A 144,179-nucleotide genomic window follows, 5' to 3' on the forward strand; every position below is an offset into this window, starting at 1 on the left:
CCACACCCTAGAGACCGCACACCCACACCCGGCGCTCCACGAACAGACCTCGATGAGAACCAGTGTGCGTTTTGCAAAGGATTTGGCCACTGGAAGTCTCAATGCCCAGCCCTCCGAGAAATGCTTAAGAATAACGAGACAAGGGACATGGCAAATGGCCCCAGGACTAGAGGGCAGGGACGAGGGCACACCCACGACACCAGCAATGACAGGCCTGGCAGACCAAACACATTTGATCGCCCCCGACAGAATCAGTGCCAACAGTCCGACTGCAACAATGCTCACGACTCAGCATAGGACTGCCAGGGGCAAGGGAGGGATCCAGTCGAGCTCTGTGTTGACCAGCAAGGTCCTTACATCACTGCTAAGGTCCTGGGTACAAAGTCTCCATTTTTGGTAGACACTGGAGCGACACGTAGTGTATTATCAAAGCGACTGATTCCAAGGGTACCCTTGTCTGGCTCACACATTACATCGATAGGTTTCGATGGAACGCCCTCCACTAATCCCCTGTCTGTACCTATCTCCTTTGACCTAGGAAACAACCCCACGGACACAACATTTCTGCTCTCCTCCAACTCCCCTGACGCCATTATGGGCATTGACTTACTAAAACATTTCCGAGCTACTATTAGGTGTTCCCCAGATGGTGTCCGAGTCATCCTGTACGACAACCCGAGCATGTCCAGATCTTGCCCCGCACAACATATGTACTCTATAACTGATGCTAACCAATCCTTGCTCGACACCCTACCCCTGTACCTATGGGCCAGAAACTTCTCGGATGTAGGACGAATGATGATCGACCCTGTACACATAACTGTTCGACCAGACGCAATACTCCAGAAACTCCCACAGTACCGGGTATCGCCCGAAGGCGAAAAGGCATTGGTAGCGATCATTCAGTCCCTGGTAGATGCAGGAGTGGTAGAGGAAGTGGTTAGTAATGTTTGCAACAGCCCTATCCTACCCATTGTTAAGAAGCAAGGCGAGGGAGATGAGAAAGCGCACCGCTTCATCATCGACCTGCGAGAAGTCAACAAAGTGGTAGTGCCACAGTACCCCGTAGTCTCAGATATCACCACCATTCTGACCCTCATCCCGTCCACTGCCACCACCTTCACCGTTATCGATCTCAAGAATGCATTTTTCTCTATCCCCATCCATCCAGACAGCCGTTATCTCTTCGGCTTCACCTTAAAAAACCGTTCGTATCGATTTTGTAGAGCTCCTCAGGGCTACACTGAAAGTCCCAGCATTTACAGCCAGGCCCTCAAAAGACAGCTGGACGCCGTCTAGCTACCAGATGGAGTGGTGTTGATCCAATATGTCGATGATATCCTTTTGGCGGCCGACACCACTCCTCTTGCAATCACAGCCACTATCCAACTCTTGCACTTACTTGCGGAGAATGGCCACAAAGTCTCCAAAAAGAAACTACAGTTTTGCCAGCCCCAAGTGACATACCAAGGTCATCTCCTGTCCAAAGAAGGGAGGAAACTTACACCCGACCGAATCCAGACCATCCTAGACACCCCCATCCCAAAAACACAGAAGCAAGTCCGTTCATTGGTGGGCCTTACCTCTTTTTGCCGACAATGGTTGCCAAATTTCAGTCTCATTATAAAACCCCTACTTTCCCTGTTGGCCAAAGATGTTCCTTTCCCACTCCCTTGGACCCCCGATTGCCAAGCATCTTTTAAGGAGTTGCGGGATGCCCTTTGCTCGGCACCCGTCCTAGGAACACCAGATTACTCCAAGCCCTTCTCTCTCTTCACTCACGAAAGGGAGGGATGCGCATTGTCTGTTCTAACTCAGCCCATCGGCGCCAAACAACGCCCTTGTGCCTACTTCTCTGCCACTCTTGACCCAGTCGCCAGAGCTTTACCTGCCTGCCTTCGAGCAGTAGCCGCCGCTGCTGTCTCTATCCGTCAGAGTGAGGGAATCGTACTTTCAAACTCTCTCACGGTGTTAGTACCCCACGCAGTTGACACCCTCTTGAACCAGACCAAGACTCAACACCTGACTAGTGCACGACTGACGGGGTACGAATTGACCCTACTTGCACCCCACATCACTCTGAAGAGATGCACGACTTTGAATCCTGCCACACTGTTGCCCTTGCCTGAAAATGACCCCGATGCGCCCCCTATACACGACTGTGTGACCCTCACGGACGAACAGACCAGAAGTAGAATTGACCTTCGAGACATTGCTTTTACAGACCCTGATGGAGAATTATGGGTAGACGGCTCTTGTATCAAACTCCCAGATGGCACCACTTCAGCTGCCTATGCGGTGACGACAGCCCGAACAGTAGTTGAAACAGCTCGTATCACACAACGATCCGCACAGGCGGCAGAACTAATTGCCCTCACACGAGCATGTATCATAGCAGCGGGAACCACGGCGAACATTTACACAGACAGCCAGTATGCCTTTGGGGTGGTTCATCATTTTGGGCTCTTGTGGAGGGAAAGGGGATTCCTGACGTCCCACGGCACACCCATTCTCCATGGAGATCTAGTCTCCGCCCTGATTGAAGCAGTTCTCCTCCCCAAACGATTAGCAGTGATCAAATGTCAGGCACACAAGAAGGTGACAGACTTAGTTGGACAAGGAAATGCACTAGCCGACATCACTGCCCGAACCACAGCTGAGAATAGGACAACGACACGCATGTATGTGACCAGGTTGCAAGCAGAAAAATGGACTGACGCTAGGGAAACGATTAGGGACATCCAGTCGGCCAGCACACCTCACGAACTGACTGAGTGGGCACGGGTGGGTTTAAAGGACGACGAAGGCTGCTGGCGGACAAAAGACACAAACAAGTGGTTGCTGCCTGACTCATACTTGATCCCCATACTGACTATGGCACACTCCCCTGCACACATAGGTTCCGCCCCCATGATTGAACTCATTTCCAAAGTCTGGCACAACAACAAAATCCCCGACTCCGCCAAACGCCTGGTCCAGCAGTGCCTTATCTGCCTACAACACAACCCCGGGAAAGGAACTGTGGTACCCCGGGGAGGGTTTGGGACCCCCGACCACCCCTTTGAAGTCCTTCAGATGGATTACATCCAGCTGGAGAGATGCCAAGGCTTGAAGTATGTACTAGTCATTGTATGTGCCTTCAGCAAATGGGTGGAAGCCTATCCAACCCGTGATAACACTGCCATGACTACTGCCAAAGTACTACTGAAAGAGTTTTTCCCTCGCTACGGCCTTTGTCGAATTTTATGGAGCGACAATGGCCCCCACTTCATAGCTGAAGTTATCCAACTAATCCTGAAGGGGCTGGGAGTAAAACAAAGGTTCCATGCGGTCTTCCACCCCCAATCCGCTGGCCTAGTTGAGCGACACAATGCTACACTGAAGCTGAAACTGTCAAAAATAGTGGCCACCACAGGACTTAAGTGGCCAGATGCCCTCCCACTGGCATTGCTATCGATGCGCTCCACTCCCACTAAGCACCACTTGACCCCCTACGAGGTGGTGTTTGGGCGACCAATGAACCTCTGGACTGCCCCCAAACCAACCTCCATTCACGACGTCCCCGACGTCCTGTTGTCAGATTATTTGTGCAAATTAACTAAAACGTTGACTGTCATTCATCAACAGGTGCAGCAGGCTATCCCCGATGCTTCCAGGGGCCCCGGTCACGATATCCAACCGGGAGATTACGTTCTAGTCCGGAACTTTCAACGAGCGAAGAGTCTGGAACCCCGGTGGACGGGCCCCTGGCAAGTACTGATCACCACTAGGACGGCTCTTCGAGTGGAGGGAAAGAAGCACTGGCTGCACGGCCATCACTGTAAGAAGGTCTCCTCGACCCTGGCCACGACAGAAAACGTCGACACCCAAGAAGAGCTCCTGAACAAAGACCGACCATCACTGAACTGCTATCCTGATACAGAGGCACTTGAACTTGCCAAATTCTCTGATCCCACTGTGCCATCCCAGGAAGGGTCTTTCCTGCGTCGAAAGGGGGGAGCTTCGGCTAAGTAGACCACGGACTAAGTTAAAATCTCAGAACGGTGACCTAAAACAACCAAGGGTCACCCGGAGAGAAGCTAAACAAAGTCTGTGGTTCTGCCCACTACCGAGCACCTTGAAGATGAAGATGATGGAAGCGCCAGACAAGAAGATGATGGAAGCGCCAGACAAGAAGATGATGGACGCAACCGGAAATACCCACTACAGGAACCCAAAGACTGACAATTTGCACAAATCAAAGACAATCGCCTACTTCATCCTTTTCCTCTTTTGCCTCCTCCTCATGACTTCCTTCTGGATCTTGGAGGACAGCACACCCGCTCATCAGAGATTGCTGGCCACTGTACAGCCAATCATCATGAAAGAGCATCATTTGATCCCCTTTCGCCTCAGCTCCGAGAGAGGCGTAGGGAGTTCTGGAACAATTCCTTCGTGCAACTGCTGCACCAGCACAACCTTGCTACAAATGCCACGAACTGCTGGATCTGCGGGTTGCTCCCGCATGCCACTGAACACTCCATACCTTTCATCCCTTCTCCTTTCTCAGTTCACGGCTCCTGCCTCGCCTGGTTGATCCTCTTGCAGGAGAGCAACAAGGACAACGCCGCTTCTGGTCAGACAGTGTCACACTTCTACTATGGGTTCTGGCTGAACAAAACAGGAAGAACGTCTGCCCCCATTTGTCCTGCGGTCTCAGGTTCCGCCTTCCTTATGAACATCCCTGCCAAAGAAAGAGTCGAAGTGCAAGTACTCCACAATCCAGCCAGACCCACCTTCTCCCACCTGCGGAAGCAAACAGCTGCCACCCTGACCGTGGCTCTGTCTGTCATCAATGTCACAGGACTTGTGTGTCTTGAAGGCCAGGGAACGCAGCTGGTGGGTCACAGTTCCTGCCGCATCACCAGAACATTGGTCTCAGTTGATCCTCCTTCCTTTGTTGCTTCTCCGAATATGTACTTTGTTTGTGGCACCAAAGCTTACACCTGGCTCCCGAAAGGTTGGAGGGGTACGTGCTACATCGCCTTCATTCTTCCTCCCACGTATGTGGCCTCAGCCTACCATCACCGGCAAAAGCGCGCCGAAGACGTCGGACAAGCCGACTCCACTGGAGCACAGTTCCTGGATGCAGCAAAGGGACTTGTTCCTCTGTGGGGACCAATGGCAAACAGCCGCGCTATCCGACACCTGACTCAAGCAATAGAAACAACCATTAACATCACGGCTGGCATCCTTGCTAACAACACGGCTGAGCTTCAGGCAGTCCGCCTGGTGGCTCTCCAAAACCTCCTTGTTCTAGATGTGATTCTGGCCGACCGTGGAGGAGCATGCCGCATCATCGGCTCCAGCTGTTGCTCCTACGTGCCAGATAACTCGCCTTCAGTCTACAAAGCAATTGAACACCTCCACAGACTATCCTCAGAGGTTCACCAAGAGCAAGAAGGATGGTCGCTTGGAAGCTGGTTTTGGGACACTTTGAAGGACTGAGGATGGAGATTGTTTACAGTTATACTGATACCAGTCGTGGTACTGTGTGGGTGCTGCTTAGGTATTCAATGTTTGCCACCTTTGTGTTCACTCATTTCTAACTGTATGTGCCCTAAGACTTTGGACTTTCGAACTGAACACATGAGCCCCCTCTATGAGATAGAAATATGTGGTCTTATGGGGATAGATCCGAATTGACAAACTGGCGAGACATGTTAAAAGGGAGGACTGTGGAATTTTAGTTTATGAGCTGAACATCATCTGCGCTATCTTGTCCATTCCTCAGACTCACGTATGAACATACACGACAGCCATTTTAGGTACCATGATCTCCCTGTTCACGATCGATCATCAGCGCACTTCCCTGACCCTGCAAGCCTCCCCCATGCACTCTGGCTGACCCCGCATCCACATGCGTAAGTCATGAACCCTCCTCTTCCACATGACTCTCTCTAGGAATCACACCCCGCGCCTGACCAACACCTCCTTCCGATTATCCACACTGATCACACTGATCCTTTCCTTCCATGAATACCTCTCCTTTGATGACCCCTTCCTCTGAGCCCGATTGTCTGTACGAACCGCTGGTCATCCCTTGGCCTGAGGATACAGTTTATTGCCCACTACTGTATGCACTCGACCCTTTTCAAAGGAGCTACTATTGATCATGACCTCCCCACCCCTTTGAGATTCGATCAGGCGCACACATTCCAAAGGAATCGGCGAAACACTCAGCTGCGTGATAGCCCCCTCCTGTTGTATGGGGGGTGAGGACCTCTACTGTAGCCACGTGTTGGAATGAGCCGGAACTGGGGGGGGGGAGGGGTACCGAGGATGTCATCTTTCACTACTTCACAATGTCTTTATTGTAATAAAGAACGATCACATGTCATAAACCAGTGTATAAAAGACCAGGTCTCAGAGAGGCTGTCAGAGAGCACCTCGAGACGATACCTTGTTGTTCGATCTGATGTGTTCTGCTCCGTCGGAATAAAACGTGATTCCTGTCTTCCTGCCTCCAGCGCCTGCCTCTTTATTTTGATAATCTTCATAAGGTATTAGAGGCGTTTAACGCCGGGCAACATTACTTAAGAAACAATCGACTAAATCGCCTGACCATTTTTGCTGACCTTCAACACCCTGCACCCCTGCAGAAGGCTACGGCCTACCCCCCCAGCAGCGTGCCTGTCGCCCTAAATAAGAGACCCGAAATACAGAGAAGAAAAAGAGAAAAAGAAAGAGAAAATATACAGGAGGAGGGCCCTCAATCTAATGTCCCAGCCCCTCCCACCTCTGCATGCAAAAAGCGTCTAAACAGCATCGATCGAAAAATACAAATAACAGCAGTCATGTAGAACACAATCAATTACAGCTCTGCGAAGCGCCCCTTAAATCACCATAAACCATCTATGAGTCCTCCCAAACAAAGTCACCCCTGGCCTCTTCTGTCGATAGTACCAACGTCGAACCAGTCTTCAGACAGGATACCAAATAGCACAAAAGGTCCGATCGCACCGGGAGGACCTGGCAATGCCGACGTTCCATAGGACACAAGCCACCGGAATCTCGCCAAATATTGCACGGCGGGAGACGGACCGCGACAATATCAACAGCGCCAACAGTCTCAAGTCAGAATACAGTCCCGCCATTCCTGAAAAAGGAATCACACGAAGCAGAAAGCGTCAACACCACGCCGAGGCCGCCCAATCCATGGACCGATACCGTTCCTCCACTCGCGGTTTAGAGATAGGCCCCAAGGAGACAATCACATACGTAACCGGTGTATCCACAGCCAGCTCATGAACCAAAGCTATCCTCGTCTCCACGAGTGCAGATTCATCCGGGGAACACGTCAATGTATCAAGGGCAGACACAGCGGTGCCTCCATGAGAGCGATCCATGTCATCACAAAATGGCGGAACAACAACGGCGGCCACCTTTTTCCCCAAGGCTCGGGCCTCCCGGATCAGGGTAGCTTGCAGAGTTGTTAATGCAGCCAGGACATCTCTGGGAGTGGGTGTTTTATCACGGTGCCAAACCCTGGGATTCTCTCGTGCACTGGCTTCCCTGCCCGGGTGAGGGGCACGCAGGAGGGCATCATCCACCATCTCAGCCGTTTCGGTTTCTCGTCCCTCCACCTCACCGCGGGAACGGGCCCAGCACCCGGCCACTGCAGGATTCACAGCGGGATCTCAAGTCGGGGCAGGCGACAGAAAGGAGAGGCACTCCGTATCTTCTCGGGAGCCATTCACAGGCTCACGGGGCGGGCCATGAACATGACCGGGGATCTCACCAAAGGGAAGCTGGGCATCACGAATTTCTCTCCGGCCCAGCTATATCACACCTTCCGCCGGGCAACCCACTATGGGGAGTGGGTGGATCTCATCTCTTTCGGTTCGCGGATCTCAGGATCTCTCCGACCGGCGTCCCAGCGGAACCAGAGGCCGTTGGCAATTCACTTCCGGCCGGACACTCTCCTCACTCGAGATCCCGGTCTCAACACCTCGAAGGCCGCCAAACGATCGGGGACAGTTCTTCGGGTCTACTGCACGGAGGGGCCACAGAAGCAGACGGTAAGTGAATGCTTCCCTTCACCTACTCAAATTTACAGACGCTGCTCAGGATAAGCATCAGGATATACGTGCAGGGAGGGAGGGTGCACGGAGCCAAGCGTTTATGCAACCATCCCGATCGCCATCTTGGCTCCTCCCTGATCATCATGATTCTTGAGCAACTATAACAGTAATAGTGGAAAAAGGACATTGTATCTTTGTAATATTGATCAGTACCTCTGTATGTCTACTACATCGGTGTGCTGTGCCCTGGATAACTGTATTGCGTGCACATGTGTAGCTTTATTTGGTTATTATTCATTAGGTGATTGTCAATGTTTGACTTACCTTGTACATCTTTGCATATCTATTCTATCACATTTGGCCCGAGTTTCCTTTTTTCTTGCCTGTGGACCAAATCCTTGGGGCTTTCTTCATATATATCTGGGCCCGGGGGACATGACTTGCTATTTTATCAATGTGTTGTCCTTGCTATATGAGAGATGATGTTTTGACGCGACCTCTTGGATTATGCCCCTTTAGAATTCCGTTTTACTCTATGCCCTTCCTCTATGTAATATGGGATGCTATACACTCCACACCTCGCTCCCATGAGACGCAATATTTGTAGTTGGCGTACTTACGGTCGGTTACCTAAAAAATATCGAAACCCTAAATATTGTGGTAAAAAAGATTGTGTCACAAATATCGAGCACCAAAATATAGTTTTCCTTCACCTATAATGTAAATTAAAAGAATATTGAAAAAAATCGTTTAAAACAAATATAAAAAAATATATAAAAAAAAATCGTTTTTAAGAGATATATATATATATATATATATATATATATATATATATATATATATATATATATATATATATATATAACCATAGTAAACATTAAATATATATTATGTGTACATGTTTATTGACACTTATATAAAGCAAAGCTATTATTAAAACAATTATTTTAATTTATATTATAATTTACTATTATTTTTAATGTAATATTATAACAAGTGGATATATGTATACACACATACAATAAATTAGGAAACCATAACAAATAAACGGGAATACACTATAAAAATTACCAATTTAATTAAACATTAAAAAGTAAACAATATAAAAGAATACATTTGACTAAAAATATATATTTCATATATTACTAATTAAAAATATATAATTTTAAATAATCAGAAATATAATAATAATACTATATTTTTAAACAATATGAACAAAACTATGAAATTCTAAGAATAATACATATATTATTCTCACTCCAGTCTGTGCAACAGTAGGGATAGCTTTGGACTCAGGAGGGGTAAAATTTGCCATTCACACTCCAGTCGGTGCGACAATAGAGAAAGCGTTGTACTCAGGAGGGGTACAACTTGCTATTCCCACTTCAGTCTGTGCAACAGTAGGGAAAGTAATTCACTTCAAATACAAACCTTATTTTAATGCAAGTATTAATTTAATAAAATGGTTACTATAAAATGTAATATATACATTACAAAAACAATTAAACAATGAAAATAATTAAACATTTTTTAAACAAATATAAGAAACAAATGTTATCTAATAATTATTTCATTGAATTTCCCTCCCTATAGTCCCACATACCTAGCAATGCACATTTAACATATATATCTAAATCAAAACATTATGATAATTTCACAATTTGCATGATTAATTACAATGAATTAATACATAATGTATAATGAATCAATTATTATTTCATTAGCTTCCCAACCTATACCTCTACAATCCCAACAACCCACACCTAAAATATAAATTAAAAATGTATACTTATTACACAATTTACATAATTAATTAACACATAATTAATTAATATCTCATCAATAATTTATAATTAGTCAATTATTATTTAGTTAACTTCCCACCCTATACCCCTACAAACCCAAAAAGCCACACCTAAAATATAACTTCGAAAACTATTATTTACACAATTTACATACCCAATAATCAAATAAATATTTAATATTAATAAAAAATCTATGAATTAATTTTACTAAATTAACTTCCCATCCTGTACCCCTACAAACCTCACAACCCGCTACAACACTATAAATCACTATTTTACAATTACATAAAAAATATAAATAACTTAAACTTACAAACTATATTTTAAAAACATTAACAGCAATTACACAAACAATATACAACATATACAATTTAAATATTTTTAAACACATAAAGAAAGTTAAAAACCGATGTTTCATACCTTAAAAAAAAGATATTTTTGTCAAAGATAGTTTTGCACACAATGGGCCCGAATCACAAAGGTAAACTGAGACAAAACTCTAACTTTATGACTTTTGGTACTCCCAAAAGGCATTTATGAGTAGTAAAGGTAGACTTTTGTGTCAGCTTAACTTAAGTTTTGGTCTTAATTCTAACTGACCATAACTTTAGTTAAACTGAGACAAATGTCTAACTTTACTACTCGTAAATGCCCTTTGTGAAAACCAAAAGTCGTAAAGTTAGACTTTCGTCTCAGCTTACCTTTGTGAATCGGGCCCAATATTTCTGTGTCACAATATTAAAAACTCGATATTTCTGCATCTCAATATTTTTAACTCAATATTTTGTCCGAATACCCATGCAGTTGCGAGCCTTCCATATTGACAGTGATGGTCCATTGAGGCCGCCGTATTTCTGCTTCTCTCCCATTGAGTAGTTATTATGGGGTTATTGATTACGCCCCTTGGCTATCCATTAGCCTTCTAGTATGCATCATGGTTAAGTCTCTTATACTTGCTCACTATGCATTTATTCTTTTGCATCCTTGATCCATTGTGTTGGGTGTTTTCTAACCTTCCTGGGTAACCTATGTGGGTATAAACTTAATTGTATGTTGCTGCTGATGCTTTCCCTTGGTGGATTTTATTAACAACAAGGGGTGGTGATGGACAGAGTCTCTGAATTAAGCAGAATACTCTCACCCAGTCAAGAGATCAGGGCTAGATCCAACACCGTTTTTTAGCTCATTGCACCATCCCAGTTTCAGAACCCGGCTGTATGCAAATTAGTCTGTCCCTGGCCCAGTGCATCATGGGAACAGGGCAGACCAGACTACAACAGCCAATTCTTACACTGGGAAGGAAACAAGCTTCCGGGGACCGGTTTCTGCCATTTCAGGCGTCTTCGGCCCGGCTTGCTTGAATCCTGATGGTGCAATGAGCAAGGGACTCACATCTGAGTATACCCTTCCACGCTTAGGGTGGACAAAATTATTAACAACAAGGGGTGGTGATGGACAGAGTCTCTGAATTAAGCAGAATACTCTCACCCAGTCAAGAGATCAGGGCTAGATCCAACACCGTTTTTTAGCTCATTGCACCATCCCAGTTTCAGAACCCGGCTGTATGCAAATTAGTCTGTCCCTGGCCCAGTGCATCATGGGAACAGGGCAGACCAGACTACAACAGCCAATTCTTACACTGGGAAGGAAACAAGCTTCCGGGGACCGGTTTCTGCCATTTCAGGCGTCTTCGGCCCGGCTTGCTTGAATCCTGATGGTGCAATGAGCAAGGGACTCACATCTGAGTATACCCTTCCACGCTTAGGGTGGACAAAATTATTAACAACAAGGGGTGGTGATGGACAGAGTCTCTGAATTAAGCAGAATACTCTCACCCAGTCAAGAGATCAGGGCTAGATCCAACACCGTTTTTTAGCTCATTGCACCATCCCAGTTTCAGAACCCGGCTGTATGCAAATTAGTCTGTCCCTGGCCCAGTGCATCATGGGAACAGGGCAGACCAGACTACAACAGCCAATTCTTACACTGGGAAGGAAACAAGCTTCCGGGGACCGGTTTCTGCCATTTCAGGCGTCTTCGGCCCGGCTTGCTTGAATCCTGATGGTGCAATGAGCAAGGGACTCACATCTGAGTATACCCTTCCACGCTTAGGGTGGACAAAATTATTAACAACAAGGGGTGGTGATGGACAGAGTCTCTGAATTAAGCAGAATACTCTCACCCAGTCAAGAGATCAGGGCTAGATCCAACACCGTTTTTTAGCTCATTGCACCATCCCAGTTTCAGAACCCGGCTGTATGCAAATTAGTCTGTCCCTGGCCCAGTGCATCATGGGAACAGGGCAGACCAGACTACAACAGCCAATTCTTACACTGGGAAGGAAACAAGCTTCCGGGGACCGGTTTCTGCCATTTCAGGCGTCTTCGGCCCGGCTTGCTTGAATCCTGATGGTGCAATGAGCAAGGGACTCACATCTGAGTATACCCTTCCACGCTTAGGGTGGACAAAATTATTAACAACAAGGGGTGGTGATGGACAGAGTCTCTGAATTAAGCAGAATACTCTCACCCAGTCAAGAGATCAGGGCTAGATCCAACACCGTTTTTTAGCTCATTGCACCATCCCAGTTTCAGAACCCGGCTGTATGCAAATTAGTCTGTCCCTGGCCCAGTGCATCATGGGAACAGGGCAGACCAGACTACAACAGCCAATTCTTACACTGGGAAGGAAACAAGCTTCCGGGGACCGGTTTCTGCCATTTCAGGCGTCTTCGGCCCGGCTTGCTTGAATCCTGATGGTGCAATGAGCAAGGGACTCACATCTGAGTATACCCTTCCACGCTTAGGGTGGACAAAATTATTAACAACAAGGGGTGGTGATGGACAGAGTCTCTGAATTAAGCAGAATACTCTCACCCAGTCAAGAGATCAGGGCTAGATCCAACACCGTTTTTTAGCTCATTGCACCATCCCAGTTTCAGAACCCGGCTGTATGCAAATTAGTCTGTCCCTGGCCCAGTGCATCATGGGAACAGGGCAGACCAGACTACAACAGCCAATTCTTACACTGGGAAGGAAACAAGCTTCCGGGGACCGGTTTCTGCCATTTCAGGCGTCTTCGGCCCGGCTTGCTTGAATCCTGATGGTGCAATGAGCAAGGGACTCACATCTGAGTATACCCTTCCACGCTTAGGGTGGACAAAATTATTAACAACAAGGGGTGGTGATGGACAGAGTCTCTGAATTAAGCAGAATACTCTCACCCAGTCAAGAGATCAGGGCTAGATCCAACACCGTTTTTTAGCTCATTGCACCATCCCAGTTTCAGAACCCGGCTGTATGCAAATTAGTCTGTCCCTGGCCCAGTGCATCATGGGAACAGGGCAGACCAGACTACAACAGCCAATTCTTACACTGGGAAGGAAACAAGCTTCCGGGGACCGGTTTCTGCCATTTCAGGCGTCTTCGGCCCGGCTTGCTTGAATCCTGATGGTGCAATGAGCAAGGGACTCACATCTGAGTATACCCTTCCACGCTTAGGGTGGACAAAATTATTAACAACAAGGGGTGGTGATGGACAGAGTCTCTGAATTAAGCAGAATACTCTCACCCAGTCAAGAGATCAGGGCTAGATCCAACACCGTTTTTTAGCTCATTGCACCATCCCAGTTTCAGAACCCGGCTGTATGCAAATTAGTCTGTCCCTGGCCCAGTGCATCATGGGAACAGGGCAGACCAGACTACAACAGCCAATTCTTACACTGGGAAGGAAACAAGCTTCCGGGGACCGGTTTCTGCCATTTCAGGCGTCTTCGGCCCGGCTTGCTTGAATCCTGATGGTGCAATGAGCAAGGGACTCACATCTGAGTATACCCTTCCACGCTTAGGGTGGACAAAATTATTAACAACAAGGGGTGGTGATGGACAGAGTCTCTGAATTAAGCAGAATACTCTCACCCAGTCAAGAGATCAGGGCTAGATCCAACACCGTTTTTTAGCTCATTGCACCATCCCAGTTTCAGAACCCGGCTGTATGCAAATTAGTCTGTCCCTGGCCCAGTGCATCATGGGAACAGGGCAGACCAGACTACAACAGCCAATTCTTACACTGGGAAGGAAACAAGCTTCCGGGGACCGGTTTCTGCCATTTCAGGCGTCTTCGGCCCGGCTTGCTTGAATCCTGATGGTGCAATGAGCAAGGGACTCACATCTGAGTATACCCTTCCACGCTTAGGGTGGACAAAATTATTAACAACAAGGGGTGGTGATGGACAGAGTCTCTGAATTAAGCAGAATACTCTCACCCAGTCAAGAGATCAGGGCTAGATCCAACACCGTTTTTTAGCTCATTGCACCATCCCAGTTTCAGAACCCGGCTGTATGCAAATTAGTCTGTCCCTGGCCCAGTGCATCATGGGAACAGGGCAGACCAGACTACAACAGCCAATTCTTACACTGGGAAGGAAACAAGCTTCCGGGGACCGGTTTCTGCCATTTCAGGCGTCTTCGGCCCGGCTTGCTTGAATCCTGATGGTGCAATGAGCAAGGGACTCACATCTGAGTATACCCTTCCACGCTTAGGGTGGACAAAATTATTAACAACAAGGGGTGGTGATGGACAGAGTCTCTGAATTAAGCAGAATACTCTCACCCAGTCAAGAGATCAGGGCTAGATCCAACACCGTTTTTTAGCTCATTGCACCATCCCAGTTTCAGAACCTGGCTGTATGCAAATTAGTCTGTCCCTGGCCCAGTGCATCATGGGAACAGGGCAGACCAGACTACAAAAGCCAATTCTTACACTGGGAAGGAAACAAGCTTCCTCTCTGGTGAAGAATTGGCTTGGTAGTTTGGTCTGCCCTGTTCCCATGATGCACTGGGCCAGGGACAGACTAATTTGCATATAGCCAGGTTCTGAGCTGGGATGGGGCAGTGAGCTAAATAACGGTGATGGATCAAGCCCTGATCTTTGGACTGGGTAAGAGTGGTCTGCTTAATTCAGACACTCTGTTCATCACCACCCCCCTTTTCTGAATCATTTTTGTCCACCATAAGCGTGGAAGGGTATACTCAGACATGAGTCCCTTGCTCACTGCTCCATCTGGATTCAAGCAAGCCGGGCCGACGACGCCTGAAATGGCAGAAACCGGTCCCCGGAAGCTTGTCTCCTTTCTGGTGAAGAATTGGCTTGGTAGTTTGGTCTGCCCTGTTCCCATGATGCACTGGGCCAGGGACAGACTAATTTGCATATAGCCAGGTTCTGAGCTGGGATGGGGCAGTGAGCTAAATAACGGTGATGGATCAAGCCCTGATCTTTGGACTGGGTAAGAGTGGTCTGCTTAATTCAGACACTCTGTTCATCACCACCCCCTTTTCTGAATCATCTTGGTGGATTTTAAGCACCGCCCATGCAGTAATACATACATTTCCCTCATTTTGGATTCATTTCTCGGCAGAAGTAGGTATAAATCATCCTCTTTATTTCTTAGCATCCTTCCTAGTAGGTTTTCCAGCCTTATATATTTCTTTACATTATTATAGGTTCCTCAGGCCAGCCTCAGTCACAATGAAACCTTCCTAGGGTCGAAACGCCTTTGACACTATTCGCAAATAAAGCTCCTGATATTACACAAGAGTGTGAATAGACAACTTTGTGACTGCTCTAATAAGACTGAACTATATGGTTGTTTGCTTATCAACATACCTTGGATTTTCACTCATTGTTTCTTATGTTTGGTGGTGGTTATCGCTCACTTGGGGCCCCTTTGCACTTGCAATGTTCTAATATTCATTTTGAGATATGATGTACGTTGTGAATAAATTGTCATTTTTACACTGGCAACTGGAACAGAGGAGCCAGGTTCAAGCCTTGACGTCCACTCCACATCCTTCGATTCTGGACAAATCAATTCATTTCCTCATGCCTAAAAAATTAATCTGACCTTCTGTAATGTAACTGGTGCCCATTTAAATCATTCTAGTGCTTTTTGGCCAGGTTTACACTGTAACAAATTGCAAAAAGAGTAGGGTGTATGAAATTCGGTCTATGTTGCTGGTCTGGGGGAGCTGGGCCGCGGATTCCCTCAGTGGTCGTCACCTACCCAGTCTGTCCTTAGACAGACTTCCTTTCGTCTCTATGGTTGTCTCTTCCCTTATCCTCACTTTCTCAGCTCCCCTACCCCCCACTACTTTTTCTCTCCTTTCTCTCCTCTCCTAATGTATTGCTGATTTGTTTGATATTATGTTTACTTGTTGATCTTTTTCTGGTATATTGTTGAACCACATTGTTGAACCTCCTTTCTTCTCGCCTGTCGGCTCCTCCCGCATCCTCCCTCTATCTATGTCTCTCCTTCCCTCCTCTCTCAATTTATTTGAGACTGAACTATTTTGTCTGATGCCCAATGGAGCAACTTAGTTTAGCTGTAGGGAAGATGGGCCGTGGATTCCCTCCTTGGTCGTCATCTACCCAGTCGGTCTTTAGACAGACTTCTTTTTGTCTCTCTTATTGTCTCTTTCCTTATCCTCCCTTTCTTACCTCCCCTGCCCCCTCCACTACTTTTCTCTCTCCTTTCTCTTCTCTCCTCTCCTAATTGTATTGCTTATGTTTTGAATGTTTTGTGTAATTGTTGAACTTTTTCTGTTACATTGTTGATTCTCATGTAAAGCGCTCTGATACCTCCGGGTCTAGCCAGCGCTATATAAAACTCTTTAAATAAAAATAAATAAGATGTAGTGAGGGTCACCACCAGACGACTATCCGGTTTCACGACACGCCGACACTGAACTTACCGCCTTTACTGCTTTTACAACTACAAAAAATTTGAAGCCTTTACATCTTGGATTCATGATTACTTACTGTTGCGAAATTGTTCGAACCTCACGTGTGAAGACCTTTGTGAAGTCTTATCACATAGAGAAATTTAAACAAGCCCTGAAGAAGTCCGGTCACGGACGAAACGCGTTGGCTATTGGTTTTGAGCATCATTTTGAATAAAGAATTATTTACTGAAGAAACTGACTTTGGAATTCTTGGGAGAACAACTGGAAAGCTGCTAGAACTATATGTATATCATTGTTGACACTGTATTATCATTATATTTTCGGTTGAAGTGTGCGGGGGTCACCATGTGCAATTTGATTTGAAAACCAAAGTTTTTGGCTTTCTACTATTGGGATCTAGGGGATTGTGTCCCAGACCTCCTGCACCTACAAATTTACATATCATAGGGACTTTGTCACCAGTGCGGGCAGAGCAGCCTTAATCCCCTGTTTTGGTTTGAGGGTTCCCTGTGCCTGCTGCCCTGGGTTTCCAATGGATGAGTGTTTTAGAGTATCAGAGACTGTAGCTAGTGGTGGTGCAGTTTATCAACACTGCTCTTGACAGTGATTTGATGTCTGTGCACAAAGCAAGAGAAACTGAAATAATGTTTATATTGAAGCTATCTGTCTCGCCTGCTTCAGGTGCTGCAACCCTTCTACTATTTTGTCTCTGCAGTGTTCACTTTAATTGCCTTTCGACCTCCATACATCCTGATTTCAATTTTCAAAACATGTCAGGCCTGTATCAGGGTTCTTCTTCATCCTGGCACTGGCCAATGCTTGTCTTCTCCTCCTGAGTGCATCCCCGTCTCTCTTCAACGCCACTTGCAAGATGTGGTGACCTATTGATGAACTTTTTTTAATCCATCAGAGAGATGTCCATGGGGAAACAGTCACTACAACGCAGCTGTTTCCACGAGTAACCATAACCATGCATACATTACAACGCATGCGTGGTTACAACGAAAAGCCTTTACCACGCATAACTTTTACTACGAGATACGTAGTAAAGGCATGTGTGCAAAAGGTTACAAAGAAAGGGGGGCTTGGGGACGTCTCCCCCTCCCAAAAAAAACAACATGGGTTTAATAAAGGGGGCTTGGGGGTCTACCCCCACCAAAAAAAAGAAACTCACCGGATTCCTTAAGATGAAGAAACTGAAGAGAAAAAAATGTGGAGGCAATCGGCGTCAGTAGGGGAAACGGAAAGACACTTCCGTTTCCTCCTAACAACGTAAAACGTCACCTCGGAAGGGTTTGGAGTGGAGAGGACGTGGAGAGGTAAGGAGGTATGAGGGGGTGGGTTTGTAGGAAAAAATATTAGGGTTAATAGTGATAGGAGATATCCTTTAACGTAAAAATGCCAATAACATGCATAGTTTCACAACGAAAATCGTTGTAAAAGTGTGCGTTAAAGGCATTTTCGTGGTAAAGGATATGCGTGGGGAAGGAATTTGCGTTGTAACCCATGCGTGGTAAAGGCATGCGTTGCAATAGAATTCGTTATAACATCATACAACCATGTCCATGAGCTTTTCCTTTTCATATTTTCATAGTTTCTCTATTCCTTTGTAGTTCTGTCCCTGTCACAAGACTCCACTGTTAGGGATCTGTCTAAAGCCATAACGCAAAATGATGGGGGTCACCCTGCAGAATGTGATGAGGGACCCTGGCTTCTCCCAGATCGCACAGATATTCATTGGTCTTGGACTCAATGGGGGCCCGCTGAACGGTTGGGTCCTTCCTACACCGCAGTGGCCTGTTTGACAAAGCAGAGTGGCTTTCCAGAGCATTTAACTATTTCTTGTTCCATGCCATTGCATGGAATCTGCGAGGCATGCAATGGCAATCAATCAATCAATCAATCGGATGTATGCCGTTACAACGCATGCTTTTACAACGCATGCCTTTACAACGCAGTTTTTACAACGCATACTTTTACAACGCATAATGCTTTTAGGCGCTGGATAGTGAATAGTTTAATTTACTATTCCAACTCCAGTCCCCGTGGATAGTAGGGAAGGTTATTGGATAGTAAATTAACCTATTCCCTATCCTAGAGCGCCCCCCAGAGCAATGCGTTGTAATAATTCCAACAAAGTGATCAGGTGAGTGAGGGTAATTTGCGCTGAGAGGAATTATCAATTAGTAGGATCCAATATTAGGTAAGCTCAAAGGATAAGATTTCGGTCACCCAACCAAAATCAGACACTGGGACTCATTCGAGCCACAATTGTACAATTATAAAACACACGTTATATCCTGAGCTAGACAAGACAGCAAATTAGAGTCCAAATATCACATTCCAAAGTTTCAATGTTTTCTCAAAATTCTTCATTTATTTTCATTTGTGATGGAGTCCAATCTTCACCCAAGTAGATAGAAGACAACCACTGCCTGTGGCAGTGGTTGTCTTCTATCTACTTGGGTGAAGATTGGGTGAAGATTGGACTCCATCACAAATGAAAATAAATGAAGAATTTTGAGAAAACATTGAAACTTTGGAATGTGATATTTGGACTCTAATTTGCTGTCTTGTCTAGCTCAGGATATAACGTGTGTTTTACAATGCGTTGTAATAGTTTGCGTTGTAAAAGTTGCGTTGTAATGGTATGTCGTTGTAAAAGTTTCGTTGTAAAGGCTGTATACCCAATCAATCATATCATTTGTAAAGCGCACTACTCACCTGTGAGGGTCTCAAGGCACTGGGGTGGGGAATGCTGCTACTGCTCGAAAAGCCAGGTCTTGAGGAGTTTTCTGAAGGTCAGCAGGCTGGCTTAGAAGATGAGGAGGCCGCCTCCAAAACAAGAAACCCGCGGGAGGCCTCTACACCACGGGGGCTGTTGGGGCCTCCGTTTTGCCTCTGGATCTATCGAAGGGTGGTGCTCCGCCACTGCCTGAAGAAGTACACCGCGTGGAGGCATTGGTGAGTTCTCATTTTAGCCCATGGGGACAGCCATCCTTGTATCACAGATCTGTGCATATGAGGGCATTTTACATAACACAAACCTATACTGGGGTACATGAGAGCTGTACAAGATAAAAAAGGCTAAGGGTATGATGAGGGCTGTTTTACAAGGTAGAGAGAAGGGTTTGCAGAGTTCAGAGTGAGACAGGGAACATTCTGACATATTGAATTTCAGTGTCCTTAGACAAGGAGCGCCTTTAGTGTATTCCTGAACTGAAGAAGGGTGAGGCGGTCCTGATGTGACTTGGGATGCTCTTGTAGGTCCAGGAGTGGAAGAGAGAAAATACCTGTTTTCTGTTTTTCCTCATTCTTACATGTCATCATCCTCAATTTGGCAGTGTCCTGGCTGCGGCATGTCGAGAGCTGCTGCAGTTTCTGAGTTTATCGGCAAGAGAACCTGGGGTGAGAATTGTGATCGGTTTGTAGCTGACATTGCTTGCCTTGGAGATGGTGAGAGCTGGTAAAGAGAGCCAATGGAGTTCCCTCAGGATAGGGAGGATGCAGTAGAATTTCTTCAGGTCATTAATGAGGAAAGCTGATCAGTAAATGGTGCCTTACAGTAGGCTGGAGAGGTGGATTTAGGGAGCAGTACCACACTTTGCGGAAGGAAGAGTTTCACTTTCTTTAGTACGGGGAACTAGTACCATCCTGTCTTGATCTTCTTGGTGCTGTGTTCCTCGAGGGGGAGATCTGTGTTGAGAGGCTTCCCAGTGATCAGTAATAGTTGGGGGTTAAATCTGTCCAGGTTCAAGTTGCTGAGCCAGGTTTGGACTAATAGATTGTTGCTATCTGCGACCAGGTAGAGTCCTTTTCCAGTAGCACTGGGCTTCAGGAGGCACAACCAGAGTATACTTGTCTTCAGCCTGACTACCTTTCTGATGGAAGTTCTGTTTGTTCCTAACTTGTGGTCCTTCGCGAGTGGTTATCTTGTGTCTAGAAGCACACTCACAAATCCTTTATCAGGTGCGTCCATCTATTCTTGCCCAGTGTCTGGATGTGCACAGGCGATACCTTGTAGCCTCATTACACAAACAAACAGAGCTTGGCGGTACGTTGTACCGTTGTACGTTGTATCGTGTACGTTGTCTGTCATGACTATGGAAATACTAAAATAAATAAAAACAGATTTAAACAAAAAAAAACAGAGCTCGGCGGTAAAGAGGATCCTTCTTTGGTTCCAACAGAAGCAAATGAGACGAAACATGGGTTTGTGCTCATTGCAGTTCACCAGAGAAGTGTGCATAATGTGTGGCCAGTTTGTGTACTTGCAAACCAACACTTCAAAATGAATCAATAACAAATGCAGTCTTGGTGGCACCTTTTGGCACAATAAAATATTTGAAAAATACTCACTCAAACTCCACCACCACTTAACTTCAGAGTTTAGCATGGCATCGACTCTAGAATTTATTCAAAGCGTAAAGAAAATGTACACATGAGCCCATGGCCATTCTGTTGAATAGTTTATTTTAAATAGTTTTATAATAATAATAATAATAATTTTAATAAAGACATGTGCTTCTGTTTGAGTATCAAACTTGTAAAAATCTGTGTCAGCCTCTGCAAGTGCCTCGACTCCAGGGCGACAATACCCAGGCACTTGAATCATTAAATATCCATCCAGGGTTGCTACCGGAACCCCCGGTAGCAGCCGCCAGTTGCTCATCATGTTACGATGAGCCCCTTCCGGGCGGGATCCCTGATCATCAGCACCGTGATTGGAAATTGATGAGCCCCTGAGTTCACTGCTGTTCATGGGAACGCAACTTCAGGCGGGTGGTGGAAACTGGCATCCAAGAAGATGGCGAGAGTGCCCAGGCTGGTGAAGACGATGAATGTCCAGAGGAAGAGCCGGTCCACCACCATGGCCACGTACCGCCAGTCGTCCTTCAGCTAGAGAGAAGAAAGAAAGCAGAATTACCTTACAAACACCCAAAAGCATCAAGGTTAAGATCCATCAATTAAAATGCCAAATGTTTCAACATTTCATAAGATTGTTTATCTTTCCTTTCTCACTCTAGCTTTTCCCTAAAATGGACAAAATTGACCTGTTTTTATACTGCAACGATTATGACTGGAGGGCTAATTGTGCCTCCTTTGATTTTACACTTATTTTCACCACTGGTGGAATTAACATGCCAAAAATTACATGTGTACATTATTCCCCATTTTAGAGTCAGCTTCTAAGTTACACTCAAAATCTAAGAGGACACCCAATGCAAATACAATTTGCACCAGGGACTTTTTGTGATCTGATTTACGTCTATCTACATGAGGCCCTCGAACTGACTCCATGTACAAAAGTTTTTTTGCATTTCATTCTTGAATTGTTTCTCTGTTTTCATATGCTGTCTCTGTTTCCTTCTCCATGTATCCACCATGTCTCTCTTTGTATCCTGATTTTTTCCCTATGCTGCTCTTTCTCACTCTTAATGTCACTGTGTTCTGTTATACTTATGCCCTAGCTCTCGCCTTTTGTACGGCACAAGAATCAGTTTTTCAAAGTAATCCAAATGTCAGAGTTGTGAGTGACCAGTATCCAGCTCACATGCATATGTTGTACAAAGTTAAGACTGGGCATAACCAATTGCAGAAGAGTTCACATGTGGATCAAAACTAGGCGCAAAAACCACCTAAATCTGACGCACAGCCGAACAAAGCAAATGGGAAGTTTTCTTGCTTGAACACGGACCCTGCCTGTCTTTTTATTGATGACTGAACGGCGTTTCTTGGGTTTGAAGGTGGTACTATTTTCTATGCTTATTGAGGTGTGAAAGAACAGCACCAGCACCGTCCTTGCGGCATCCATTGCTTTCATGGAAGGCGGACTGCAGTTGGCAACCTGTAGTAGAGGCGTTTCTCTGAGGATTCTCTTAAGCATCTTAATGTTCATATGAGACACAGGTGTCCAAATGGCCCTTTTTGGCTGTCTCTTAATGCCAAGTCATTTAGGTGCACAACTATGGCTCTACTCCTTGTCACAACATTTCTGCTTTGAGCAGTGTGACCTAGGAAGGTTCTCTCCTAGGTTGGGTTCAAGAGACTTACAAACTACCCACCTGGCACACACCAGACAAACTAGCCACATCTGGAGGACAAACCACACAAGGATATTGCCAGACTGGAGGCAAAACATTGCAAGAAGGAAAATAACACAGAAGGTAAGCCTTCTTTGTCCATGCTCCTCCCAGGATCTGGAACAGCATCCCCTCAACATCAGGTCAGCACAGACGCGCCTACAATTCAGGAAAAAACCTGGACACCACCCCTGACATGACAGTCTACCCTAGAACCCGCCACCCGACCCCATTTATTGGATCTTGTCAGGGGCCCTGACCCTTGTTCGTTGCTCTGTTGCTCTGGAGCTCGATTCCAACAAACGCTTACACTAATTTTCGTACATAAGGAAAAAATAGCACTCTGAAGGCGACATTGCTGGTTGCTTCCCAGGGCTCCATTTACCAACCCCATTAGCCCCGTCCTGTACCCCACCCGATTACAAAAGCCAATAAATAGGTCGTCCAAAGGCGAGACCTCTTGCAGTTGACATTGCTTGTTTGTTGACCGAATACATTTGTCCTCCCTCTTGAATATACGGGACAAAACATTCCTAAAAAGAAAAATTCAGGCGACCTTTGATGGTTCCTCCAAGGTTTTATATGGATGGGTCATGGGAAGAAGGGCAGAGGGGTTTGAGGCAGAATTATAGCGGTCTCAGACTTGATTCCGTGATCTGTTGTAGGGAGATTCACCACCGAAAAACAACAGGGCTTCTTGACGCCATTTTTGCATGCACAGAACCTATTTTATCTGTGTGTGTTTTTTAAATTTGTTGTGAATCAGTTTAGTAGATTTGGTTTTCATGAAAAATGTATAGCTCTTGGCAAACCACTAGAAGTCTGCAGTTGCCCATGGAATGAACATGGAATCTAATTGGTTATGAAGCTACAGCACACTCTGCTCTGTCTGAAATTTTAGGAAGTCTGTGGAACTCCAGGAATACTTTGTTGTGATGAGTGCTTCTCTGGGGCCATGGGGGTAGACATGCTGGAGAGGCTGGATGGGCAGCCCCTAACCCTAGGGAGGGTGTGTTTTTCCTTCTCTTGCTCTCTGGAAATGTCTGATGAGAAATAAATAAGTGCCAGTCCCCAAAAAGAGGTGTAGATGGCTCCCACCAGCAATCGCCTGCTCAAAGTAGGCACTGGAGGCCAAACAAAGAAGGTGATGAAAGGAATGCTTGGCTTACTCTCAGCCACTGGCGGTTGCTCTTGGCCACATTCCTGGCTATCATTTTTCACCCACTGTGCCATTCTAGACAGCGACCTGCCATATAGGTTTCCAGTAAGGCTGTCCACCACAAGTTCATAAATGACCCACCCTTATTTTAGATCTGAACGTTTGCAGCCATCGCCATCCAAAGTATTCAACTCAGAAACTGTTTTATAGTAAAAAGTATGAAACAGGAAAGAGGTGGACATCAGAGTAAGGAAAACCCCATCCTCCAACCTCCATCGCTGCATCGGCTTTGTCCCTAAATCAACCGACTAGGCACGTTGACTAGATGTGCTTGAAAGTCATTTGTTGCATGCATGCATTACATGGTAACAGTGTATGGAACCTCCTGGAATGGTAGAAGATGTAAGGATGGGCAATGAATTCTGCTCCACCAGCGGAGTTCGCAGAGTTTTGCTAACTCCGTGTAGAGAGCGGAGTTCCGAAAAACCCAGTGAAGTGCAGCGGAGCTGAGATTTTTCTCTCAAGTTAGTTGGCGAGCGCTCTTGAAAAAAGAATAATGCACTAAACCTCCTCTCAGTGAGTTTTCTCAATGCGGACAGTCGCAGCAGGTAACGACCGCTCGCTTTGAGAAATCTGCTGCTCGCGCTGAGGAAGCTCCCACTCGAGTAGAATGTCCACTCGAGCAACAGAAAGCAGCAGCGCCCTCTGGAGCAACGCGTATTGCCATTCACACTGATTTTACAGTGGGGGCAAACTCCCGGCGCTATAAAATCAGCGCGAGCAGCATGCCTTAACAGACTCTACTACTGATAGAACTCTGCAGTGGAGATTTTTCTGGCACTTCGCTGAGTAAAACTCTGCGCATTCTACCCAGTATTAACCCCTTCTACGCTCATGACGAGGTCAGCTCGTCATGGGCGTAACCTGCGCTATGCGGATGACGAGCTGACTTTGTCACGTAGCTCGGGATTTTTAAAATCGCAGCACGCAGCGGGAAAACCGCTAGCGCGCATGCGGTTAAAAGGACGGTGAGAGCTTACAGTAATTGGAGTGTGGAGTGAGAATGAGCTCTATAGAAATAGACACTGATCAGCCAGTAATTTTTTTTCTCTCCTTCTCATCTATTTCTTTCTAGCCTTTAATACAGGTTGGCATTTACGACTGTACATACTTTTCCTCTCAACCTCAATCGCTCTTCAGTCTTCAGTTTTTGTGCATCAGGGCACATCTCAAGACTTCATTCTCCGTCCCACCTCCCACCCATGTTGCCCCCGTGCCATCGCCAACTCCTCTCTCCACTGAACTCACGGCATCGTAGTCCTCCTGTCCCTGCAGCTGCTCGGCCACGTATGTGATCGCAGTGAGTGCAGACTTCAGTTCTGGTGGTAGGACCAGGCAATGGCTCGGACCATCAATGAACTTTCGCATATCGGAGGAGAATGGATCGTTATGATACCTGCGGGGAAAGGAGGAGAAATGCGAATTAGCGTTAGATCAAGAATTAACGGAGACCGATGCACCTCTATGCAGCTAGGCTACTCGTTCGCAGGTCTAGACCTGCGAAGTCAAAATTACCAGAGTGAACATGAACACCAGTCAACAATGGAACAGAAATGGTGAGAAGTCAGCCACTAGGAGCAATTTTTCACTCAGTAAACTTGGTTATAGGCTTCAGTACTGTTTGCCTTCAAACATCCTCCACAAGATAACACAAGACATTAGTAGGCTGATGTAAACGGAGATGCCACCACATTTGTCATCCATTCCAGAGGGTTCACTACTTTATATCGTTATCATTTTTTTAAGTCATTGTTTTCTAGTACTTCAAAGTCTTTCTTGGGCTTGAATTTGATTAGCCTCTGGTATCCCCACCCTGAATCCCTTCTTTTAATGGAATCCTGGATATGGCCTGCTGCTAGGCTGGGCTTCTGACTTTTAATGACCTGCATATGAACCCACAAGACTGTGACAAAAAACACTTATTGACAAAAAAAGTCCTTTCGTTATTGGTGTCAACAGTCACCCGGCTATAGCGACTGATTTGAGGGGCTTCGGTAGATTCATGTTATCCCTATAAGTGTATTAACAACCCTAAGGCAGTTCCTGTGTTCACATAAACAGAATGTAACCGAGATCCTGGTGAAACAGTAGGATTCTGATGTGTTGCAGTGTCTCGGACCCGTGGGATGGGCTTCCAGACTTGCGCTTCCTGAGCATGTACATATCAGGTGCATGTGTCACACCTCTGTTAAGAGCCCTCTGCTAGTGGGTATCTTTTTATGTCTCATTTTCAAAAAGCTTTAGTTGTCTCATTGTGAAAGACCTATTGTGTACACTAACAGTCCTTAAATTGGGCTTTGGGTCCCACTGTTGCTCAGGAATGCTTGGCTTCCGTTGATACTTCATTTGCTTGTTTCTTATTTGATAGCTTTCCTTCCTCTTGCATTTGTCCCTCCACTGGAGCATAGCTGTTTTACAGTGTTTCTGATTTCATGCGTTGTATCCTTCCACTACTGACATTCAGGGAACTATTTTTTTCTTTTTCTGCAACTATTCCAATGGGCTACAATGTGTTTTCTTGGTCTCTCCCCTGTGTGCTGCTTCCCCCTAATACCTCTCCCATCCTCTGTGCTGCTCACCCAGCTTGTCTGTTGCTTCACTGCCCCCTCCTGCTCAGGTTGAGTGTGTGTGTGTGTGTGTTTTTTAATGTTCTACTTCCCTTTACCCCAACTTCTTCATTGCTCCTCCTCGCCTCCCTCCTTTGCATTATTCAGCCCTCGCTGATGACTAGCTTGATCAATCCTCTGCATTTCCCCATTTTTTTAAATGTTATAAAATATTTTAGGAGGACTTCTGCAATGTGTTGCTATGTCACCTTTTTCTATAATGTGTTTTGAAGCTGAACAAATGATATTTCTTAATTATCAGTTTCAAGGTGGGTGTCTTCCATCTTGGAAAGGTAACTGAAGAGTTAAAACACAAGCATTGGTAAAACCTTTTAGGTCTTGGCTCTAAAAGGCCAATCTTTTTTTCCAATTGTGTGCATGTGTATGCATCAACACACATGTGCAGCATGACTGCTGACTTGGAGGGGGTTGTCTATTGAGGAGCAGCCATGTCAAGATGGCTGCAGATGCACAAAGGCGAATACTCCAAAATCATCTTCATTTCTCTATGGGATTACCAAATGTCAATTCTTAGCTGGCCATCTATTTGAGGATGCAAGACTGTAGAAAGAAACAGCATCATTTATATGCAAAGACAGTGATATATTAGTAGGCCTGGGTGGTAAATTCCGTTCCGCTCGCGGAATTTGCGGAATTTGGATAATTTCACGTTCCACAGCTTTGCGGAATTTTTTGCTTGTTCGAGTTTTCAAAATGCGTGTTTGCAAGATATCTCCCCCCGAACACGCAAACAGCGTTCGCGAACAGGAAAAAAAAAATCGCAAACAGGTGGAACAAACAATTCCACGTGTTCGCGGAACTCTGCGTGCTCGCAGAGATTTTTTTTACTGTTTTGCAGAGCGTTGGGTAGTGCGACTAGGCAAATTCCGCCCACCCCTATATATTAGGTAAATTTTATAGGGACTAAAACCTGATGAACAGTCTGTCTAATAAGATGCCACCACTAGAGCACGGCTTCAGCTACAACAGCTGATGAGTAAAGGGGTTGAAAGCATAAAGTAATGGCTGCGGGCACACACTAGGTAATATCAGGAGCTTTAGCCTGTGCTCGAAGCAGTAACCTCATGATCATAGCAAAGTAGGATATATAGGTAAATAATACAAACACTGAGAAGGAGATCCGGCCAATGCGGGAGCAGATGTCTGGTGATGTCTATTTGCAAGTTTGGCTCACAGTATTAATTATGAAAAGCACATTGGGATCCCTTTGGAAGCCCATGGTTGTAGCACAGCACACGTTGGAGGGTGAAGGCTGCGTCCCAGACAGCGGAAGTGTATCACCTTCATTGCTGTGGCTGGAGAGTGGGGTTCCAGACACACCGGTGCAACGAATCATTACTGGGCTACCTTTACAAATTAAATGAAGACTTTATTTACAAAGACTTCCCAAAGCGCTGCCCTTTGATGAATGGTATGGGGTGGGTCGGGACTGCAAAGCCTGGTTGTGCAAGGCAAAGGGGACTCTTTAAGTGAGACCCATCCTTTTGTCTTTCTCAATCAGAGGCAAATGCAGAGACCACACACCTCTCTGTGCGTGCACTAGGCAGGAGACTACCCTGCTCTGTGAACAACACTACACACAGGCTGTGTCTGGAGAACAGGCAGGAGAGGGCATTTATACTCCAGTACCAACAAATGTATGACCTTACAACGCAAACATTTACAACGCATGCCTTTACAACACAGTTTTTACATCGCAACATTAATTACGATGCATTATTTTACATCCCATGCCATTACAACGCATTTTAGAAACTACATTTACAATGATTCCATTACATTGCATTATACCATTACAACACATACCTTTACAATGCATACCAATACATTGCATTTAAGGTAAGTGTTGGATAGTGTAGGGGTAAAAATTACTATTCTAACTCCAGGGGGTGCAACAGTAGGGTAAGTGTTGGATAGTGTAGGGGTAAAAATTACTATTCTAACTCCAGTGGGTGCAACAGTAGGGTAAGTGTTGGATAGTGTAGGGGTAAAAATTACTATTCTAACTCCAGTGGGTGCAACAGTAGGGTAAGTGTTGGATAGCGGAGGGGTAGAAATTACTATTCTAACTCCAGTGAGTGCAACAGTAGGGTAAGTGCTGGATAGCGGAAGGGTAGAAATTACTATTCTAACTCCAGTGAGTGCAACAGTAGGGTAAGTGTTGGATAGCGGAGGGGTAGAAATTACTATTCTAACTCCAGTGAGTGCAACAGTAGGGTAAGTGCTGGATAGCGGAGGGGTAGAAATTACTATTCTAACTCCAGTGAGTGCAACAGTAGGGTAAGTGTTGGATAGCGGAAGGGTAGAAATTACTATTCTAACTCCAGTGAGTGCAACAGTAGGGTAAGTGCTGGATAGCGGAAGGGTAGAAATTACTATTCTAACGCCAGTGAGTGCAACAGTAGGGTAAGTGTTGGATAGCGGAGGGGTAGAAATTACTATTCTAACTCCAGTGAGTGCAACAGTAGGGTAAGTGCTGGATAGCGGAAGGGTAGAAATTACTATTCTAACTCCAGTGAGTGCAACAGTAGGGTAAGTGTTGGATAGCGGAGGGGTAGAAATTACTATTCTAACTCCAGTGAGTGCAACAGTAGGGTAAATGCTGGATAGCGGAGGGGTAGAAATTACTATTCTAACTCCGTGAGTGCAACAGTAGGGTAAGTGTTGGATAGCGGAGGGGTAGAAATTACTATTCTAACTCCAGTGAGTGCAACAGTAGGGTAAGTGTTGGATAGCGGAGGGGTAGAAATTACTATTCTAACTCCAGTGAGTGCAACAGTAGGGTAAGTGTTGGATAGTGTTGGGGTACTATGAGTTGTAATGTCATGCGATGTAATGCCTGCGTTGTAGTGACATGCATTGTAATGACATGCATTGTAGTAACATGCAATGTAATGGCTGCATTGTAAAGACATACGATGTAAAGGATGTTGCGTTGTAATGACTGCGTTGTAAAGGAAGTAGTATGTAATGACTGCATTGTAAAAGTTGTTTCCCAGTACCAACAGCTGCAAAGTTTTGTGAGGTGTCTCTTTTTGTGAAGTTTCACTAAGCCTTTCTGTGACAATTTCTGAATTGCTAATTTCAAAGAGCCTTGTGAAAGACAGTAACCTTTAATTTCCAACTTATTTCAGGTAAAATGTGAAAAGAGAGCTGCTGTGAGAGTAAGGCAAACAAACAGCATATTTATTGCATTTTCATAGGTTTGCGAACCACCACTGAAATCCAGGCAATGCAAGAATGAATAAATACAAATTAAAAAAAATACTCAAAATGTTAAATGAAAGGTGCAGGTGGAATGATGTGAACGTGCAGCATGGTGCTTCCCCCGCTAGGCTTCTTTACAAATATAAACTTTATACAGCAACAGATAAATGTCTGTTCCATTAACAACACTGCTGTGCGAAATGTAAAACTGGAAACAGTAGAAACACACTTATTTACAGTTTTTATTAGGATGCAGTGAGTGTACAGATAACAGCTCTACATGACTCCACATACGGTGAGTTTGTCACATGTAGTAATTAATTGTGAGAATAGACACATTCTGGGGTGAGCTTCAACTGGAAGGTAAATACTCTATCATGAAACCTGAAAACTAACCAATCCAGAGTGCATGGTGTGTGCTTTACCTTGTATGCACTTGATGGGATGTTTGCTTTACCTTGTGTGCACTTGATGGGACTCGGAATAAAGTGCCTCTCCCTTGCTTCATAGCGCTGCCCTGGATGTACACCTCTCTCAAGCGCTGCACAGGAGATCTCAATTCAAACGAGTGCCTGGGTTACTAAAATACTGTTTTATAGACAGTGTGTACATTTTTCAAGATAATTTGGAAATCTATGCATCTAACAATCTCTGTGAGTTATGCACATTTGATATGTATATTATGTAAATAATTGTATTTAATATTGTACCCTTGATTTTAATCTCTTTGAATAGCATACTTTTATGATTTTAAATAATCGAATAAAGTGGTATTTGACTTGACTTGACTTGAGTGCCCGGGTTCTTGGAACTATGTAGGCTTAATTTTTGCTTCCTGATTATAATGCCCAACTAGATTTGGTGTACAGCTCTGTGTGCCCGGATACATGCAGCAAGGAGCATTGCCATTTGTTCTGCTGTGGTGTAGGATTATCAGTTTGCATCATGCAACAGATACAGAGTGGCACTCTTGATTGTACACATGTAACCTACACTTAGCCGTGCAAAGTGTGCAGACCCAGTTCAGATCTAATCCTAGGCAGTTTTATTTTTTTCCGGTGCCCTAAACCTATCTTATTTAACTTCTGATCCTCTGAAAATTACACAACTTAAAACCCTCATCCCGCAGACACCTACCCTGTTAGGCCCACTAGCTACATAACACCCAAATGAGCCATCGTACATGGCCCCGGGTCTGCACACCTCAAAACTAACTGAACACAGTAAACACTAACGATTTCTACACATCCAAAAAGACAAACGAAAAGCGTGACTGTGCGTCATCAAACTGAAGTCAGTCTTAACTCCTTAACCACGGCACAAATTCCGCTGCGGTGCGGGCGTTCTATTGAGTGGACAGGGCTGCGTTGGCCAACGGATGTGCGCAGCACTGCAGAGGTAGTGCTTGCGACGGCCGTTGGCCGACGCGCCACACAAGGGGTTAACAGGTTATTTTTAGGTCGAGCCTAGCAGCACGCATGCGCTGCTCTGCGAGGCATGCTGTATCTCCTCTATGGGCATTGATCACACCCATTTCCTCCCATTGGTTTTCTTGTGTGCTTTTCAAAATTCCCTTCCTTTCAGTAGCTAATTTTCATGTTTATCCTGCCTTTTGCTGAGTGGTTCCCGTCCCTCGGTGACTGGCCCTGTTACATATATATTTGCTCTTCTGTCTATTTCATTACGTTTCGCTGCACTTCTTTTTCTGTTTCCTTGGGAAGACTCTGCTTTCAGCAGGTTTTATCCTTTTCTTGTTTTAAAATGTTGGCACGAGCCACATGTATCTAACGTCCGTCCTCCACCGGATAATAATCAGCGTGACTGTTGCCTTGCTTTATCGTTATAATTAGCCGACTGCCGCTGCGCTTTATCTTTAAGTACAGCAGTCGCGTGCCTTTTATTTTGTCATCTGTTAGCCATGAGTAAGCTGTATTCTTGTGCTGCTGGTAAAATAAATATGCTTGTGGGAAACTGCTGTTTTTGAGTGATTATCAACATTACACTATTGCCCAAGGGCTGAGGGGGGCACGTTGCGTCCCCATGAGGGAGGACTGGCGTAAATCTCAGCATCAGCGGCCTCACTGCCCTCCAGCACCAGAGGCTACATACAAACCTTGACAGGCTTCTCAGTTTATAAAAAGTTCCACCTACTTATGCTTGAGTCACCTCCCTTCTTCCAGACACACATCTGTTAGCACTATACACAAAATATCTCTGACTGAGGCACCTTACTAGTACAAGGAAGGAATCTTGCATTAACAATTGAGGCTTAAGAAGTACACAGCCTACCTTCTTTTTCCTAGAGCTGCACGTGGCGAGAGGAGAGAGGTGCTTTACAGTGTACTTCTGGTTATATGGCATTAAGAACCTGGAGCCTAACGTATGCCCACTGAATATGGTTTTAAAAGATAACATTCCCTTGTGTTTGTGATGTCCTTTTTAGATTGCCTGTTGAAGCCTTCTACAGAAGGAGAAAATGGTAACATTGGTTGCTAATTGTCATCATTTGTCGCACATGAAGTTCACTGATGTTTGAAAGTGTACAATTTAAAGTTTCAAACTGAGAGAAAAGGCTGTGCATACCAGTGCAACGGATGACCGTGTTCCAAAACAGAAATCACCATTATTATGTCGCTGACATGGAAGAGGGACTCCAGTTACAAGACATCAAACTTAGAAGACTGACTGCTTCAGGACTGGCTACTTGCTGAGGCTGCTGCTTTCCCAACCTGTTAGTGCTGCTGGCGCGGTTTGCTCTTTTAATGACCCGCAAGTGTCCTCCAACAAATCCAACAAGACAGGGCATGTGGGGCCTGTGGTGATGACTGCATCAGCTAGTGGAACATAATGAGCTAAAGTATACACGGTCTGTGACTGTTAGTTCAGAGGAAAGTGAAAGGCTGGCATTGAATCGGAAATGCAAACTGGAAACTGCGTTTTGAGGTCCAGCCCAGTCAGAGCGCATGCGCTGTGCGAGACAGGCATCTGTATACATTTATATTTGCCACGTTGTAAAAACTAAACTTTGAATGCGTCCCCTCACTCACGTCTTCCATGTTTTTACCACCTCCGCTCTGCTTGTTTACAGAGTCTTTGGTTTTATTTAACCCCTCCCATGCTGGTGACGGAACCGCTCCGTCATCAGACACGGCCGCGCTGTGCTGTTGACGGAGCGGTTCCGTCACGGCCCGCTCGGAGCGCCTGCGATTCCGCGCCTGCGCTGAACGTTCTTAAGAGCGGGCGGGCCGTGACGGAACCGCTCCGTCATAAGCACAGCGCAACCACGTCTCGTGACGGAGCGGATCCGTCACGAGTACGCGAGCGCCGTGCGGCCGCCCCACCCCATTAGCGCTGCGGCGAAATTGCCGCCGCAGCTAAGGGGTTAAACATGCAGTAAATGTTGAATTGATTATAGTGTTTGTTCCCCTTGCACATGCTTGTTGAAGCGTTAACTCTCAAGGATTTATGGACGTGGGTTGCATCTGGTAAACGTCCTCCCCTGCATTCTCCCTCCCTTCCTAGTTAATTGATTTTTTTGTGTGAAAAGCCTTTGTTTCAACCTTCTGTATGAGGCATTACCCAGTGGGCTGTTTGCTCCTAGTTCATCCACTCAATTGGTGCCTTGTGCTCTCCACTTAACCTTCTTTTGGATTTGTTTGCTTTTCCTCAATTGACATTCAGCTGTGCTCTAGTCGAGCAGCTTGTGTGGACAGTACAACGTATAGAAAATTACGCCCAGGCCTGGTGACTTTGCTGGAGGGGAGCGTTGCCTAAGAAATGGCAAATTTAAATCAAAGGTACGACCCGCCATTCAGTCGTGTGTTATTTCTATTCTTTCTTGCAAAATAAGATTTGGATAGATCTTCAATCCCTGGCATCACAGCAGCCAGGATAATGTGCTGCATCGCTAAACACTTATAAGGTCCCAAAGGCGAGACCTATTGGCTATGCCAATGCTTGTTTAAAGATGCAGCTTTTATCCAGATAGGGGCATCTTTGCAAGCTTGCATGGACAGCCGGAGACGTTGGCTTGAGCTGGAGTAGTCATGTTCTCCATAATAAGCGTCTGTGTGGCTGTGAACATGCGGGTCTAGGCCAATTGAAGTGGGTAATAGCTTTAAGGTCTTTTCGGATTCTGCCATTAGGTCTGTCTGAATCCCTTGGTAGGGATTTGGCAGATATTGATCCTGATTGAAAGTTGTTTTGGCACAGTCACAAAGATCCTTCTCACAGAACGGAGGGGTGGTCAGCCTTACAGGCGATGGGGGATCGAAGAATTAGAACACGGAAACATCCATTACAACACAGGCATCGCAAAGCAAAGCCTTTAGAACGTGGTCAATACAATGCAAGTTCCATTACAACGGATATCCTTCACAGACCAGTACCCGGCGGTGTTAGAATAGTAATTTTCGTTGTAATGGAACATGCATTGTAATGGCTTGCGTTGTAATTGCATGGGTTGGAAGTTTGGTTGTAAAAAGCGTGTTGTAAAGGTATGCATTCTAATAGTTCGCGTTGTAACGTCATACATCCTTCTATCCCTCAAGAGAACCTTCATTAGGAATTACATCTTCCAATGCCCACAAGAGGGTCAGTAGTGAGTGCTTCGGATATTGCCATAACCCTCTCTACATTAGCAAATCTTTGTACCAAGTACTAAAGTGATTCGACAGCATACACACTGACCTTTCTTCAGGGTGGTTGTTTTTAGGGGTCACTTATAAGCTTGATCCTGTATGTACCACCTTATTACAATACATCTTTTCAGCTTATTGTAGGTAGAGGTTTCTACCACTGCTCTGTGTCATCTGACTGTGTTCTTGAGATGCTAGACACAAACTAACCTTTAAAAATCACAGATTCAACTTACTCACCAACCCACTGACTCGCCTTCGTACTCACCCTTCTCACCCACGTGCTCCCTCATTCTACCTCCTTGTATCCACCCACTCTCTCTGTAAGGGCTGGTACCCCCACTTTTAATAATGCGGTACACTGCAAGCAATAACAAACCAGCAACAATATATAAGAGCCAATGGCTGAAGAGGGCTGACCCAAAGCCCACTCTCTGACGTATTAATTACTCGTTCACTCTGGTTTATAAATGAGCTGTTATGTGTTCACTATTTGATTCAATGCCTATTAGATTCCCAATGTTAGACTCATGTTTTGATTTGTTACCTTTGCCTCAAATTGTAAAGCGCTCTGATATCCTTCAGGATCAAGTAAGCGCTATATAAAACTTTATAAAGAAAAAAAAAAGTAACACTTTCTGGTACAGCAGGGGATGGGTTTTGATTCTCAAAGGTGGGACGCTTCTAATAGTCGATAATGTATTATGTGGGTGGGGCTCTGCTCATTAATATTCGGAAATGTAATAGGTAATAGGTATGCCACTATGATCTTAGCCTCATAGTGCTCAGCTATCGCAAGCTCTCCTCCTAAACATACTCTGCACCAATACTCGACGAGGGGTAGAGATTTATACAACAAGGTGAAGTTGATTAGCTTTTTCATCTAGTTTTAATGTTGAGTGAAAGTTTATTATTCATAAAAGTAACAGGTAAATGTTGCTGAACTGACATCCAGGCACACATTCCAGATCTTCTAGCCCTAAAAGTAGCAGCCTGCCAAAGTCCTGCAGCACCTCTCTAAGAACTCTCTGGTTTTTGTCAACAAGGACGTGACTAGGGAATTTTTAGGAAAAACCCAGATCATAAAAAAAGTCCGGATTATGACTCTGCGAGAGAAAGAATGGTAATGAAGATAGTGTGCTGCCAACTATACCCCTTCCTTCCTCGTGGACCTGTAGTGAGCGTCTGCTAGTGTCTCAGTGGAAAGGAGCTTTCTGATTGGCATGGTAGTTACCATCTGTTGATTTCCTTTGTTTATATGTGATGTTTTCCAAGAAAAATAATTTCTATTAAGTATTGATGGAGCAGTGTTAAACAGTTTCTTTTAATGTGAAAGATGAGTTTGTGCTTAGGACTACAGCCTTTCTTCTCATCAAAATATTTCAATAAAAAGAATGGAGTTATGTTATGTTAGTCTGAATTTGTAGAGCGCACGTTCATCGCATGGTTTCTTGGCGCTGTGTGCCACTGGGGAACCCGTCCTGGCTTTCCCTGTGAGATGTTCCCTGTTGGGCATTATCAAGGTGAAGCCAGGCATCCCCAGCAGCGAGGGGGCCGTTGTGGAGATTAAGCAAGCTATTGCCCAGAGTTGCAGCGTGGGACCCATGGTTAGAGAGGCACCGAGGCGAGATTTATCGAGCCCGCTGACATTGGTCAGAACCCTGCCGCGTCGGGAATTGAACCCTGGTCCCGGGCCGACCTCTGCTTCTGGGTCTGCCGCTTCTAACCAGTGAGCTACACTTCTCCACACTTAACTTGAAGACCATACGTAGAGTTGAAAAGCTTGCAAAGGCACACAGAGTTCTTCTTCAGATGTCATTATACAGAGTCTTTAAGGGGTAACATTCTCAAAGGAAACATATCACCAATCTGTCTCCCTTCTCTGTGGATCAGTTTGTTGAATGCCATCTGAAGAAAGTCATCTGTTTTGTTTGCATGTTGACTTGTCGCTCACCTGTTGAGTTTGGGAAAGATGAAGTCGGAGCACGGTTTGCGGATGAAGTATTCGTCGTTGGCCCTGTTGACTTTGACGGCATTCTCGCGTTTGCCCAGCAGTGGGGACGGGGCGATCTTCAGGGGAGGCTCGGGTTTGGGCCTCTGCAGATGGAGGTAGCGAGGTAGGAGGTGGATGAAGATCTAGGGGTAGAGAGATAAGGCGGTGAGAGGCAATATTCACCAATGGCCACTGGCAACAAATAGGTGCCCAAGACATTCGGCTCATAAGTGCTGGAAAGCTAACAAAGTGCTGTCCAATAATAATCCAAAATGCTTAAACACAGAGAGACAAGTACTATATACAATGAGAGTTTCATGTTTTGTGACACTGTATAGAATGCTAAATAGTTTTTTGTGAGCGTGGTGGCAAAGAGGAGGAAGAATGAGGGCGCAAATGGGTGAGAAGCTTGAGTAGGAGGGTGAGAGAATGTTTAATTTGTGGTTTATTTAGACCAGACAGCGACTAGTGTACTAAGAACACAGAGTCAGACAACACAGCTATGTTCAAAACATCAACATACTATTAAGCAGTCAAATTGAAAGAAGCATCTAAACTTCTAAACTTTAAGTCTGTGTTAGTGAGGAGGATTCTCACACATTTGTGAACTGAGTTCTAGCAATTATTATTTTAAATGTTATTTAATTTATAGTTAGCACATCGCGGCTTCAAAGGGTACCCTGTGGCCTCCAGGAGCAGAAAAAGGAGAAGGAAAGGAGCTGAATATATATCTGAAATTGCTTCCCAGCATGGTCATTTAGATCTTGGTGGGCCCAAGCTGCCACCAGTGGTTAGCCTGCGATATTTAGAGTACAATACCGATTAATCGGGTTTCATTCAACATAGCAGTTCCAGCCTCTATGGCGGGAACTGTGTCGATGAAAAAAAAGATTGACGGCTGGCTTATTTTGCAGGGTTGCAGAAGCAACTGATGAACACTTATTAACTTGCAGTAGATGAGTCCATAGCATGGGAGATTTTGTTCACACAATAAAATAAAAGTTACAAAAAAAGTAATTAAATAATAAAATGTAATGGGAGTTTTCTTTTAGCGCATGGGGCATATTTGCTTTCTTATCGTTCAGTAATAGCATGGAGTACATGGCAGGCACATACAGATGAAAATCAGACGCTTTTTTTGGAAGGTCCAAGCATCTGCCCTTTTTTTTCCAAATGCCCCATTACCCCTCCCTCTAAATCACCACCAAAATGCCACACAGCCCCACACACAGACACAGCCTCACAGACACACATAGACACAGCAATATTGGACAACCCACTACTGACACACTCTGGACATTGTACGTGACGCTGTCTCATCATCAGATGAAGGATTACATACCCGGCGTACCCACAGTGGCATGGCATGCGTGTTGGGTGAGCGGTGGTGGAGGTTGAGCACCACCACACTCAGGATGACCGAAAAGGTGACGAGGATCATGGTGAACATCAGGTAGTTGACGATGATCGGCACGGCCAGGGAGGTCTCGGGTACCTTGTCGGCCAGCAGTAGCAGGAACACAGTGAGGGTCAGCAGAGCAAAGATGGACAGAGTCATCTTTTCACCTAAGGAAGAAGAGAAAGATGTGTTGAGCACAAGCTTCAAAGCCCTCGGCTAGTTCTAATGTATCAAAAGAACATAAGAGGGGGGAGTAAGAAGCAAGGAGGGTAAGACCACGCAACTTCCGAATATAAACAGAACTAACTAGAAGGGAGTGGGGCCACCATGACACCTTTCCTATCTTAAATATCCTCAGTAATAGTTGAAAGGACTCTCACCCACTGGAGTTTCCTCTAGTAGCATGCTTCATCATCGAGTCCACATCCTGTGCACCTAGACTGCTCGAATGTGCTCAAGGTCCAAAAAAGAGGGAGCACTTCTAAGGATAATTGACAGTCCTGAAGAAAGCCACAATACCCGATAGGGGCTAAGATGGCTGAAACATGTCGACCATGATTAATTGAATGACTGGGGTGACCTAATTTGCCCCGTTAGGCATCACATACATTTTTAGCCTTACCTTGGTATGAATTATCAATTAAAGCATCTTTCCCTTTGGGTAATAGAAGAGGTTTTAAAAAGTATCCCAGATCCGGAAAAGTATATTATCCTTAGAAGTGCCCCCACTTTCTGGAGGTTGAGCACACTAGGTGCTTTGGATCTGGACTTGATGATGATGCATGCCGCTAGAGGAAATTCCGGTGGGTGAGAGCCCTTTTAAATATTTCTAAGGATTTTCAGGATAGGAAAGGAGTCATGGAGGCACCACTAGCATCTGATTAGTTCTATTTCTAATGCCCAGACCACTACTGGTTATTTCTTTTACTGAGCTCCTCCTTCTTTTCAACCCTTGTCTATGTCTTTCGCCAATATTCCCCTTTGCTTAAAACCCATCTGCTCTTCCTCTGTTTCCAACGTTTTCCTGTTTCATCTATATGTTATCGCCTCATCTCCATTTCTCCACTTTCTTTCTCTTGTTTCTAAGGGGCATATTAACAAGGGCCATATCTCCACTTTTTTGGCTTTTAAAGCCAAAAAAGCGGAGATAAAAATATCTCCCTATTTACAAGAGGGTGATAACATGCATTAACGCATGTTAGCACCCTTTTACCCGACGCCTCCCTTTACGTCTCTAATGAGATGCAAAGTGGGTGTCACTGGGCAGTACAATCTTGTAAATATCGCTGATGTGCACATCGCAATATTTACTAGGCTGCCCACGCATTTTAGCAGACGTTCGTTTTTGGAGAAAACCGCTGTTTTCACCTAAAACTAACGTCTGCTAAAATGCAGAATTAGCTATACTCATCATTGTGGGTGGATTATGCTGATACGACCACAGGGTCGTATCAACGAGGTTATCGCCGGTTTCCATGGAGCATCGCTGGAAAACCAGCGATGTTCCATGGAAAACATCGCTATCGCTGGGAAATTATCGCCATTGCGCCATGCGTTGGTAATACAGCGCTAGCATGGCGATAATTTTCTGCGATAGCCGGCAATAACTATTTTCTCGCTAAGGGCTTTCAGCGCTAATTATCGCTGCCGCTTGTTAATAGGCCCCTTCTTTCTTTTGAGCACTTTCCCATTTTCCTTTTATTGTACCACTATCTTGGTTGTCTTTCATTCCCAATCTCCACTTTGAGTATAGCACCAGCTATTAGTGAAACTGGAAACTACTTCTCAAGCTATTTAATTAGAGTGCTGCATGCTTGAACCAGGCATGTATGTCATACGTAGACATGGCCAGTTTCCCAACACGGGTGCACCCCCTCGCCACATCCCTTTTACCCACCTATCAGTGTGAATAAGAACCTGCTTCTCAATCAACATCTTACGTAGGACAACTGACCCATTTTTCTCTCAAATGCATTTGTATTTCTCATTGCCCATTCATTTCCTCCTTCGAATTGTGTAGCTACGTGCATCCTGCCAGTTGTCGTTAGCAGCAGCTGAAGCATATATTTCACAGAGTTTTATATAGCGCAAACTTGACCCAAATCGGGTATCAGAGCGCTTTACATAGCACCAGTTGTGTTACATGAGGACACATTCATTTTTTGTTAGGTACGGGCAGATAAAGTGATTTGCCCAGAATCACAGGATGTTCAGCGTCGTTGCCGAGACTCAAACCCAGTTCCCCAGATTCGAGGTTGACCGCCCTAGCCGTAAGGCCAACTCCTCTCCCCAAATACACTGTCAGTCTCCCCTCTTCTGCAGAGGAATGCATTGCACATCTGTAATCTGTGTAGGCTTTGGGTACAAAGTCCACCTGGACCTCTGTGGTGCACACACAGAGCATGGGTGGCCCTCGCCCACAGATGTTGGATTTCATCCCCAGGAAGAGGAGTCAAAGGATGAAACCAAGGGCTCAGAAACCAGAGACAGTAGCAAACACCCCCATGCTGCAAGGTGCTGTGCCAATGGGTTGCCCCCTTCCTGGGTGGCGATCACACTTGCTGCTCCTCTGCCTGCGCTGCAAGGTACCCTCAAGGAGGGTGGACGTATCTGCTTGTACGACCATTTTCTCCCAGTCTGACAATCAGCTTCAGCTGATACAGCTTTCATGGGCTTGGGAAGGGGGCGCTTTGCACCAGACTGCCCCTTCCAAAGGGGCCCTTCATGGGCCATGTACTTATCTGCTTCAGAGGCTCAGTTGCAATTCACACAAAGTCCAAGTTGCCATTGCACTCTGGGAATAATGTGATCTCTCCTTCTGGGTACTGTTAGTGGTACAAACGAATACAAAGAAATGATGGGAAATATACTGTGCGGAGGAAAAAGCCTCTTGTTGCTGTGATAAGGATACTCATTGGTCAGGCGAGGAGCAATCAATCAATCATGCCATTTGTATAGCGCACTACTCACCTGGGAGGGTCTCAAGGCGCTTGGGGGGGAGGGGTATGCTACTGCTCAAACAGCCAGGTCTTGAGTTGTTTCCTGAAGGCGAGATGGTCCTGGGTCAGCCGAAGGTGGATGGGGAGGGAGTTCCAAGTCTTGGCAGCCAGGTAAGAGAAGGATCTTCCTCCGGCGGTGGCTCTTCGGATGCGTGGTACGGCTGCGAGGGCGAGGCTGGTGGACCGTAGCTGGCGGGTGGGCGTGTAGAAGGTCAGGCGGTCGTTGAGGTACTTGGGGCCCAGGTCGTGGAGAGACTTGTGCGCGTGGGTGAGGAGCCGGAACGTGATCCTCTTGTCGACGGGGAGCCAGTGCAGGTTCCTCAGGTGGCTGGAGATGTGGCTGCGTCGGGGGACATCCAGGATGAGTCGGGCGGAGGCGTTCTGGATGCGCTGGAGTCTTATCTGCAGCTTGGCTGTGGTTCCGGTGTAGAGGGCGTTTCCGTAGTCCAGTCGGCTGGTGACGAGTGCCTGGGTGACAGTCTTCCTGGTCTCGGTCGGGATCCAGCAGAAGATCTTGCGAAGCATACGCAGGGTGTTGAAGCACGATGAGGAGACGGCGTTGACTTGTCTGGTCATCGAGAGGGAGGGGTCCAGGATGAAGCCCAGGTTGCGTGCGTGGTCGGTTGGCTTGGGTGCGGTGCCCAGGGCTGGGGGCCACCAGGAGTCGTCCCAGGCGGAGGGCGAAGATCCCAGGATGAGGACTTCCGTCTTGTCCGAGTTCAGTTTCAGGCGGCTGTCCTTCATCCACTCGGCGACGTCTTTCATCCCTTCGTGTAGGCAGGTTCTGGCGGTGTCGGGGTCTCTGGTGAGGGAGAGGATCAGCTGGGTGTCGTCGGCGTAAGAGATGATGTTGAGGTTGTGCTGGCGTGCGATGGCTGCGAGAGGTTTCATGTAGATGTTGAAGAGGGTGGGGCTGAGTGAAGATCCTTGCGGGACGCCGCAGATGACTTCGGTGGTCTCGGAGCGAAACGGGGGGAGGCGGACTCTTTGTGTTCTTCCGGCGACGAACGAGATGATCCACTCCATTGCCTTCTCTTGGATACCGATGTTGCTGAGGCGCTGGACTAGGGTGCGGGGGCAGACCGTGTCGAATGCAGCGGAGAGGTCCAGGAGGATGAGGGCCACTGTTTCCCCCTTGTCGAGCAGGGTCCGGATGTCGTCGGTGGCTGCGATGAGGGCGGTCTCGGTGCTGTGGTTGGCTCTGAAGCCGGATTGCGAGGGGTCGAGGGATCAGTTCGTCTCGAGGAAGGCGGTCAGCTGTCTGTTGACGATCTTCTCGATGACTTTAGCAGGAAAAGGGAGGAGCGAGATGGGGCGGAAGTTTTTGAGATCGGTGGGGTCCGCTGTAGGTTTCTTCAGGAGGGCGCTGATCTCGGCGTGCTTGCAGCTCTCTGGGAAGGTGGCGGTGTTGAAGGAGGCGTTGATGATGTTCCGGAGTTGGGGTGCGATGGTGGAGTCGGCCTTGTTGAAGACGTGGTGTGGGCAGGGGTCGGTCGGTGATCCGGAGTGGATGGTGTTCATCGTGCGGGCTGTGTCTTCGGTGGTCACCGTGGTCCAGGTGCGAAGGGTGGCGGTTGGTTCGACGGTTGGGTGCGTGGGTGGGGCGCCGAAGCTGTTGTGGATGTCGGCGATCTTGCGGTGGAAGAACGAGGCGAGGGAGTCGCAGAGGTCTTGTGACGGAGTGATGTCGTTGGTGCCGGTGCTGGGGTTGGAGAACTGCTTGACGATAGTGAAGAGCTCTTTGCTGTCGTGGGCGTTGTTGTCCAGTCGTTCCTTCAGGGATTTCTTCTTGGTGGTGCGGATGAGCTGGTGGTGCTTGCGGGTAGCGTGTTTGAGGGCGGTCATGTTGTCGGTGGTCCGGTCGAGGAGCCAGGCTTTCTCAAGGGTGCGGCAGGTCTTCTTGGACTCCTTGAGGTCATCGGTGAACCAGGATGCCTTCTTGCTTCTGGGTCTGCTGGGAGGGTTCTTTAGTGGCGCGAGGTCGTCGGCGCAGGCGGTCAGCCACTGTGTGAAGTTGCGGGCTGCTTCGTTGGGGTCCGTTGTGTTGGCGGGTGGGCTCTGGCTGAGGGAGGTGGTGAGCTGGTCTGCGGTGATCTTGCTCCAATTCCTGTGAGGTACCTGTTGCGGGTGGTGGTGGGTCGTGGATCTTTTGAGCAGCCTCTAACTGAGGCAATTCTCAGCAAGACCCACCAGACTGAATGCAGCGAAGCCACTCCGAAGGCGTAAAACTACCAGGAAACATGAAGGCCCTCCTGCCAGCTGGTCAGAGCCAACACAGGAACTGTTGTACCTACGTCAGGTAAAGGACAAGAGTGAGCATTCCTGGAGTACCAGTATTGTGAGGCTGCGATGTCGCAATCCGTCCTTCGCTTCCCTCTTTGGAATTTCCAACCATTTCAGAACAGTATCAAGGACCCTGACCCTAGATATTAAAATGAGACAATGTCCTCTCTGGAATCATGCATGGACCAGAGACCAGTGTTGGGCACCTCATGATTCTACGGCGCGTGGGCACATACAGCGACGTAGGCCTCTCTGTAGCATGGTTATCACTTCATTTTCCTGGAAGCATCACCCCTTCCAATCTATGAGAGGTTTCCAGTTCCTCACTAGACGCCTTGAAAAGAAGAGATGTATATTTTGAGACCCCGAACACTCTGTGGAAGAATGGCAGACCATGAAAGAACAACCCTCTCCATCACACCGCAGCTGAACTCTAAGACGCAGGTGAGGCAATGGTAATCGAAAGATCGGGGCAAGAAGGGGGGACTGCTTCAGCTGCAGAACATTATTAAAATGTGAGAAGGCTTCTTTGTTGCAGCAGCGTACGAACCACTACAGCATTGTACCCCTGAAGAGCCTGAACGGGCGTGTTGGCACATGCACTCGCACTACTAAAAGCAATGACCATTGGGACCAGTTGTGGTATTCTGATAGAGTTTGTCCATCTTGCCAAAACCGTCTGTGTGAGCGTGCTCTGTTAGAATGCTGGTTGTTGGAGGTTGAGTGTTCCTGGCTCTGAATCTGATGATCCTGGAATCATTATACAGACTTAGCTATTACAGACTTATCAATAACTTGGGAGTGGTAGAAATCTGGGGGCATATTACCAAGCAATAGCGATAATTATCGCTATTGCTTGGTTAGAGACAAAATGTTACCGCTGAGCTGCGGCGATTTTTACCGCAGATAAACCTTGGTATTACCAAGGTTTATCGCAAATGCGATAAAAAACGGCCGCAATGCATGAATATCGCTGAAAAGTCAGCGATATTCATGCATTACCGAGCTAATGCTCTTAGCCATGTTATCCACCTCCCATTGGATAACATGGCTAAGAACTGCTCAGGGCAGGTGTTAGCTTTTGGAGATATTCGCACTTAGCGCGAATATCTCCAAAAGTTGGTAATAGGAGATAGCGATGTTAGCGACTGTTTCCAGTCGCTAACTTCTTGGCACGCCCACTTTGCATGTCATTAGTGATAAATATCACTCACATGCAAAGTGGGGCCCAAGATGGTCGCTATCTCCTACTAGCTGTTGCTAACTGGTGTTAGTGACAGCTAGGGAATAGGGAGATAATTTTATCTCCGCTTTCTTGGCCTTTAAAGCCAAAAAAGCGGAGATAAACCCCCTTGATAATATGCCCCCTGGAGTTCCTTCATCAAAAATATCACAATATATTTGGCGATGAAGCTACCAGGGCCCATTTACTCAAAGACACTACGGTACTGGACTGTGCTAGAGTTTCCTTTGTCTCTATAAGCAAAAAGCATCTGACCAAAGCAATGGTGAGTGTAAAGCTAGTATCCTGCTCTGATTGGGTTTGGCTTAAGCGGGGTCTCTAACCTTTTCTGCAACAAGAGCTACTTATTTTCAATGAAACTCATCGAGAGCTACTAATATCATTAGTGTTGTAATACTGGCCCCATCAGACACGTTGACATTAGTGGCCACCATATACAAGATTACTACCAGTAGGATTACTACCAGTGATATCCTCAGTACATCATGTTGCCTGCAGGAATGCAAAAAAGGCATTGTCAATTTGCAATGCCTCCACCTGGGTAATACATAACAGCCATAGCTGCAATGCCTCTGGCACCAAGGTAGTAACATTTGTAAAAACGTTTCTCCAATGCTACATGATGCATCACTCAAATATCAGCTTTAAATATATTTTAGAAGTCAGACATTTTTCTCCATATACCAGCTTATGAGTAGAACTCCCGTTTTTATGGTATTTTTTTTAACATTTCCATCTGTATTTATCCATATTCATTTTTTGGCCATTTTATCTGTACGTATCCATATTTATTTAGCGTTTTGCGTAAAAATGCAGTTGTAAAACTGTACATTTCCATATTTATTTAACTGACAGGAGCGCACCCATACTTTGATGTCTATCGTGTTTTAGCTATTTAAGCTGCCACATATTACATACAATACACCCACTGGTAAATATTAGCATTATACCACAAATATATGTTGACATATGCCATTATTTAAAGACATTTGATCCTGTTTTTTCATTTCCCATGCTGTCCAGCTGTTCAGTTTTTTGGGTTATAATTCATAAAAGACAGCACCGAATTTCACTTAAAGAAGCACCTTTTTCTGTATTTATCAGCCATAAAAAATTAATGCAGACAGAAAACACATTGTTTTTTGTCTGTATTTAGCTGTAAAAATCTGTAAAAACGGAAAACAGGGAGCCTTACTTATGAGTTCTGGAAAAATACACATTTTCATCGTAACCCCTTCCGCGCTGATGACAAAGCCAGCTCGTCATGGGCGTTACCTGCGCTACGCGGATGACGAGCTGGCTTTGTCACAAACCGCGCGATTTTTAAATTTCAGCGCACAGCGGGAAAACCCGCTAGCGCGCATGCGGTTAAATATATACTCTCAATTTTGATATAGGTGTATTATTTCAGCCAAGCAAAAGCTTCTAATTTAGACTGGGCTGCACACTGGAGAGCTACTTATAGGTAGCTGGAGATGTACTTGTGGGAGAAGCCTGGCTTAAGTTATGTGTGGGTTTCATTGAGTCGTTCCATATTCTACCCAGGCACCCGTAGATATTTGATAGCTATCGGTAACCATCTACCTAGATGGGTGGAGGTAAAAGGAGTCACTGAACCTTACACCCAGACTGCCAATAGATTTTTTCAGGATAGGTTTGATTGTGAAGGTGTGCCTAAGAATATTACAACTGATAAAGGTGTACATTTCACCTCAGAGGCAATGAAGGGAGTGTGTGTATTGAACTGAACTTTTTGGAGGCTGAGCAGTCTAGACACAAGGTCAGTTGAGCCTGGACACCCCTTGCACAGACAGCTCTTATAGGATTATCAATAAACTGGGAGAGAAAGAAAACACTGAAATCTGGAGTTCCTTCATGAGGGATATCACAACACCAGTTAGGAGTCCCAGCTACCTCCCCTGAACTAACTCCCTAGTACCCTGTTAATTGAACACCAACACTCTTGACATTGCAATCTAATCTATCTAATCCCAGCGCCTTGAGACCCTTACGGGTGAGTAGTCGTGCTTAACAAACATCTGATTGATTGATTGATGGTGTCTGAAAGCCACCACAATGACTTGGGGGAATACCTGTTCATTTCGGGGGCTTTCGGTGACTTTAATTTTTAGAATAGTTGTGTGTGGTTCTTGACCCTCCGAGCTCAAACCCACTGGGTTGCTTCTACATGAACCCAAGGTTGCCAAGAAAACTAGGCCCAGAAGCAGACTTTCCATAGCAAACCTAGTACATGCCAGCATTTTGTCTGGAGACTTTGACCTACTTACTGTGATCGATAAACAGTCTAAAGTGACATACAATAGACCCGAGAGTAACCAGAGATCCCCAAAAGTTCCTCCAGAAGATACCACTGGACATTGTAATTTATATTTATATAGCGCATTATCACCAACGGTCTCTAAGCGCTTGCTTTGGGAACCCGTCCTGGTTTTTCCCTGTGAGATAACCCATACTGGGCACCCCCAAGGTGAACGCCAGGCATCCCGCCGCGGGGTCCATAGTGGAGATTAAGCAAGAGTTGCAGAGTGTGAACCCGTGATTCGAGCAGGCATCGAAGCGAGAATTATCGAGTCCGTGGACATTTTGGGCTCAAGACCCTGCCGCGTCGGGAATTGAACCCTGGTCCCGGGTCTGACCTCTGCTACATGGTCTGCCTCTTCTAACCATTGAGCCACACTTCTCCACATCTGGACATATCCTTCCTCTATTGGCATTGTTTGCTCTTAGCTCATAAAACATAGTTGTGTTTAGAGATAGCATCTTGGCCCCGAGGTGTTAGTACCCTCCGCTCTGTTTTCCAATAACAATGAGTATTTTTGAAAACTACAGGTCAGACAGAACATGAGGTTTATTGCATCACTTACATCACAAAGTCTCTAATTTCAAAACGCTAAATTTACTCTTGGTGTACACCTTGACTGCTCGCTTTTGCTGTCCTTGGAGAGTTAAGTGAAAACAAGGACTAACTAAGCTAATCAGATGGAGTACTACTATTTGAGGTGTTTACTAAAAGCACCCACCGGTTAGTTACCAGTAACTGCCCCTGGACCCAGACCACATTTTCCACACACTTTTTGCTTTGGATTCATTTCTACTTGCTTGTTTTATTTAGATTTCTCCATTGCACTTCATTGTTTCACACTATTCACCATTTACCTTTTTTTTCCCCAACATTATCAATCCACTTACTTTGTTTCCAACACCACCCCATTACTCCTCTTTTTTTTAACTCTCTGTATTTCACCTGCATGCCCAGCACTTCCGTTTTATCTTTTTTTCCAAGCACCCACCCCTTATCATTTCACCCCTACATTCTTTGCCCCACACTCATTTTGTTTCTCTTTTCGTTTCACAAGTTTTGCCTCATTCCTATGTCCTTTCTCTTTTTGTTTCTCTCCTTCCTTTAATCTGTCCCCTCGTTCTTTTTAGTCAGCTCTTTTCTATCCTCTTCCCGGTATGTTCTGTTCTTGTTTTCCTAAAACCCTTCAATACATCTGTTGCTATTTAATATCTACTATTTCAAGCATTCCATTTTTCCTATCTGCATTTTTCCTTTTTCTTTTTTTTCTCCATTTAAACATTTTGCCTAACAGGTTTATTTACCCATTCCTGTTCTCTAGCTCCAATCTGCTTCCTTCCTCATCCACCCCTAATTATGTTAATCTCCAAATTCACTGGAATCCCGAAACTATTTCCTACTCTCCTGAAAGCTGCTCTCCATGATAGAGACAAGTAACAAGCAGCAGCGACTGCGACCAGATCACCTCTAAATTGATCTCACTTTAGGGACTCGCGATTGAAGCAAAGTGTACGTCTCCATTCCACGTCACCTTGTTACTGCTACCGCAAACTTTACATCTCCGTTGTCCTTCGCCTTCTCAAAATCACTGACACTCTTCTCTTGCTTTCAGAATAAACATAGTACCATCAGTGAATGATTCTCTGATAACGCTCCAAACAACTTGAGGTCTCTCATATATGCTGACGACAAGAATCCCTTGACCACTACCTTCAAATCTAAATTATTTCTCCAGTTTCCACCTCAGTCTCCCTTCACTTCTACAACCCTTTGCTCAGCTACATTTGAGCACACTCCCCCTCCTCTGCCTCCTACTTTCTCTTGCTGATTTAGATAATCCACTTCCCTTTTTTAGCCTTAATGCCTGTTATTAGTTTTACCTGAACCCCATTGCTATACATAATGTATATAAATCTTCCCCCTTTCTTCCTCCTGATGTTATCTTATTTTCTGACTGGATATTACCCTTGTACTGTTGGTTTTCATCTCTATACAACACTACATAAACAATTACCCAAACAAGTAAAACAAATAAACCTTTGTCTTGTCCTTTCTTTCCCTCCTGCCACCTTTCTTGGATGTGATCCACTGTCCTAAGCTTTTCCCTTTTCTCCTTCAAAGCCCACGTCCATGGGCTCCTTACCTGCGTCAGGTGGGAGGTAGAAGACGAAGATTGCCAGGATTGTGATCAGGATGCAGGGGATGATGATGTTGATGATGTAGAAGAGGGGCTTGCGCCGGATCACCAGGTAGAAGCTGATATCCTCGTACAGAGGGTCCCCGGACAGCGTGTTCTTGCACGCAGCCTTGTGGCGAATCTCCCACTGACCGTTCTCTGATGGCAAAATGTTCAGATCAAAAGATTTTACTACATAGGCTGAAAGAAAAGTGACCGCTGGCGGCAGATCATTCTCCCACCTTGCCACCAAGACATGGAACACCCTCCCCATCCGCCTAAGACAGACCCAATACCTGCTGACCTTCAGAAGACTCCTCAAGACCTGGCTCTTCGAACAGTAGCAGCATTTCCCCCACCCCTCAGTGCCTTGAGACCCTCACGGGTAGGTGGTGCGCTTTACAAATGCTTGATTGATTGATTGATTGATTGAAAGATATCCATTTGTTGTTACCATAACATGTTTCACCTACTGCAACCTAAAAGTGATATTAGTTACCTAAAAATTGACAATGTTGATATATTGAGATTGGAAATCTCACAAGTATATTTTGTGCCTCAACAACTTAGGGCCTGAGTTAGGGGCCCATTAGGATGACGGGTGGATCGCAACGCCGGGCCGGCGTTAGCCTCCGCTGGCCCTGCGAGCGATCCACCAGTCATCCATGCCTGATTGGCCCCCCCGCCATATTAGTATGGGGGGGTCCGCGGCGGACGGAATGACCTTCCGCCGCTTTTCCACCTGTCGACTCATTGACTGGGAGGAAAAGGGGCATGATATGGTGGCGGTGTCTGCAAGACACCGCTACCATATTATGATGCAGGCGGATATCAGCCTTTCCATGGCGGTGTTGCTGCCGTGGAAAGGCAGGTGGTTCTTGCTTTTCGGGCCCATTGTGGGCCCCCAATATGTTGGGGGGTGCACATGGGGGGTACCTCTGGTACCCCCCTACAGTTGCATGCACAAGGTGGCAGACACCGCAGGGTGTCGGTCACGTTGTGCATGCAAATGCACAACATGCTTTTTTTACATTGCGGTGGGTGCTGCTTACAGCACCACCTGTCGCAATGTAAAAAATGCAGGATGCGACTGGCAGTGTGGCGGGCGCATCCTAATTTGAATGGCGGGACCGCCGCAACATCGGCGGTCGGTCCCTTGCTCCGATGCGATGGCGGGCAGACATAGTCCACCCACCTTCGTAATTGGCCCCTTAGAGTCTGGTGGACAGGATACTCCATTGAAAATCCGACGGAGGACCCTGTCCACCACAACCGCTTTATTTAGAGTTAAACAACACAGTCCCTAGAACTAAGAAGTGTGAACTGTGTTCAGTAGATGTACAATAATTTAAGATGAAGCTTAGATCATCACTGATCCCAGAATACTTTGTGGCACATTGTGCCACATTCCTAAAATGGCAGGAAAAGACACCACCTTTTGGTGGGACACAAAACATATTTTTAAAGTTGTTAAATCAAAATTAATGCATTAATTTCCATACCTTGTAAAGCACAACATGCTTAGCTACTTTAGAGTTCTGAAAAAACAAGGCACACTTGATAATACACATGTGCTGCTCTCTTACGCAGCCAACTTTCCCTTGAAATTTATTGAGCATTGTAGGCGCTTTCTTTGCCCTCATGAGGGCCACGCGAATATCAGGATTGGGCCAGGATTGGGTTTGTGCTGTAATTTGGCATATGAGTGGTTTTCCTGTGAACAAATCTATCCAGAAAGTATGTGGAGACGTTTCCTTGTAGAAAAGATAAGAATGAGTGAGAACAAGTTGGTTCCAAAGCAGTAAAACCAAAAACAGAAGCCGCAACTCATTTCGGCACATGGAACCCGGGACTGGTAGGGAGAAGCGGGGTTGTTTTTATTTGCCTGGGTGAATCGGGCCTTCATCTCCCACATGAAAATAAGGAAATTAGATTGTTTTCTTCTCAACTCTGCCTGTTATGTGCTGGTAGATGCCACGGTCCCCTTCTGAAGTTATTTTGGTCCAGGTCAAGCATGCATTTTCAGCTTGGAGAAGGCGTATTTGACTTTCCTCAAGGTTTCCCCTCTCTCTCTCTGTTCAAGAGTCAATTAGTAACCCTAATTGGGTTCGGTTGGGACTTTTGGAAATGTCCAAACCTAGATATATATATATATATATATATATATATATATATATTCCCACCCACGTGGACACCCATGTTTAGAGCAACACGTTTCTTCAGGGCATAGACCCCGGTAGACACTTTCTATAGTTGCAATCAATTTTCAACTGAATGAGATAGCGTCTTATCAGTTTGATTATTTTACTGGCAGGGCACCTGCCATACATGCTCCACATTCTGATTAAATGCAAGAAAATGTAACAAAAGAGATAATCATTTAACGGCCCGGGCGTGTGGGATGAAGCTGATACACCAATAAATCATTAAAGTAAGCAACACATTCCCTTCTTTCGGACTCATAGAGGAATAAGCCAACACATGACATTCTGCTTCTCGAAGGACTATGGACATTCATTGTTACCAGCACCCAGGTGTTTCCAGGAGTCTATTCCCTTGCCACCAGGCCTGGTCATGTAAGTGACCACAGAGCAGCGTAAGCTCCAGGTAGAGACCATGGTCAGCGCCATCATTGAGAAGTGTTTTTCACCATAAACATTCCATAGGAGAGGTAGAATGTATCCTCTGTGGAGCTTGATGGGCCGATGAATGAAGAATCTAAACATGAGTGTACTATGCCCTTATCAGAGGAAGGAGTATATCCGCGTAATGCTCGACACAAACCTCAACAGGGTCTTACTTCCACCTGCATGTTAAGTTAAAAAGTATTTATTGAGCGTGCTGCCACCGGTTGGTTTCCTGGCGCTGGAGTAGACAGAGAACAAATCCTGACGGCGGGAGGGGAAGGCGATCAGTGATAAGCTTGTTTAAAAAGCCATGTTTTCAAGGCTTTCCTAAAAGACAAGAGGTCTGGGCATGATCTGATCTCAATGGGGAAGGTGTTCCAAAGGCGAGATGCAAGAACCGCAAATCTGCAGCCACCAGAACGTTTGCGTTTGAAGGCAGTTGTCTGGAGGAGAGCTTGGTGCGCAGAGCGCAGATTGCGGGACGGGGTGTACCTGGTGAGAATATTGTCTATGAATTTAGGGCTTTTGCAGTGGAGAGATTTAAAAATCATGCAACCAGTTTTAAAAGAGCAACGTTGAGCCATGGGGAGCCAGGGAAGGTCCCTAAATAGAGGAGAGGCTGAGTGCCATCTGGGTTGCGCCGTGATTAACCTGGCTGCGTAATTCTGGACCATCTGGAGGCGCTTGAGGAGATAGAGGGGAAGGCCTAGGTATATGGAATTTGCATAATCCAGGTGGGACAAGACGGTGGTAATCACCACCTGGGTCATGGCTGCAGGAGTAAAGAAACGTCGCACCTTCCGGATTTTCCTGAGCTGGAAGAAACACTTGGAGACCACTTGACCCACTTGAGTTTTTAAGGAGAGGTCGCTGTTCAGGGTCACTCCAGCGTTTTTGCGGCCGGGGTAGGGGTAGGGGCTTTGCCCATATCGGATGGCCAGTAGTGAAGGCCCCAGAATTTGAGCACCAGCTCGGTTTTTCCAGGGTTTAATTTTAGGTGATTTTGGTTCATCCAGGTATGGATGAACCGCATGGTAGACTGAAAATGAGAAATGGAGAGTGTGGAGTTATCGATCGTAAAGAGCAGTTGCATGTCATCTGCGTAGTTAAATACAGACACCTGCATGTCTCTTAAGGCCTGAATTAGTGGGAGAATGTAGATGGTAAACAGGTGGGGTGACAGTGATGAGCCCTGAGGAACACCACAGGTAATGGATCGTTTAGGGCCAACCAGGGTACCCAGACGGACCGGCTGGGAACGATTCTCCAAAAAGGACTTCAGCCAGTCTGCCGCTAGGCCCCTGATGCCAGCCTGATTGACACGATCGATCAGCATATCATGGTCGACCGTGTCAAAAGCGGCCGACAGATCTAGGAGCACCAGGGCCTGAGGAGAGTGTCTGTCAGCGCAGTCACGGAGCGAGTCAAGGACCGCGACTACCACTGCCTCAGTTGAGTGGGCAGGGCGAAAACCTGCCTGGTGGGAATCTAGACAGTTTGAGCTCTCCAAAAAGTTGGACAGATGTTTTGCGACATAGGCTTCTAAGGCTTTAGCCAAAAAAGGGAGCAGGGAAATTGGCGATAGTTTGCCATACAGGAAGGGTCCGCCCCAGGTTTCTTCAGAAGTGGGATGACTGTTGCCTCTTTAAATGCACAGGGTACTAAGCCGGAAATGAGAGAAGTGTTCAGTAAGGTAAGGGCCGCTGTAGGGACGGAGGACAGACAGTCTTTGAGAATATAGGGGGGGGCATTTGTCAGAGGGTGCCCCGGACTTGACTCTTGTCAGTAACGCTAGGAATTGCTCAGAGGTCATGGTAGGAAACCTGTTAAGTGTAACCTCGATGGAGGAGGAATGGTGAGCAGGGGGAATAACGCTAGGGGAACTGGGGATGCTCGCTTTGATGTCTACAATTTTATCAATGAAGTATGTATTGAGGGCATCGCAGAAGGTCTGGGTTGGAGCCACCTTAGGGCGTACACTGTTTAAGTCAGTCAGTTCGTTTAAGATTGAGAAGGTATCCTTGGGCTTGTTGGTAGAGTTTAGGATACGGGAGGAGAAATAGGCAGATTTAGCAACCAAAATGGCCTTCATGTATACCTTCCTGGCCGCAATGAACTCAGATTTTAGGTCAGGGGAATAGCAGCGGCGCCACTTTCGCTCAAGTTGGCGCAAAGATAGTTTTTTTTTGTTTTTAGGTCTTGGGAGAACCAACGCTGGGCGTCAGCTCGCCGGGCCAGTTTGATATCTTTGAAGGGTACGTGAATGTCACTAGTATTTTGGAGCCAGCCCGCTAGGTTCGCCTCTGCAGAATTAATATCAGGGTGTGGGAGAGGAATCGTATTGTTTAGTGTATTTGTGAATTCTAGTTTGTCAAGTGTTTTCCATTTCCTTGCCCTGCAGCAAGTTAGTGCAGTGGGTGATTTGAACGCAGACCAAGTAAGATCGAATTTGAGAAGAAAATGGTCTGACCAGAGGCAGGGAATGGTGAGTGGGGATGTGTTGAGTGGAAAATTGGACCAGATGTGATCTAAGATATGACCTTTACGGTGGGTAGGCAAAAGAACTTGCTGGGAGAGGTTCAGGTTAGTGAGGAGGTCAGTGAGCTCACAGGATTGAGGGCCTTCCGAGGGGTCATTGAACCAGTAGTTAAAATCACCTGCCAAAAGAATCTGAGAGTGTTCCATGGCTAAGTTGGCGATTTGTTCGCTAAATAAAAAAGGGAAAGATGGCATTGATTTAGGAGGTCTGTGCAGAAGTACGCACAACATAGTAGTGTTAGAGGTTTCGAACTTTAAGACGAGATTGTCAATATCTGGTAAGTTGATAGAGGTAAAGGTAGTAGTTTTTAAAAAAGAGTGGATGATTGCTGCCACCCTCCCACCAGACCTGCCATCGGCACGGTCTGCATGAATGATGTAATAGTTTGGGGGAAGTGTGGCTAAAATATCTGGGGCAGAGTCTGGCGTCAACCAGGTCTCCGTTAATAAAAGGACGTCAGGGTGCTCTGTGATCAAAAAAAGGAAAACATCCTGTTGATGTTTGACAAGAGAGCGGGTATTTAAGTAGAAGAATGTCAGGGAGTGAGTTTGGAAAGTAGGCTTGGGCCGAGTGAGACGGGCATTGTGCGGTGTGGAAAGCAATTCATCAGGGCATGTGCAGTCCGCCAGGATCCCTAAATTGTTAGCTTTAGTGTGGGCAGCTCTCGATATGTGACCCTGTCCGTTGTTATAGGATAAGAGGGCAGAGCGAGGGTAAGGGCAGAACCGGGCAGCATGCCTTGCCCCGGGGCCCGGTTGGGCGCGGACGGGCGCAGACGGGCTTGCCTTAGGCACGCCTTCGGCGCACAAACGGCGCGCCCGCTACGCTCGCCCGCTGCGCGACCGAAAGATACACATTTTTATACAGGGAGGGAGATCCGGCGGGGGGCGTGGCCTCTCAAAAAAGGGGCGTGGCCTGTGCCCGCGGCGGGAATGGCGGCACTGGGTTTGGGTTTGTACTGCAAGCAGTGCTTAAATCCGCTGTGCGGTTTTGATCCAAAGCGTGTGAGCCCTGAACAGGGTACAGAAGAAGGGTGCAGGAAGGATTAAAAACAGGTAATTAGTGACACTCAAATTATTAAAAGATCGAGCAAACCTACTCCCGGCTTCCGCCTCAGGGGAAATTACTGTCTGTATGGCGCTTGTAATCAGCGTCCTTTAGTAGTGATGGCCAGCGGGGGGCGTGGCCTCTCAAAGAAGGGGCGTGGCCTGTGCCCGCGGCGGGAATGGCGGCACTGGGTTTGGGTTTGTACTGCAAGCAGCGCTTAAATCCGCTGTGCGGTTTTGATCCAAAGCGTGTGAGCCCTGAACAGGGTATAGAAGAAGGGTGCAGGAAGGATTAAAAACAGGTAATTAGTGACACTCAAATTATTAAAAGATCGAGCAAACCTACTCCCGGCTTCCGCCTCAGGAGAAATTACTGTCTGCATAAGTCTCCCACTTCTGATATAACCCTCTGGAGGGGAACCTGGCCCTTTCTGTACTGTTGTATCATGGCAAGTCCACATATTGAACCCCTCATATCTTTGGGTACTATTCTCCCTCATGGACTGCCTGGCTAACAACATCTGTATAGTGGCATACCTTAAAGATTGCTTGGCACTGAGCTTCCTCAACTATGACTGCGAACTTTGATCAAAAGCTCCAGGGGTGGGTGATAGTGGATAATCCAGAAACAAAGGCAGAGTTCAAACATTCGACTCAATTAAAATAACGATGAGAATTAATTAACAGGAAAAAGTAGTCATAAAGGAGTTTCATCAACAGTTTACGAAGCAAGAGTTCGGATTAATAGAAGAAGTATAAGACACACACTCGCGGTAACAAATATCAGAAATGCATTCAATTTTAATAGTAACTATTTCTGTATGTTGAACTCAACTTAGCCATGAAAGAAGGGATTGTTAGTCAGAACTTGCTTTTCACTTCAGGACTCTTTTGTAAATGTAGGTGATTTCCATGCCTCTGTTGATTTTTTTCTCATACGTGTATCTTGTCATATGCTTAAATCATGTATCACTCCCTGCTCAGCCCGACGATCCATGATTCTGGTCAACATTTCCATGTTCTACCCTTCTCCCACCTCTTCACTGTTTTCCAGCCCCACTCTCCCTACCTTCAAGCACCCTTCTGCACCGGCGCCTGTATGAATGCTGCTGAGGTCTCACCTACAAAGGTGTTTTCGGAAATGACCACCTCCTTCACCTCCCGGCCTTTCTCATCTACTGCCAGCTCCAGCGTCATCTCCGTCGTGTCATAGGTGTATGAGCGGAAAATCATACTGCAATTCTGCCAGTCGAAGGGGAAGTATGTGACCTGCAAGACCGAGATACAAGAGACCAGAGCCTTAGATTCATATTTACTGTTTATTCTTGTCAACTATTACAGATCTCCTTCATGCAAGACCAATGAACAATGCCGGTTGTAGACCGAACTACAAGCAGTATCCTACATTGTTGTGGACAACTATCAGATCCGTAGAAAGCCGGGGATCACCACTCTATCCAATCAAACTTACTCCGTTTAGTGCCAACAGACAACCATTCATCCATCTAGGCTAACAAACGCCTGTACATGGAATAAAATTAACATTATATATAATGGGCGACAATGTACCTATCCGTTCAGGGAAGCCAACACTAGTCAATACAGACGAACAAAGATCTAGCCATGCAAGGCAGATAATAGTTCTTGCTTCAGAAAAGGGAATGGCTTGCACTAAAAGCCAAGAATGCCTTCCGTGCTTACGCATGAAATCCATGCAGCAAGGCGAATGTCTTGTGGTGTGTTGACCAATAAATACCTCTTTATGCAAGACAACCAACATGTAGACATGTAGGTCCACGCAAACACCAGTCCTTGCAGACGTACAAACATCTACACTTGCAAGGCAGATGATAGTTATTGCTGCAGAAAATGGAATGGCTCACACTGAAAGCCAGGAACGCCTTCCACGTAGACCCCAGAGCAGATCCATGAAGGAAGGTTGACCAACAAATACCTCTCCATGCACGACAACCAACATGTTAAAGCAGCACAGCAAATGCATCTCGCGGGCAGGCTAAAACTCTACCACATGTCCACGTGCAATCATACAACCAGCCCAACTAATGCCAAGCCATGCAGGCTTGTGAGAGTCAACCTGTCCTGTCTCAAGTCTGAGGGCCTTCGCAACAAGAAGCACTAGTCCTCTGTGCAAAGCCCAGGATGTATATCTGGAAACCGACTGACATCTCACACCTGGAGTAAGGCTTGCCAATGAGAGGAACAGTCTCTTTTGACCACTTCTTGCGGCAAGATCTGTGTAACTTGAGAGATAGCTCTACCTTTGCAACCTCAGCCTGTAGGATTTGCATCATGTGATTAGGTCAGCAGTTATCAGAGAAGAAAGACTGTACCTGGATACTGCAGCTGCTGCGATACAGCGCAGGCGGCGACCAGCTGACCTCGCCATCATGAGATACCAGAACATCCACCGGCAGGGCGATGTCGAAGTTCCCGTCATTGCTGCCAAGGAAAACGAGGTATGATGAAATAATGGAGGGAGGAGTGATGGGAGGATGTATCTACATAGATATGGGACCCCCTCTGAAAGTACTTTAAAGGTCAGGGAAAGAGGGGAACAATATTACATAACAGAACAAAATTCCCTCACGACCTACTAATTTCGGCAAATCACAACTTTTGTACTTTAAATAAAAGTTTTCAGCACAAGGTGGCTACTTTTTCATTTAAGATTTTTTATTATTTTTTTTGTTATTTCTTTATATTATTCCTTTGAATTTGAAACATTATTTTACAAAAAAATTCATATGATTCAGCATTTAGACAATTAATATACAGATACCATACAGAGAAAACAAAAACCTAATACATATTTACCAATATATCATACACACACTTTCATACAATCTACATTCATTCTTAATTCTGTATCGGAGGGGTCACAAGTTATGTGATTCAATACGCAAGGTCGACGCGTTTCGGTGGGATAAGACCACCTTCCTCAGGACCTCTTTGCAGAATAGCCGATCTTCCCCCCAAAAAATTATATACTCTGTATAGATATCCAGGATACTGCGTTGGGGCAGGTCACCACTTCTATTTGAACTTCGTTTTTGTCAGAGTGTATACTGCAAGCTGTACCTATAGTGGTCTAAGTAATCTCGTCCGTTGACAATAACTTCAATCACATTGGGAAGTAGAGAGCTGCAGCCTTCACTGTGTTAGTCACACGAATAAGAATTTCTTGTAAATAAATAAAAAGCCGCTCATATACATTCCATTTTTATGCTTCAGGTAATTTCGGCGTTTTCTCGATATCTGTGGCAGTCCACTACATTCTGATTTTAATAACTTGATTTTCACACGGCGTGGACGCCAGAAAAACCACGTTACGAAATCCCGTAGGTGATGGGAGGATGTACCACATGTGAAGAAGGGGGAGGAAGAGGTAGGAAAAGCAAGAGACGAGAGAAACCAGAAGAGAATAACTAAAAACACACTGTAAAGAAAGATACTGTTAGAAGTCAGAGATAAGGGAAGGGAGAACAGAGGCAATACGTGTGAAGTAATAAAAAGGAATACAAACTAACATGGATCTAAAATATAAAAGGCATCATAGAAGGAAACAGGATAGAGGGACAGCACAACAAAGAAGAGTTTGAGCGAGAAAAAAGGAAGAGAGTCAAGAGCATTAAATGGATTGATGAAGTGATTGAGCTGAAAACAAAGGTAGAATAAAAGATGACGAGGGACTGAGGAAGAAAGGAATTGGAGAAAAAAACCAAAACGGGAAGTCAAGAAAGAAAGGGAACTGCAGAAAGGAAAATACGATGAATAAAAAAAAAAGAACAAAAAAGATGCCCGAGAGAAACATTGCCACTTGCACCATTTCAACAGGAACCACATGATCTGGTTGTGTGATATCGTTTCATTTGTTGCACTCCGTGGACTCCGTGGAATGTAAACAGGGCTCACTTATCTTAAATTGAAATTACAGACTAAACAATCACCGGGAAAGCCAGAAGCCTGGCCTTCGTGTACCAGTGCTTGTAGATAAAGACATTCAGAAAGGCTGTTTCAAACACTGCATGCACAAATGGTGTTTATCACATGAAACCTGTTCTCTTGGATGCAGGGGAAAAAGAGCAAAAATGAATGGTTTTCTAGAAATAATGGGGGAGATAAAAATAACTGAAGGTGACTATGTAATGTGATTATAAGTTTTAGAAATAAATATTCTATTACGCATTCGAATGGAAGCACTACATAGGCGCAACGGTGCACCAACAGCCAATAGCATGAGTCGAGAAAGCAGTGCTCCCCTAAGCGGAGCCAGAGTCCACTCTAACGTCAAGCCAGCCCAAACAATAATTTGTGAAGGAAATCCCAGGACGGGAACATTTGCCTTCTTGTGGCCTGTAATGAGTGGTTACCCTACAAGAAACAGGAGGTAAAGATAAAAAAGTGGAAAGAAAGCGCGAAATAGAAAAAGCAGAACAGGTAGTGTGTCATTTGCATTTTTACCAATACACGAATACATGCAACTGAAACACTTGTTAAAAACATAATGTTCAAAATACATATTTTTTCTTAAAAATCAACCCCAAAATTCACAGTAGGCAAAAACACAGAGAAAGAAATAAAAAGAAGCACTGGCAAAGCCAATTGATTTTGCATTTAGAAGGCATGTGTCCACTGATAGGCATTGCTAATGCTTATTAGCACAGGTGCTCGAGACACATTTCATTTATTGTTTTAATTTACCTTTCCTCCGGTCTGTTGGAATGGTAAATACATTTTTTTTAAATGACCGGTGGTCCAATACAAATCATGTGTATGCATGTGCACACCTGGCGGCCATATTTGAATTACCACCATTCCAAGATGGTAGTCAGTTGTACACCTGCGTGTGGATGCATAGGCATGCATGCCTCATGATTCGCTGGCGGCTTTTTCAGTTTTTTTTACTGTACCATGGCCATGTCAGAACAGTACACTATAATATTTTAAAAAGTGTGCAGAGCCTTCAAAAATGAGGAGCGAAACTGGTAGAATTTACTAACACCTAGGCCTCTAAAATAAAATGAAAAAAAAATGACATTGAGAGGGACGAGGGATGCACCGATAAGAAGTAGATGAGCAAGTAGGGATTTAAACACATAGAGAGAGTGCAGAAGTTGAGGGCCTTCCAAATAAAAAAAAGATAGAGAAATTTAAAAAGCAAGGCATTAAAGTAAATTTATGTGTGGTCTACTTTTTCAGGTGAAGCCTACCAGAAAGCGCAGCTGTCTGGTTTGCTAGCGACATCTTGGAGACATTCGGAAAGCTTCACTTGGCATTATTTACACCCAATGCTTACCAGTTGCTATGTGGTTTGTAACTCACTTTTACTTGCTATCTTTATTTGTTTAGGGTATCCAGCTCAAGTTGGTCCCTTGTGAAAAACATTGCTTATTTACAGTAGCCTTCCAAGTGCTCCCTTTTCTGTAAACAGGTCTTTTAATCTTGTTATTATCTTGTTACGTGCTGTGCATTCAGAGACAGAGGTCAAATGTCAGGCTCTGTCTTCCAAGGGAGCTTGGTGTTTACTTTTCTTTCTCTTACTTCAAATTGAGAGGATTTATGTGACAATCTTACTGTGAAAGTTTTTTTTTCTAACCTCACCTTGGTCTTTGAGGAAAACATTGATAAGATTCTGGATGACATCAAGGATGCCTTCAGGTCTAGTTGCCCATCTGCAGTTACCGCACTCTCAGAAAATAATATAACTAGGGAGTCTCTCTCTCACCCCTCATGTATCCCCCCTGTGCAAATTAACATATGTGACAATTCGAGACATAGGTTAGATTATGTTGAATCCATCTCTGATGACAGCTTCCTCTCCTTAGCCAGATCCACCTCTTCTGGCTCCCCTCTAGACCCTTTGCCGCACAGGATCTGGAAAAGTTTGTCGGAAGAATCCTTCCCACTGCTACGGCAGGTGTGCAATCAATTGTTGGCCTCCAATATAGTACCTCAGATGTGGAAAAAAAACATTGTCTCTTCCATTTTGAAGAAACCCTCCCTGGACCCGTCGGTCCTCAATAGTTTTACACTAATATCATTGCTACCTTTCCCCAAAAACTCTCCCGCTGTCTAGAACAACACACCTTATTAGAACAGGAGCAATCTGGATTTAGACCTGGGCATGAGACTATGTCGGCCCTACTCAGTGCCATATATGAGCTCTGGATGGTAGTCAATCTCTGCGGGTCGGCAATACTCATCCCTCTTGAATCATCTGCCGATTTCGACATGGTAAGCCCTAACATCCTTTTAAACAGACTCGCCCTGGCCGGAGTAGGAGGAACATTACTGAAATGGATGAGCTCCAATTTATAGGAGCGCAGCCAGACTGTTGCTCTTCTACCTTTAATATCTGCTTTTAGGGAAGTGAAACAAGGGTGTACCAAGGGTCTGCCCTTGGTCCAATTTTTTCGATTTGCATATGGGACCATTAATGACCCTCATTAAATCCCACACCCTTAGACTAGTCAACTATGCAGGAGATACCCAGTTGATCCTGTCATTAGATGGTGACCACCAGACAGTAGTTAATGTCGTCCATAATTGTGTGAAGGACATCGCCATTTGGTTGAACTCTAACCCGCTTAAATTCAACGGAGACAAAACAGAGTTCCGCTGCTGCTCAGAAAATATAGTCCCATTGAATCTTCCCACAAACTTTTGGGCTCTACCAGTAAAGGACGAGCCTACCCCCTCTGGCTCGGTCGGTAATCTGGGAGTCATCGGTGATAACAAACTGTCCCTTGAAGATCATAGTACAACAGTAGCCAGGACATGTTTTTTGCTTCTTGGAGGACTGTGAAACCTGCTTCCTATGTTGGTGCCCCACGCCAAAACCTTGATCATTTGCAGTGATCCTGAGTAGACTTGACTATTGCAATTCTCTACAAGGTGCCTCTGATTTGTTTAATAAATAGACTATATAGAGTTCAAGCCGCTGTGGCCAAACAGGCTTTGAACCAGTCTAGAAGATCGTCCGCACCAGACGCTATTAAAGAGCTGCACTGGCTGCCAGTCAAGCAGAGAATAGCTTTTAAACCCGTATGCTTTGTTTTCAAAGCGCTTGAAGGCGTCGGACCAATCTCTCAGCAGGACTGTTTTCAAAGATATTCCCCGAGGAGATGTCTGTGCTCCTCATTGGCTAACCTAATTTGATCTCCTAAATTCAAGAAAACCAGACAAAGAGGGTGGGCTTTCACAGTGAGAGCAGCTCTACTCTGGAATCAGTTTGCTGCCTCCCTTAGACTTTCAGTGGACCCTCTGCATTTCAGAGAAGCCCTGGAAACCAGGCTATTTCCTCAGTAATTTTCACGCTCTTCTTGTCAGTGGTGCAGCTGTAATCCCCCCCACCGTTACTTAAGACTACTTGCGCCATGATACTTTTTTGGTGAACAGTGTGCTTTATAAATATAAATATATTAAATAAATAACACACAGCAAAGTTTAAATGTCTGTAATATACTGTTCAGAGATTTCAAAATATATCAGAACTTGGAGAGCACAAATAAAGCATTTTTTTGTAATTATGGAGTGTGTTGAAAACAAATATTTTAATATGATCAAAACAAATCAATATACTCAATGATGATATTTTCACACATTACTGTTTGTTTGCTGTATGGTTTTATCAGTAAAACTGTATGTCTGTGCAAATGTAATGCTCATTAAGTGCACTACCACACCATGCTTACACCACTCCACTCCACTCTGCATCACTCCATGCCACTACACTCTACGCTGCAGCACTCCACTCTCCGCCACTCCATGTTACTACACTCTACCCTACACCACGCCATTGTACGTCACAGCACTCTACGCCACTTCACTCTACGCTGCTCTACTCTACTGTGCAACTAATAAAGTCAATGGGGTAACTACGTGTCCCTCAGAACCTGGGCATGCATAAAACAAAATGCCTTCAGGATGTTTGAGCCCCGCCAGGCTCTATGCGTAGCCTCTCCATTGTCTGAGCAGCCCCTGCCTCGTACACCCCGGGTGTCTTTTGCAAAATAATGCTGCCGGTAATTTGGCCCCGAATTGCTGGCACTTTATAACTTGGACGGTCGGATGCGGATGCACACAGCAACTAATTAACGCGCACATTTCAAATGTTATCGCTCTCATGTTTGTAAAAGTTAGAGCGCCTAATGTCTCCGATCAGTGAGATGTGGGTGTGAAGGACAGGCTGGACAGCAGAACAAAACTAGCGAGCAGTCAAGGCTCACTCCAAGAGGTTGTAAAGAGATATGAACTTGTACACAGGATGACATTGAAATGCTCAATATCCGGATGAACTATATCTTTTAAAATGGCTCGATATTAAGGAAGAGTTATGAAATGAAACCCACAAAATGCGCTCCGTGACTCACAATACATCTCCACCCCCTCCTAGCTAATGTCTTCCAATATCTCTGAGCGCACAAAGTCTCTCCTCACGCGTAAAGTGTTCTTCAAAGTGATAATGGAAAGTTAGCCACTCTGACACAGTCAGACAAACTAACACATCCAACATACACGCACATTCAACACACACTGACACACATAAACAAAACCAGCACACACTAACAGACAATAGTGGCGCAAACTACCAACACATACACATGCAACACACACACAGAGGCACACCCTATGCACACAAGCAGGCGTTGTGAGTTGACTTCATTGCCACCGGGCCCTTTTGTCTCCAGCTGGCTCAATGCGGCATCTGTCGAGGCCATTAACGCTCATTCATGCCGGGACGCAGGTTACAGCCTGGTCTGCATTTATTAAATATTGTACGTATTTCTTTATATAGCTCCAGTGTGATTGTGTGTGTGATGGTCTACTAAATACTATACATACCTCCCCTTGAGCCTGAGGTGCCATAATGCAACAGTAAACTACAGCTTCGTGTAGATGCCCGCGGGGGTGATAGGAGTATGGGCGGCCATAGGGTATCTTGCTACCCGCCACCCTGCTGACACATCAGTTTCAAGATGCCCATTTGTTTCATTCATAATTCAGCTCCTGTGCTGGGCTCCAGCAGCAAACACTAGACTTAGGAGGCTGGAGGATGACGTCAGGTGGGGCCGGAAGACAACCAGGATTCCCTGCTGCCCTTCCAGTTAGTCTTGCGGTCAGATGCATGTGCCTCTCTTTATTCGCACAGCACGCACTGCGCAGACCGGCATAATAGGAGCGACTTCAAAAGCCTTATACACGATCGTGCACTGCCAGAGGGCAAGCATGAGCGCCTCATACCAACGGGGAGGAGGAGACGCAGGGAGAATGAAGCCAACAGAGGGAAAGGAGAGCATGTTAACCAAAATGAAAACCAGTGGTGCGTGCGCACCACAGAGGAGCGGGGGAGGGAGCGCGGCAGCGAGGCAAAAACATGCTGCTGCATGTTCTAGCCACAGAAGGGAATGGGGGTTGCAAAGGCGGGAAATGGGCCCGCCTTTGCCCAATCGCGTGTCTTTTATTTAAAAACAAAACATGCGAAAGCCAATGCCTGCTGGTGAAAGCCTGATCACACGCACAAGCGTAAGGTCAGCTTTCAAAACCCCCTTTCAAGAGGTCTTGCGCTGCTCGTGCAATGCTGCGCACTGCAACGCTAGGCGCGAGACCTAAAAACAACTTTTCCCATTGCTGCAAGCCTTGGCCGTTCTAGAGACAATCCAATGTTGGACACTTATTGGGGGCTCTGGAATCAGAGATGATGCACAAAATATACCTCTATCAAACAATATTCTGTACACATTATAACATGGTGGTTGTCCTCCTTTCAGAATATGTTCTGAAACTCCATATAAAGTTAACCTAAGTAAATCTGCAATTATACAACTGCAGTGAATGTGAGCTCCTGAGCTTCAAGACAAATTACTACTTGCTAAATATAAGCAAAGAACAAGGGTGCGCCTACCCAATAAAACATAGCCTCTATACAAATGTGAATTTCAACTCCTTCTGTGCAGAAGCAATATTTGATCAAAAAACATCTCACCGGAGGCTGACAACACAAATATGAATATTCTAGAAAATCTAGAAATAACCTCACATTCCTAAAATTACTCAAATTTATGGGTGTAATATATTTCCTCAATGAATGGAGATATATACAGGTATTAAGTGAAGTATTTGGTAACTACAGAGGATGGACTGGTAGGGATACTAATGGAAGAAGAGATTTACTAACCCATTTAATTAGACTAGACACTCTCTGCCCCTTTATCTCACTCTTGAATGGTCCTACTTTCTCCCTTTCTCTTCCTCAGTCCTTTAGAGCTGAGTGTCTTTCCCTCTCTTGTAACCTGTAATTATCTGATGCATGGAGAGGTTCACATTAAGCAATACCAGGGTTTACTTTGAACTTATATGCAGTAGTTATCCCACAAAGTAAAAACCAAAAAATGTTGATGCAAACACATAGTTACAAAATGTCTACTATGGATGCCGTCAAGGGTAAGCCTTGACTCCTCAACCTCACTACCCCTGAAAGTTAACGCCCAAAAGAAGCCCTTCACACCCTACTCTGCTCACAGTAGTATCTGGCTCCTGTCGCTCCATTGCCCACTGATACACGTGACACAACGATTGCCTAGTTGCTGTAGCCCAGTGGCTTTAAAACTCTTGATTTCTGGGGACCACCACTGAATTACAACTAGAAGTTAGGGACCCCGGCCTAGGCAGTTTTTATGATTTGAACCTCAAAACAACACAAGAAAATACAGAAACCGGTATACATCAAATAATTACACAAAATCTTTGAACTCACACACAAACAAATATGAAAAATATAAATGTTATTTGTAATGGGAAGGTCCAGAGCTTTTCAAAATCTGATAGTATTTCGAAAAGAGAAGCAATATGCTACACTCTAGCATATTACTATGGGCCGGATGTACAACCCTTTTTTGCGGCCGCAAACGGGAGAACCGGACGTTTGTGACTGCAAAAAAGTTTCCAGGCATGTACAAATGCGGTTTTGCAAGTCACTGATTGGCAAAATAGCATTTGCAACTCTCGCTATTAGGAAGGGGAGCCCCTTCCTAATAGCGAGTCACCACGCCATGTACTGTTGTTTTGCGACCGCCTTCGCGGTCGCAAAATACTCACTGTTTACCACCTACTTAAAGTAGGTGGGGAACCACTCGCAAACGGGAAGCATCACCAGCGGATCCCTTACCCTTTGCGAGTTTGTGTGTAAATATTTTTTAAGAGCACGCAGTGGTCCTAGGGAAAATTAAACTGAAAAGTTTCATTTTTGTTTTTTAAATGCATCCCGTTTTACTTTAAGACCTGCTTTTATAAAAAATAAGTCACAGACATGATGGTCTGCTGACCCCAATAGGCCACCATCCCTGGGAGTGTTAGCCATTCCAAATGGGGTCGCAAATTGTGCATGCCTCATGAATATTTATGAGGCATGCAGTTTTCGACCCCATTAGGAATAGCAAAGCGACGCAATTTGCGAGTTGTGTAATGCAATCTTCATATATCTGCCCCCTAGGTCTTTTTTGGTTCTAATGCATACTCTGTTTTATGAGCACAAACCAACACCTCATTTGAGGTTACCAATAGTCCATACTAGAGTTGGTTTTCTGTCCTTGCTCTGCTCCCAGAAATCAAGCTAGTGGTACCAACTACAGACTCCAATAACAAATTCCTTTACATTTTCAGAACGTTTTACATTTTTCCATTGAGCTTTTTCGTGTTTATATACTTTATTAATCAGCTGATATTAGTTACTTTTCTAGACAGTTGTGGAGCCCCAGAGTAGGCGTCCCGGACCCTAGGTTAATAATTGCTGCCCTGGGGTCCCACAATCCAGGAAGACAGAGTTATAACCTAGCACATTAGCAAGACCTCTGTCAAGAGAAACAACTCAAAACTACCTTTTATCCCAAACTAATTCACCTGTGAGACTGGAGAAGGCCTATTAAGGGTAATTTTATTGCTCTGTTGTCATGGCACAGGCGAACGTTGCGTGTAAGTCAGGAGCCACTGGCAGTGGATAATTTGTAAAATAAAAATTGCCGGAGCCAGGAGGCAGCACTAACAGGAGAAATGTGCAGGTGCAAATTGCCTCCTGAATAGAGCCCAGCACTTATTAACCAGGAGAGGACTTGGTCTAATGGGTAGAGCTGACCATTTTGGAGCTGGAGAACCCGGTTCGAGTCTCAACGTGGCTCAACATCCTGTGAGCCTGGAGAAAGAAAATAATGGGCCTTCTAAATAAGTGTGTCCTTAACTGTTGCTATAAGCAGCGGTGCCGAGGATTAGGTGCCGGTGCTGAGCACCGGCTCAAATTAAGCACTGGCCACTGGTCAGTCAGTGGACTGGTGTAGAGTAGCTCTAGAAAAGCAAGGAAAGAGCATTGGTAAATTGGATGAAACAGAAAATTGAATAATGTAATATCTTTTAAAGAAATGTAATCAGATGTGTGAAAGGCGTCAGATGCATCGCTGAAACAACGAAGCATTACTTCACACAAAGTGTCTTGGACTGACCAACAGAAGTTGCTAGCTATCAGTGTGCTGGATTCCAGGCGCTATACAACACATTTAACGACCATGAAAAGACTACAACGGACTCAGAGCTCGGCTGCCAGACTACTCTTGCATATCAAACCACGAGACCACATCTCCCCTGCCTTGAAAGCCCTGCATTGGTTACCGGTAGCCAGAAGATCCACGTTTAAGCTGCTTTGTATCACCCACAAAGCGATACATGGAATAGGACCACTCTTCATCAGGAATAAAATCACCAAAACACTTTCAACAAAGGAACCTCCGCTCTAAAGGAGCATCTAGCCTCAAAATCCCACCATACAAGAAAAAAACATGGGGGGGGGGGGCACATCCTTCTCTGTTCAAGCAGCCAAACTATGGAACTCTTTACCCCCAACATAAGGTCCACCGACAACCACCTTATCTTCAGAAATCTACTCAAGATTTGGCTCTTCCCCACATAAGCACCATGCGCAAACAGAAATTTACAGCATATCCCTCTGCATACAAGCATTTTTTTTCACTATAGATATGTACCTATGTTTGTGTATTACTTTGTATAAACATGTAAAATAATATTATCTTGTTAAGAGAAAACATACTAATAAATAATAAAAATCATCTTTGGTCTACATGTACTTTCCTCCATTGTGCATCTATGTACCTTCCATGTACTTGGATCTGTGTGTCTGTTACTTTTCTCCTGAAAAAGCATATCCAATGCACTACCCTATTTCTCATCCTATGCCTCTATCAATATCTTAAATCTGCATATACTTACCTCCTTTATTGATCTATATACTTTCAATGTACTTATGGATCTATATATTTATAATTTTCTTCTAATTTAGCATTTCCAAAGCACTACCCTATTTCTCAGCCTATACTTCGCTCAATATATCTTCTAGCCCAACCTTCTGACTCATCTTTTAAACTTCTTTCTACTACTCCATCCAATGCACTACCCTCTCATCCTATACATCTATCAGTACACCCTCTACATCCACTCTCTCATTTATCCCAAACCCCATACCACTACTATGATCGCCAAACTAACCCTTTGTAGACTCTCTCCTACTCTACCCCTCCTTACATCATCTGACACCTCTTTTTACTATACCGATCCCCTAAAACAAAGCTTTCTAAACTCTTCCCTCTGACTCATACCCTCCAAAACTCCTTTTTACTCATCCAAAAGCCTCCTCCTACTGCTAAGACCTAAGAATAAATAAAATAATTCTCCACTCTTTCATCCCTCCACTATCCTTTTCAATCAAAATTAACAGACTAACATGTTCACGTCTCAAATTCCATATTCAACTATACTAATGTACTACCCAAATAACTGAATAACATATCCACTACTCAAATTACTTCGTATTTATACTATACTAAATTTCAACACTAATCCTTTATGGGTTCCGGAGTGGCGTGCTACTCGCCAGAAAAGCGCTTCAACACCCATCAGGGGTAACAAGTGCTATATGAATGCAAATCTTTCTTCCCCTTTTAACCCTCCGCTATCCTTCTCACTCCAAGTAACTGACTAATATCCACCACTGAAATTACTTCATATTTCACCATATTAATTCACCACTAATCCTTTATAGGCTTCCTGAATAGCGTGCGTCAACAAGCGAGCGATAAATAAATACAAACCTTTGTCCTCCTCTATCCTCCTGCTATCATTCCAAATCCGAATAACTGACTAACCTATCCTCCACTTAAAATGTACTTGCATGTTTCACTATACTAATTCAACACTAATCCTCTGTGGGTCCCGGAGTAGCGTGCTACCCACCGAAAAAGCGCTTCGACGCCTCGTCAGGGGTAGTAAGCGCTATATAAATGCAATTACAATACAATACAATACAATTTACATGATAGAGCGAACAGCCTCAGTTTGGGTGAGACAGTCATGGCTCTCAACCCTCTTGCAGATATCAGGACCGCCTCACTGCATGATGGGAAAATATCTCCAGATGCTTTGCAAGGACCCAAGACCGCTCTCTACCACCCCCCAAATCCTTGTTTTGGCAGCATGGCTCCTGAAGTCTCCACGTCTGGATACTCCAGAAGAAAGCATAAAGGTGGTTTCACAATGCAGGGTGTCATCTACAAGTCCCACGTATGATAATAAATTAGATATTGTTTTCCATTTCACAGTGTGGCACACCACATTTGTTCTTTTGCTCTTCACTTTTTATGACAGGTTCAAAACACCTTTCTTGCCTCATAGACTTGGCAGCCATTTGCCAATGGAGAGGGAGGGGAGCACAGTCAGACTGTAGTATTTCAGGCTCAGCTGTCAAAGGCCTCCTGAGGGCTCCGCACACTACATTCTTGGCACATCTTCAAAGCCAAGTAAGTAGTGCTTGTGAGCATAATGAAATCAGAGAGTGGGATATAAAGGAACATCATTAAAAGAGTTTTGCAGGGAAAATTACACAGAATTTGCACCCAGCTGTCAAGATGTGTGAAGATTCCAAACTTCAAAAAACTGCTACGTTAAGAAGGTGGTATAATTTTGTTGGGCAAATTTCGCACAATTTTATTAGTTCAAAATCCTACTGCAAAAGTATGTCTTTCTACAAAAAAAAATCAAACACCTGGGTCTAGATTTCCAAGGTCTTTTCTTACCTACTATAATTACCAGAAGGAGATAGTCTTGAGACTAACTACAGCCTGTCACTCCCTTTACCATCCCTAGTCCTGTAAGTTTGCAAAGATCAGAGCAGAGGGACATCATGGTGTTGTAGCCAAGGGTTCCACCGCCTCCTCCCAGGGATGCTGCTTCACCACCTCCAGTCCCCCAGTTGGTCTGTTGTGCCTCACCACCCTATGTGCTGTATCCACATGCAGTAAGGCAATCATGAAATCCCCCCTTTGCCCTACTATCACAAACAGAGCACAGTATAAGACATGAGGTGTGTACCTCTGTTTTTAAAACAGAATGTGTGGGGCAGAGACTAGTGATCAAGGTAAAATACCTCCTTTCAGTACCCTAGGCAATGTGAAAGTTTTCCATGTTGGCACTCTGCCTCCTTTAGCAACAAATACATGTTTTATACCATTTGTTCCACGCTGGGGCCATCTAGTGGTCTCTTGTGGTGGTGCCACAAGGCAGCTGTCTTCTGACTATGAGCCTATATATCAAGCTATGAATGGCTAATAGGTGTACATCCAAGTCTTTAAAGCTCTACTGAATCAAGGTGGATTTCATTTGTTCTTCAGGAATGAAGTTAGAAAACATGGAGGAGGAAAACCCGGCTCCAGATTTAAGATTTCTTAACGCGAAGGAAATCATCACGTTGGAATGTCACGGAGGAGTACAGCCCATGAATGGGTAGGTATTTGATCAATTTCCCAGTCAAGAATGCACGGTCAGTTTTACTGTACCAGACAAACATAAATACTGTTCTGGACTGGTAGTCATGGCGATGACCCGCCTGTTAAAGGACTGTGGCTGAATTTCTTCAATCCACATAGAAGCTGGCTGCCCCATTCTGCCCCAGTTGGAGTCTGTTTGCCATTGGCTGGAAGATCCAAGTAGGGACTATTCTCTTAGTCTAAAGAGGGGGCCATAAAAGAGTTAACCACTGCACAGTGCTTAATTTTAGCCAGTGGCTGCAGGCGGGACCCTCCGGCACTCATTTGTTAAGACCAGCAGTTATTTTCCCAAAACAGACTTTGATCCAGGACAAGAGAGAGAAAAACACAAAAGGAGGAAAGAAAGAGGAAGAAGAAGACAGAAAGACAGTGACAATGGGAGTCTGCAAGAATGAAAAAGAAAGTGTAAGAGAGAGTGATGAAGAGGCAGGGAATATCTGGTGGTGGAATAAAGTGGCGTGAGGTGGAATCAAGAATACGCAGCATGGGGATTTAAAATACTGACATTCAATAGCACCAGTTGCATGCTTTTATTTTTTATTTTTTTTAAATGTTTGAACAACTTTGTTTCATTGGTTTCATCAACATGGCATACAGTATCAGTCAGACAATCCCAAAATCGCGATTTTGCTCGTACCCTCTTCCCGGCCCTTACTCCAAGCCCCCCTTCCCTGGGAGGGAGTAATGTGTCCATGCAAGCAAGTAGGGGCAATATGAACCTAAACCATGCAAATAACAACTCCCATGCCCAAACTTCTCCTACCCTCTTCCCCAACCCCCGCCTCCCTCGCCAACTGTCCCCCTCCCACCCCACCCCCTCCCCCTCCGGTGTGTTCCGCTGCACATCCAAATAACGCTGTGTATGTGTCCCTGCAGGCCCTTTAACTCTTGGACTCAGGGTTCTTGTGGAATTCATCCACCAGGTGGAGGACCCTAAGATATTTCGGGCATGTCAGCTCGTTAAATTCTTGAGTTAACAGTGAGACTAGTGGCTGCCAAGTCTCCCTAAATGAGTCAGACTTTTGTGTGAGGGAGGCCTGTATCCTTTCCATACCCATAATGTACCATAATCTATGGAGCCACCCTGTGTGCGTGGGCTTTCGTGAGGTACCCCACAGTGAGAGGATGTGCTGTGTCACTGCTCCTACTGCCAGCCCCATCTGTCTCCCCCGTATTGACTTGAGTGGGAACGTGATTTTGTTTGGTAGGCCCAGCACCACGTAGGCTGGGAAGCGGGGGAATTCTTTGTCAAAGTGTTGGTCCACATCCCGAAGCACTGCCTCCCAATATTCCTGCACTTCCGCACATTCCCATAGCAGGTGTAGCATCGTAGTAGGTTGGCCACAACCCCTCCAACAGTGGGGATCATGGCGCGGGTTACTCTGGTGAAGCCTCGCCGGAGTCATATGCCAGTAATATGCCACTTTTACTGCCGCTTCCCGACTGGCCACGTTGCTGGCTGTGTGGTGGGCCCTATAATAGATATCTTGCCACTCCTTGCCCGTAAGTGTGCGCCCTATCTCTCGCTCCCATCGTCTTTGGCCTGCGGATCGTGTTGTGGGAGGGGGTTAGTAGTTTGTATAGTTCCGATATAGCCCGAGCGTCGGTGTTTTTTGTAACGAGCCACTTCTCGTACGCCGTGAGGTGTCGGCTAACCTGTGGGACGATGGCTGTACTCGTGAGCCAGTGCCGGAGCTGAAAGTACTGGAATCGGTGTGGTTTTTTGATCCCATACATATTCCGTATGGTATCTAGTGGCATGAAACCTTCTGTGTCGAACAGATGTCCGGCGGACCTACAGTCCGACCGTCGCCATTGAGGGAATGAGCTGGGGGCCATCCCAGGCGGGAAGGCCGGGTTATCCAGCAGGGGTGTCATCGGCGACGAGAAAGAGGTGAGATTCTTGGCGATTGCCACCGCGTCCCACACCTGGAGGAGTGTCCGGGTGACGGGAGATTTTTTGATGTACGCCGGTCTGTCCGGCCGTGCCAGGAACGGGACTCTCCACAGGGGCATGCCCGCCATTGCTCTATCCTGGAATAACCAGCGTTTCTCCGAAGTAGGGCGGGACCATTCCAAGAGGTAGCGGAGCTGCGCTGCCTGAAAGTAGCATCGTAAATCCGGGACACCCAGGCCGCCCTCCGCGGCTGTCTGCATGGCTAAGTCTCGTCGGAGCCAGCCAGGGCGTTTTCCAGCCCATATAAATTGTTGTATGATGTCCTGTAGTTTCTTAATCATCCCTATTGGGGGAGTGACCGGGATAGTTTGAAAAAGATACAGCACCTTGGGCAGCAGGGACATCTTTACCGCCGCCGCTCGCCCGAGCCAGGAGAGCGGTTGTTGGTGCCAACGCTGAATGTGCCCCTGTACAGTGGCAAGGAGCCTAGTGTAGTTGTTTTCGACCGTTTGAGCCGTGTTGGGTGTCAGGACGATCCCAAGATATGGCAATGACATACTGGTGGATAGCCCTCCGATATGCATCAGGCCTCTGTTGGCCAGGCGGGTATTGCGTCCTAGGGGTAGGATCACCGACTTCCCGACATTCATTTTAAAGCCCGAGACTCTCCAGAATGTCTCCATTTCGCTTAGAAAGGCAGGGACCGATATCTTGGGTTTGTCGACGGCCACCAAGATGTCGTCTGCGTATAAGCTAATAGTTTGTCTCTCCCCCCCGAAGCTGATGCCCGTGATGGACGGGTTGTCGCGTACCCGTTGTGCGAACGGGTCTACGTACAAGGCAAACAGGAGTGGTGAGAGTGGACACCCCTGCCTGGTACCATGCCTGATGTCAAAAGGCCGAGAACCTATTCCGTTGACCTGGATGGTTGCCCGCGGTGTCGCGTAACAGCTGGCGACCCAAGAGCGGAATCTCTCACCTACGCCGAATCTCGCCAGCGTTCTGTCTAGGTGTTTCTATCCACCCTGTCAAACGCTTTTTCCGCGTCTACCGAGAGGAAGGCCGCGTCTGATTCATTGAAGTGGGCCTTGTCAATGACGTGTATCAGGCGCTTGGTATTATCAGCACATTGATGGTTAGGTATAAAGCCTGTCTGGTCGGGCTCTGCGATACCTGGAAGGCACGGGCCAAGCTTAGCGGCCAGAATCCCGGTGAAAAGTTTTAGGTCCAGATTAAGCAACGAGATCGGTTGGTAGGCCGCGCACTGGGTGGTGTCCTTGCCCGGCTTCAGCAGGACGATTATGTCGGCTTCTAGCATGTCCTGTGGGATGGAGCCAGGACCCTGAAAGGAGTTGAAGAGTTTGGTCAGTATTGGGGCTAGGAGGGGGCAAAACGTTTTATAAAACCCCGCGGAGAAGCCGTTCGGGCCAGAGGCTTTTAGCGGACTAAGGTGCGCTATCGCAGATATTACTTCCTCCAAGCATATCGGGGCCTCCAGAGATTGGGCGTTAGTCTCATTGAGGGCCGTAATCGCTGCGTCTTCGAGATAGGCATCCCCTGCCTCCGTGTCTAGGGTCGTATCAGCTGTTTATAGGGAGGCATAGAACTCCCTCAATGCTTCTGCTATTTGATCGTCTTCTCGGACCTCTCTACCTCCCTCACCCTGAATAACAGGGATTGTGGAGCGGAGGACTTTGGCTCTAAGCTTACTGGCCAACAGCCGTCCAGTCTTGTCCCCCCCCACGTAGTACGTGTGGCGGAGGTGCAGCGCCGCGTACTCTGCGCGGTCGCGGTCCAAGCTTGCGAGCTGTGCTCTGGCCGCATTTAGCTTGCGCCAGATCCTGGGGGCCCCTGCCCGGCTATGAACCATTTCGAGTTCCGTCACCTGCTCCGATAACACTTGGCGTCTTTCCGTGCGTTCCCTGTTGTCTGCCGCAGCAAGCGCAATAAGCTCCCCCTCGTACCACCGCCTTTAGTGCACCCCAGACGGCCGACATGGCCACCTCTCGTCTGTCGTTTATGTTCAGATAATCTGCAATGCTTTTGGAAAGCTGTTGTGCTACTCCTTTGCGCTGAAGCAGGTTCTCCTGAAGGCGCCACTTGCCGCTGCGCGTCCGCACTTGTGGGACTGTCAAACATACTATAACCGCGTCGTGGTCCGACAGGGCCGCGGGAGTAACCGCGATATTGCGGACCAAGGGGGCCAGGTTTGCGGAGCCGAAGAAGTGATCAATCCTGGCGTATGTGTGGTGTACGTGTGAGTAAAAGGTGTACCCCGGGGTAGTGGGGTGAGACCCCCTCCAAAGATCTATAAACCCTCTACTGGCCAACCACTGTCCCCCTTCTGCGGAGATTGCCCGTGTGTCACCAAATCGCTGTCCTGACCTGTCTTTCTCAGTGCTCATCACCAGGTTGGTGTCCCCTCCCACCAGTGTATAACTTTGGTTAGTCACTACCATATCTGCAAGTGCACCTTTAAGAAAGGCTTCCTGTTTGGCATTGCGAGCGTATACCGACCCTATTGCAATCGACATATCCCCTATGAGGACATTGTAGGCTAGGAGTCTACCCTTGGTTTCTGCGATCTTGTCTCCCACCCTGCCCTTGAAATGTCGTGCGAATAGCAGAGCCACCCCTGCCTTTTTCTCATTGGTGGATGAGTAGAATTGCTGTGGGAAGGCCCTGGACCTCATACGGTGCCAGTCCTTGGAGAGTAAATGCGTCTCCTGCAGCAAGCATATGGATGCTCCTGAGTTCTCCAGGTAGGATAGTACCGCTCTTCTTTTGATGGGGTTATTTAGTCCCTTGACGTTCAAGGTAATAACCTGAAGCGTCGCCTCAGCCATGGATGTGTGTGTGTTTCGTCTCTCTGTGTCTTGAGCTAAAGCCCCATCGTAAGGCCCTGCCATTATCTTTGTTGAGTGGAACACACCTGCACCCTCCCCCCCCTCAACTCCAGCCCCAGTCCCCATACCCCGGATCCCCGCCTCTCGCCCTCCCCCTTCCTCCCCCCCACTGGAGACCCAACACGGTACCCCAACTGTGGCCCCTCACCCCCCCGCCCCCCGCCCTCCCCTGTCCTCAACCCCAACTGGAAACCCAACGTTGTCATAGTCCTGGGCCTATCCGAACACAGTTCAGGCCCACAGAGTCTTCACGTGGAGGAGTGTGTGGCGACGGCGACCCCGTCGCCCCCCCCCGTCTCCCCCTGACCTGCTGATCCTGAAGCAGAGAGACCCATGTGCACACTTCTGTAAGAGCGGTTGTACCAGGTAGGATAGTATCGCTCTTCTTTTGATGGGGTTATTTAGTCGTTTGACGTTCAAGGTAATAACCTGAAGCATCGCCTCAACCATGGATGTGTGTGTGTTTCGTCTCTCTGTGTCTTGAGCTAAAGCCCCCTCGTAAGGCCCTGCCATTTCCTTTGTCGAGTGGAACACACCTGCGCCCTCCCCCCCCTCAACTCCAGCCCCAGTCCCCATACCCCGGATCCACGCCTCCCGCCCTCCCCCTTCCTCCCCCCCACTGGAGACCCAACACTGTACCCCAACTGTGGCCCCCCACCCCCTGCCCTCCCCCGTCCTCAACCCCAACTGGAAACCCAAAGTTGTCATAGTCCTGGGCCTATCCGAACACAGTTCAGGACCACAGAGTCTTCACGTGGAGGAGTGTGTGGCGACGGCGACCCCTTCGGCCGCCCCCTGTCTCCCCCTGACCTGCTGATCCTGAAGCAGAGAGACCCCTGTGCACACTTCTGTAAGAGCTGTTGTACCAGGGCACGGTGCGTGCCCTGTGCGGCTATTCCGATGTCGATGTGTCCCTGGATACCTCTCGGATGGCCGCAGCCTGTTCATGCGCCATCAGTGCTGGGTCCGGTTTAAGAGACCCCTTGGGCGAGTGTCTGCGCCCTACTCGCTGCCAGCCATCGTTTGAGGCTTGTGGCGAAGACTTGGGCGGGGGTCGCTCCGATGGGTCGTCCTTCGTGGAAACGTCGTCTAGGTTTTTTCCCAGCAGTGCGCACGTGTCCTGCAGGGATCGGAATTGTTGCAGGGCTCCGTTCCATTTGAAGATTATCCTAAAGGGATGGCCCCACGAGTAAGGAATGCCTTTTTACCGCAAAAATGTAGTGGCTGGTTTAAAAGCTTTTCTCTTCTGAAGGGTGATGGCCGAAAGGTCTTGGAACAGTGCCACCGGATGGTCTTGGTATCGGAGAGGTTGCTTCTTGCGGGCCTCCTGTAGAATATGTTCCTTTAAGGGAAAGTCAGGAAGGAATGCCAGAATGTCCGGGGGGGGGGGAGCAGGCGCTCGGCGTGCCAGGCCTACTCTGTGTGCCCTGTCGATGCGGATATCAAAATCTTCCCCTTCCCCCAGAATTTCCCTAAAGAGGCCCTGCAGGAAGAGAGTAACATCTGTCTCCTCCGCTTTAAGTGGTACGCCTCGGACCCTTATGTTATTTCTCCGGGAGCGATTTTCAAGGTCCTCCGCATGCGCCTGTAGGTCGACCTGCTGTTCCTTGAGGCGCACCACTTCTTGCTGCAACTGCTCCACCTCCTCACTTCTAGACTGGTCAGCCTCTTCCACTGCGGCCACCCGCTCCCCCAGGCCATCCACGTCCCTGCGCAGCTCTCGGAAACTCTCCCGCCATGTCCTGTTTCAATGTCTGGAAGTCCTCCCGCAATGTATTAAACAGAGTTTCCAAGAAGGATTTGGTGATGGGGGCTCCCTCATCTTCTGGCCCCGTTACGCTCTTTGTCGCCGCCGAGGTTGTAGGGCTCTTCTCTCCTTTTTGGGCGCTCTTCCCCAACATGTCTGGTATTGTGCGTCCACATCTGCACTGCCCCGACGCCATGGTACCGGCGCCCGCTGTCCACAGAGAGCCTCAAATTGGCCCCCACTCTCAAGCAGACTATGCCCGTGGGGTGCCCCCCAGTGATAACTGTGGTCAGGCCCCAGTACTCTGGTCTTGATGCAAGGAGGGGTGTGGGCCGCCCTCTGTGACCTGTTGCGTGCTATTAAACGTGGCCTCCCACCCTGTCCACGGGCGTCCTCAGCAGCCCTCCCCCGGGGCACCGGGCGCTGTTCACTCCACTCTGCACCACGCCCTGGGGTGCTGCCCCAGTCGCCGTCGTCCCCCGGTCCCCGCTGTGGGGCTGCGGGTGTCTGCCGCCACTCGCGCCCGAGCCCCGGCGCCAGGCCTCTAAGCCGGGGGCTTGGTTTCCACGCTCCTTGCTGCCAGATGCGGCCTCCCGCCCCGTCCGCGGGCACACTCACCAGGCTGTCGAGGCCTTCAGCTGCTCTCCCCTGGGGCACCGGGCGCTGACTCTCCAATCCCTGCCGTCCCAGTTGCTGTGTTCACCCGGCCCCTGTTGTGCTGTGGGGGGTGCCAGCTGCCACTCTCACTCGAGCCCCGGCGCCAGGCCCAAAAGCCAGGGGCTCGAGTTTCGCGTTTCGTGCTGCCAAGTGCGGCCTCCCGCTCCGTTCAAGGGCGCACTCACCGGGCTGTCCGGGCCTTCAGTAGTTCTCCCCGGAGGCACCGGGCGCTGTCCGCTCCGGTCTATGCTGCGCCTCTGGCTGCTTCCCCAGTCGCTATATACACCAGGCCCCCGTTGTGCTGCTGGGGGTAAAAGCCGCCTCTCGTCCCCGAGCCCCGGCACCAGGCCTCAAAGCTCGGGGCTCGATTTCCGCGCTGTCCCGGGAGAAGCGATGTCCGCTCGCGATCACCCTCCTCGATGCTGGGCGACTTCCAGGCAGCCGGGTCCGCTTCCTCTGCACTCTATCGTCTCCCGATGGCCAGCACCCGGGAGCAAGGCTTCCTCAACGATCAGGAAACCTCGAACGCTCCCAAGCTTCGGCCGCCTCTTCCTTGCAGCAAATGGCGGGCTCCGGCACCGCGGAGGAGGGGGTCCCATTCGGGCCGTATTCCGGCTCTCGCTGGCCAAAAGTACTATCGAGGGGTGCCCCTTATTGCGCTGGGCATCGATCGCTCTCACTCTGGGAGTACAAGGGCTAGTGAATGGTCAGGACGGGGGACTGGGCCGGGAGCCTCACACACCTACGTCCACCCCGGTCGCCATCTTGGCCACGCCCCCCAGTTGCATGCTTTTGAGCAAAACTTTTGGCCCCGGCACTTATTATTTAACAAATTAAGCACTGCTACCACAACACGAGGGAGGAGGAAACACAAGTCTATTCAATTGAAGATGACGAAAAATGTTTCTCATTACAGAGGTTATGAGTGTCTCTAAGGGTGTGATCAGGTTATTTACCATCTGCGTGTGAGTAGTGCTTGGACCCTTAAAGGAAGGCTAAAGCTAGATTCCCTTGTATGGAAGATGGGATGAGCTAGCAAAGTCTGAGACTATGTGGCTTTAGCTGTAGGTAGTCAGCAGGTGTCCACCACTTATTTAATATAGGACCGAGTGGACGCCCACCAGCCGCGAGTGATGATATTTCTAATAAAGTTAGTGCAATGACACTGCTATTCTCCAGCTCAGCACCTCACTCATCCAGGGCAGACAGACTGCTCTAAACAAGCATTGGCATAGCCAATAGGTCTCGCCTTTGGGATCTTCAGTAACTACTACTACTGCAGTGTGCAGCTCTATAAGGGATTACGTTTAGTGCCCAGAGGTGTACAAGGGGAAAGGAATCTTCCACCCTTATTAAAATGTGAATCGGATGAGCACGAGTCCCTGCCAAACTCCCGAGATTCAACTAGAGTTGTAGTCTGATAATAGAGATCTTTCTTTTGTCTTCATCCTCTGTTGCCGACCGAACGGCTCACCCGGAAGTAAGGAGGGCAGAGGGGTTCTGAAAAGTAAGGAAAGCCCACTGTAGGAGGGGATAGTATTGGAGGAGGGGCGTATAGTTTTGAGGAGAATCTGCAGTTAGCAACTGGGTAAACAATAGGGGAAGGGAGTATTGCTGTGTAGCCATATTGGGATTATTGTCACCTATTTGTGCGAGTGAAAGAGTTGTTGAAATTTGGGTTAAGACTTATTGAGTTGAAGGCGTGATCACACAGTTCTGCTGGCACTTCAATCGTGTGTGGCACGAAAGAAATACAAATGACGATCCTGTTTCACCGACGGAAGAGAGCAGATGTGAATGGCGTGCACGTCTTTCCACAGCCTTCACTAGTAGTGCCTACCGTCTGGTACTCGACAAACAAAATGGGACAAAGACTGTGTGCTTAATCTTTTGAATTGCCATGTATAAATGGAAATATGCAGACTTTCTAGCGCAGCTTTCCACACAAAGATCACTCATCGTTCCCATTAGCTCTATAAATGGCCACCTTCGTGACTGAATGACTGCCCCGAGGCAAGGCAAGTTGGCCGAAACTTATGTAAGCCTTCAAAAATCAACATATTGTTCTTGCGTATAGACAAACATGCTTATGAAAGAAGAGAAAATGTCACACAGGAAAAACATGCAAGGGCGCGGCCTAAGACATGCTTTTCGGGCCTTAAAACACTGGGAACATTGTGCACTAATTGCCTGTCAGAGGGGAAAACATGGCCCCTGAAGGGAAACATCCTTTACAACGAAACTTTTACCACGCAGTACCTTTACAACGCAGGTATTACAACGCAAGTCGTTACAACGACTTGCGCTGGAGGGCGCTGTAGGATAGGGAATAGTTTAATTTACTATCCAACACCTTCCCTACTATCCACGGGGACTGGAGTTGGAATAGTAAATTAAACTATCCACTATCCAGCGCCCCCTTAACGCAAGTCGTAACGACTTGCGTTGTAATACCTGCGTTGTAAAGGCATGCAGGGTAAAAGCATGCGTTGTAACGACATACATCCCCTCTGAAACTCTGCCAATGTCAGTGGAACTTGGAGTGATCTGCGGCGCACGTGCTGCTTGTCATGCAAGTTAAATATGCCTGGCTGTTTTAATTTATTCGTCCTATTTTCCTATGGTTTCAGAAAATACCAGAGGGAAGCGAGTGCACAATTTGTACTCCTCTATGAATTCCACCCCATTTGTTCCAAAGGGGGAACATCATTTACAACGCGGATGTTACCTCGCACTACAGTTACGACGCGTCTTTTACAACACAAGTCGTAACCACGACTTGCGCTGGAGGGCGCTCAAGGACAAGGAATAGTAGATTTACTATTCCAACACCTTCCCTACTTTACCTAGGCTGGTGTTAGAATAGTAAATGTAACTATTCTAAGTCCAGCACCCCTACAGCGCAAGTCGTGGTAACGACTTGCGTTGTAAAAAACGCGTTGTAACGGTACGCGTGGTAATACCACGCGTTGTACCGTCATACATCCGTTCCAAAGCAGCATGCTCTCCCTGCCATGCCTAACGACTAACGTGTCAAGTCTTATTCTCACCTTGTCGGATGCGCGCAAACGACCAGGCCACAGAACAGGTTTCCAGGCTCAGTCCATCTACAGCGTTTACCTTGCGGGAGCGAGCAGCGGCAGACGCGGTAATTGCAAACAGATGGAGCCGCTGCTCGCTCCTGCAAGGTAAACGCCGTACATGCATGAGTGCCCATTGAAAACAGTGCAGAACATGCTCAAGTTTCCACAAAAGCCCGGAGTGATTACAAGAGGTCACCCCAAAGCAGCGCTTGCACCTGCGTAGGCGAGACCAAAAAATGACAAAGTACTTCAGGTCACTGTCATAGGAAACAATTTGTGAAATAGGGACTGACAGAACATAGCCCGTGGCCCCGCTGCAGTGCCCACCAGCACACACCATACATTAACAACGGCAGTAGAAAAGAGGCCTCTTGCGTACATATTTCCTATAAGTTTCTTGCATCCTGTGACTGCGACTGTAATATTAATAATGAAAAAAGTCCAAACATTAAAAAATTTATGAATTTATTTTCATATGTGCTAATGATCATGCACGTTACAAAATGCACATGGGTATTGGATATATAAAAGTCCTGCAGTCCACCAGAGTGAGATCTGATGCCTTTAACCATACACAAATATTTATAATTGAAGATTGATGACTCTGAGTGTCAGATGCTAGTAAAGCCAACTGATGCCATGGAGAAGGCCCCTAATGAGCATGGAATACTGCTCCTCTCTCTTTCTTTCCAGAATCAAAATACCTGTTAAATTCTCATTTTTAGACATAGGGATCCCTGCTTGGACAGCTAACAACCCATGGATTCGAAGTGAAGAGAAAAGGTGTGGGACATGGGGTCAAATATGAAAGCATTCTGGCCTAGTGTTTAATAAGAACAGATTCGATTGGGAGGCAGCTGCCATGGAAGGTGTGTGCCACTTACATGTGGGCGCATCTGTAGCTTATTATTGGAGATATATAACACATATAACAAATATAACAAATGGCCTGAAAGGACCCATATATTAACCATGATGTACCCCTTCAATTATTATAATCTGCTCACAATCAGAGAGTATATCATCAATGTATATATTCTTCCTTACAAAAGTATTTTATGAATTGGAAGATTCAAATCACTCCTCTTTACTATATCAGTTAGTCTAAAAGGAGTACTCTATTCTTAAAGACACCATATATATGCCCACCATACCTAATGGATGCTGTATTACCAGCAGCAGGAGCAGACTTTCATGCAATGATAAACTGCTACCCGGCTTGAGAGGGTTGGGACCTGTTAGATTCCTTCCTAGCTAACAGGGAACACACTATGGAGATGAGCAGGTTCAAATCTGATGCTGTCTTTCTACCCTGTGGGGTGCCTCAGGGGTCTTCTTTCTCCCCCACTCTTTTTAACATCTGTATCATTCCCCTGGTGAAACGTATTCAGGGCATATGATCAAGAGCGGTGTTAAAATTATCGCCGCTTTTATCGGCAGGAAAATGCAGCTAAAGCGGCGATAATGGGCTTGATAATATGCCCTTGAGAATTCCAATAGAAGCTCAGGTTCACACCAGAACATGGGCTTCTATTGGAATTCCCAAGGGCATATTATCAAGACCATTATCGCTGCTTTAGCGGCAGTTTCCTGCAGCTAAAGCGGCGATAATTTTAACGCCGCTCTTGATCATATGCCCCGTATTCAATCTTTTGGCTTTTCCGCCATTTCTTATGCCAATGATACGCAAATAATTGTATCTATTCTGGCTGAGGGAGGCATGACTGCTGAAAATGTCAACAACTGTTTGACTCATGTCTCAGTCTGGATGCAGGAAAATGGTTTGAAATTAACCATGGAGAAGACAAAGGCATTGCGTTTGGGAGGAGCACATCATTCTGCACAGTGGCCTGCTAATCCTAGCCCACTACTCTATCCGGTCCCGAAAGTCAAAAATCTAGGAATCTTATTCGAAGAACACTTACATTTTCCAGAAAATATCAATTGTCTAACATCCGCTTGCTTCTACCTAATCAAGATATTAAACTAAGGTATTCCCTTTTATTCCTCTCGGGCTGAAAAACTGGTTGTGGAAGCTTTGATCCTTTCTAGGGTATATTACTGCAATGCCCTATACTTAGGGATAAAGAAAATCTCAGTCTGTGCTACAATTATTACAAAATGCGGCGGCTCGGCTTCTCCTGAAGGTGTTCAACTTCTGTTTCATTTCAAAGAAGATCCAGGAATTGCATTTGCTGCCGGTGGCTGAGAGGGTCAAATTTAAAGTACTTTGTATGATGTGTAAAGCCTTACACGGCACGGGCCCCCTGTACCTCCAAAATACCTGCAAGTGGTGCTCGCCACAGCGAGAATTGAGGTCTTCTCTTTCTAAATTGGTGGTCATCCCAAAAATAAAGAAGGCCAACTGGGGTGGCAGGAATTTCTCATTATTAGGCCGCAAACTTTGGAACTCTCTCCCTCTATCCTTAAGATCTTAACCTAGTTTTACCCTCTTTAGCGAGTCTTTAAAGACGTGGCTTTTTGTCTCCTCTTCTAAATAAGCTCTGTGTTCGACTTTAAGCTGTTTACTGAGTCTCCGTTAGCGTCAAGACACTCTGGTACTTGCACCCTTAACAAAACCTTTACTTACTTACTTACCCCTTATAGGTGGAAGGGAATACTTTGGGAACTATGTTGGATTTTCCCACCAGTGGAAGACAGTTGAGATCCTCCCCCTGCTGGATGTACGTTGTTACAACGCATGCTTTTACCACGCATGCTTTTACAACGCAGGTTTTTCAACGCAAGTCGTTACAACGACTTGCGTTGGGGGGTGCTGGATAGTGAATAGTTTAATTTACTATTCCAACTCAAGTCCCCGTGGATAGTAGGGAAGGTGTTGGATAGTAAATTAAACTATTACCTATCCTAGAGCGCCCCCCAGCGCAATTCGTTGTAATGACTTGCGTTGAAAATCCTGCGTCGTAAAGGCACTGCGTGGTAAAAGTTGCGTCGTAAAGGATGTCCCCCCCCTGCTATCAGACCTCTTCATCTGCCTAGCTTCATGTCTCTTGGAAACGGCGTCAGCTTCATCTTTTGATAACGGCATACTGTCTCACTGGATTGAGTTAAGGGAACAGAGGTGCCCTAGCTTTATATCCTCTGGCTGGCTCCAAATCAAACAGTCTACAAGTAGCCTACACCTAACTGCGACTAATTAGCACCATATGCATTAGACAGATGTCAATCCGTACTTCAGTCACTTTTTAAAGCACTGCGGCGCGAGACCAAGACTTACTTGTTCATTAAGACGATGTCCGGCAGCCAGACCTTGTCCGAGGGCACGCGCAGGGTCTCCATGTCGTCATAAAGAGACGGCTTCCAGCTCAGCCGGTAATCTCTCCAGTTCTGGCAGCAGGCGGCAGAGGGTGCAGCCAGTGGTAAGGAGGAGGAGAAGATGCAACAAAGAAGGAAAGAGCAGGAGACGTCAATAGCAAACATGCAGAGGCATAGGAATGGATGTAGGCATCATCAGTGGTGAGTAGCAACAAAGAGCCGGAGGTCAGTGTATCTGAGTGAATGACAATGACCACCAGCAGCACGCGCTTTCATTCAGCTGCTGTGACGCGTACATGCTGTAGAGTAGAGTCCTGTGGGAAGTTTGAGCATCATAGATCTGATTGTGCTCAATGTCCTGCATAAAAGAGAGGAGGAACCTGGCGGAGAGCATGAAACTCCGCGATAGAGCACGCAGTTATACTGTGATGTATGAATGGGACTGCATGTGGGTGAAAGTAGCAGCTACACAAAGCAGCCTCACTGGTGAGAGCTGACAGTGATTTCCGGAAAAAAACTAAATATCAATTCATTTCTCTTCCTGGTGCATCCTCAATGAATGCAGATCTGGTGATGTGCGTTGCTGTGGGTCCCTCACGCTGGGGATTCCTCAGCCGTCCTTGACGCTGAGACAGAGATGGAAAGTGCTGGTGATCTTCAGGGGAAACAACCTTTACAACGCAGTCATTACATCGCACTAGCTTTACAACGCAGTCATTACATCGCAACATCCTTTACATCGCATGTCATTACAACACAGCCATTACATTGACAGCCATTACATTGCAAGTCATTACAATGCATGTCATTACAACGCATAGTACACTTACACTATCCAACACTTACCCTACTTTTGCACTCACTGGAGTTAGAATAGTAATTATTACCCCTATACTATCCAACACTTACCTTAAATGCAATGTAATGGTATGCTTTGTAAAGGGATAATGAAATGTAATAGAATGTAATGTAATGTAAAGGTAGCTTCTGAAAATGCGATGTAATGTCATGCGATGTAAAAGAATGCGTTGTAATGGAAGTTGCGATGTAAAAACTGTGTTGTAAAAGCATGCATTGTAAATGTAAGCGTTGTAACGTCATACATTCGATCTTCAATGCTGCCTGCCTCAGGAAGGGAGGGGTTAATCAGGGGACAAGAAAACTTTGCTTTGGAAAGGATGTCAAGGGTGAATTTGTTGTGCTGCTTGGCGACATTGTATGTGGTATGTTGTTATGTTATGTTAGTTCCACTTTTATTGCCTTAACCGCGACGGCAATTCCGCCGCGGTGCGGGGCATTCCTTTGAGTGGGCGGGGCCGCGTCGGCCAACGGACGTGCACAGCACTACGAAGGTAGTGCTCGCGATGGCCGTTGGCCGACGGGCGCAAGGAAAGGGTTAAAGTGCGCGACTCACCCCGGGGTATCTCAGCGCTGTTAAAGAAACCTAACTGAGAGACCACCCATAAGAAGTTAAAACAGGTAAGCTTTTAGTTGTTTCCTAAAGGTGGTGTAGGTGGAGATCTCACGAAGAGCAATTGGTAGTTTATTCCAGTATCTTGGAGCAAGGTAAGAGAAAGCTTTGCCCCCTGTACGATTGAGACGTATTCGGGGCACCTGTATAGGGGCTAATGTACTAGAGCTGAGGTTTCGGCAAGGTACATGTTTTGTAAGTTTTCTTTGCAGATAGCGGGACCTTTGCCATTTAGGGCATTATATGTGAAATATAACGAGATCTAGAAGACAGACGCTGATCAGTTTCGTTTGCTACTATGTGTTGACGTTTTATGTGACTCGTGAACCATTGCGAATTGTGGAAATAGTGACTGTCAACGCCTCTGAGGAGGGCGGACGAGACTGAGATAAAACTGATGGACGTTTGTGGAGTGTGTCGCTGTGCTGCTGTGTCCTGTGGGAGGAAGGCAGGTCAGATAGTGGAGGGGACGGGGATTATCAGTGGGGAGTGTGTCCCTGTGCCGCTGTACCGTGTAAGAGGAGTGCAGAATAAAGTGTTGGAGTTATGGGTATTATAAGATTGTTCATGGGTGCTGCGCTGCAACGTAGAAGAGATTGTATTATGGACTCCATACATACCAGATTTAAGTAGACCTTGGTGGTGAGCTCCTCATTTTTCTCGTTCTGTAAAGTAAAAGTTTGCAATTGAGACACAGCCGTCCGCAGGGGAAAGTAGAGGCAGCGACCCTACAAACAGTTCTGATTTTGGAACCCAGCCGTGCAGCGCTTCCTACAATTCCAGTACATTCCAAACATCTCTATGAAAGCACTGCTGTGTCTATCTGCAGACCCTCTGCTAGGCCAGGCCAAGGGTCTACCAGCAGCTGAGCAACACAAAGGTATCTAGAGAAACCCCTGCATCCCACCCCAGGACCACTAGAGCCCCTCAACCCTCACATTCAGCAGCTCTGCCTCTACTGCTAGGCCAGGCCAAGCGTCTACCAGCAGCAGAACAACACAAGGGGATCTAGAGAGACCCCTGTATCCCACCCCAGGTCCACTAGAGTCCCTCAACCCTCACATTCAGCAGCTCTGCCTCTACTGCTAGGCCAGGCCAAGGGTCTACCAGCAGCTGAGCAACACAAGGGGATCTAGAGAGACCCCTGTATCCCACCCCAGGACCACTAGAGCCCCTCAACCCTCACATTCAGCAGCTCTGCCTCTACTGCTAGTCCAGGCCAAGCGTCTACTAGCAGCAGAACAACACAAAGGTATCTAGAGAAACCCCTGCATCCCACTCCAGGACCACTAGAGCCCCTCAACCCTCACATTCAGCAGCTCTGCCTCTACTGCTAGGCCAGGCCAAGGGTCTACCAGCAGCAGAACAACACAAGGGGATCTAGAGAGACCCCTGTATCCCACTCCAGGACCATTAGAGCCCCTCAACCCTCACATTCAGCAGCTCTGCCTCTACTGCTAGGCCAGGCCAAGGGTCTACCAGCAGCTGAGCAACACAAAGGTATCTAGAGAAACCCCTGCATCCCACTCCAGGACCACTAGAGCCCCTCAACCCTCACATTCAGCAGCTCTGCCTCTACTGCTAGGCCAGGCCAAGGGTCTACCAGCAGCTGAGCAACACAAAGGTATCTAGAGAAACCCCTGCATCCCACTCCAGGACCACTAGAGCCCCTCAACCCTCACATTCAGCAGCTCTGCCTCTACTGCTAGGCCACGCCAAGCGTCTACCAGCAGCAGAACAACACAAGGGGATCTAGAGAGACCCCTGTATCCCACCCCAGGACCACTAGAGCCCCTCAACCCTCACATTCAGCAGCTCTGCCTCTACTGCTAGTCCAGGCCAGGGGTCCACCAGCAGCTTAGCAACACAGAGGAGTCCAGAGCGACCCCTGTATTCCACTCCAGGACCACTAGAGCCCCTCACCCCTCGCATTCAGCAGCTCTGCCTCTACTGCTAGTCCAGGCCAAGCATCTACTAGCAGCAGAACAACACCAAGGTATCTAGAGAAACCCCTGTATACCACTCCAGGACCACTAGAGCCCTTCAACCCTCACATTCAGCAGCTCTGCCTCTACTGCTAGTCCAGGCCAAGCGTCTACTAGCAGCAGAACAACACAAAGGTATCTAGAGAAACCCCTGTATCCCACTCCAGGACCACTAGAGCCCCTCAACCCTCACATTCAGCAGCTCTGCCTCTACTGCTAGGCCAGGCCAAGGGTCTACCAGCAGCAGAACAACACAAGGGGATCTAGAGAGACCCCTGTATCCCACCCCAGGACCACTAGAGCCCCTCAACCCTCACATTCAGCAGCTCTGCCTCTACTGCTAGTCCAGGCCAGGGATCTACCAGCAGCAGAACAACACAAGGGGATCTAGAGAGACCCCTGTATCCCACTCCAGGACCATTAGAGCCCCTCAACTCTCACATTCAGCAGCTCTGCCTCTACTGCTAGGCCAGGCCAAGGGTCTACCAGCAGCAGAACAACACAAGGGGATCTAGAGAGACCCCTGTATCCCACTCCAGGACCATTAGAGCCCCTCAACCCTCACATTCAGCAGCTCTGCCTCTACTGCTAGGCCAGGCCAAGGGTCTACCAGCAGCAGAACAACACAAAGGTATCTAGAGAAACCCCTGCATCCCACTCCAGGACCACTAGAGCCCCTCAACCCTTCCATTCGGCAGCTCTGTCTCTACTACAAGTCGTCCATAGCATGCTGATGCACCTCAATCCACACCGTCAGCAGCCCAGACTCTCTCTCTTACCAGGGTCAATTCATCTCAGAAACTCTACTGTTTCCCTCAGAACAAAGGATGGAAAAAAAGAGTCTCCCTCCCTCTCTCTCTGGTCTCCAGCCATTCCAGTATGTCATCTATGTCTCCCCTTGTTCACTTTTCCCTTTTTATCATATTTCTTAAACAGGTCACAACCAACTGAGCTATCTTCAGCATGACAGGAGGACAAATCTCATTTAAACATACCAAACAAGAGTGGAATCCATAGTACTGTCCGGGTGTCTCACCCCGGGTTTACACAGAACCCACTCTCAACTTTCACCATCATTTTTCTAGCCTCTTGTTTATTTTCTCTCAACAAATATTTGCACCTTGTTCAGCCTTTCTGTGTTTTTCTTACCATTTGCTTTGAAAGTTTCACATTAATATGATTTACTTTGTTGCATGTTACTACCAGATGTTTTTTGCTATGGGCTTTCTGCGCGGTTCCCTCTTACATTTCACCCCAGACCAGGTAATTTTCTTACAGATCTTTAAGTTCTGTCTAAGGATAGGACCTAAATACATCTCTGAGTGACTTCATTGGTCCATTCAATACACATCTTTAATATCCTCACTGAGCCCCACCCTCAGGGATCAGGAGCCAGCTCGAGCTAGGGGAAGGGTGAGGCTATTCATAGGTAGATGTGACCTGCCACATCATGGAAGGAACTCACCCTTGACCGAAGGTATATCCCAAAGACATACTCTGAAAGTGACTATCCAGGAAGTGTGGAGTAAAACTCACCTCGAAATAACACTTTACGAGTGAAAATCCAAAATATGACACATCTCTGACCTCTCAGAAGCTACTATGCAGGAAGTGATGTATGATGCTGGACCAGATATTACACAAGGATGAGACAACGCAGGAAGTGATAAATGATGATAAACTGGAAGTCGTGTCCATCCCGGAGGTAACCCTAAATGTCAATTCATGGTTACCAGGAGTAGTAGCTGCATTCCTAGATTTGTCCTTGCCATCTCTCTCTCTTGTAGAGGTCATGATGGCAGGTGGCGGGAGCTTGCCCTTGCCACCTCTCTCTCTCTCGGAGGTCATGATGGCAGGTGGCATGAACAGTGGCTTAGGAGCTGTGCTCACTTTCTGAAGTCAACACTTCTTTCAACACTGGTTCAGCAGTAAAGGTTATGAAAGGGGTTCCACCCTATGGCACCATGTACGGTCATGAAGGCTCTTACGATACCATATCTCACTTTCATTTGAAGTCAGTGGAAGTAACTCATTACAAAATTACATACATGGAGTTTATTTGTTATGCAATAAGTTTGTTTTTTTGCCACCATTTACATATATGTCTAAGTTATTTCACATTAATATGTGTTTTGAACCAGGTCTCTTTACATCGATAAATAACTATTCGTCGTTTGGCATGTGGCAATATAACAGGTATAATTTGATGAAGTGCCAGCGAAAGTCCATTGTGATGTGAGTGTTTCTGTTATCACAGTTACCCCGAACGAAGAGCAGTTGCATGAAATGCATTGGGTATAGATGTTTTACGTTGATTCACGGAGAACGATGAACTTGCCAAGCGCTGGTAGAAGAAGGCGTGTATTGGCATCTTATCAAATATATTGGGGCAGATCTACATGGAAGTGCCGAAGCGCGGCACCGCAAGCTCTTTGGCAGCGCCATGCTGTGGCACTTTCAGAGCACAGGAATGTGATATATTTACATTGATATGTTGCATTCCTGTGCTCGCCCCTGCGCTGGTGCAGAAACAGCTGCCATGCACGGGTGCAGGCACCCTTGCACCATGATGCAAGGATGCCTGCGCCATGGGGAGATTGCTTTTGGGAAGGAAGGGGCACCTTCCGGCACAAAAACAATCACTACAGGCATTTTCCTCTTTCAATGGGTGCTATAGAATGCAGCACGCATTGAAAGAGGGAAAAAAACGAGGAGAAATGAAAGCATTTATCCTCGTTGCGCCTCACTACGCCACCCCTAGGGTGGCGTAGCAAACTGAAGCATTTCCAGGTTTACAGTTCTTCGTAAACCTGGAAATGTGTCTGGTTCCATGGGTGTTGTGTGGGAACACCCACAGCAACAGCCATTGAACGCCCCTTTCACGCAAAATGCTGCGGGTAAAGGGGCCATATTTACAAGGACATGAAAAGCCACGCAGGGTGGCTTTTCCTGTCCTTGTAAATATGAGGCAGAGAAATGCGCTGCCAGTCCGTCACAAAAAGTGATTACTGGCAGCGCAAGGGGCTTGTAAATCTGCCCCATTGTTTGAACTTGTTGCTTGGAAGATTAAAGAAAGTATACACGTTGGATTAAAATAAGGGAGAAAAGTGTCAAAGTTGACTAAACATCTCCATCTTGGAGTACTCTACCATCAGATTTACAAATTGCAATAGCTACGCAAATATGGTAACATACAAATTAATAAAGCCAAACTGACCTCTCAATGTATCTGTGACCCCAAGTCTGTAAGCCAGAGTGGTTCTGACATGCTATAATAAAGATTTCATTTTATCCAGACAGGTTTAGCCTTTGCACTTCTGGTGGTAAGATAGATACACCTTTTTCCAAACACTCCATGACCATGTGGTCTTATCATCTTTATACGGATGTATGACATTACAACGCATGCTTTTACCATGCATGCTGTTACGACGCAGTTTTTACAACGCATGCTGTTACAACGCATAGCGCTTTGGGGTGCTGGATAGTGCATAGTTTCATTTACTATTCCAACTCCAGTCCCCGTGGATAGTAGGGAAGGTGTTGGATAGTAAATTAAATCTATTCCCTATCCTAGAGCGCCCCCCAGCGCAATGCGTTGTAATGACATGCGTTGTAATGGTTGCATCGTAAAGGCACTGCGTGGTAAAAGTTGGGTTGTAAAGGATGTTTGCCTCTTTATACTGCTCATCTTCCAGAAAGATTCAGAAAAGGGGGTGGTGATGGACAGAGCATCTGAATTAAACAGAACACTCATACCCAGTCAAAAGATCAGGGCTTGATCCATCACCGTTTTTTAGCTCACTGCACCATCCCAGTTCAGAACCTGGCTATATGCAAATTAGTCTGTCCATGGCCCAGTGCATCATGGGAACAGGGCAGACCAAACTACCAAGCCAATTCTTTACTGGAAAGGAAACAAGCTTCCGGGGACAGGTTTCTGGCATTGCAGCCGTCTTCGGCCCGGCTTGCTTGAATCCTGATGGTACAGTGAGCAAGGGACTCATGTCTGAGCATACCCTGCCACTCCTATAGTGGCCAAAACGATTCAGAAAAGGGGGTGGTGATGGACAGAGCATCTGAATTAAACAGATCACTCATACCGAGTCAAAAGATCAGGGATTGATCCATCACCGTTTTTTAGCTCACTGCACCATCCCAGTTCAGAACCTGGCTATATGCAAATTAGTCTGTCCCTGGCCCAGTGCATCATGGGAACAGGGCAGACCAAACTACCAAGCCAATTCTTTACTGGAAAGGAAACAAGCTTCCGGGGACCGGTTTCTGGCATTGCAGCCGTCTTCGGCCCGGCTTGCTTGAATCCTGATGGTACAGTGAGCAAGGGACTCATGTCTGAGCATACCCTGCCACTCCTGTAGTGGCCAAAACGATTCAGAAAAGGGGGTGGTGATGGACAGAGCATCTGAATTAAACAGAACACTCATACCCAGTCAAAAGATCAGGGCTTGATCCATCACTGTTTTTTAGCTCACTGCACCATCCCAGTTCAGAACCTGGCTATATGCAAATTAGTCTGTCCCTGGCCCAGTGCATCATGGGAACAGGGCAGACCAAACTACCAAGCCAATTCTTTACTGGAAAGGAAACAAGCTTTCGGGGACTGGTTTCTGGCATTGCAGCCGTCTTCGGCCCGGCTTGCTTGAATCCTGATGGTACAGTGAGCAAGGGCCTCTCGTCTGAGCATACCCTGCCACTCCTATAGTGGCCAAAACGATTCAGAAAAGGGGGTGGTGATGAATCGTTTTGGCCACCATAAGCGTGGCAGGGTATGCTCAGATGTGAGTCCCTTGCTCACTGCACCATCAGGATTCAAGCAAGCCGGGCCGACGACGGCTGAAATGCCAGAAACCGGTCCCCGGAAGCTTGTTTCCTTTCCAGTAAAGAATTGGCTTGGTAGTTTGGTCTGTCCTGTTCCCATGATGCACTGGGCCAGGGACAGACTAATTTGCATGTAGCCAGGTTCTGAACTGGGATGGTGCAGTGAGCTAAAAAACGGTGATGGATCAAGCCCTGATCTGTTGACTGGGTAGGAGTGTTCTGCTTAATTCAGATACTCTGTCCATCACCACCCCCTTTTCTGAATCGTTTTGGCCACCATAAGCGTGGCAGGGTATGCTCAGATGTGAGTCCCTTGCTCACTGCACCATCAGGATTCAAGCAAGCCGGGCCGACGACGGCTGAAATGCCAGAAACCGGTCCCCGGAAGCTTGTTTCCTTTCCAGTAAAGAATTGGCTTGGTAGTTTGGTCTGCCCTGTTCCCATGATGCACTGGGCCAGGGACAGACTAATTTGCATGTAGCCAGGTTCTGAACTGGGATGGTGCAGTGAGCTAAAAAACGGTGATGGATCAAGCCCTGATCTGTTGACTGGGTAGGAGTGTTCTGCTTAATTCAGATACTCTGTCCATCACCACCCCCTTTTCTGAATCGTTTTGGCCACCATAAGCGTGGCAGGGTATGCTCAGATGTGAGTCCCTTGCTCACTGCACCATCAGGATTCAAGCAAGCCGGGCCGACGATGGCTGAAATGCCAGAAACCGGTCCCCGGAAGCTTGTTTCCTTTCCAGTAAAGAATTGGCTTGGTAGTTTGGTCTGCCCTGTTCCCATGATGCACTGGGCCAGGGACAGACTAATTTGCATGTAGCCAGGTTCTGAACTGGGATGGTGCAGTGAGCTAAAAAACGGTGATGGATGAAGCCCTGATCTGTTGACTGGGTAGGAGTGTTCTGCTTAATTCAGATACTCTGTCCATCACCACCCCCTTTTCTGAATCATCTTCCAGAAAGCCATTGCGCGGACTCCTGCCTTGAGACCCTTACCGGTTGATTAAATGATTGATTGGTTTATTGATTGACTGACGCCATGTGCCTCTGGCACACACTCAACCTAAGTGGGAGTACAGAGACATAATACTCACTTTACAGGAAAGACCTGCATAATGAACTGCTCCGGCTCGCTTACGGCTGATTTCCACACAAATGGTGCAGCGACTGAAAAATATCGGTCCTCAACGGGGGACTGTCCTCCCTATCATACGTACTCTGGGTTACCAGCAATCCGTGTAGACTTGAAGGCGACATGCATGACTTTACAATACTTTACAAAACTCTGACTTTGTTGCATAGTCCCCCTTGAGCTTCTTAATTTTGGGCATTTGTCTGTATTATAAATAAATGAAATGTTCAGGAATCCATGCCTGCTTCCTTTGCTTATTTTAACCAGTCGTAGGTTACACCTGTGAGATTCATCCTAACTTAATGAATCAGCGGAGGAGCCCTTGCTACTGGAAGAAAGGTTATTTAACTGTGGTTCTTCAGCCAGAGAACCCTCTCCAGAATCTTATGTGACCCTAGTCACCAGTAGGTTGGACTATGGGAACACCCTCTACGTCGGGATCACCAAGCAACTCACTAGAAGACTACAAACCATCCAGAATTCATCCCCAACCTCCCATCCTCGCACCCAGAACTAACATCACAACTCAGGGAACTGCACTGGCTCTCGATACACAAACGCGCTCAATTCAAACTCCTCACACATTCTAGGCACTACACAACTCTGGCCCCACATACCTGAACAGCTGCATCCACCATCATCCTTCCAGCAACCACCAGAACACCTCCGCTCTTCATAACTTCTACTCGTACACGTCCAATGCATACACCGAACCGGATCAGGAGGACAGGCGTTCTCTTACATCGACTCCTAAAGCGAGGAAAGACCTCCCACAACACATCTTAGTCTTCCACCTCCTCACTTCTTGAATGCCACAAGAAGCTGAAGATCTGGCTTTTCAATTAACCAACCTACCATAGCCAGGGGTAGGCCCACACACCTGCACAGAGCCAGGGTCCCCTCGAGGGTGACAGTGCGCTTTACTGATCCACAAAGTAAAACAGAACCTTGCGTCCTCTCCACATACTAGAGGCAAGAATTGAGAAAGTGAGCTGCAAACCAAACTCTGATTGCTGATCTATTAAACATTGCTCCAAAGTGTATGGCCAAGTGACCCTTAAATAATTTAAAGATGGAGGAATAAATTCCTCTCGAAGACATACTCCCAATAATGCGTTCTTGCCAGCTCAGAGCATTTACCGAAAAGAAACATTGCCAAATAAAACCCCAAACAAACAGGCTTCATGTCCTGCCGGGTCGCTGTAAACTATTCTAAGGGAATAAATCTGTGGATGATACAAATGCAGAAAAATTATTTTTTAGGTATGTTACTTCCTCTACTTTCCACTAAGGTGTTTGCAGCTTTCTTACCGTAACATATGAAATGGGCACTGACTGACCATTAAATGTCGCGTCTGCTCTTACCAGGCTGATGAGATGGGACAGGGTCATGCCTATCCGCACCAACACCTTGTCGCTGGCCGCCTGGACCGGTCTCACGTACACGTTGTAGTCCTCGAAGAGGGCTTCCAGCAGCTTGCCCTCACCCTCCAGGGCCCTGGTGCCTGAGGTTGTGGGAGAGAAGAGACAGCAGCCTTAGCAGGGTCAGCTGAGAACCATGGACACCTGTCTGCTTATCACTTTTATTCAATAAATGATTTATTAGGCAACGTCCTTATTAACAAAAAATACCTCATCAGCAATACAAATTTACAGTATTTAACAACAAACATTTTATTTTGCAACATTTTCATCCTGTGTTGCAAGTTTCTAAAAATCAACATTCTAATATTTCAGCGTGTCACAAACTTTTTCTTACTCTAAGGTAAATGAGAAACCTCTAGTGTAAATAAACTAACTTTTTCGGCGTTCTTAAATTCCTCTTAGAATTGCTGAAGAATTACAAGATCTAAATAAACAGGCCAATTCAATAGGAAATTACTCAGATGATCAGTTCTGCAGTGACTGCAGACATTGATTCACACCTGACATGCCAGATTTTTTTAATAACAACAAGGAGTTGTCAGCGGCAGCAGTTACTAACCTTGGCCTGCTCTTAGGTACCTTGGCACTCGCTTGTGCATTTGTTGATGAACTTCCTAGTGCATTATAAGTAAGGTGGCATGTTGCAAGACATCTACATAATGCAGCAAATTGTAACATAAAAAAGTATCCTTTTTAGCTCTTGTGTTAACCAAGAGCTATTGTTTTTGATGTCATTATCCACACAGAAAAATAGTCCACTTCAACAATATTTGCTTAATTATGTTTTTTAAATAAATACATATATTCAGGGTTTGCTTTCACTCATTTTAGATTGGCTTGGTTGGTATTTTACCACTTCAAAGGTGTAATACTGTGCCTGAAGTGGTAAAAGGCTTTTGTCATTTTACAGCTCAGCGTGGACAGCACTTTGCTAGCCCTATGCTTAAAGACTTTGCTGTAGAAATGGCAAAAGACTTTGTCCTTTTCTATCTCCGCGTGGATGGCACTGTGCTAATCCTATGCTTAAAGACTTTGATAGAAAAGCAGGTATTTGAGGTGAGCAGATCTAGTGTCGCTGGTGTTGAGAGTGCTCTATAAGGGAGCTGCTTTCCACCTAAACTTGAGAACTACCCAGAGTTCTCTGCTTCTTTTTTGCATAATTTATTCATCACTCTATGCCTGAAAGGGTATTGTTTTGAATTATACGGGGTGCTCCCTTATTGGTGGACAAAGCTATACTTCTCTGAGGAGCTCTAAGTAGAGTGAACCACTGTGTCAGGGGTTGTTTTTACTCATTTCAGGTTGGCTCGGTTGATATTTTACCAATTCAAAGCTGTAATACTGTGCCTGGATTGGAAAATGGCTTTTGTCATTTTACAGCTCGGTGTAGACAGCACTGTGCTAGTCCTATGCTTAAAGACTTTGCTGAAGGAATGGAAAAGACTTTGTCCCTTTCTATCTCGGCGTGGATGGCACTGTGCTAATCCCATGCTTAAATACTTTGAAAGAAAAGCAGACATTTGAGGTGAGCAGATCTAGAGTGTCACTGGTGCTGAGAGTGCTCTATACAGGAGCTGCTTCCCACCTAAACTTGAAAACTACCCAGAGATCTCTGCTTCTTTTTTGCATATATATATATATATATATATATATATATATATATATATATATATATTAATATTAAATTTTTCTTGGTAAGAGCCATGCAGCTACCTGCACACAGCTACCGAACTGCATGTTTGTCTTCTATCTGAATTAATTATCATGGTTGTGGTCACATTTGTTTAGTACATTAAATGGGAACCATGCTGATAGTTTGTTTTCTACTTTGCCTTTCTTTCCTCAACACTTTGGCATGATTGTGCTCACGTCCATTGAACTCAGTGTACGAAGGCCTGAGGGTCACGTGTGCTGCACGTGCATGCGCAAGAACTCTATGATCAACCATCTTGCATTGTCCACTCAGAGTCCCATCTCATGGTTCTGATCTCTGGACATGCATGCGGCCAAGGGCACGGCTTGTCTGGACTTACATTTCTAGAGCTATTTACACGGGCCAACGGAACATGTACTCAGGTGGACATAGCAAAACACTGCAGGGCATATTATCAAGGACTGTGTTAAAAATGATCGCCGGTTTAGTGGCAGAAAACTGTTGCTAAAGCAGCGATAATGGGCTTGATAATATGCCCTTGAGAATTCCAATAGAAGTCCATGTCCTGGTGTGAACGTGGGCTTCTATTGAAATTCTCCAGGGCATATTATCAAGCCTATTATCGCCTCTTTAGCAACAGTTTTCTGTCGCTAAACCGGTGATAATTTTAACGCTGTTCTTAATAATATGCCCCTGCTTTACTTGATAACAAGAGACTCTTGTCTCAAAGACAATTTGCCAAATTAGGACCAATTTCTATTTTTTAATTTTAGCGTAACATTTTCCTCTGAGGAGGACATATCAGGGCTTCTGTTTTCCTTCACAAGGCCATGATGAGTAGAGATCTTCTGATGATATTTCCAAAGCTTTGTTGATAGTTTTGTATCCACTCCTGAACTTAAAGTCGTCTCCTCCATAAAAAACATCGCAAGATTATTGGAAATGTACTGCCTAAATTTCCAGTCAATGCAGGAAAACCCTACCTCATGGTGAAATCAGGCGCCCTGAACAGGTAGAGGCTGTAAGGCGGTGGGCATTAAACACAGCAGAAAACACAAGCATAATAAAGTGAGTAAGTGAGTGAAGAACCTAGCTGAGCTAATGGTGGTCTGGTTTCAGACAGCTGTGATATTCTGACCATGACTGTGATTTGCAACTCCATAACCTGGAGATAGAACAAAGTGTATGTGCATCTTATACTATACTTATAGTAGACATATACATCCCTACTCACAAACTGCATTTTGTAGTAATTCAGTAGTACTAAAGAATGCTATACACAAACCACTCCCTCCTCTCCTATTTTTGTTATGGCTATATGCATGTTTACCACATTGTAGTAAATGTGGGCGGGACCAGGAGAGTGGTTGGAAAATTGGACTTACTTACTACATAATAGGTGGGCTTCAGTTAGGAGTATGCAGGTCTTCCGGGGAGTTAAGGTGATTTTTGCAATGGACAGATTTTGCTTTTCACAAACTGCACTTCTAAAGTTACTACTGCCAAAAACGACTCAAAACAGTATGTAGTAGTTCAGTCCAAATGAATGTCAGGATACAGCTGTGAAATGTAGAGCTTTTCATGTAGTTAATCACAACCCCTGGCAACACCAGGGAAAACTGCCACCAGCAGAACACTCATAAACAGACCCCCCAAAACATTCTAAGTTCTGTCCAAGAATGTTGACGTGACATCACCACAACATCTCACTTCTTCCTAACATATACAAATTAGTATATACACAATACATAAGGCGAAATACATGTCACAGTATTTTGCTGACAAACAAATCAAGAATTCTTCTAACACAGATAATTGCATCGACCATCTCATGCAGTATATAGGTAAGAGACTATCTACAATTGTATGGCAGAAGGGAACGTTGCGCAAAGATAGTGTGCATCAATCTAGCATATGCTCTAAGGTGGAGATACAACTCCTGCCATGGGTTGTAGCAAAAGGTATACAGAGTATGCCAACAAACTTTACACAACAACTCTCAACCTGAGCAACTCCAGAGAATATAAAAAGTCCAATCAATGATAGCTTTTCCCAAAGTATATAGTTTTCTATTTCTTCTTTATTTCTTCACAAATACCAGACTTCCAATATCAGACTCCTTGCAAGACGCGATCAGATTGATTTGAAAAACGTGCTCTACTATAGCGGATACAAATCTTGAGAAATACAGCATATCGGCAATTCAACAACGTGAACCGCAGAGGGGATCTGACCTCGAGTGGAGGTCTCTTCAATCTGAAATAGAAATCTACCTTTGGCTATGGGTCAAGAACGAGAGGCCGATATATAACTTCATATATAGGAGTCTGATATTGGAAATACCTACCATTAGGAAATTTTACTATAAATATAAAGAGATTGCCCTGACGAAGTCTTTTGGCTGTAAAGCCAGACGAAACACGTGTTGGCAGGAATCAGTTGGCTATTTATATATGAAGATTATTGGATGAATTGTACCCAGTGACTGGATGTATTTGTGAAGAAATTAAGAAGAAATAGAAAACTACATACTTTGGGAAAAGCTATCATTGATTGGACTTTTTTTATTCTCTGGAGTTGCTCAGGTTGAGAGTTGTTGTATATAGGTAAGAGAATTGTACATCCCACACTATCAACCTAACAAACTACATATACTAAAATAACCTGCACAATTCGCATCATGAAATACAACCCTTTACATTATTGATCCTAGTATCACAATGGTTTCTTAATGGACCTAGCCTTCTTGCGTCTAACAAAAGCACGATCTTTAGCCGCTTCATGAGACTGTGTGGTAGTACTTTGGTCTGGAGAGATATACTGAATACTAGGATAACTGAGATGCTCTAATAATACACTGCAACAACTGGACCCCACATAGTCAACTTTCACTAACCTCTCCATGTTCCACTATTCATTCCTTTTGATACAGACAGCACTTCCAGACACCCCTTCTACATACAGAGGTGCCCTGAATGTTCACGAGCCCTTCATAATGTAAGTTGGATCTTCGCACCCAATCCCCTACTTTAATCCTAGGAATGGGATTTTTTACCTTGTGTCTATCATCATACCAACCTTTCATCTTAATCTGGGATGCCTCAATTATGGGTTGTAGGATACGGTCAACTTGTTTCTCATGACTGGTTTTAGGTTGAAACTTATACAACCATGTTGGACACATTTTGGACACTGGAATACGTCCTCTAATGACTTCAAATGGACCCGCCCGTGGTGCAATTTGGGAATGACCTATGAGACCATAACATACTTACAACAGCTTCTTACACATCAATATTGTTCTGAATGGACCACTGCACCCAATATATTAATGTACAGTTCATCTTTTTCACAAGCCCATTGGCTTGTGGATGATAAATTATTATTATTATTAGGGATATTTGTAAAGCGCCTGGTTACGCAGAAAGCGTGTCCCCGCGCTAGAACTGGGGCTTGGAGACAGATGAGGGGGGAGACCTAATTAACTTTGAAAGAGGTGCGTTTTAAGTTTCTTTCGAAAACTCAGTTCTGAGGAGTCCAAGCGAAGGTTGAGGGGCAGGTCATTCCAGCTTTTTGCCACCAAGTAGCGAAAGGACCTCCCTCCCATGCGAGTCCAATTCTCCTATGTTTAATAACATTTTTTTTTTAATGTAGTTAACCACAATCCCCAGCAGCATCAGGAGAAACTTCCACCAGTAAAACAATCATAAATAAACTCGTCAAACATTCTAGGTTCTTTCCAAGAATGTTGATGCAACATCCCATACAGTAGTAAATGCACTCCTGCTCAGAGTGGAGTAAATCCAACTCCAACCATTGGTACTGCAACATCTGCTCATATAAATTAGTGAAGATAGGAATTTAAAATAATACACCACAGGAAATAATGTTACATTAGTTTAATCTATTTTAAAATATAAATATATTTATTTTAATATAAACAAATTTAAATATAAAATATAATTATTATTTAATGATAAACTATGTTAATAACCGTTTTGAGTTTAGAAAATGAATGCAACCTTAGGTTTTTATTAAAATATAATTAAACTAGTTTTAATTAATTATCCACATCACTTGTAATAATTATTAATATATTTTGTTTTACCTTTGGTGGAAAATGACATTGAATATAAAGGGAATGTATATGGGAACTGAATTCAGAAATAATTCAAATGATCCAAGATGGGATTCGGGAAAACAGTGAATTTGATCAATCCTGACAAGCATGCAATTGATGGCTCATTAGAATGCCTCCTGATAGGTTCAGGAAACTAGGAGATGTAATACACAATTGAATGGATATAATTGTTCATACTTAAAAATATATATATATTGGCCAAACATTAAATATTGAGGTGCCTAATTTGAGCAACTTGTTTTCAAAGTACTTTAGTCCAGGTTTAACTTTGAATATACCCTTGATGAAGGGATATTTGCTTGGGTGCAAAATAAGTGACTGAGGAATACATTTTCAGCTCATACTGTTGAAAAATAAGCAATTGTACAGTGTTTCTTAAATGATTAACCTGTTCGCTGCGGGTGTCGGCCAACGGCCGCCGCGAGCACTACCTCCGTAGTGCTGCGCACATCCGTTGGTCGACGCGGCCCTGCCCGCTTAATAGAACATTCCGCACTGGCGCGGAACGTTCAAAGCAGTTAAGGTGTTAATGTGTGCGGCTTGGTTAGGGAATAAACAGTACCATTCAACAACTCTGTGTATATGAGCAGTAAGGCGTACTCGAGAGCCTGGAATCTTTTCAGGGGTCTCAAAACTCAGCGACATAATGTATAACGCTTGCAGTTTGTTCAGAACCCCTTCATTTACTATAGTACGCATCACCACTAAGATTTTATCATTAAAGACTAATACATATTTTAGATATGTATTAAAGGCAGATTTGATGCGCACAGAAATGCATTAAATTGTGGGCAACTGGATGTTAAATGGAAATAGTAAAAAAATTTAAGAATTCATCAGAATGACATTCATACCTGAGGAAGTATCCTGTGTGGTCATAAGATCTAATATACTGTAAAATAGACTGTGATTGCTGCTCTGATGTTGAGCACTCTGACAGTTTTTAGGGCCAAGAGGCCCTTAAAATGTAAAGATGCAGAGACCATTCTTCTCAAAGTCTTTTGGTGAGGTAAATGCTTTATTATAATTTTCTCAGCATTTAGAAATATAAACATCTTATTTTTCTAGTGAATTATGTCAATGGCACAATGAACAGAATGAGTAAAGTAACAATCCAAAATCAAAATTCCAGAAAAAATCCAAAGACATATGCAGTTCGATTAGACAGCGATTGATCCAGAGAACAGACTCCTTACCAGCTCCCAATCCAAGATGTTTATTAGAATTCAGGATGATTAGCAATGATCTACCTGTAATCACCAACAGATTCTCTACACTAATGCAGAAGACATGTTTTGTAGTCTCTTCAAAGAGGTTTATCAATGTCCTTTTAGTTAAATGGTTTCCATAATTGCCTTTCTCTATAGGGTTTTCACCATTGGTGCTCGTGTAATTTGTTTTAAAAAGGCAACCTTTGGTATTTTCTGCATAATGTTTCTAAAAATCTTCATTTATGGTTCATACATCACAAACACCTGCCATGCTTTGTCAGCAACACTTCCCAAATGATCGCAAGAGGTCACTGTGGATTTGTTGTGCCTCATCAAAGGGACACCTTGTCCCATTGATCAGGCCCTGCTCCACCTCCATTTTATGTGTGTAACATCCTAGGCATTTAGGAGATATAAACAAACAATGACAGGGAACTCAGGGAAAACACTCAAGAATCAAAAGGTTAATAAAAATACAAATTTTTTAATGTATTCATCATATGCAGTAGATAAATTCGTTAAAAAGACATAATATAGACAATAAAATACAACAAAAAAATAAAAATAAATATAAAACCGTTGTTAAAGAACAACCACAAAGCAAATTTAATATAACGGAAACTAATCAATTCGTGGCATTAATGTAGTCGACGCGCGTTTCGGCGTACAAAAGACGCCTTCTTCAGGAGCCACAAAATTTAATTTGTTTCGAAAACAAACAAAAATATCAATCAACCTAGTTTGCTCCACCTCCAGCCATCCTCAGGTATATGAAGAGGAACATCTCTTAGCACCAAGGTCTGGCTTGCTACTTTCTCTTTCTGCCAAGTTTGAAATGTGGTTCTGCATCATAGGATCTTCACTGACGTGTGAGCTTTGAATAGCTTTGAGGATCCGCAGGATCACAAAATACATTTTAAATAATAGAGAAACTAAAATAAATCTCTTTCTCAGTTACCACGCTGACATTAAAAAGTTTATGTGCCTCCTGTGATGTTGACGTGTCCCGTGAAGGCAATTATGTGCATTGTATTCTCAGTTTCAAGATGGTCACACAGTTGAAGAATGTTTTAGCAGAAAATGTATGTTAGATTGGAGACTCAAGTCAAAGAAGTAGGCTAGGCAGAAACTCATGAGTGTCAGGGCTAGAATTCCCTTACCAAACTAATGGAACGCCACTGACCACCATTCTACACTCTTTTGGTTCATCTGGGTTATTCCATTTTTGCTGGAAGGGGGACCAGGTTGCTCCTGTGACTGCTCAAAGTCTCCCATGGACTCAGCCACTGCTGGTGAACCCAGACTTTACACCCACTCTTGGATGCACCTCATCTCTCAGAGACTCTATTCTCTGCTACCAGATCCCCCACTGCGCTCACAAACACAATCAGAGCTTGGAAAGGAAGCAGGTTCCTTAAGAGCAAACCTGATACCTGTGACAATGTGATGGGCTTCTGTATAGTTTCTCCTATTTCCCTGTCCTATGTTTGCTTTTTTTTCTTTTTTTTTTTTGCACCGGGTACTTCTCTTGAGGTGTCTCATGACATTTTTGCCCAAACTCGCCTGGCTGCACCGTTTGTTTTGTTCCTTTCTCCGTGACTCAGAGTGCTTATATCTTTGTGGTTTATACCTTCATGGCTTATACCTTTGTGGGCCTATGGAATCCCCAAGCAATCCCCAGGAAACTAGCATGGCTGAGACTCCAGCTTGTGTTTTCTGCAAGCTTCAGAAGTACAATTTTCCAACGAAATTCCTGTGGGGAAAACCTCGGCCCATAAGACCACTTTTATATTGCTCTTATTGCCTCCCAAATGATTCTCATGGTCGCAGGCCTGCCTAGAACCCTGGCCTTGTGTTTTCTATCAGCCTAAAAATTGTTTTAGTGTTTCTTATGTGTTAGCAACATTTCCACAATTTGGTGATGCAAAATTGCCATGGAATAGTAGTAATGATGAGGGCTGTTACCCCAAAACCGGCCCCAGGATGCTTGTTTCCAGTCCAGGGAAGACCTGGCTTGGCAGTTCGGGCTGGACTGTTCCCATGAGGAACAGGGTCAAGATTGATTTGCATATGGCCGGTTATGAACTGGAGTGGCTAAGTGAACTAATGAATGACAAAGGATTAAACCCAGATCCGTGATTGGGGGTGAGTGTCTAAAAAGTTTCAGCGCTCTGTCCATCATCTCCTTGTGTTTGCTTTGTTTGCCCTAAGTATGCTGGGTATGCCTAGATATGGGTCCCTTGCTCACTTTGCCACTGGATTCAAGCTAGCCTGGCTGATGATGGGTGTTACCCAGAAACCAGTCCCAGGATGCTTGTTTCCAATCAAGCATGGCTGATGAGGGGTGTTACCCAGAAACTGGTCCCAGGATGCTTGTTTCCAATCCAGGGAAGACCTGGCTTGGCAGTTTGGGCTGGACTATTCCCATGAGGAAATGGTTCAATACTGATTTGCACGTGTCCGGGTATGAACTGGAGTGGCGAAGTGAGCTAAAGAACGATGATGGATTAAACTCAGATCCGTGATTAGGGGTGAGTGTCTGAAAAGTTTCTGCTCCGTCCATCATCTCCTTGTGTTTACTTCGTTCACCCTAAGGTGGCAGGGTATGCCCAGACTTGGGCCCTTGCTCACTTTGCTACTGGATTCAAGCTAGCCTGGCTGATGAGGGGTGTTACCCCAAAACTTGTCTCAGGATGCTTGTTTTCAGTCCAGGGGAGACCTGGATTGGCAGTTTGGGCTGGACTGTTGCCATGAGGAACAGGGTCAAGACTGATTTGCATATTGCCTGGCCTGAACTGGGGTGATGAAGTGAGCTAAAGAACCATGATGGATTCAACCCAGATCCGTGACTGGGGGTGAGTGTCTGAAAAGTTTCTGCGCTCCATCCATCGTCTCCTCGTGTTATCTTTATACAGTCCAGGAGCCCTGATTTAACAGGGTGAATTGTATTAAAGCTCAAGAGTCCCACTTTTAGATCTTGCTAAACACCAAGTTGAAATAAATCCCAACAACATATTGTTGCATTCAGGTAAGACCTAATGGCCACAGTGTTTAGGCTAGCCTATGGATTACACATCTACATGAGCCTGTCTTCCGTGATGAACCGCGCATCTCCTAAACTTGTTTATGAGTCAAATGTAAGGCTTTTTGCAGAGTGTCAGTGAGTTATGTGGACATTCTTCCTTAGAAGTCCAACTAGCAAGACGTACCTGCCCATGCGGCTCAGTGAGAACATATCTCTTTGCTGTATTCAAGAGTTTGTCCCACTTCCACTCAATTGCTTAGTGGCCTCTTGATACTGCTCCAACAGGCTACACTATTCTTTAGGACTCGTCATAACATCAAGTCTGTCATATATGCCCTTGCTAATCCTACAAGTGTCGGTCTACGGTACTACTTACAACAAAAACTCACAAAGGATGAGTAAAAGATGCACATCTCTCTCTTCTCAGCTGCAGATGGTCAAGAGATGGGGCCAGAAAGGAGCAATATCAGTGATAAAGAAAAGGACAGAGGGTCGTCTACTCGGCCCTCAAACTCCTCTATCTGTTCTCCCCGTCTTTACTCTATTCCTTCCATTAAAATCCCATTGATGGCTTTTTTGACCCCATCCTTCCCATGTGCCCCTGCTCAAACCCCAATCTTCCATTTTCCTTCCAGTGACCAGAGGCCTCTCCTTCTATTCTTCCTGTCTTTACTTCCATCCCATCCACTTTGATCCATACCTACCTTCTCTTCCTTCATTGTTTTCCCTGATCCACCCGTACGTCGACTCTCCTCAAATTTGCTTTCATTCCATCTTAACGTCCTACCTGCACTTTAAATCTTTACTCAGTTTTCTCTCTCGGAGTAGCTTGCTCCTCTACTCCTTTGCTCCATTCCATGCTCGTATACACCGCATATTAATTCCCCTACGTTTACTTGAATTTATCCTCATTGCCCCTCCAGCGTCTACACGTGTGACTTCTAAACGTCAAGGGCTTCCTGCTTATGCAGCACATATTTTTAGAGTTCCCTACCTTTATATCACTCGTCCTTGCTCTTTACCAATCCCCCTTCTGCTCTTACCATTATTTCAGTTTCTTCCTACTCCTTCTCACCTTTATTTCTATTCCTACTCCTGTGACCACTATTGTTCTCTCATCATTATTCCTGGGAGGTGTTCCTGACATAGCATGTCAGGTGTCTGTGATGTATGAAAAATAAATGAATATTTTTAGAAACATTAATAAGGAAACACCAAAGGTTGCCTTTTTTTTAACCAATGACGTGAGCGGCAATGGTGAAAGCTCTACAGAGAAAGGCAATTATGAAAACATTTAACAAAGAGGGCATTGATAAACCTCTTTGAAGAGACAACAAATTAGGTTTCCATCATTAGGCTAGAGAGTCTGTTAGTGATAAGAGGTAGACCACTGATAATCTTCCTGCATGACAATAACCTTCTTAGTCTGTTCTCTGGATGGATCATAGTCTAATAGAACTGCAGATGTCTTGTAATGTAATGTAATGTATTTGAGCTTGTAAAGCGCACTGCTACCCGTCCGTAGGTTTCCTGGCGCTGAATAACTCTGGGGAACCCGTCCTGGCTTTCCCTGTGGGATGGTCCCTGCTGGGAGTCCCCAAGGTGGAGCCAGGCATCCCCGGAATTGATGGGGCCGTTGTGGAGATTAGGCAAGCTAATGCCCAGAGTTGCCGAGTGGAACCCCTGATTAGAGTAGGCACCGAAGCGAGAATTACCGAGTCCGCTGTCCCAAGTCCACAACCCTGCCGCGTCGGGAATTGAACCCTGGTCCCAGGCCGACTTCTGCTCCCGGCTCTGCCGCCTCTAACCAGTGAGCCACACTACTCCACTTTGACTCGTTTGTTACGAGAAATATCCTTTACCCGCATTTTTTACCCTGCAAAAATGTTTACAACACAGGGCTTTACAACGAAAACTGTTACAACGCATTCCCCAAAGTAACGCCCGACCCCGGAGTTAGAATAGTAATTGCGTTGTAACGGAGTGCATTTTATAAGATTTTGAGGAGTAAAACTGCGGGGTAAAAGCATGCGGGGTAAATACATGTGGGGTAACGTCATACAACTGATTGTTACTCCACTTCTTCTGTTCATTGTACCAATATCATAATTCACTAGGAAGATAAGATGTGTGTATTTCTAAATGCTGAGTAAAATATAATAAAGCATTTACATCACCAGATGTTCTTGAGAAGAATGGACTCTGCATCTTTACATTTTGAAGGGAATTCCGATTCTTACTCCTGTGCACAGGGTATCTCAAACTCCCAGCCCTAGCACACACTGCATACGCAGAGGAAGTAAAGATGGAGAAAGTAAGCAGAGGGAGAGAGGAACAGGAAAGCAGAGGAGACCAGGAGGGGGAAGCACACGATAAGAAGTGCAAATTAAGATGGGGAAAATGAGAGTGGGGGATAGTGAGAAGAATCAGGTAAAATATGGACAGTAGCAGTAGGGCACACGAGTAAATGCAGGAAGAAATGGGAAAAGTAGGGGAAGGAGGAGTAGACAAAGAAAAAAGGGTAGAAGTAAATATTGGAAGAGCTCAAAGGAGAAGCAACAGCAGACGTGTAGAGTGAAGAAGTGGGACTGATGATGGGAAAAGTGGGAGGACGATCCGCAGGGAGACCTGAGGTGATGGAAGGTGGAGTAGGAGTGGCTGTGGCAACACAATAAATGAGGCATTTACTTTGTGATTGTCTTGCCACCTGTCTCTGCACCCAAGTCAGCGTACCTCATGCAGGGCTGGACTGGGCCAAAAAATGGGTCAGGACATCAAAATAAAGTGGACCCCATTGGCCAACCTGATAGCTAAAAAAGTGGCCCATATTTGCAAATCAGCGCACTTTTGAACTGGTAAAGACGCTGTATGGGGATTTTGCAAGGTATGGGAGACTGCATGCGTGTGAGTTTGCTGCAGGCAATGTTTGTGGTAATATCAGGGAAGTCAACAGTAAACACCAGCCCCTTGGCCATAAAACCGGCCAACAAACTGATCTGTCAGCCCATCCCATCCCATCGGGCACTGCCTGACTGCCCTACAGGCCAGTCAGACCCTACTCTCAGGTCATGTCTACTTACAGTCCCTACAAGTCATCTACTGTCCTTTGCCTCTCTTCATGTTATTCTTTGTTTTCCAGTCTATGTATCCATGTCTGTTTTACTCTCCCTGCATCTTTCTTTACAATGCCGGTGTACACTTCTGCAAACCCCACCTTCGTGGGCATAGGCATTTGTGTCTGTTTGTTCAGCATAAAGTACTCTAACAACCTGGTCTAGAGACAGTCTTAGCCATCCCAAAAGGTGTCTAGATTTTAAAAATCATAATTAAAACACATGTACAGATACAAAGAGGCTTTTGGTCAGCCCTTTTCATCCATAGGTCTGTACAACTGTCACTCACATTTTGCTGCCACCAACTGCAGCAGTATCCATCATTGGTCAAGGGTTCAGCCCATTGCACTTACTGCCTGTTTTCATTCGGAGTGACTGCATTTTGCATATCCACCTAAAATAATCCACTTCAGTGACATGGCTGGTGCTCCATTCCATACTTTCATTTTAGGTTTCTTTGATTTATTTTTGAAATGGGGCATTTTTTAGTTTCTTTCCCAAACACAGGCCCGCCTTTCTGAGACTGCTGTGCTGGGGGGGCACGCACAGCGCCCCGGTGCTCATGATGAGCTGAGCTCGTCATGAGTCACTGTTCTCGTGTGCTCATGATGAGCTGAGCTCGTCACGGCCACACCCATTTTCATAGAACGTTCAGCAAAGCAGGGGAATTATCCCCGCGTGCCAGCGTTCTAACGGCCTTGACGAGCTCAGCTCGTCATGAGCATGGGAGGGGTTAAACAGGTCTTACAGGAACAAGACTCTCTTCCTGTCTCCATTATTAGTAGGACGAGGCTTAGTCATTTGGGAGAAGTTATTCTGCTGTGTTCTGCTGTGGTTGAAGGTGAAGCTGTAGAGTCCTGTGCAAGGAAAAGACCAGGCCTCTTTAGAGCAAGACGCAGCCTGCATGGAGAATGTGCAGAGGGAGTGACCTGCCTCAGAACAATAAGTATTTTGCACCGCTGCTGGCCAGAACACCACAGGAAGCAACTGCAAGCCCAGAAGGTAGATGGTAGGTTTTCCCAGAAGAGCCTGCGTGGTGACACTGCATCATTCATGATTCGCACAACCAGCTCCCACCCGGACTGGTCCCAGTCCCATTCATGACATTAGAAAAGCAATGGCTGCCAATTCTGAGCCTTCAATAGACCCAGAGGTTTTTCCTATTTACCTTAGGCCTTGGGGTAGTGTACCACAGGGATATTATAGTATCCAATATCAAAGCATTCCTCAGGGGGCAGGATCTCCGGGCTCAGCTGAGAGCTAATACTATAATATTCACTGCACTCTAGAATCTTCCCCCATAATACTTTGGTTGGCATTGTACTTTTGCCCATAACTGTGCTTGGTGTGGTACTAGGAGGATGGGACCACTACCGAATCGTTCAGCATGATGTACTCCTTGTGTTAAATGCATCTGCTTGGTCCTCCCCCTAGGTTAGGGGGGACCCCAAAATTATCACCTCTCTCATTGCACAGCGCCATGAAACCGTTTCGGTGTACGCGCGCTCTAGAAATATTTTAAATTCAAATTCATTGCCTGCTAATTTTTTAAGTTCACTTTTGTGAATTGGTTACATGCTTTTTATCATATAAAGGTAAAGTTGTTTTATCAAAGGGTTGTGGGTGCAGTAGTGTTACCTTTGACTTTGAACTGTGAAAAACTCCATATTTTCATTGATCACGCCAAATTGTATCTATTGACTGTCTCTTTATCATATAGTGTGGGTCCTGACCTCTCTTCCCTTTTCTGTGTATGCTCTGGTGCTCCCTGTCAGAATTGTGTTCTCAGTGTCTGCCTACTATATTGCAAGATGTATATAGTGCTTACTACCCCTAGGTGGGGTGCTGAAGCGCTTGCCAAGGGCAGCAGGCAACACCCTGAAGGGTGTGTGGTCAGAAGGGTGTTGTCTTTGATTCAATCCTATGTAGGAAATGTTTCCATGTTGTGCGTGACGACCACCCTGATGCGGTTATCATGTTATGCGACACAGCGCTTAGTAGCGCGATGGATAAACAAGTGTGGGAGATAAGCATTGGGTTTATGGCTTCCAGTAAGCTGGCAGCTTTAAGCAGTCCTTCAGGGTCCTTTATGATACTATGTACAATCATAGGCCACTTAGCTGGTTACTTCAGTGAGTTGGCCATTTGGAGATATTTTTTTTATCCTGAGCAGGCATAGGTTTGTGAGAATAACAGCTGAAACATCTGCTTGGATGACTTGGTTAATATCATGGCATGTCTGACTGTCATTGTGAGATGCCAAGAAGTGATCAGCAGTTGACTAAAGTAAAGCGCTCAGATACTTTGGAATGGAAGGAGCACCAGAGAAATATTCAGGAGAACAATATAAGTCCATAAATCTTCTTTATTCACACTGCCGGTTTTAATACATGTTTTTCCACCTCATATTCTCATTGGCACCAATCTTGCTAGTTGATTAAATGCCAGCTCCCTCGTCCCAATTTCAAATTTTTAAGTAGGGTACTATGGTTGTATGTAGAGAGGAAGGTCTTGTCCTAGAAGTCATGGCCTTATGTAAGTTGAAACCACAGGATATCATCATTCAGTCCTTTTTTCCATGTTCTCAACCGATACCGCCATCTTTGTTCATGCAAGAGTAGTCTCTTTTGGGGGTCTGGGGTGGTAATATTAACTTTTTCCAGAACTACCCATGTTTTATCCACATCTCTATGATTCTGGTCGAGACAGTGGCGTTTTTAGTTTGTTGTTGTTCCGTTTGCAGTGTATCGAGCTTCGATGTTTATTGATACGCACATTTATTTTCCGAAAGGCCATTTCCACATAGAATACACCACATGAGCACGTAACCAACTATAACACATTCTCGTTGTTGCAGTTGGTAAGTGTTTTAAGGACCCACGGCCAACTCATTTTTATGTTAACCTCCCTGACTCCAGTTGAAGGCCCGTTCTCCATCAAACTGAGTTTTTGGAGGGCGTGGGTTGTCCTATGATAAAGCATGACACCTGGTGGTGTGTGAGGACAATCCGTCACATTTTTGTGTATATCCAATAACTCATATCGAGTAGGACTGTGAGGGATCATAATATATAAATTATTTATTAAAAAAATTAGACATCTTGGATAGAAAAACACAGTTCCAAATAATGGAGGAAAAACAAACACACTTCTTCTGGTATCTCAAAACTGTACATTGGATTCAATATTTTCAGTTTTAATAAATGCAATAGTTTATTTTTCAAATATTTTTCTTTCCATAAACTCTAAACAGAATTTTAAAAAGCCATAAAATATGTGGGGGGTTTTAGCCAAAGTTGTAGTAGAATTGGATTGAAATGCACCAGTTGCACTCTTTTTTTGCAAAATGTTTGCAGTGCATACGTATTTTATTTTTATTTATTTATTTTGAAAGTTTTATAAAGCGCGAAAAAGATCCTAGCGGATATCAGAGCGCTGTAACATCAAATGAAAGAAAGTGTCTTGTGGGTGGGGGCGCATGTACGTTTCGTCACAGGATTTCAGTAGATTCTGTAGAATCATGTGAACTTGGCCATGAGGATGGCTTTAACTTCCTTTTTAAAAAAGGTAGTGGATGGATTGAGTCTGGTTTCTGGGGGTAGGTCATTCTAAATTCTGGGTGCCATCCCAGTGAAGGATCTGTTATACGTTTTTTTCTTATGGAATTTTTGTGGTTTCATTAGAAGTTTTGTCACACTTCTTGAGGATCTGGGCCCCCCGAGATCGTCAATTTCTGTGCCAAATTGCTGGGTGACTTGTGATGCATGGTTCTGTGTGTCATGCAGGCAATTTTCAGCTGGATTCTCGTCTCCAGGGGTAGCCAGTTCAAGGATTGAAGGTCCGGGGAGAGGTGGGAGGTACGTTTAGATCCAGTTATGAGTCTTGCTGCGGCGTTGATGGATGCTCTGAGTGGTGCAGTTGATGTTTTGTGTAGACCACAGAGAGAGACACATCCGTATTCCACTCTGGGTATAACCAGAGCTTGTACTGCCTGTTTGAAGTCATTGTGTGGTAAGAAGGGTTTCATTTTCCTCAATGAGTTTATCTGGAAATTGGCTCCCTTTGTAGCATTGCTGATATGTTTTTGCATGTTGAGGTTACTGTCAAGAGTGATTTCTAATGATTTTGCTGAGTCTACGATGGTAGGCTGAACGTTAAACGCTGTAATATGTTTGATCCAATCTTTCATTTTGGGGATTTGAGCTGGGGGAGCTATTAGTAGGAATTCGGTCTTTAGGGCATTCAGTTTGAGATGATTTTCTGCAAGCCAAGTTTGGGTGTTCCTATGCGCTGTATTGAGTAGTTTGACGTCCTCTAGGGTGTGTATCTTGAGGTATAGGTGAGTATCAACTGCGTACATGTGATATGCAATCTCAAACATGATTAGCACCATTTCTCTTGAAACTCACTAGCCAGCAGAGTACCTAAATTTAAGTCGCACAAGGCAGCATGGTATGTTTTTTCCCATCAAATGTGGCAACCCTAAGTAAAGCACTTGTCCTGTCTGTCCTATAGTTTGTGTTGGTTTCTGTCTCCTCTGTGTGTTGTTGTGTCTGCCTCAGTGCCCCTGTCTGTGCCGTGCTCTATTACTGTCTGTGCCCGCCTTTAATACAAAACCAAGCACATAGAGAGGCAACAAAGCAAATAGTTTCCAAAGTGCTTCAATACACTGAAGAATAAGAGTGTCCTTCAATGATGCGAAAAAACAATCTCTTAAATACATCCTTGAAATGTTCTTGATGCAAGATGATCAGACACAACAGCCAACGCGTTTCGCCCAAATTGGGCTTCCACAGGGCATATAACCGAGTCCACTAAGGTAGCGATGATTTCCGATATAGCAGGTCAATAAGATATAGGCTTTTCTTAAAGGTATCCCATCCATCACAGGTGAGTATTCCCACTGAAAGGTTCAATAACACGTAGCACACTTCGCACAAAATGGTACAGGATTACTTAACAACTCCACGTTTTTATAAGTATCGACGTTCTTCAAAAGATGCCAGTGTACGCTATGATATAGGGGTCCATTAGGATGACGGGCGGACTTTGCCCGCCCGTCATCCTATCGTAAATCGGGACCGCCCGCCATAAGGGCGGGGGTCCCGGGGGTGCCATTAGGATGTGCCCGCCACAGTGGCAGGAACATCCTGTATTTTCAGCATTGTGGCGGGCGGTGCTCTCTGCACCGCCCGCCTCAATGCTGAAAATGCACTTTCACATTTTCATTTGCAAAGCGGCAGGCACCGCCACCATATTAAACATTTTCCGCCCCGGCCGCCAGGCGACCGGGGCGGAAAAGTAGCGGGCGGTGTTTTAGTCCACTGCGGTCCCCCCGCCATTGTAATATGGCGGGGGGGAATTCAGGGAAGGATGTCGGGCAGATTGCCCCCGCCAGGCTGGCGGTAGCCACCGCCAGCCTGGCGGGGGCAATCCGCCCGACATCCTAATGGACCCGGTATGAACGATCTCTCCTCAAAAGAGCCCGATTCAAAATCCACACGTACTGAAGCACTTTGAAAAATATTGGCTTTGTTTACCATGGTGAAACACTCTCTGCCTGGTCTTGATTCCACCTCATGCCTCTTTCATCCACTACCAGACGCTCCCTGCCTCTTTATTTCACACAGGCACATTCTTTGTTTTAATCTTTTCTGTTCTCCTTTTTGATAGTCAGATAATTAAACACTTCTTTTTCGCTTTGTCTTGATTTTTCTGGCCACCACTAAAACTTTTGTGTTCTGGAGTAGCGTGGTACTCGCTGAAAAGCGCTTCGATGCCTCTTGAAGGGTAGTAAGCGCTATATAAATACAATTACTTAGATCTAATGTTTATCTCCCTTCTATGTGTGTTTCCCTCAGTGTCGTGTGCTCTCAGTCTCAGCCCCCCCTGCTGTGTGACCTTTGCCCATCTGTTTGCCCCGCGGTGGTCCTGGCCTGCATGCTGGTGGGCACAAGAACCTCAACTGCCCCAGAGGCCTCGTGCGCCTCTCTATGGACACAGTCTCAGCCCTGGGGGTGTCTGTAGTTGTGAATGCACTTCCGCCCTGCTGCATATGTCGTCTCATCTCTAGATTTGTTTACACTGATCTGGCTTTAATGATATGAGTCTCAGTTGTGAAGTGCTGGCTGTAGCGCCTTCGGGTCATGTCGGCGCTATATAATGAATAAATGAAAGCAAATACTATAGCCACATTTTAGGGCCGTTTTTAACCAGCAGAAAGCACCCAGGCAGTCTGTTTACAGAGTTCCCCCCCCTCCCCCCGGCCACAGTCACAATCCTTGCCCCGGTGCCAGGCGCCCCCCCCCCCCCCCCCCCCCCAGACTCCACGTACCTGCTAGCGCCGCGAGGCAGAGCGCCAGAGAGAGCAGCGCACGCTCCGCCATGGCTGCCCGGCCTTCTCCCAGGCGTCCTCCGGTCCTCTGCGGGCCCACCGTGCACTTCCTGGGGGTCGGGCCTCGGGCAGTGCCAGCTGCTGCCGCCGCGCTGACGGACAGGGCCCTGTGCCGCCCTGGGAGCGGGCAGGGATTGGGTTACCCCCCAGGACACCGAGGGGGATTCCAGGCATGGCCTCGCAGCCCGGCCCCTTCCACCTGTTGAGGCCGATCCAAAACAAAGGGGCCCTTCCCACCGCTCCACTGTGAACCTCTGTTTACACAGCGCATAGCGCTGCCTGGCGCGCTCCTGTGGCTTCGTGGCGCTATAAACAGCACTGGTTTCCACTACAGTTTATAGGGGGGTCATATGACTCCGCCTCGCCAGGGAGTCAATATTCCCACTCCCTTTCTGTACTTACACCAACCATTGCAGGGTGATTTAACGCTGTAGTGCAGTCGCTTCAAGTAAAGTGAATACTCACTACAATTCCCAGGATGCATCAGGTGGTGAATTTAATGTGGTATCCTCGGTACAATGAAGCCTGAGGGCTTCTCCATTTGTTACCCAACTCATCCTTGGTCAGGGACAGATTACCACAGGGCAGTAGAGCGGTTGGGTGGTCGCCAGGCGGCTCCAGTTTAGATACAGCTGTTGGGTGGTCGGCCAGGCGGCTCCAGTTTAGATACAGCTGTTGGGTGGTCGCCAGGCGGCTCCAGTTTAGATACAGCTGTTTGGTGGTGGCCAGGCGGTTCCAGTTTAGATACAGCTGTTGGGTGGTGGCCAGGCTGCTCCAGTTTAGATACAGCTGTTGGGTGGTGGCCAGGCGGCTCCAGTTTAGATACAGCTGTTGGGTGGTCGCCAGGCGGCTCCAGTTTAGATACAGCTGTTGGGTGGTGGCCAGGCGGCTCCAGTTTAGATACAGCTGTTGGGTGGTGGCCAGGCTGCTCCAGTTTAGATACAGCTGTTGGGTGGTCGCCAGGCGGCTCCAGTTTAGATACAGCTGTTGGGTGGTCGGCCAGGCGGCTCCAGTTTAGATACAGCTGTTGGGTGGTGGCCAGGCGGCTACAGTTTAGATACAGCTGTTTGGTGGTGGCCAGGCGGTTCCAGTTTAGATACAGCTGTTGGGTGGTGGCCAGGCGGCTCCAGTTTAGATACAGCTGTTGGGTGGTGGCCAGGCGGCTCCAGTTTAGATACAGCTGTTGGGTGGTCGGCCAGGCGGCTCCAGTTTAGATACAGCTGTTGGGTGGTCGCCAGGCTGCTCCAGTTTAGATACAGCTGTTGGGTGGTGGCCAGGCTGCTCCAGTTTAGATACAGCTGTTGGGTGGTCGGCCAGGCGGCTCCAGTTTAGATACAGCTGTTGGGTGGTGGCCAGGCGGCTCCAGTTTAGATACAGCTGTTGGGTGGTGGCCAGGCTGCTCCAGTTTAGATACAGCTGTTGGGTGGTCGGCCAGGCGGCTCCAGTTTAGATACAGCTGTTGGGTGGTCGCCAAGCTGCTCCAGTTTAGATACAGCTGTTGGGTGGTGGCCAGGCTGCTCCAGTTTAGATACAGCTGTTGGGTGGTCGGCCAGGCGGCTCCAGTTTAGATACAGCTGTTGGGTGGTCGCCAAGCTGCTCCAGTTTAGATACAGCTGTTGGGTGGTGGCCAGGCTGCTCCAGTTTAGATACAGCTGTTGGGTGGTGGCCAGGCTGCTCCAGTTTAGATACAGCTGTTGGGTGGTGGCCAAGCTGCTCCAGTTTAGATACCGCTGTTGGGTGGTGGCCAGGCTGCTCCAGTTTAGATACCGCTGTTGGGTGGTGGCCAGGCTGCTCCAGTTTAGATACAGCTGTTGGGTGGTGGCCAAGCTGCTCCAGTTTAGATACCGCTGTTGGGTGGTCACCAGGCTGCTCCAGTTTAGATACCGCTGTTGGGTGGTGGCCAGGCTGCTCCAGTTTAGATACAGCTGTTGGGTGGTGGCAAGGCTGCTCCAGTTTAGATACAGCTGTTGGGTGGTCGCCAGGCGGCTCCAGTTTAGATACAGCTGTTGGGTGGTGGCCAGGCTGCTCCAGTTTAGATACAGCTGTTGGGTGGTGGCCAGGCTGCTCCAGTTTAGATACAGCTGTTGGGTGGTCGCCAGGCGGCTCCAGTTTAGATACAGCTGTTGGGTGGTGGCCAGGTTGCTCCAGTTTAGATACAGCTGTTGGGTGGTGGCCAGGCTGCTCCAGTTTAGATACAGCTGTTGGGTGGTGGCCAGGCTGCTCCAGTTTAGATACAGCTGTTGGGTGGTGGCCAGGCTGCTCCAGTTTAGATACAGCTGTTGGGTGGTCGGCCAGGCGGCTCCAGTTTAGATACCGCTGTTGGGTGGTCGGCCAGGCGGCTCCAGTTTAGATACAGCTGTTGGGTGGTGGCCAGGCGGCTCCAGTTTAGATACAGCTGTTGGGTGGTCGCCAAGCTGCTCCAGTTTAGATACAGCTGTTGGTTGGTGGCCAGGCTGCTCCAGTTTAGATACAGCTGTTGGGTGGTGGCCAGGCTGCTCCAGTTTAGATACAGCTGTTGGGTGGTCGCCAAGCTGCTCCAGTTTAGATACAGCTGTTGGGTGGTGGCCAGGCTGCTCCAGTTTAGATACAGCTGTTGGGTGGTGGCCAGGCTGCTCCAGTTTAGATACAGCTGTTGGGTGGTGGCCAGGCGGCTCCAGTTTAGATACAGCTGTTGGGTGGTGGCCAGGCTGCTCCAGTTTAGATACAGCTGTTGGGTGGTGGCCAGGCTGCTCCAGTTTAGATACAGCTGTTGGGTGGTGGCCAAGCTGCTCCAGTTTAGATACAGCTGTTGGGTGGTGGCCAGGCTGCTCCAGTTTAGATACAGCTGTTGGGTGGTGGCCAGGCTGCTCCAGTTTAGATACAGCTGTTGGGTGGTCGCCAGGCGGCTCCAGTTTAGATACAGCTGTTGGGTGGTGGCCAGGCTGCTCCAGTTTAGATACAGCTGTTGGGTGGTGGCCAGGCTGCTCCAGTTTAGATACAGCTGTTGGGTGGTCGCCAGGCGGCTCCAGTTTAGATACAGCTGTTGGGTGGTGGCCAGGTTGCTCCAGTTTAGATACAGCTGTTGGGTGGTGGCCAGGCGGCTCCAGTTTAGATACAGCTGTTGGGTGGTGGCCAGGCTGCTCCAGTTTAGATACAGCTGTTGGGTGGTGGCCAGGCTGCTCCAGTTTAGATACAGCTGTTGGGTGGTGGCCAGGCTGCTCCAGTTTAGATACAGCTGTTGGGTGGTGGCCAGGCTGCTCCAGTTTAGATACAGCTGTTGGGTGGTGGCCAGGCTGCTCCAGTTTAGATACAGCTGTTGGGTGGTCACCAGGCGGCTCCAGTTTAGATACAGCTGTTGGGTGGTGGCCAGGCTGCTCCAGTTTAGATACAGCTGTTGGGTGGTGGCCAGGCTGCTCCAGTTTAGATACAGCTGTTGGGTGGTGGCCAGGCTGCTCCAGTTTAGATACAGCTGTTGGGTGGTGGCCAGGCTGCTCCAGTTTAGATACAGCTGTTGGTTGGTCGCCAGGCGGCTCCAGTTTAGATACAGCTGTTGGGTGGTGGCCAGGCTGCTCCAGTTTATATACAGCTGTTGGGTGGTGGCCAGGCTGCTCCAGTTTAGATACAGCTGTTGGGTGGTGGCAAGGCTGCTCCAGTTTAGATACAGCTGTTGGGTGGTCGCCAGGCGGCTCCAGTTTAGATACAGCTGTTGGGTGGTGGCCAGGCTGCTCCAGTTTAGATACAGCTGTTGGGTGGTCGCCAGGCGGCTCCAGTTTAGATACAGCTGTTGGGTGGTGGCCAGGTTGCTCCAGTTTAGATACAGCTGTTGGGTGGTGGCCAGGCGGCTCCAGTTTAGATACAGCTGTTGGGTGGTGGCCAGGCTGCTCCGGTTTAGATACAGCTGTTGGGTGGTGGCCAGGCTGCTCCAGTTTAGATACAGCTGTTGGGTGGTCGCCAGGCGGCTCCAGTTTAGATACAGCTGTTGGGTGGTGGCCTGGCTGCTCCAGTTTAGATACAGCTGTTGGGTGGTGGCCAAGCTGCTCCAGTTTAGATACAGCTGTTGGGTGGTGGCCAGGCTGCTCCAGTTTAGATACAGCTGTTGGGTGGTGGCCAGGCTGCTCCAGTTTAGATACAGCTGTTGGGTGGTGGCCAGGCTGCTCCAGTTTAGATACAGCTGTTGGGTGGTCACCAGGCGGCTCCAGTTTAGATACAGCTGTTGGGTGGTGGCCAGGCTGCTCCAGTTTAGATACAGCTGTTGGGTGGTGGCCAGGCTGCTCCAGTTTAGATACAGCTGTTGGGTGGTCGCCAGGCGGCTCCAGTTTAGATACAGCTGTTGGGTGGTGGCCAGGCTGCTCCAGTTTAGATACAGCTGTTGGGTGGTCGCCAGGCGGCTCCAGTTTAGATACAGCTGTTGGGTGGTGGCCAGGCGGCTCCAGTTTAGATACAGCTGTTGGGTGGTGGCCAGGCTGCTCCAGTTTAGATACAGCTGTTGGGTGGTGGCCAGGCTGCTCCAGTTTAGATACAGCTGTTGGGTGGTCGCCAGGCGGCTCCAGTTTAGATACAGCTGTTGGGTGGTCGGCCAGGCGACTCCAGTTTAGATACAGCTGTTGGGTGGTGGCCAGGCGGCTACAGTTTAGATACAGCTGTTTGGTGGTGGCCAGGCGGTTCCAGTTTAGATACAGCTGTTGGGTGGTGGCCAGGCGGCTCCAGTTTAGATACAGCTGTTGGGTGGTGGCCAGGCGGCTCCAGTTTAGATACAGCTGTTGGGTGGTCGGCCAGGCGGCTCCAGTTTAGATACAGCTGTTGGGTGGTCGCCAGGCTGCTCCAGTTTAGATACAGCTGTTGGGTGGTGGCCAGGCTGCTCCAGTTTAGATACAGCTGTTGGGTGGTCGGCCAGGCGGCTCCAGTTTAGATACAGCTGTTGGGTGGTGGCCAGGCGGCTCCAGTTTAGATACAGCTGTTGGGTGGTGGCCAGGCTGCTCCAGTTTAGATACAGCTGTTGGGTGGTCGGCCAGGCGGCTCCAGTTTAGATACAGCTGTTGGGTGGTCGCCAAGCTGCTCCAGTTTAGATACAGCTGTTGGGTGGTGGCCAGGCTGCTCCAGTTTAGATACAGCTGTTGGGTGGTCGGCCAGGCGGCTCCAGTTTAGATACAGCTGTTGGGTGGTCGCCAAGCTGCTCCAGTTTAGATACAGCTGTTGGGTGGTGGCCAGGCTGCTCCAGTTTAGATACAGCTGTTGGGTGGTGGCCAGGCTGCTCCAGTTTAGATACAGCTGTTGGGTGGTGGCCAAGCTGCTCCAGTTTAGATACCGCTGTTGGGTGGTGGCCAGGCTGCTCCAGTTTAGATACCGCTGTTGGGTGGTGGCCAGGCTGCTCCAGTTTAGATACAGCTGTTGGGTGGTGGCCAAGCTGCTCCAGTTTAGATACCGCTGTTGGGTGGTCACCAGGCTGCTCCAGTTTAGATACCGCTGTTGGGTGGTGGCCAGGCTGCTCCAGTTTAGATACAGCTGTTGGGTGGTGGCAAGGCTGCTCCAGTTTAGATACAGCTGTTGGGTGGTCGCCAGGCGGCTCCAGTTTAGATACAGCTGTTGGGTGGTGGCCAGGCTGCTCCAGTTTAGATACAGCTGTTGGGTGGTGGCCAGGCTGCTCCAGTTTAGATACAGCTGTTGGGTGGTCGCCAGGCGGCTCCAGTTTAGATACAGCTGTTGGGTGGTGGCCAGGTTGCTCCAGTTTAGATACAGCTGTTGGGTGGTGGCCAGGTTGCTCCAGTTTAGATACAGCTGTTGGGTGGTGGCCAGGCTGCTCCAGTTTAGATACAGCTGTTGGGTGGTGGCCAGGCTGCTCCAGTTTAGATACAGCTGTTGGGTGGTCGGCCAGGCGGCTCCAGTTTAGATACCGCTGTTGGGTGGTCGGCCAGGCGGCTCCAGTTTAGATACAGCTGTTGGGTGGTGGCCAGGCGGCTCCAGTTTAGATACAGCTGTTGGGTGGTCGCCAAGCTGCTCCAGTTTAGATACAGCTGTTGGTTGGTGGCCAGGCTGCTCCAGTTTAGATACAGCTGTTGGGTGGTGGCCAGGCTGCTCCAGTTTAGATACAGCTGTTGGGTGGTCGCCAAGCTGCTCCAGTTTAGATACAGCTGTTGGGTGGTGGCCAGGCTGCTCCAGTTTAGATACAGCTGTTGGGTGGTGGCCAGGCTGCTCCAGTTTAGATACAGCTGTTGGGTGGTGGCCAGGCGGCTCCAGTTTAGATACAGCTGTTGGGTGGTGGCCAGGCTGCTCCAGTTTAGATACAGCTGTTGGGTGGTGGCCAGGCTGCTCCAGTTTAGATACAGCTGTTGGGTGGTGGCCAAGCTGCTCCAGTTTAGATACAGCTGTTGGGTGGTGGCCAGGCTGCTCCAGTTTAGATACAGCTGTTGGGTGGTGGCCAGGCTGCTCCAGTTTAGATACAGCTGTTGGGTGGTCGCCAGGCGGCTCCAGTTTAGATACAGCTGTTGGGTGGTGGCCAGGCTGCTCCAGTTTAGATACAGCTGTTGGGTGGTGGCCAGGCTGCTCCAGTTTAGATACAGCTGTTGGGTGGTCGCCAGGCGGCTCCAGTTTAGATACAGCTGTTGGGTGGTGGCCAGGTTGCTCCAGTTTAGATACAGCTGTTGGGTGGTGGCCAGGCGGCTCCAGTTTAGATACAGCTGTTGGGTGGTGGCCAGGCTGCTCCAGTTTAGATACAGCTGTTGGGTGGTGGCCAGGCTGCTCCAGTTTAGATACAGCTGTTGGGTGGTGGCCAGGCTGCTCCAGTTTAGATACAGCTGTTGGGTGGTGGCCAGGCTGCTCCAGTTTAGATACAGCTGTTGGGTGGTGGCCAGGCTGCTCCAGTTTAGATACAGCTGTTGGGTGGTCGCCAGGCGGCTCCAGTTTAGATACAGCTGTTGGGTGGTGGCCAGGCTGCTCCAGTTTAGATACAGCTGTTGGGTGGTGGCCAGGCTGCTCCAGTTTAGATACAGCTGTTGGGTGGTGGCCAGGCTGCTCCAGTTTAGATACAGCTGTTGGGTGGTGGCCAGGCTGCTCCAGTTTAGATACAGCTGTTGGTTGGTCGCCAGGCGGCTCCAGTTTAGATACAGCTGTTGGGTGGTGGCCAGGCTGCTCCAGTTTATATACAGCTGTTGGGTGGTGGCCAGGCTGCTCCAGTTTAGATACAGCTGTTGGGTGGTGGCAAGGCTGCTCCAGTTTAGATACAGCTGTTGGGTGGTCGCCAGGCGGCTCCAGTTTAGATACAGCTGTTGGGTGGTGGCCAGGCTGCTCCAGTTTAGATACAGCTGTTGGGTGGTCGCCAGGCGGCTCCAGTTTAGATACAGCTGTTGGGTGGTGGCCAGGTTGCTCCAGTTTAGATACAGCTGTTGGGTGGTGGCCAGGCGGCTCCAGTTTAGATACAGCTGTTGGGTGGTGGCCAGGCTGCTCCAGTTTAGATACAGCTGTTGGGTGGTGGCCAGGCTGCTCCAGTTTAGATACAGCTGTTGGGTGGTCGCCAGGCGGCTCCAGTTTAGATACAGCTGTTGGGTGGTGGCCTGGCTGCTCCAGTTTAGATACAGCTGTTGGGTGGTGGCCAAGCTGCTCCAGTTTAGATACAGCTGTTGGGTGGTGGCCAGGCTGCTCCAGTTTAGATACAGCTGTTGGGTGGTGGCCAGGCTGCTCCAGTTTAGATACAGCTGTTGGGTGGTGGCCAGGCTGCTCCAGTTTAGATACAGCTGTTGGGTGGTCACCAGGCGGCTCCAGTTTAGATACAGCTGTTGGGTGGTGGCCAGGCTGCTCCAGTTTAGATACAGCTGTTGGGTGGTGGCCAGGCTGCTCCAGTTTAGATACAGCTGTTGGGTGGTCGCCAGGCGGCTCCAGTTTAGATACAGCTGTTGGGTGGTGGCAAGGCTGCTCCAGTTTAGATACAGCTGTTGGGTGGTCGCCAGGCGGCTCCAGTTTAGATACAGCTGTTGGGTGGTCGCCAGGCGGCTCCAGTTTAGATACAGCTGTTTGGTGGTGGCCAGGCGGTTCCAGTTTAGATACAGCTGTTGGGTGGTGGCCAGGCTGCTCCAGTTTAGATACAGCTGTTGGGTGGTGGCCAGGCGGCTCCAGTTTAGATACAGCTGTTGGGTGGTCGCCAGGCGGCTCCAGTTTAGATACAGCTGTTGGGTGGTGGCCAGGCGGCTCCAGTTTAGATACAGCTGTTGGGTGGTGGCCAGGCTGCTCCAGTTTAGATACAGCTGTTGGGTGGTCGCCAGGCGGCTCCAGTTTGGGTAAAAGTTGAAGACTCACCTCTTTCACGGACACTACATCCTGATGAAGTAACCTTACAAGCCACCTTCCTCCCCTCTACATCCTTCATTTTATGCGCATCTTTGCCCATGTGCAGCGCTCTGCTACCTTTTGACTAGACTCCTGCTATAGAAATACCATAGAGATATATATATATATATATATATATATATATATATATATATATATATATATATATATATATATATATATATATATATATATACACATACATACATACATACATGAGTCCAGGCCAGTGTTCGCGCCAAGAGGCCAAATAATTACTGAATGCAGCACTATACAACAACTCAACACCAAAACCAAGGAGGGGTGGAAGTTGAGGTGTCCACCCTTGAAAGGGACATACAGAGTGTACACAATCCAAGAGCAATGGATTCCCGCTGAGTGGTTTCACCAGCCAGGTCAACAAGAGGTCACGTCTAAAGAGGAATTTGGGGTAGCAGTGTCTAGTGTGTGTGTCACTCCCGAGCAGTGTACTAGCAGTGTCTGGTGCGTGTGTTACTCCTGTGCAGTGTGGTAGCAGTGTCTGGAGCGTGCGTCACTCCTGTACAGTGTGGTAGCAGTGTCTGGTGCGTGTGTTACTCCTGTGCAGTGTGGTAGCAGTGTCTGGTCCATGTGTCACTCCTGTACAGTGTGGTAGCAGTGTCTGGTGCGTGCGTCACTCCCGTGCAGTGTGGTAGCGGTGTCTGGTGCGTGTGTCACTCCTGTGCAGTGTGGTAGCAGTGTCTGGTGCATGTGTTACTCCTGTGCAGTGTAGTAGCAGTGTCTGGTCCGTGTGTCACTCCTGTGCAGTGTGGTAGCAGTGTCTGGTGTGTGCGTCACTCCCGTGCAGTGTGGTAGCAGTGTCTGGTGCGTGTGTTACTCCTGTGTAGTGTGGTAGAAGTGTCTGGTGCGTGTGTTACTCCTGTGCAGTGTACTAGCAGTGTCTGGTGCGTGTGTTACTCCTGTGCAGTGTGGTAGCAGTGTCTGGTGCGTGTGTTACTCCTGTGCAGTGTGGTAGCAGTGTCTGGTGCATGCATCACTCCCGTGCAGTGTGGTAGCAGTGTCTAGTGCATGCGTCACTCCCGTGCAGTGTGGTAGCAGTGTCTGGTGCGTGTGTTACTCCTGTGCAATGTGTTACTCCTGTGCAGTGTGGTAGCAGTGTCTGGTACATGCATAACTCCTGTGCAATGTGGTAGCAGTGTCTGGTGCATGTGTTACTCCTGTGCAGTGTGGTAACAGTGTCTGGTGAGTGTGTTAATCCTTTGCAGAATGGAAGCAGTGTCTGGTGCGTGCGTCACTCCCATGAAGTGTGGTAGCAGTGTCTGGTGCACGCGTCACTCCTGTGCAGTGTGGTAACAGTGTCTGGTGCGTGTGTTACTCCTGTGCAGTGTGGTAGCAGTGTCTGGTGCGTGTGTTACTCCTTTGCAGTGTGGTAGCAGTGTCTGGTGCATGCATAACTCCTGTGCAATGTGGTAGAAGTGTCTGGTGCCTGCATCAATCCTGTGCAGTGTGGTAGCAGTGTCTGGTGCATGGGTTACTCCTGTACAGTGTTGTAGCAGTGTCTGGTGCGTGCGTCACTCCCGTGCAGTGTGGTAGTGGTGTCTGGTGCGTGTCTCACTCCTGTGCAGTGTGGTAGCAGTGTCTGGTGCGTGCGTCACTCCCGTGCAGTGTGGTAGCAGTGTCTGGTGCGTGTGTTACTCCTGTGTAGTGTGGTAGCAGTGTCTGGTGCGTGTGTTACTCCTGTGCAGTGTACTAGCAGTGTCTGGTGCGTGTGTTACTCCTGTGCAGTGTGGTAGCAGTGTCTGGTGCGTGTGTTACTCCTGTGCAGTGTGGTAGCAGTGTCTAGAGCATGCGCCACTCCTGTACAGTGTGGTAGCAGTGTCTGGTGCGTGCGTCACTCCTGTACAGTGTGGTAGCAGTGTCTGGTGCGTGCGTCACTCCCGTGCAGTGTGGTAGCGGTGTCTGGTGCATGTGTCACTCCTGTGCAGTGTGGTAGCAGTGTCTGGTGCCTGCGTCACTGCTGTGCAGTGTGGTAGCAGTGTCTGGTGCGTGTGTTACTCCCGTGCAGTGTAATAGCAGTGTCTGGTGCATGCTTCACTCCCGTTCAGTCTGGTAGCAGTGTCTGGTGCATGCGTCACTCCCGTTCAGTGTGGTAGCACTGTCTGGTGCATGCGTCACTCCCGTGCAGTGTGGTAGCAGTGTCTGGTGCATGCGTCACTCCCGTGCAGTGTAGTAGCAGTGTCTGTTGCATGTGTCACTCCTGTGCAGTGTGGTAGCAGTGTCTGATGCCTGCGTCACTCCTGTGCAGTGTGGTAGCAGTGTCTGGTGCGTGTTTTACTCCTTTGCAGAATGGAAGCAGTGTCTGGTGCGTGCGTCACTCCCATGCAGTGTGGTAGCAGTGTCTGGTGCGTGCATTATTCCTGTGCAGTGTGGTAGCAGTGTCTGGTGCATGCGTCACTCCCGTGCAGTGTGGTAGCAGTGTCTAGTGCATGCGTCAATCCCGTGCAGTGTGGTAGCAGTGTCTGGTGCGTGTGTTACTCCTGTGCAATGTGGTAGCAGTGTCTGGTGCATGTGTTACTCCTGTGCAGTGTGGTAGCAGTGTCTGGTACATGCATAACTCCTGTGCAATGTGGTAGCAGTGTCTGGTGCATGTGTTACTCCCGTGCAGTGTGGTAACAGTGTATGGTGAGTGTGTTACTCCTTTGCAGAATGGAAGCAGTGTCTGGTGCGTGCGTCACTCCCATGAAGTGTGGTAGCAGTGTCTGGTGCGTGCGTTATTCCTGTGCAGTGTGGTAGCAGTGTCTGGTGCATGCGTCACTCCCGTGCAGTGTGGTAGCAGTGTCTGGTGCGTGCGTCACAGAATATCGATGTGCAAAATATCGTTAAATTTAATAGTAATAAAATATCGAACACAAAAATATCTAGTCAAAAATATCGAGTAGTCATAATATCGTTTTTTTTAGTATTGGTAAAAATATCGAAAATATAAATATCAAGTGTTAATAATATAATAAAAAAACAATAATAAATAAAAATGTGTATAAAACATAAATAAAGTTATATTTAGTTAATATTTCTCATGTAATAAATGTGTAATTTGTTAGAAAAAGTTTTCTATTAGGGACGGGATGTTGGGTTAATAGGGGATAAGGGTGGGGAGTAATTTAAAAATATGTAGGTCAAAGAATTAATAAATTATAAAAAAATATGTTTAGAAATAAAAAAAAAGGAACATTTTATTTTTTAATAAAAATAATCCAAATACATTAAAAATGTTAATTAAAAAAATAAAGATAGAATATTAATGTTTAGGAGCGGGATGTTGGGTTATTAGGGGATAAGGGTGGGGAGTAATTTAAAAATGTGGCGGAAAACTACTTAATAAATAGAAAATAAAAATAAAAAAAAATAGAAAATTGGGAAAAAAATGTTTTTAAAGGGTTTTAAAAAAAAAAAACATTACTTTAAAAAAAATATTAAATATAACGTTAATGATTAGGAGTGGGATGTTGGGTTATTAATTAAACATTTTTTTTATTATTTAATAAAAAGAATCCAAAAACATTACAAATTTAAATAAAAAAATAAAGATAGAATATTAATGTTTAGGAGCGGGATGTTGGGTTTATTTATTTATTTATTTATTTATTTATTGACATTTATAAAGCGCAACATATACCCGAAGGTGTCTTGGCGCTATAAGGGGATAAGGGTGGGGAGTAATTTAAAAATGTGGAGGAAAAGTACTTAATAAATAGAAATAAAAAATACAAAAAAGAAAACAAATATATATATATATTTTTTTAAATATAATTTTAAAATTTAAAATATTTGTAATTTAAAAAAAATATATTAAATTTAACGTTAATGTTTAGGAGCGGGATGTTGGGTTATTAGGGGATAAGGGTGGGGAGTAATTTAAAAATATGTATGAAAAGTAGACAATAAATAGAAAAAAAACATTTTATAATGAAATAAAAAAAATAAAAAAAAATTAATTTTTTGTTAATCAAATTATAAAAATGTAAAAAAAATGTGGGGAATTTTAATGTTTAGGAGTGGGACGTTACGTTATTAGGGGATAAGGGTGGGGAGTAATTTAAAAATGTGTATGAAAAGTCTCCTTTCTAGACTCTGGGAGATCGGTTTGCGTGGGACGGTGTGGAACTGGTTTAAATCCTTTCTGACCGGCCGTCGACAAGTGGTCTGGGCACCACCGTTCTCCGCAGAAATGCCGCCGCTAGAGGTGGGGGTCCCTCAGGGTTCTATCCTGAGCCCCACCCTCTTTAATATCTATGTGGCCCCTCTGGCGGCGGTTGCGGAATCTTTTGGTGCCCGGATCATATCCTATGCTGATGACACCCAGCTCCTTTTTACTTTTAAGAAGGGAGAGGCTTTTGATGGTGGTCTGATCAGGGAATGCCTGGGTGCGGTCTTCGACTGGTTTCGGTGGAACAGTCTGAAGTGCAACTCCGACAAGTCAGAGTTGCTCTTCTTCGGATGTCCGCCGGAACCTAGTTGGAGGACCTGGTGGCCGCAGGACATGTTTCCGCCTGATGCGCCCTCGGTGAAAGCCAAAAACCTTGGTGTGCAGTGTGATGACGGCCTTTCTTTCGGAGCGCAAATCGTTAGTCTGACGGGGAAATGCTTTGGCATTTTAAAAATGCTTCGGAAGTTTCTCCCTTTGCTGTCTTTGCAACACAAAAAAACCATTGTGCAGTCTCTAATTGGCTCGCGACTCGACTACGCGAATGCCCCGTATCTCGGGCTGCCTAAATATCTGCTGGCCCGCTTGCAGATTGTACAGAACTCGGCTGCAAGAGCCATTTTTGGTCTTCCACGCAGGGCAAGAGCCTCGGAACTTCTAAAGAGACTGCATTGGTTGCCCATTGCTCAAAGAATCACCTTCAAGGTTTTGACTCTGGCTTTCAAGGCCCTCCATTCGATCGGTCCCAAGTATCTGGGGAAGCGCTTGGCTTTTTATGTCCCGAGGAGGACTTTGCGGTCCGCCTTGTTGGCTAAAGCCGAGGTTCCTCCTATTAAACTTGCCCGGATCGGAGGGCGTTCCTTCCGTTATTTGGTCCCGCGCTGCTGGAATGAGCTACCGGTTTCCTTAAGAAAGTCAAACAGTCTCCTTTCTTTTAGAAAGGAGCTGAAAACCTGGCTCTTCTCAGTATGATTTTTCTTGCCGGCCTTCGCAAGCAGTTGTGTTGTGTTCTCCGCTGCAGTTCTCTTTGCCAAAGCGCCGGGACACCCCTCCAGGTAGCCGTGCGCTATAGAAGAGACCTAAACATAACATAATAAATAGAAAAAAAACGTAATGTAAAATAATTTTTTTTATTGAAAATAAAAAAATACCAAATTTTTAAATAGTGTACATTTTTAAAATCTGTTGGATGTTTTCCTAAAGATTATAACACAATAATTAAATATTAATAGAAATAAAAAATATAAAAAAATATCATATTATCAAAATTTTCTAAATATGGAGGAAATTATTTGATATTTATAAAAAATATATCTCACAAATTTCAAATAAATTAAAAAAAACTTCAACATTTGTTAATTATAATAAATTTATCTAAATAATCTGATTTTTACTACATTTAAGAACAAATAAAAATTTTATTAGTAAATAAAAGATCTTAAAAAATAGGTCAATGTATGTGAATTGATAATGGGTCAGTGCCCAGCACCTTCCCTGATATTTGTTTGACAGGAGTTGGAATAGTAAATTATAATGGGTCAGTGCCCAGCACCTTCCCTGATATTTGTCTGACTGGAGTTGGAATAGTAAATTAAAATGGGTCAGTGTCCATCACCTTCCCTGACATTGTCTGACTGGAGTTGGAATAGTAAATTATAATGGGTCATTGTCCAGCACCTTCTTAGATATTTGTCTGACTGGAGTTGGAATAGTAAATTATAATGGGTCAGTGTCCAGCACCTTCCCTGATATTTGTCTGTTTGGAGTTGGAATAGTAAATTATAATGGGTCAGTGTCCAGCACCTTCCCTGATATTTGTCTGACTGGAGTTGGAATAGTAAATAATAATGGGTCAGTGTCCAGCACCTTCCCTGATATTTGTCTGACTGGAGTTGGAATAGTAAATTATAATGGGTCAGTGTCCAGCACCTTCCCTGATATTTGTCGGATTGGAGTTGGAATAGTACATTATAATGGGTCAGTGTCCAGCACCTTCCCTGATATTTGTCTGACTGGAGTTGGAATAGTAAATTATAATGGGTCAGTGTCCAGCACCTTCCCTGATGTTTGTCTGACTGGAGATGGAATAGTAAATTATAATGGGTCAGTGTCCAGCACCTTCCCTGATGTTTGTCTGACTGGAGATGGAATAGTAAATTATAATGGGTCAGTGTCCAGCACCTTCCATGATATTTGTCTGACTGGAGTTGGAATAGTAAATTAAAATGGGTCAGTGTCCAGCACCTTCCCTGATATTTGTCTGACTGGAGTTGGAATAGTAAATTAAAATGGGTCAGTGTCCAGCACCTTCCCTGATATTTGTCTGACTGGAGTTGGAATAGTAAATTATAATGGGTCAGTGTCCAGCACCTTCCCTGACATTGTCTGACTGGAGTTGGAATAGTAAATTGTAATGGGTCATTGTCCAGCACATTCCCTGATATTTGTGTGAGTGGAGTTGTAATAGTAAATTATAAATTATAATGGGTCAGTGTCCAGCACCTTCCCTGATATTTGTCAGACTGGAGTTGGAATAGTAAATTATAATGGGTCAGTGTCCACCACCTTCCTTGATATGTGTCTGACTGGAGATGGAATAGTAAATTATAATGGGTCAGTGTCCAGCACCTTCCCTGATATTTGTCTGACTGGAGATGGAATAGTAAATTATAATGGGTCAGTGTCCAGCACCTTCCCTGATATTTCTCTGATTGGAGTTTGAATAGTAAATTATAATGGGTCAGTGTCCAGCACCTTCCCTGATATTTGTCTGACTGGAGTTGGAATAGTAAATTATAATGGGTCAGTGTCCAGCACCTTCCATGATATTTAACTGTCTGGAGTTGGAATAGTAAATTATAATGGGTCAGTGTCTAGCACCTTCCCTGATATTTAACTGTCTGGAGTTGGAATAGTAAATTATAATGGGTCAGTGTCCAGCACCTTCCCTAATATGTAACTGACTGGATTTGGAATAGTAAATTATAATGGGTCAGTGTCCACCACCTTCCCTAATATTTGTCTGACTGGAGTTGGAATAGTAAATTATAATGGATCAGTGTCCAGCACCTTCCCTAATATTTGTCTGACTGGAGTTGGAATAGTAAATTATAATGGGTCAGTGTCCAGCACCTTCCCTAATATTTGTCTGACTGGAGTTGGAATAGTAAATTATAATGGATCAGTGTCCAGCACCTTCTCTGATATTTGTCTGACTGGAGTTGGAATAGTAAATTATAATGGGTCAGTGTCCAGCACCTTCCCTGATATTTGTCTGACTGGAGTTGGAATAGTAAATTATAATGGGTCAGTGTCTAGCACCTTCCCTGATATTTAACTGTCTGGAGTTGGAATAGTAAATTATAATGGGTCAGTGTCCAGCACCTTCCCTAATATTTGTCTGACTGGAGTTGGAATAGTAAATTATAATGGATCAGTGTCCAGCACCTTCCCTGATATTTGTCTGACTGGAGTTGGAATAGTAAATTATAATGGGTCAGTGTCCAGCACCTTCCCTGATATTTGTCTGACTGGAGTTGGAATAGTAAATTATAATGGGTCAGTGTCCAGCACCTTCCCTGATGTTTGTCTGACTGGAGTTGGAATAGTAAATTATAATGGGTTAGTGTCCAGCACCTTCCCTGATATTTAACTGTCTGGAGTTGGAATAGTAAATTATAATGGGTCAGTGTCCAGCACCTTCCCTAATATTTGTCTGACTGGAGTTGGAATAGTAAATTATAATGGGTCAGTGTCCAGCACCTTCCCTGATATTTCTCTGACTGGAGTTGGAATAGTAAATTATAATGGGTTAGTGTCCAGCACCTTCCCTGATATTTAACTGTCTGGAGTTGGAATAGTAAATTATAATGGGTCAGTGTCCAGCACCTTCCCTAATATTTGTCTGACTGGAGATGGAATAGTAAATTATAATGGGTCATTGTCCAGCACATTCCCTGATATTTGTGTGAGCGGAGTTGTAATAGTAAATTATAAATTATAATGGGTCAGTGTCCAGCACCTTCCCTGATATTTGTCAGACTGGAGTTGGAATAGTAAATTATAATGGGTCAGTGTCCACCACCTTCCTTGATATGTGTCTGACTGGAGATGGAATAGTAAATTATAATGGGTCAGTGTCCAGCACCTTCCCTGATATTTGTCTGACTGGAGATGGAATAGTAAATTATAATGGGTCAGTGTCCAGCACCTTCCCTGATATTTCTCTGATTGGAGTTTGAATAGTAAATTGTAATGGGTTAGTGTCCAGCACCTTCCCTGATATTTGTCTGACTGGAGTTGGAATAGTAAATTATAATGGGTCAGTGTCCAGCACCTTCCATGATATTTAACTGTCTGGAGTTGGAATAGTAAATTATAATGGGTCAGTGTCCAGCACCTTCCCTAATATTTGTCTGACTGGAGTTGGAATAGTAAATTATAATGGATCAGTGTCCAGCACCTTCCCTGATATTTGTCTGACTGGAGTTGGAATAGTAAATTATAATGGGTCAGTGTCCAGCACCTTCCCTGATATTTGTCTGACTGGAGTTGGAATAGTAAATTATAATGGGTCAGTGTCCAGCACCTTCCCTGATGTTTGTCTGACTGGAGTTGGAATAGTAAATTATAATGGGTTAGTGTCCAGCACCTTCCCTGATATTTAACTGTCTGGAGTTGGAATAGTAAATTATAATGGGTCAGTGTCCAGCACCTTCCCTAATATTTGTCTGACTGGAGTTGGAATAGTAAATTATAATGGGTCAGTGTCCAGCACCTTCCCTGATATTTGTCTGACTGGAGTTGGAATAGTAAATTATAATGGGTTAGTGTCCAGCACCTTCCCTGATATTTAACTGTCTGGAGTTGGAATAGTAAATTATAATGGGTCAGTGTCCAGCACCTTCCCTAATATTTGTCTGACTGGAGATGGATTAGTAAATTATAATGGGTCATTGTCCAGCACATTCCCTGATATTTGTGTGAGTGGAGTTGTAATAGTAAATTATAAATTATAATGGGTCAGTGTCCAGCACCTTCCCTGATATTTGTCAGACTGGAGTTGGAATAGTAAATTATAATGGGTCAGTGTCCACCACCTTCCTTGATATGTGTCTGACTGGAGATGGAATAGTAAATTATAATGGGTCAGTGTCCAGCACCTTCCCTGATATTTGTCTGACTGGAGATGGAATAGTAAATTATAATGGGTCAGTGTCCAGCACCTTCCCTGATATTTCTCTGATTGGAGTTTGAATAGTAAATTATAATGGGTTAGTGTCCAGCACCTTCCCTGATATTTGTCTGACTGGAGTTGGAATAGTAAATTATAATGGGTCAGTGTCCAGCACCTTCCATGATATTTAACTGTCTGGAGTTGGAATAGTAAATTATAATGGGTCAGTGTCTAGCACCTTCCCTGATATTTAACTGTCTGGAGTTGGAATAGTAAATTATAATGGGCCAGTGTCCAGCACCTTCCCTAATATGTAACTGACTGGATTTGGAATAGTAAATTATAATGGGTCAGTGTCCACCACCTTCCCTAATATTTGTCTGACTGGAGTTGGAATAGTAAATTATAATGGATCAGTGTCCAGCACCTTCCCTAATATTTGTCTGACTGGAGTTGGAATAGTAAATTATAATGGGTCAGTGTCCAGCACCTTCCCTAATATTTGTCTGACTGGAGTTGGAATAGTAAATTATAATGGGTCAGTGTCCAGCACCTTCCCTAATATTTGTCTGACTGGAGTTGGAATAGTAAATTATAATGGATCAGTGTCCAGCACCTTCCCTGATATTTGTCTGACTGGAGTTGGAATAGTAAATTATAATGGGTCAGTGTCCAGCACCTTCCCTGATATTTGTCTGACTGGAGTTGGAATAGTAAATTATAATGGATCAGTGTCCAGCACCTTCCCTGATATTTGTCTGACTGGAGTTGGAATAGTAAATTATAATGGGTCAGTGTCCAGCACCTTCCCTGATATTTGTCTGACTGGAGTTGGAATAGTAAATTATAATGGGTCAGTGTCCAGCACCTTCCCTGATGTTTGTCTGACTGGAGTTGGAATAGTAAATTATAATGGGTTAGTGTCCAGCACCTTCCCTGATATTTAACTGTCTGGAGTTGGAATAGTAAATTATAATGGGTCAGTGTCCAGCACCTTCCCTAATATTTGTCTGACTGGAGTTGGAATAGTAAATTATAATGGGTCAGTGTCCAGCACCTTCCCTGATATTTGTCTGACTGGAGTTGGAATAGTAAATTATAATGGGTTAGTGTCCAGCACCTTCCCTGATATTTAACTGTCTGGAGTTGGAATAGTAAATTATAATGGGTCAGTGTCCAGCACCTTCCCTAATATTTGTCTGACTGGAGATGGAATAGTAAATTATAATGGGTCATTGTCCAGCACATTCCCTGATATTTGTGTGAGTGGTGTTGTAATAGTAAATTATAATGTGTCAGTGTCCAGCACCTTCCCTGATATTTAACTGTCTGGAGTTGGAATAATAAATTATAATGGGTCAGTGTCCAGCACCTTCCCTAATATTTAACTGACTGGATTTGGAATAGTAAATTATAATGGGTCAGTGTCCACCACCTTCCCTGATATTTGACTGACTGGAGTTGGAGTAGTAAATTATAATGGGTCTGTGTCCTGCACCTTCCCTGATATTTGTCTGACTGGAGTTGGAATAGTAAATTATTATGGGTCTGTGTCCAGCACCTTCCCTAATATTTGTCTGAATGGAGTTGGAATAGTAAATTACATTTGGTCTGTGTCCAGCATCTTCACTGATATTGATTTGACTGTATTTTGAGTAGTATATTTTATTGTGTAAGTCTCCACCATCTTGTTATTTTTCTATGTAATTTCAATGAAGTGGGAATAGTAAGTTATATATATGTTAAAAATCTAGATCAAATACAATATTATTAAAAAATGTATGTTATTTATTTGTATTTTAAATATATGTAATGGTACATGAAGTTTAACATTTATATCTGTAATCATAAATGTTCTAATTTTTACATTACAGTTTATTCATTTAAAAAAAAAAAAGTAGACATGGATGTTTAGAAAAATGTTATTGTCAATTTGTATTTATAACATGTACAGTACAGTATACAACATTTGTTACATTTATCGTGAGTAGTTCAAGAGTATGTATTACATAACATTTATTTATATTCATAAATGTAGTATATTTTTACATAATTATATTTTTGATAATATTTCCAAAATAAATTATAAAGTGTTGTTTCTTACATTTGGCAAAGAAATTGTAATATTTAAAACCTATTTAGAACAATTTTTTTTAAAGCCTATTACACATTTATTTAATAATGTTAATATATTATATATTAATATTATTAAAAAAAATGTTGTCAATACACATAACTACAAACTAATAAGCAAGTAAATATTTATTTTTATAATTTTAATTCTAAATAGACTTTTAAATACTTTGGTACATATTAGATACAATGTTCTTAATGAAAAAAAGTTATAGAAAAAATTATTATTACATGTATATCAATATTTAATGAAAAAACATTATTAATAATGCAATATCAATTAGTAAATCATTTAGTTAGTTGGATATAATTTTTCATTGGTAAATAATTTTTTTAACATACATGTTTTAGAATTATTAATAATAATAATAAATATAGTATATTAATTATTAAAATTAATTTACAATTGTGAAAAAATTATACCTTTTTAAATAAAAGAACATATATCTCATCAACAAATATTAAGTCACATTTATATTTTCATTGTATTTATTTACAATTGACATATATAAATATTATTAACAATAATAAATAAATACTTTTATTTATTAATATTATTAATTTACAAATTGAATATAGTTGTAGAGTCACTTAAATAAAGGAAAAAATATATAATATATACATTCACATTACATATGATTTATGTATTTATTGCAATGTTTATTTGTACAATATTAATATTAAATAATATTATTGAAATATTTTCCAATATTAATTAACAAAGGATATTTAAACTAATAATATTTTTATATGTGTTAGAAAATTGTGTATAAAATTATAAGTGTAATTATATATTTTATTTCGACTTAGAACATTGTATTTAGTATGTTTAAGTTGCTAATATTGTTTCAAGGGGACTACTTTTTTAATCGCGTAAGGTTATTTTGCTTCATTCAGGACTGGAGAAGCTCGCGGTTGGAAGCTGCATCGCGTTGAGAAAGGTAAGGTCTATTTTAACTAATATATCTTACAGAGTAGTAGTCTTTGAATGTATATTAGAGGTTTATAGTGCTATAGTGTGTATGTCGTCGTTGTTTTGCAATGTTTTAGGTGAAAATTCGTTTTGACGGAGGTGTCGTGAGTGTTTGAGGCATAGTGTAGTTTAATGCTTAGGATATTATTATATTTGGATTTAAATGCTTTACATTACTGTTTATGTATATTTGGAAATGTGTGGGCGTTTGTGTGGGTGGGTTTGTTTTCTGTATGCTTTTTTACACGTTCCTGTATGCCGATGTTTGTTTCCGGAGAAGGGAGAGTTTTTTTTGGGGAGAAAAGAGTGTATTACTTTTAAATGTAATATTTAAAACTCTCTCTCCTCTTTTCGTGTTTTCATGGAGCGATTTTTACATTTATTTAATATTTTTCGGGTTTTTATGGCTATCTGTTCAGAGTGGACGTGGAGAACTTAATGTGTTTTTTTAGAAACTTAGGGCTCCATTAGGATGACGGGCGGACAGTGTCCGCCCGCCACCCTATCGTAGAACGGGACCGCCCGCCATAAGGGCGGGGGTCCCGTGGGGGGAATTAGGATGTGCCCGCCACAATGTTAAAAATGCTTTTTTGCATTTGCATATGCAAAGCGGCAGGCACCGCGTGGTGCCTGCCGCTTTGCATATGCAAATGTGGGGGGTACCATAGGTACCCCCCATGTCCCCCCCGACAGTGCTGGCAACCTGGGGGCCCTGCAGGGGACCCCCGCAGCAATCTCCGCCTGCCTTTCCGTGGCGGCATTGCCGACGCAGAAAGGCCTCTACTTTTTGCCATTGTAATATGGCTGGCGGTGTCCATTGGACACCGCCACCATATTAATCTATTACCGCCGCGGTCGCAAGGCGACCGCGGCAGTAAAGCGGCGGACGGTCTTTCCGTCCGCCGCTGTCCCCTTCGCCATCCTAATCTGGCGGAGGGGAAAACGAGAGTGCTTGTCGGGCGGATTGCCTCCGCCAGGGTGGCGGTGGCCATCGCCACCCTGGCGGAGGCAATCCGCCCGACATCCTAATGGGGCCCTAACTGTGTGTATGTTCATTTTTTTAAAGAAAGTCAACACACTTTTTTTAGTTCCTTGTTGCTTTGAGCCATTTCAATTTTTTTTCCCTGTTTTTCGAGTTTTGAGGTTATCGCATTGGATTGGGAGAGAATATGCGTTTTTTTTTAACTATGTGTGTGTATATCACTTTAAATAATAAAGTTACCACACTTCTTTTATCGGAATTTCCTGTAGCGTTTTTTTCTATTTTTATTTATTTTCGGGTTTTTGAGTTGTTCCAAAATTGGATTTGTAATGGATTGCCAAGGGATTGGATGCATTATCAGTGGCTGTATGACGTCTTCTTCTGTGAAAGAAATTGTAAGTATTTTAAATCTATGGGGCAGATTTATGAAGGCCTTGCGCCGCCGGTGAGTCACTTTTTCCCATGTTAAAAATGACGCAGCGGCGGCGCAAGGCCTTCATAAATCTGCCCCTATATTATTAGGGTGGGAAATGTAATGTTTAATGTTATTGTAATGTTTAATATAATAATAAATATTGCATATTTGTCTACAAAATGTTTTGTCAATGTTTATAAATATGTACAACAAATATGTAATATTTTTTATTAAACCAAAATGTCAAGATTTTGTAACATTTTGAGTAAATACAAGAAAGTGTTGTTAATTTTTTAACAGATAATTTACAGTAGGGTTTTTGCTATTAGGGATAGGTAGTCTAGACCTCTTGTTGAAGGATATAGTGTGACCTGGCTTTGAAGTAGTCGGAACATTTGTTTTGTTTGTTTTGTTAGTTTAGGTCCTATTTGTGTTACAGATTGTTCTATTCGTAGCTCCTGGTAGCTTTGTTCTTTTAGTAAAGCTTGTATTAGATTGTGGAAGGTGGGTTTCCCTCTGCTAGTGGTAGCTTGGAATGCATTATGCCATCCTTCTACACTGTTGTTTGTTTTTGCCTCTTGATTCAATGTACTTAGGTATACATTCCACCAAGCTATGTGGAATTTAGGTTGGCGTCTGTGTCCAGATCTACTAACCTTCCCACCCAAGTATCTTCAAAGTAGTCTAGAAGTGGGGCTAATTTATCTTCATATTTCTTGTAGTATGGACTGTCAATTAGTATATTATAATGTTCTGCTACATCAGTAACAGGGACATAGGATAGTGCAATTACTTTTTTAATTTGATATGCAAAATTGCTATCTGTTGCATATTGGATGCTTAATGTAGATTTTTGGAGATGTCTCCATATGCTTTGGTTAAAATGATAATAGCATCCTTGGATTGCTGTGTGGGGAAATGTTTTTAAAAATGCTAATAATCATTGCTAGCTCGAAATCAATAATTTTCTGGGGAAAATAATTATTAGTTTCATTTTTTATTACATTTAGTATTTCTGTATATGTGTTTTGTTGTTTGTTAGGTAACAAGCAGTAGATAAATGGTATATTGTAATGATGGTACAATCCATGTATGCTATACAGTTGGTAGAATGGTTTAGGGCATGGTTTGAAAGTCCCATCCATCATCTAGTGTTCGCATTGTTGTAGTTTCCTTAAATTTGTTGCAGTAGCAAACATTATAATTCTGTTTGTAGGGCTTTCATTGTCAAATAGTACAAATTTATCCTTATTATGTGTGATGCTCATTTCTGGGGAAATTACAATTTCTTCGAATGTTTTTGAGTTAGGTTGAGTTGTAGTTGTGAGTCTTTTTTGGCATGCAATTGTGCGGTTTAGGGAGTCAATTGAGGGTAGTTGACCTGAAGCATGGGCAGGAACTTTTAAAAGTTCCTCTTTTAGGATCTCGGTAGTTGGTTTGTTAGTCCCTGTACTTGCCTCTTTGATACTTTCCAAAGCATCCCTGATTTCTATTTCTGTGACATTAGGGGGGTGCTTGTGTTCTCTAGTAAATAATACATTTGCTTCTTCAGTACTAGCCCTACCATAGCATTTATTTGAATAATATTTAGTACATTTCCCAAAAACTTTGGTTCCTGTTTGTCTTTCCTGATTATAAACATACCCCATGTAGCATAGCAAAAGTTCATTTTTCTGTGACATTACAAATTGAGCACCTTCTGTCATTTTCAGGTCTCGGCATCGAGACCTATTGTCGCCGAGTTCGCTCTCAAGGGAAGACAGAGCGGTGCACAAGCCTACCAGAGTCTGTGGACGCGCACACACACAGGCAGGTAGGCAGGCACGCGCCAGACACACACACACACACACAGACAGACACACGCAGACACACGCACGCACGCACACACACACACACACATACACACACCCCCTCCCTCTCTGCCCACTCCCTCTCTGCCGCCCCCCCTCTACCCCCACTCACCGGGCTCTTTACCTCCGCAGCGGGTCAGTCACGGCAGCAGGCAGACTCGGTGTCTTCTCCAGCGATCTTCAGCTAATGTGCACGCCCACGCTGCGTCTCGTGCGCGCCCACCACGCTGTTTCGCGCCCGTTGATCCTCAGCTTGTGATTACTACTCCTTCTAACCCGGATTCTAAATTACTATTTCTTGGTTCTCTAACTCCACTCTGTTGATTCGTAACAAACTGATATTCAGCACATTTCACAGTCTCGCTTTTGCTTCTCATAAATACAATAAGATTTTTTTAAGCAAATGTCTACTCTTCTTATGCTTCGGACCATAGAGTTTTAGAAAGTGTGGTGAAGAATTCCATGATATCGGCGGTGCGCACAGTGCGGAACCTGGGTGTCAAAGACATAGAAAAAGACTGCCCATGTGCCAACCTGTGTGCTGACTCCAGATGTGTGTTAACGGACGGTCATTTTAAAATGTCGTCAGTAAATACATGCGAACTTAGAGAGCACGTAAAATCACAAGCAAAACCTCGCAGCGTTCTTAACTCATGTCAGCATATCCCAACCATATGTTATTAACTATACAATATACCTAAAAGCTATTCGTTCCCCACAAACGTGTTTGGACGGTTTTTGAAACGATGTGTTCTAAATAATAGTAAAAATACAAAGGTTTAAACATCACGTAGTGTATGGTGTTATCGGGCTGGCTCATGCAGAGGGAAAACTCAAACCTTCCCTTACAAGATGGGAGCCGCACTGTTCCACGTCCCACTGTAGCGAACCCCACTGTTGCAGTCCTTTTTTTGTTTCCATGGCGGATTATGCGGGCGGGGAGGGGGAGCACCAAGATGGCGTGTCTCCTGGAGACTCCTATCCGGATGAGCGTGCTGTCTGTGAGTATGGTGGGGGGCGGCAGGGTGGACGGGTGCTGATGTGTTAGAAATGTAGCTGCATCTTTAAGTAATCATTGGGTAGGAGGCTCTCTACTTCCCCGGAAAGAGGATAATGCTACTGATGACACCCCTACCTCTAACTGACACCTCAGAGAGCGGGAAGTTCTCTGACGTGACCAGCCCAAACAGAGGGGAAGAAGCTAATGACAACTAGGAGGAACCAGAGGTTACTCGCATCCCGCAAAGAGTGTTATCGATATTTCCTTAACTCAAGGGAGAAGGAGGGTGACTAGCTCCTCTTACTAGGAGCGAAGAAACTATATCCTAACAAAATATTATCTCATGAATTAAGAGAAGGTAACAGAGACCATCTTTACAGAAAGGAAGCGGGCTGCGTACACCTCCATGAGGATGGTCGACCATTGGCAGTACAAAGAGAGGGTGACGCTCCTGGAGGAGTCCACAGACAACTATTGGATGGAAGGTTACCGATGCCTCCCCACATTGAGGAACTTAAGTGGCTGACAGGCTACCGTTGCCCCGATGTGACCACTGACACACACTCTCCTTAAGCATAAAGGATGTTGCAGTTGTCAACCCTTCTACTCCTGGCTGAAGTCCTCATCCTCCCTAGACATTCTTCACTCGAAGATCACGAAATTATAGAGATCAAAGAGAAAAGGAACCTGACTACTACTGACAGTCTTCGGAGAAGAAATGTCACTCCTCCCTTGTTAAAAAGGGGCTTCTCAACTGACCTGACATCATAGTGCAAGCCATCAGAATGCATTACTTTTGCCCGGGAAAACACTTTTGTTTAGCTTTTCTATCTTGCTTACGTATACAAAATAACATTTTATATCTGTATGCTTATCTTTCAGTTACAATAGTCTTTATAAAAATGTTAAACTATTTATAAGAAATGCACGTATCTTCGATGTCTGCATAGGTAGTACTCAGCCAGCATATTTGTTTTTTTAATGTTAAACGTTCTTTTGCTTGTGTTAAGGGATATTACATCTTTATCAGAGTTTCTCACGTGGTCTTCCTTTGCTGCTGTTATCGATATTTATTCATTGATTGTAATAGTCTTTTGAGACACAGGGTTTTAGCTATTGTGAGAATTGCATTTATCAGGTGCTTGGGGGTAGCTGTCATGAAGACGCCCTGATGTTGGATTGAATGCTTGTGATTTTATAGCGAGGGGTTGAATTAAAATAATAAAGGGTGTCAGTGGCGGCACGTGTTACCTTTTCCCCAGTTCGTATTTGTACACCAGGAGGATCTGTTTACCTTTTGCCATAGTAAGTCTGCATTAACGCCATCCACGTGGCAGGAGGTGTGGTGGATATGGGTTACTTTTAGAACAATCTCATTCCTAAACATTTGTTGTTATACTTTTATTCTGGAATTATTAATTCGTGAGCAGGGTCAGCTCCCCATTTGGTCTGCAGGGGTGTGAGGCTGAGTTAAGGACACAATATCCATCTATTGGGTAATTTTTTCTCACTTCAGCTGTAGGTGTGCTTAGGTCACCAGAATGTGGACAAGCAGTATTTCTCTTTCATTTTTTTAGAATCACTGAAGTTAGAAAGTTTAGATTATTTTGATTTTCTGTGTCGGGTAGAATGAGGAAGGTTGTGTTGTTCATAGGAACTAGAGCAGGATCTCTTGACTGCCCACTCAAATACATTGGTGAAGAACTCTGGAAAGAAAGTTGTCGGCTTGAAGCATTTTTCAGAGGTGGCAGAACATGAAGAAATATTTGTTTCATGCAAATCAGCTCAGCCGTCCCAAGATGAATTTTTTGCATCTTTTTGCAAATCAAAACTTGATCAACTACTTACAGGGATCACAGAAAAAACAACAACCCATGCAGTCTGATTTCATCCTTTGAGAGATGTTTTTTCTCCAGACACCAGGTCCTGGGAGTGATGACAGTTAGAGACAGAATAGAGCACTAACCGTACCAATCTATTGAGCCAGTAACAAAAGTGCCTAATATGGAATAGAGAACTTACCCCTTACCTGAATGGCTTCTAACTCTTGTGTGAAGACCCTGCGCTCCAACTACAACAGTTTGCATATTCACAGTTTTTTAAAATGAATGTCCACTGTTAAGGGCAGGGTTTTGATCACCACAAGGTTCTGAATATCCCATGACTAGGTAATGACAGAGTTTAGTATATACACCACTGCATTGTGTCATAGCTCGGTTTCTCACCTGAGTTTTCAAAGAATCGGGTTGTGAAATGCTTTGGCAGATATACTTTTAAGTATTTGCTCAATGTCATAAAATGTCCGTAAATAAGGCAGATTTTATTTGTGCTCCCGTGCCCAGGTTGCCAATTGAGGATCAACAAGACCACTCATCCTGAGCTTCGCCACTTAACACCTTTAGTGCGGCGCGAATTTTCGCTCTGTTCTGAAGGTTCTAAAAAACGGGTGGGGCCGTGACGGAACGGTTCCGTCATAAGCACAGCCCATCCGGCGCTCATGACGGAACCGTTCCGTCTTAAGCATCGAAGGGGTTAAGTACATTGTATAGTTCTTGGCTTGAGCACATGCGCTCAGTGTGCCTCAGTCACCTTGTTTGCACAATTGTGAACATCTCTCCAGTTCAATAACTGGTTTTCATTTTACATTTAGATGAACTCTTAGGTCTTGTGAGTGTCGAAATGTTATGGGCCGATGGTCAATTTTCAATGCAACTAAGCTTAGCTTATTCATGAAAAAGGTAGTATTATGCTCACAAAATGATTAATTCGCATGAAGATTTTTGTGTGAATAAATCTAATAAGGCCTGGTAGTAGGTGAGAAGTAATAGTTTCAGGGCTGGAATGCACCGTCAGTTTGTGCACACCCATTAACCTGCATGTTTAAGGGTATTTACCAACTTCTTCTAACTCATTCCCATCAGGCAAAAGGTTGCAAATGTGCTCCTGACAAGGGCAGTAGTAAACCATTTTCTAGAGGAAGAAGGGACCACCCCTTGCAAAATTTCAAAAAGAAGTGGCGATGTAGGTAAATGAGTTTCTCCATTAAGGAAAACATTTCCTATTGAAGAATTTTTAAAACAAAGTTTTACCAAATGCATTAGCACTGGTTTTGCAAAAGCAGATGTACAGGTGTATATTTGCTCATGTCAAATGGAATTCATAGAAGTTTGCTAAGATTGTGATTTCCAGGCTGACCTCTGTAAGCTCTTATGAATTTCCCCAAGTTATAAATCTGCAGTCCTGAAAGTTTATAGAACTGCAGTTACACATTTCTGACTTTCCTTATGAACGAGTCCTCTAATTAGTCCTTTTTAGGTCGAGGACCTAAAGGCTGCGCTTGCGCAGTCTTTGGTTGGAGATTTAATGTTCTTTAGACGGGGCTTGAACCCGCCTCTCTCCTCTATTGGCTGGCTTCCTAAACGGAGGCCAGCCATTGGAGGAGAGGGGCATCACTCCAATCAAGCCCCGTCTCTTTCGGATTCGGGGGCGTGTTTTTTGGCGTTCTTTCCACCTGTGACATCATCCGTCACACACAACGCCAAAACACGCCCCCGAATCCGAAATTTGTGGAGCTTTGCGGCCGCCATTTTGGTTCCCCTGTTGAGGAGTCCGCATCTCTGCTTTCCTTCCCTCCCCAGTCAGTCCGGGCTCCGGTGCAGTTCGGGGTCATATTTCCGCACCCCTGGCTCACGTCGGTCCCCCGCGATCACCCTTCTGCCCTTACCTTTGCGGCTCGAGTGTGCCCTCCCTCCCGAGAGCATGCACGGTGAGAAGCACTAGCACTGCAGCGCCGCCATTTCAGCGTGTGATGGACTGCAGCAGCGATTACCAGAAAATGAGCCGGCGCCCGGCAGCAGCCCCCAGCAGCACGGCTATCAGCAGCAACACCCGCACGCCGGCCATGGGGAGGGCGGACATCTCTGCCACCGAGCAAAGCTGGCCGAGGTCCGGTCGCAGAGTGTCCGTATGGGGCTCGGCCCTTCACAGGTATGCAGAAACACCTCGGCACAGAAGCGGGCACGGTAGGGAAGACCACCGTTTCTACTCCCAGACACATTTCACCTTTCTTTTCTCATGAGTTCGCCCTCTCCCTGTCCTCAGTCTTTCCTCACCAGCCCCTGCTGTCCTTTACACCTGTCCGTTCCTCTTCGCCTGTCCCCTCTCCCTCATTGGTAGCTGCCCCCCATTTCACCCGTATTCTCACTCCCATATCTCTTCCTGCTGTCGTTTTTATCAGTCCAAAATCTATCTCTTGCTCATTCGTCTCTGCTCTCCGTTTATCCGTCTTCCCTCTCCCTCTTATT

The 144,179-nt window shown here is 45.8% G+C and overlaps 1 protein-coding gene across 1 annotated transcript; it reads right to left on the reverse strand.

The window, feature by feature from the left end:
- Positions 1-21,060: 21,060 nt before the first annotated feature.
- On the reverse strand, positions 21,061-115,049 carry CHRNB1 (cholinergic receptor nicotinic beta 1 subunit). Its single transcript, XM_078670970.1, has 11 exons — positions 114,809-115,049; positions 95,271-95,410; positions 86,566-86,610; positions 84,437-84,546; positions 57,358-57,466; positions 56,128-56,275; positions 48,762-48,953; positions 37,717-37,940; positions 36,336-36,517; positions 25,159-25,306; positions 21,061-21,507 (listed from the first exon to the last, which is right to left on the reverse strand). The coding sequence occupies exons 1-11, from the start codon at positions 114,858-114,860 to the stop codon at positions 21,367-21,369; spliced, it is 1,491 nt and encodes a 496-aa protein (XP_078527096.1). The 5' UTR covers positions 114,861-115,049; the 3' UTR covers positions 21,061-21,366.
- Positions 115,050-144,179: the final 29,130 nt, after the last annotated feature.

The sequence above is a fragment of the Lissotriton helveticus genome, chromosome 12 (genome assembly GCF_964261635.1).
Source record: "Lissotriton helveticus chromosome 12, aLisHel1.1, whole genome shotgun sequence".
In the NCBI taxonomy this organism is placed as follows: Eukaryota; Metazoa; Chordata; class Amphibia; order Caudata; family Salamandridae; genus Lissotriton; species Lissotriton helveticus.

Excerpts from the sequence above, each read along its gene's own strand:
- CHRNB1 (XM_078670970.1), bottom strand. The coding sequence starts at position 114,860 with ATGGCGGAGCGTGCGCTGCTCTCTCTGGCGCTCTGCCTCGCGGCGCTA. Across the intron at positions 84,547-86,565 it reads CCAAGGTCTACTTAAATCTG|AACTGGAGAGATTACCGGCT; the intron begins GTATGTATGGAG and ends GCCTGCTGCCAG. Across the intron at positions 36,518-37,716 it reads TGCCACTGTGGGTACGCCGG|ATCTTCATCCACCTCCTACC; the intron begins GTATGTAATCCT and ends CTCTACCCCTAG.